Source organism: Abramis brama (genome assembly GCF_963993115.1).
Source record: "Abramis brama genome assembly, chromosome: 8".
Classification (NCBI taxonomy): domain Eukaryota; kingdom Metazoa; phylum Chordata; class Actinopteri; order Cypriniformes; family Leuciscidae; genus Abramis; species Abramis brama.
In genome coordinates this window covers 36,987,101-37,122,184 of record NC_139970.1, presented here as the reverse complement: position 1 = coordinate 37,122,184, position 135,084 = coordinate 36,987,101, and the positions used below count along the sequence as shown (strand labels likewise).

General features: G+C 36.1%; 2 protein-coding genes across 5 annotated transcripts; both read left to right on the top strand.

Annotated features, from left to right (window-relative positions):
• Positions 1-30,930: 30,930 nt before the first annotated feature.
• Positions 30,931-60,075, top strand: tfpia (tissue factor pathway inhibitor a). 4 transcript variants are annotated; one of them, XM_084122856.1, is made up of 7 exons: positions 30,931-31,136; positions 45,916-46,119; positions 51,593-51,763; positions 54,918-55,004; positions 55,303-55,371; positions 58,236-58,415; positions 59,526-60,075. In XM_084122856.1, exons 1-7 carry the CDS (start codon positions 31,055-31,057, stop codon positions 59,591-59,593), a joined length of 861 nt encoding a protein of 286 aa, XP_083978982.1. In that variant the 5' UTR covers positions 30,931-31,054; the 3' UTR covers positions 59,594-60,075. The 4 variants fall into 4 exon arrangements, with proteins under 4 accessions (XP_083978982.1, XP_083978983.1, XP_083978981.1 ...); XM_084122857.1 differs by having other exon boundaries at positions 30,947-31,136; positions 45,919-46,119; XM_084122855.1 differs by having other exon boundaries at positions 30,947-31,142; positions 45,919-46,119.
• Positions 60,076-61,171: 1,096 nt separating this feature from the next.
• On the top strand, positions 61,172-92,996 carry calcrla (calcitonin receptor-like a). The gene is made up of 13 exons (XM_084122518.1): positions 61,172-61,385; positions 79,739-79,825; positions 80,878-81,040; positions 82,466-82,579; positions 83,329-83,441; positions 83,545-83,636; positions 83,729-83,855; positions 84,020-84,173; positions 84,272-84,332; positions 85,338-85,404; positions 85,697-85,915; positions 88,528-88,569; positions 90,516-92,996. Exons 2-13 carry the CDS (start codon positions 79,760-79,762, stop codon positions 90,732-90,734), a joined length of 1,437 nt encoding a protein of 478 aa, XP_083978644.1. The 5' UTR covers positions 61,172-61,385; positions 79,739-79,759; the 3' UTR covers positions 90,735-92,996.
• The last annotated feature ends 42,088 nt before the right edge of the window (positions 92,997-135,084 follow it).

The following is a 135,084-nucleotide window of genomic DNA, read 5'->3' as shown; positions in this document are numbered from 1 at the left end:
ATATACCACAAAAATGTTTAATATTAATTAAATAACATAATGTGTAGAGGTTTCTCCTTAGAATAAACTGGATAATCTCCAGTGACTGAACGGTATGGGTTATACATAAAAAGGTATTTTTTATATAAACTCTTTTTGTTATACTGGTTGAAACTCTCTTCACACCCTGATAGAAATCATAATATAAGTGGTCTAAATATTAAAACATGTACATATATCTTCTGTAGAGAAGTCTCAAACCAAATAAATGTTCGTTGGTTCGAATGCAATGATACGATGTCCTACTACCTGCCTGTCAACATATGCATTACCATACCTCCACGCACCCTCCTCGCGCAGACATACCATCAGCCCGTTCATAAGCCTGTGCAGAGTTGTTGACACACAGTAACCGAGCGGCAGTCAGGTGGGACACGAGCGTTGTTTATGTGCATTATTTTTTGTAATGTTATGTCTTTTGAGACATAAGGTAATTTAACGCTGTCTCTTTTCTCGTGATGCTTTGCAAACTCTGCATGTGTTTTGGAGGCGTGGCTTTGGAGACGCTCTGAAGGGAGGGTGGGATCTCATGCTTTCAAAGCTTGCTATTGCAAGCCTATCCATAATTGCCTAACCTACCTTTAAAAACACCACAATTTTACACAAAGCAAAAAAAAAAAGTTCTAAGGAGAATTAACTGAAAATATGAAGCTATATAATGTTTTTAAAAGAAAATCTGGTCCATCCAATCTGACAGAATATAATGGTTTGAAATATATATAAAAAACCTAAACAAATAAACAGTTTGTGTCACATGAAAATAATATATTCAATATTGAATCACTCTGAAAAAGAATAGGATTTACTTTGAAACAATTTCACTCAGAAATTGCAAGTAAATTTCACAAAAAAACAAAAAAACAAAGAAATGGCAGGTAACACATTGAATTAAATGTGAAATCTAATTTCACATATAAAACAGAAAGACCTAAATAGTATTTTCTCATAAAACGTACTCCAATAATCTTTGTTTTATTTATACTGCATGTCACACATCTTATTTTCAGAAGTGTATTTTATTTCAAACAGGAAAAGATTTTTAGTCTTAATATTTAGCAGTGATGAATTAAAATGGAATCCCTGCCATGAGACATTAACAATGTACTACATTATCTTAGTAAGTGCTCCGTGTGCTCATTAAACCTCCTCTTTTTTTGGAAAGATAAATTAAATTGCACAGTCACAAAAATCTGTAAGTGAAGAATATACATTTGTATGCATTATTCCTTTATCTGCTGTAACATTATTAATGAAACTTCTTCATACTGACATGGAGAATAGGATATTTCTAAATGTATTGCTTGCCACTGTATATGTTGCCTAAAACATAATACATGTCTATTTATGCAGAGAGATACAGTGAGGACCAAGACCCCATCTGAACTATGTGCTGTTTGCTTTAATCTTCTCTTTCTCAAGGAACAAACTTTGCATGTTACTAGGAGTTGAGACATCCAGACAACAAGCAGCAAAACAGCACTGGCGGGCAGAGCAGAAAATCCCATTAAAAAGGGTCCACTGATAAGGCGATCACAGTTTGCTCAAAGTGGCTCAGAATTTCACACCTCACTATTGCTTATACCCACAGCAAACCACAACAAGAGCACTTCGTCATAGACAAATGTCAGGCTAGTTAGGAGTTTGAAATGTTGCTGTTATGAAGCTAATGATCAACATAATGGGGTTGAAATGTGAGAGTCTACACGGTTCTGTGATTTGTTGGACTGCCTGAATTTGAACTTTTGCAGGTGCTTATTAGGACTTTAAAAAACACACTCTTAAAGTTGTACTGAGGGTGCTAGCATAAGCAGAAATTATCCTTACAGTAATACAAGTTAAAAGGGTTTCGGTACAGTTTAATGTTAGTCTGTGTTGGTATTATGTGATGTAATATACATACAACTCAACACAACCCCAGTTATAAATGGACACTGGGATTCTGAGTTACTCATTCTGCAGTGGCAAGCAGTAGAATGATTCAAAGCTGCAGAAACTGAAATATGAAAATCAAAACAACTGGGACAGGTATTTTTACAGAATAAAATACACACTGTGGTATCTGTCAGGGGTTGGTAAGCAGCAATAAAACACGAGACAGTAGCAGCGAACTTCATCCATCTTGTTTAGGCCTACTCATTCACTTCCGTTCTCCACACACTCTAAAAACCACTGGGTTTAAAATAACCCTATTTATAAATAGGTTATAGGTCGTTTTGCAACCCAGTGCTGCACTGAAATATTGACAATATTTGTTTAATTGTGGGTTATTTTGACCATGTAGTGTTGTTTATTTAACCCGTGGATAATGGGTTTATTTATGCTAGCTCAGCGACTTTTTACAGGAATACTATCTTATTTTACTTCATACATTAATATTTCCAGGTTTACTCAAATCTTGTGAACATTTGTAAAATAAACATGGTATGTTTACATGGTATGTCCTTTATTTTGTTCTAAATACAGCATATTTCATAGTTTTTATTCATGTATACAATATCACCTGCATTTAAATTGTTTACAACATTTTAGATATTAACATTTAAAAGTAACATTTTAATTCACTTGTGATCAACCATTCTTTTTCAAAGAAATGGCGCTGGTTCTCCTGCCAGTGTCATGACATTTCATATAGCCTACCCGTCAATTGTCCTACCAAGGCTTACTGCGCGCACACATCAATATTGTGTCATTTAAAAAAGTAAAAATATTTGTAGTTCAGAAGATAACAGACATATTATCTTCTTGTAATCTGCTCGTGCGCGTTGGGTGCGCAGGGCCACATTTCGCTTGGAGTTTTTTGTAACTGCGTGCGGCCGCCTTCCTGGGGCGATTTCTCCAGCGCCCCAGAGCTGATGAGATGTGCACGCAAGTGGAGTGGACGTGTAGAAAAAGCAGACATTTTGAATTTCTATCATATTTTTCACATATAGCCTACTGGGTGCATTTAATATCTCAAACACACAAATACTGACAATTTCTATATGATTTATGTATGTAAATATTATAAGCCTTAGCGCCCTCTATTGGCCACGAAACTAAAAAATGTGAAACTAGTGCACGAAACTAAAAAATATATATTAATACAACTAAATTGTTGTCACAAGAAAACAAAATAATTGTGTAGATGATTTGCTTTGTGTAACCCAACATCAGACATCAAACCGAAGTATTTTTTTGCACACAGTGCCGCGACCAATCAATCACTTCTGTCGACTGGCTGCCTGCAACATTCACTGTCCTCGTTGCAGCCAGCAGCCGCGAGGACAGTGAATGTGCAGGCAGCCAATCGTAAAGGAGTGTTTGATTGGTCGCGGCACTATGTACAAAAAAAATAAAAAAAAATAAAACAAAAGATGCTGCAACCAATGAGCAGCCAGCGGGGGCTGGCAACTCATTAACCTCCACTGACAGTTTTTAATGTTTTATCAGACAATAACTATAGGCTACTCAAGATTTTGCTTTAGTATAATTTTCGGGACAATTAGGGACAGATTTGGGATTCGGGACAACAGCTTAGATTTCGGGACTGTCCCAAAATTTTCGAGACGTCTGATCACCCTTGGCCGTTATAATGACGGACAATACATGCAAGTCCTCGTAAGTTCATTTGAGCTTGATTTTGTGTTGATTTTTTAAATGTTAATGATATAATGACACATGAGATCTGACTATATATAAAGCCACAATATCAACTTTGTCTTTGACACAATTATTATTTAAGAAATACATTGTTTTTTCCATTTCCTGAAATGTATAGCGGTTTGTGAGATAGGCCGGTTTCCACCCATCAGCAACAATATTAAAAAAAGCAGCACTGCCATGGAAAAAACAGCACACTCACAAGTGTCAATGTACAGTCAAAAATAGTATGTGTAAGCCTATAGAAGGCTGTTGTCTCATTCAGAAAACTGTAAAGTCCTAGCTGGCCTATATGCTGGTGAAAAGCATCAAAGAGCTTTACTGTCTTCTCACATATTACATTGAAAACAAGTGCCATTCATCTGGTTATTACAATGGGCTTCATGTATCCTTTACTGAACATTAATTCTCCCAGATATATTCCTTCTTAAAAAAAAAATCGATGCAATGTTTGAAGCCCACTAGGAGTAGGCTATATCTGCGGAGGCTTTGGTAAACTGCCAAGGAGAAGTTGTTGTGGCAGCTTTCATGATATCATTTCAGCAATCTAATTTTCCAAGGCTCACTTAGGGAACCAACAAGGTCGATTTTCTCTTGATGACTACAGAATCGTTTCATCACCTTTATGTTTCTTTGAGCATGCTAGGAACCAGCACCAAAATATGCCAGAATGTGATCTTCTCAGGAAAACATTTAACAGTTCATGTGCAGGTGGCATGTTTTCTCAGGGACTGATGCAAAAAACCCACAAAGGCTTCCCATTCCCTTCACGTATAGAACATGGCTGTTATAGAGGTCGAAGCATCCCCTGGGCAAGAGAGTTCTTTATACTGGAAATAGCCAATTACACGCCTGTTTTAAAACACTAGTGCTATAATCTCTCCAGCTTTGCTCTAGCAGAACAATGCAAGTGACGGGTAGGATTGTTGTGAAAGAGCTCCCAGCTCAACCAAACCAATTATATAATTCTTGCAAATAGATGTCACATAATCAGACAAAAGTGACTGGTGTAAAGAAATCACAGAATTGTGTAATGTTACTCACTTACACCTCCATGAACGTCTCTACCTTCCTTTATCAAGAAAAGTGCCCTGCATTACCTCTCTCTATAGATCTGAGACCCATGTAAATGGTTGGAAAATGAATCAAATAATAATGACTCAAACAAACAAACAAATACATTTAATTCTAAGATTAAGAATTTACTAATTATCAGGAATTAACTAGCAAACATCTTTTGCTATTGATCACAGCATACATTTTTTTGTATTTCCCAGAATAAATACAGTAGAGATCTCTTAAAAATGTTTCATAAACTATTATCTAACATAAACATAATCTAGTATAAAAGTTAGTTTTTAAAGTCCCCTTGTAGTCAATAGTTGTATCCCTTAAAATTCATCTTTGATCACCAAAATGGCATATTTAAATGTTTTTTTTTTCCTGTGAATTTCTATTCATACCTTACAATAGCTTGAATGTAACACACTTGCTTCATTTAGTATATGTAGATTCATGAATATGCAAATTAGCCCTGCCTCCACTCACTCATAAAGGCTCCTCTACAAGCTGATGTATCAGAATAGTAATACTTTTTATGTATCGCTCTCCACAACGTCGGACACATAACGGTAATTAATATGATTAGTTTTTGCTTGACTACGTTATCAAACAGCTAATAATGTATTGCTAATGTTAAACCATGTTCCCGTTCGCCATCTCAGAGTCAGACAGTTGCCTTCTAAAAATCAGTATCCAAACAGCCTATTAAAAACACCACACTGACGTTGTCAGTTCCGAAAAAAATTCTAGTGAATTGGCTCGTCTTAAATGGTCCTCTCTCTCATGTGCAGCACTGGAAAGTCCGAGTCCTTCTATGATTCATCTTAAAATATCTCTCTTATATGTACTGTAACGTTGGAAAGTCTGATTCATTTTAGGGAATCGGTTCATCCCAGCATCAGTTTGATACATATTAAAACCTCTTTGTGTAAGAAAAATGGGGGGAACAGAATCCGACGGCAAACAAACCTGCTGTTGGAATCCATTTTTTTGAGTTTTTGCCTTTTATTATGGGTATTCAGTATGGGATCAAGAAAAATCCAAAAGTTCCAAAGCCCAACATGGCTAAATGTCAGTGCACTGACCACTAGGCTATAGATATTTAAATATTTATTGTCAGTCTGATAAATATTATAGGGGTCAATTATACTAAAATAAAAATACTATAGGGGTCAATTAGCATTAATCTGATAAATAATAGAAGTGTAAGAAACATGGGGGGAACAGAATCCGACGGCAAACAATCCAGCGGTCGAAATTCCCATTCTGAGAGGTGATGATCTAGTGGCTTAATGGATTTTTATTCTATTCTGTGTATGGATGGAGCTTAACCAGCATCAGTTAGATACATATTAGAACCTCTTTGTGTAAGAAACATGGGAGGATCCGACTGCAAACAATCCAGCTGTCAGAATCCGTTCCCCCACCCCCATTCTGAGAGGTGTTGATGTATTTGCTTACTCGGGTACCCCAAAGTCCAACATTGTTAAATGTCAGTACACTGACCACTAGGCTATAAGGGCCAACTAATCAGTGTCAGATTGATAAATATTAGAACCTCACTGTGTAAGAAACATGGGAGGAACAGAATCCGACAGCAAACAATCCAGCTGTCGAAATCCGTTCCCCCACTCCCATCATGAGAGGTGTTGATATAGTGGCTTAATTGATGTTTATTCTATTCTGTGTGTGGATGGAGCTTAACCAGGATCCGTTTGATACATATTAGAACCTCTTTGTAGAAAATGGGGTGAATAGAATCCCATGGCAAACAAACCAGCTGTCGGAATCCGTTTCCCCACTCCTATTATGAGAGGTGTTGATGCAGTGGCTTAATGGATGTTTATTCTATTCTGTGTGGATGGAGCTTAAACAGTCATATGTCTCATATGTAGCATTGAAAGTCCTTTTCATCATAGTGAATCAGCTTGTTTGGATGGTCCAGTAACTGATTAAAAAGAGATTCACAGATTTCAGTCACTTTAGTTCTGTTTTCTATATGGTAATGTGTGTCTTTTTTAGTGGTAGTTGGTATAAATGTACCTGTTTGATTTAGTTTTAATGTGTTAAAGACCCCCTGTGGTGAAAATCAAGTTTTTAAGAAAGACATGCTATATGATCATAGAACTTTTGATTAAAAAGTAGCTACTCGACAGTAACATATCTATTCTGCAACAGAGTTGAATTGAATGTTTACTTCTTTAAAATATAACAGAATTATTTAAAACTGTATTTAGAGATCATCTAAAATGAATTCAAATGTATTGATAAAAATATTTTAAAAAACCCCAGCTCATATAATATGTAGTTTGACCTTTTGAGCATAATGACCTACATTTTAAGCACCTCTTTTCACTGACCGTTTGTTGTTTAATAGTTTTAAGCCCTATTTTGTACTCTAAAGAGAATCGGCTAACTGTCTGCTAAAAAAAAACATAGCATTTTCATCAAAATTCTTATGGTAGTAAGATTGATTATTTTTTGGCTTCTAAAGTGTCAAAAGATGGAGAGATATAGGCTATGTTTCAGCAAGCTCAATATCAAATCACTCATGCTGAAAGTACTGTAAATTATCTTGTGCAAACTACCTTGATGATAGTTAGCGGTGCTTACTATCATCAAGTGCAGAGTAGATTAGTCCCATGTATATGTCTGTGCACACATTTCCAGTGCAGAGTAGATTAGTCCCATGTATACTGTATGTGCACACATTTCCCAGCTCCTTTGAGTGTTCATCTAGCTACACACCCTCCCAAGAGACACCGGTATGAACTCTCCAGAGACATTTATTAAAATAGAACCTGTCTTTGACTTCAATATAAAGATGAAGTCTCTGTCATGCCCCACAGAGATATGGATGTTTTAAAGATGATATGAAATAAATAAATAAATAAGAGTGTCTGATCCCTGTGCAGTGAAATATCTCAAATTGGACCTGTCACTAACATCTACTTCTAACAATGTTTATCTCTGCCATGTTTTTGCATGGTTGTTCAACATTGGGGGTAACGCATGGCAAGTAATGCGATTTACATAATCAGATTACTAATTAGTTCTAAATGTGAGCATGTATTTACTCATCTCACTAGCACAAAAACAGATTCAGTGTTCCTCAAAATGAATTAAAACAGTCAAATGCGAAATCAGAATATTATGCAAACCTGCAGTAATTAATGTTAAATAACACAAAGACAGTTTATGTATTTAATCTCACTTTATTAACCAATGTCTTCTTTGCTGCTGACCCTCAGTGATCCAATTCAAGCATACTAATCAGCAAAAATGACTTTGGAGAAACATCACATTTGAGTTTCAATTTATTACTTTTTTTTTCTGATGTAAGAGGCTGGATCCAAAATTGCATACTTCCCTACTATACAGTATGCGAAAAACAGTATGTGACAAAATTATGTCCGAATTCACAGTACTCATAAAAGAGTAGGCAAAAAGTACCCAGATGACCTATTCTTCTGGCGAGATTCTAAAGTGTGCATACAATAGACACTTTACTACCCCATGAGGCCACTGGAGAGAATTTTATGAATGGCAGTAAAGTGACGTAACTGATGCTGGTAGGTCACATGATAATGACAACATGATGAATGTCAATGTAGTACGTCCGGAAAACATTCATACTACACACATTCATACTATTTTACATACTCTTTTAGCGGTCGTGAAGTGATAGCCTACTTATTTAAAATAAGTACCTATTCAAGAGAGTGTGCGATTTCGGACGCAGCCATCGTGTTGAACTTTCTTCTCCTGCATCCTATTCTTCTGCAATCCAGAATGGCAGCAGAGCTGAAAGGTTTGTTTGAGCTGTACCCTCGACTGTACAGACATGAATTTGTATTTCCTTCAGTCTGAGGCTTATTCATTTCACTTTTGGTGTGAAAGCTGTTACGGAATTATGTGTAATTTCGTATAATATGTTTTGATTCTGTATTGTTTGTATTCTCCGTTATTGTTATTTCTGTGTGTGTTTTTTGTATTGCTGTTTGTTCTAAGCAGGATACCCTGATCAGCTGTGGTATGGCTCCACTCCTTTGATTGACGCGGGTTTAAAACTCCCTTCCGCTCTCTGAAGTTGAGCTGTTGCGATTCCGGGCCGGTTGCACTTCTCCTGTCTCCTCTCCAGCCGTCAGACCATTATTGTACCTGATTTAGATTCTGTTATGTCTTTTATTTTCAGTGATGGTGTTTTGTAGGGTTGACCTGCCCTTTTCTTTGAAATCACGTTCGTTCTGTTTTGTTAGTGTATTTAGGGTAATTTGCTGGATTTTGATTTGGATACTTTGAGGGAAGTTGGTTTGATATTTTGTTTATTATCTGTTTTGTTTGTTACTTTGGGCCTTGGGTCTTTGTGAAGATTATACACCCACTGGTTTATGTTACTCTGGAAATACTCAATTTTATGTTTATCTTCTTCATCTTAATAAAACGTTTATCGTTTATCTTGAATTTTGGACTCATTGGTATCTTTTGGTCTGACGACTGGACGTGGGAGTCATGTCTATTTCCTTTTGTTACAATTTAACCTATACGGATCGTAATAAAGCACCTTCACATTTGCCAAAAATAGAACTTATTAAACAACAAAAAATTTAGCCCAGCAAGTAACACAAAAGTAACGTAACACATTACTTTCCATAAAAAGTAACTAATGAAATTATTTACTTTTTTTTATGTAGTATGACAATATTGTAAAGCATTACTTTTAAAAGTAACTTTCCCTAACACTGCTGTCGAACACAATCTAATGGCAATTGTAACTATTTAGACTACTACGTTTGGACAATTCGGTAGCTAATTTTATATGAATTCATACAAACTCATTCGTAAATTACGCCCTATTGACAGGTATGTTATGAATTCATAGGAAAGCGCCACCTCGTAATATAGTTACATTTTCCAGTGAGATCAGGTTGGGCTGTGTTACACTTGAAATGACATAAATCATCCTTATTCTGTAATATGATGCCACCTGATGCCACCAAATCCAAATTTGTTTAATCACAAATGTTTGGAGAAGGACCTAATGCCTTATGGGAAACAAAACTCCAGCAAGTAAGCTTGCAAACTGTTAACCTGTGTAAAGAAATGCCTATGCAGTCTATAAGTTATACATAATGCATTGTGCATTTAAAGCAATATAATATTTTTAAGACAGCAATATTTATTTATTTGCTTTGTTGAGATAGGATAGTGTAGTAGAGGACTGACAGGAAGCAAAGTGATGGAAATGGGATCAGGAAAGGACCATGAGCTGGGACTCGAACTCAGGCCCAAAGCAAACCCAACCTACGTCAGAGTGATGCCCACGAGGCTGTCGGCTCTAACAAGACAGCAATATATATATATATATATATATATTTTTTCAGAGGTTACATTTTAATGCACTGTTAAATGAAAGCAATTGAATGAAACCTTAATGTTTTGATCATTAGTTCTCAACTGTTTTTCTTCAGGACTTTATATTGACATCAAGCTCAGTACAGTTTATCATATAAAAGTAAACAAAATTCAAAAGTCCAAAAATATGAAAAATTATTAACATTAAACAGACAACTTGACAAGCTTTGTTATCCTAAATGCACAATATTTGGTAGAATTTCATTTTTGCATTTATTCCTTCATCTGCAGAACAGACCTCTGATTCTGACTCTTTTTGGGTCATTCCCCACCAGTTAAAAGTAAAACCACTGTTCTGCACTTTGTTATAAATGATTGCTGAATCTGACAGCAGACTTTCTTGTTTATGCCCTGCAGCCCAACTGTCCATTTTGACTAATGTTGCTACAAGTCAGCCTGGATGCCAGACGAATTTAGCCCCGCCCACAACATTTGAGGTCGGGAAGTTTGGTCTGGGCTTGATCCGTTGTGGAGCAAATGCTTGAACCAGAGCTGTTCGGACCAATCAAATTGTCAGGGCGGGCTTTATACGATGATGGACAGATGATCAACAGTAACGTAATCATCCACGTCACCAAAGAGCGCTTGGGTTGAATTCGTTTACAACAGGGGTTTTCAAAGTCTAATACAGTGGGCCTCCCTATTGACACAACTTAGAGGCAGGAGCTAAGTGACTTATATCTAACTTAAATATAATGACAAACAGAGCCTTTGTTCCAAACTGAAAACAAATGAAAGGACATGTTGCAGTGGCATTTGCATCGACAGAAGATAATAATATATATCCATCCGGTCTTGGCTCTCTCTAGAGGGCAACTCCAAAAGAGTACTGCTGAAAACATTAATTAGGATTTTCACATAAGCACTTAGAGTAAGCAATCTGGTGACTTGAAATAACGCTCTGACAATTTTTAATTGCGTAGAAGTGCAGTAACTGATTCCAGCCATTTTGCAGGCCCTCTCAATGGGAATGCTAACTGATAGCTTTCTTAGAAGAGTCTATAGATGAGTGTGATATCTCAGGACATCAATTTAAATGATATCTATCAGATAGTATACTTATTGCATTCTCTCTCTTGTATTTTGCCTTTTACAGTCTTTTTTATCAAGGTCTTGTGTACTGCTTTTTTAACCTTGCAAAAGATTTACCTCACTGTGTCAAATGAGCCTCTTTGCTATCAATTATGAATTTGGCACAGAAAGTTCTTACCGGTGCAAAACCCATTGACCAAAACGTCTAGCTTCAAAGTGCCAGCAAGCCATGGAGCTTGCCAGGTTTCATAATGGTTCCTTTCAGTCACTGAAACACAGATGATGGCAGAGTATCATTTGTATTTGTTTTTATAAAATACGTTTAGAATTTTGCAGATTCTTTGATTTCAGGGTGGGAAGGGCAAATCGCCTGTACTTACAGTAGTTTTCACTGGCAAGACTTTACGCAATACATTATACTATACTTCAACTAGATGTTCTATCTCAGTAGATAAATCCATTTATCATGCAGTGAGCATTAGGTGTTCATTTAATTTAAAAAATCTTTAGTGATTAATGACTTTATTGAATGTTGTTGAAATAATAGTTACTTACTTTAGAAAATACATGCCAAGAAGAAGAACAACCCTGCAATTTTAACTCTTATAATCTGCAATCAGTGTCTCTGTAGACAGACAATAGATGCCAGTCCTCTACGCAAAAGTTCAACAGAAACATGACATAACCAAAGTAATTAAATGTGAACTCAGTAATTCAGTCAGGACCTCATCGCCAAGTATATACATTTATTACAATTATAGCAGTTAGTGTTGGCGGTATGGTTCTATGGTTAGTTAAACCCCCCTGGGGTACAGAACAGAACCAGTATATGCATACATAATTACAATTCTCAATTACATGAGTTGTGAAAATACAAATACATGATAGAAAAGCTTGCAATGTGTTGAACTGTACGGGAAAAACTAAATAGTCTGATTGATTAAAGTTTCGGTTGGGTGGAGTTGGGATTGGAGGTGGGAGTTTAAATGTGAGTAGCGATGCTATGGAGGAAATGCTGAAGGAATGGGAGTTTATATGTGCCGCTGTGATAGATGTCGACACTGGACTGGAACACGTCAGGAACAGCTGGCTATCAGCTGATTCGAGCTTGGCTGACGTGGCCTGCCTGAACTAACGCGATGCTTGATTTATTTCCTCAATTAAAAAAGTTTTCGCTTTTAAAAATCACATTGACTCAAAAGAGTTGAAGACTCCAGTCATATCAGCCAAATAAAAGCTGGTTTATTTTAAATCAAATGACCAGAATGCTCCCCAAGGATACTAAAACCACCTGCATATTGGGGACTATTATTAAAATGATTAATAAACATATTAAGTAAAGTCTTTATGTAAATCTAAAATGTTTTATGTGAAAGTTTAGGGTTTGGGGATTAAAAAAAGTTAATTAACTTAGTGTACAAAGCAATATAAATCAACGGAAAGAGCCTAACATAACAAAATGTGGACTCTGCAGCACTGCATATCTCCGATTCTAAACATACCAGTCTCACTGATAACGACTTGTTTTATATATTGCAAGTAGTCCACGTTCAACATATTGTCATGCATTAATCACACAATTAACTGTGAGTGCTTCAGCTCCTACACAGAGAGTCATATTTTTAATACTGTGGTAGACCAATGAAAGGAGAAAAAAAATCTATCAGCAGTAAAAGGTTACAGCAACAAAACTGCTGGACTGGCTATCAGATGTGAATAGTAGGATCATATGGCCATAAGGAAAAGTCTAGAGCATTTCATTAAATGCTGCATCAGCTGGGAAACATCCAAACATTAATGAGCATTTAATCAATAACCTGTTTGAGAAAGTCATTATAATACCATTAACCTTTTGCTATTTAAATTCTATGCCATCCTTGAGATAAAATGAACGAGAATATGCCAATAGGTCATCATAGAATGATAGAAGAGAATATGTCTGTGAGAGGTCTGTCTGATTCTTGTCGAATTACTAACTTCATCTCCAGTTTTATAAATTGGGTGACAACAAAATGATAGAAAAGATGAGAACGGTGACATTATTAAGTTGACTGGTAAACAAAATTCTTAACCTTGACAGAATGTCACAAGTGATGGAGAGATTCACTCACAATGCATCGGGTTCAAGTTAAAAATGGTATTTTTCACCCGAAATTGAATTCAGTCTTCATTTATTATCCGCATCCTCTTCACACTTTGTAGTCTGATAGAGAAGCAGTAGAATTAACTGTGCTAATAACTTATTATGCAGTTCCCTTCATTTTTTATAGCATCACTGTTATAACCGAAGATTTTTGACAAACTTTATCCTAGAAATGACATTTATCTAAGTGTTTGATGGGAGTGATATATTATTATCAAGGTGAGCCTGGTACGTGATGAGATTTAAAATTAGAGAAAGGCCAAGGACAGATTCTGATAAGAAGCCACTTAAAAGGAAAGAGCACCTATATTATCAACACCTTTAAGCTAAAAGGAAGACCTTAATACCTTGAGTTCAACTTCAAATAAACAGGCTTTAGCACCAAAACTAGGATTAATCCCCTCCTGGATGTATTTAGATAAAAGACCTTTTGGATTTCAGTTCAATTGCCTTCTGTAATTGGGTCATAAAAAATGAATTTAGTTCAGCTTCTCCAATAAAATATGTGGGAAAATATATTTATTAAAGGGCACCTATTATGCAAAATTCACTTTTACATGGTGTTTGAACATAAATGTGTGTTGGCAGTGTGTGAGCAAAACCACCCTAGAATGATAAAAATCCACCCAGTGGTTTTTTTACAATCCCCATAAATCATAAGCACTGTCTCAGAATGAGCTGTTCTCAGATTCGGCGCATTGTGACGTAGAATTGCGCAGGCCCCGCCCACGACTCCTTGATTGACACTTCAGATTGAGCCCAGACCCGCCCTGAGTGAGCTGGACACAGAGTCCGCCATTGTTCGAAGCTGGAGCAGCTGTAAACAAGAATGTCTCCTAAGCGATTGAGGTGTGCTGTTGTTGGATGTAAGAATGAACATAGCAGTCTTCATTTACTCCCGTTGTTACTCGAGGATGGATCTATTCTGTACTGTTTGTGATCCAGCTCACGGTCTCCGGAGCAACAGGACTAACGTTACTGTCGTAACGTTCCACGCAGAAGTGGAACTGAGAGCGCGCACTTTATGACAGCACATCGAGTCATTTTACGGATATAAGGTTTACCAGTTTATTTAGCACCCACTGAAAAGGTGTGTATATATGTTTACTGTTAGTTGTAACGAGTGTTTTGTGTACTTCGCTGTGTGTATGTTGTTGATAATGAAAGGGAGAGAGAGTTTATGTATAAGACTTTAATACGCACTTCTTATAACTTACTGTGTTTATTCAGGTCTTACAGAGATTCTCTGGAGTAAAACTGTTGCTTCATCTTTTGTGTGATGTACAATAAACTTCACTGAACTCATCAGTATATTTTGGTCATCATTCGGACGGGGTTTGCTACAGCAGGCTTGTAATAGTGGATAAAAGCAGATGACAAATAAGTTATAACCATAATTAAACTACACTATACCTGTTCTGTCTCTATACAGCATATATTCTCTGGCTCTGTGGGCATTATTGTCCGACTCCGAGTCGAAATGAACACCGCAACTGAGAGTTTCTGTTCTGATATTATCAGATGAGATTGTCCTGACTGAAGCGCGAGCTCGTGAGGCTCCGCCCCCTGGGCCGTGCAGCAGCAGGTAATTTGCATTTAAAGGGCACACACTAAAACAGCATGTTTTTCTGAGCCCCCAAAAAATGACAATTTAAACATGCTGTAAAAAATTATCTGTTGGGTATTTTGAGCTAAAACTTCACATACATACTCTGGGGACATCAGAGACTTATTTTACATCTTGTGAAAAGAGTCATAATAGGTGCCCTTTAACATCTTGACATTATTACTAATCATAAAAAACAACTTGCGATACAGAAAGATAAGATGCTACAGAAAGGTGTTTATCTCGTTACATAGTTGAAAAATGTTTTACATGCTTTATAAGTCTTGGTTGTAGCAAATAAAGTTTAAGTACTTGGAGTAAACACACTTATAGTTGACAAGATAACTTAGTTTTTTTTTTTTTTTGTGAATACAAATGAACGTGCCATCGTTTGTTTCACTGTCCTTAAATTCATCATTCATCATTTTCAGTAAAGTGAAAGTAATATGCACATATCAAACCATCTGTAACAGACAAAGCAATAGTGACACTGCGTCAAACTCTGTCTTGTTCAAAAAACGAATCCCTCAGTAAATGAAGCGAACAAATGAACAGGTGTGATTTGGAAATTCATTTGAAATAAACTTCATTAATACTTTCTTAATGTTAGGATCACAAGGAAGGCAATGCAAGGACTGTTTTTCCACAACTTGCCACTGCAAAATGTCTTGCAATCTTCAGAGGCATCTTTATTGTTTTGCTGGAGTAATCCTGTGTGCTCTCCCATATTTACTACATGACATGCAAGAATCGGTGGGTGGAACTAAAGAGACACTGATGTAGAAGTAGACACTGATATTCTTCTGCAGAGGAGGTCTTTTGTCGCACTGACGTCATACTGAGACACGATCCGAAACGAGTCGCTTAGGAGCTTGGTTTCAATAAAAGCTGTTTTTGGACTAACAAGGAAGTTTTGAGTTCTGAAACTTACAGGATATTTTAACTTACATGATATAGTACAACTACCTCTCTCTCTCTCTCTCTCTCTCTCTCTCTCTCTCTCTCTCATATATATATATATATATACACCTCTAACTACTATATATATATATATATAAAATGTGAAGGAACAAAGGAAAATTGTATTTCTCAATTCATGACCCCTTTAAGGGTTGTAACATAATTGACAAATTTGGTAACACTTTACAATAAGGTTGGATATATAATGGATTCTAAACCTCAAATAAATGCCACAATCAAGACCTCCAAGCAGATATGAGGGAGAAACACCCAGAAACACCTCATAGGCCTATGTGCCGCTCACAACTATAAGGGTCGTTTCTTACCATTAATGCTTGGAGAAAACACATGCATCTCCTTCGATGAATAATAATGGTTAGTGCAGTGGCTGGGATTAGTAGGCTACATAAACCTACCAACGTCCGTTGCCATGGTTTTTGGAATGACTTTACTTATCGCGAGAGGAAAAAATTAAGTTTTAGTCGCATAACATCGGTTAATGGAAATGCCGTCATTTCGCAATAGTTTTTTGTCGACATTTAGAAGAAAAAAATCGCAAAAGTTTTGCGCAAATCTGTAATAGAAACGTGCCTATGCTGTAACATTCTGTTCACCTGCTTGTTGGATTAAACCTTGTCTCCCATTCAAATCTACGTTCGTCTGCCAAGTCGTGAAAATAGTCACAATCTAAAAATGTACTTTTTATTTAGTTGTGACATAGGCCTATGTCTGATTTAAGTCCTGCCTATACCCGATAATACAACAATAATAGTTATAGAACAGATCATATTTTCCTTGCAACAGATATACGGTAGATTGTGACAGAATGCTGCCATGATACATCTTGAATATTTAAAATGTTTTTTTCTGAAAAATCATTTGTTCCCATATTCTGAAAATGAAATTTCAATAAAACAAAGGACCATTCAGGGTCATACCATTGTTAATTCATGTAACATTAGTGAAAGTGAAATTGCAAGCCAAGCCAATTGCAAAACAGTCATATATGGCATCTAGAGCATCCATTCATATTGAACTAACATAATCACATTTCTCTTGATCCTTTTACATGCTTTTAGAGAGTTACTTAGCGGCACCCTGTGCTGTTTGGTTTGAGACTGCAAAAGCACAGAGTGAGAATCTCATTACAGGGCCTGTCTGTTTTTTTTTTTCAGGTATTAAATGAGGATTCTCTAGTCTGACAGCTCACGATGTATTTGCACAGATTAATAGAAAATTATTCTCGAAGAAAAAATCTTTAGACTGTGTATCCTCTAATTGAGTTATAGGACACCGCATCACTCATCACAGAAGTCCACAACCTCGAAACAGCTAAGTAATAAGATGCTGAAGCTGCTCTCCGGTGGTTATGACTGTGGCTGAACTGAACGCTATACCTGAAGCCTTTAGAGGCAAAAAGGAAAACCATTCTCAGTGCAGCTTCAAAAGATGAAGAAGGCAAAAACAGTAATCAGTTGTAGTTGAAAATTGGCTATTCCTAGTGGATTGACTAATATGGAATAATATGTTATATTAATTTTAATTGTGTATATATATATATATATATATATATATATATATATATATATATATATATATATATATATATACATTCATAACAGTTTAGACCAGACAGGATAGCCTTTGTTGCCCTTGTGCATCGATGTTGAGCCTTGGGCGCCCAAAACCCAGTTGCTGGTCTGTCGCTCCTCTGACCACTGTTGGTCAATTCTCTCCACTGCCGACCAGGAGCAACCCACAAGCCTTGCTGTTTCAAAGACACTATGACCCAGTCACCTTGACATAACAATGTGGCCCTTGTCAAAATGGCTCAGATCTTTATTCCTGCCCAGTTCTCCTGCATCCAACTTGTTGATTACGAGAACTGATTGTTTGCATATCATCTAATCTAACCAGACCTTATGTGGCCATGTTAGGAGATTTTCAACTCAGTATATATATATATATATCAGGTAACATTTGATACTATATTTTGTCCATTAGAACATAATGTGCCATAAGGAAAATGTGTTCAATTCAAATCGATCTACTATCTAGAGGCAGTCTCACCTCTCTCCTTACAACTATTTCTCTGTCCAGAGTTTGACAGTTGTGTTTTGCAGATAATGAAGGCTTGGACTGAATGTTCCAGAACACTGGATTGCTTAACCTACGGAATCTTGGGCTTTTCTCCAACAACTGAAATAAGAGATAGCAGTGTCATAGAAACAGTAAATTTGTTCAAGGAAAATCTTCTTTGTAATTCTTTTGGCATAGTTTATTTTAACTCACAAGGATGGTTTTGTTCTGACCTGCTGGAACTGCTTCCCGGCATTGACTTTTCAGTCAGGAGTTTGTGACCTTTCTGGACTTTCCCTTAAAGGCCCAGCACATATACTGGCAGAACGAGATGGTTTATGGGAAAAATGCTTATCTGTAAGATAAAGAGTTTCAGTTAAAATGTGTAAATGGGCTTTTTTGTTTGTTTTTTGTGTCATGTCAATGAGCACTCTAATGCACAGTCAGAAAACTGTAGTTGAACTTGAACTTGCTGTGAATGCTAAAACTTCCAGTCACCTATAGCCTAAATGCACTAATTCTAAACAATAAACTGCACTGTAAAAAACGTTGCTATAATTTTAAGTACAATCAACTGTTTAAGTATTTCAACTTATATCACATTAAACTGACTTAGACAAATGAGTTGAAACTTAGTTGAAAATGGCTAACTCGGAACCGGTCCTAACAGTTAACAGCCCTCTAGTGGTGGAGATAATGAAGGAATAATGATTTAAATTTCACACTAATCTATTGTATGACTAGGAATATAATTCACCCCAGAGTTCACCAAAGAGTTTCAGTTCCATGAAAGAAAAAAGAAAAACTAAGTCATACAGGTTTAGAACAACATGAGGGTGATTAAATAATGACAGAATTTTCATTTTGGGGTGATTTAATTTGTTAATTTTAATTACTATTCCATACTCTGGACAAAGTTCATGACTTGCTGATCTAGTATTCCAGATTTGTGTTGGGCCTGGCATGCATGCCTTGTCTTCGCTGCCTCTTCCTCAAAGTAAAAGTTGAGCTCTGAGATTTTCTGTGATTATTCCAAGCAAATGTTGAAAAGCACTTTTGGCACAGTCTCCAGTGAGACATCTAAATGAGAGTCGACAGCACTGTCTTGTGGGTTCCAGCCTCATTGCTATGTTTTTCTTCCCTCCTGCCTCTTCAAAACCAACCCTGAATCAGTTATTTGCTTCATTAGATACCTTATGGGAGTCTCACTTCAGTGGGTAACTGAATTTAAGCAGGGAAATACCATGATCATCCAGTCCTCTGTGGAATGCAGTCTTTGAGTTGTCTGGGTGGGCCCTGTCGAAGTGGCAGCCTGCTGAACAGAGAGAATTTAATGGGGAAAAAAACATTATTCAGACAAATTATTTATTTTATCCATGCAGAACCGTTTCAATATTAACATACTCTGATATTGTGATGAGCACAATGAGATGTAGAGGCGTAAGGGCCGTAGAGTATAAACATTCAGTGCATCGCTACTATACGGACACGTACTGAAGGAGAGACTATCAACTGAGGAAATGTACTCATTGGAAAAGAAGCATTGGATCACTTACTAAAGATGAATCACACAGCCTCCTTTTCTGGGAAGGAAACGTTATAGAATTATTTTATCATTTAGGCCAGGGGGTTCCCAAACTAAACTATGTCACCCCCTAAGATTTAAAGCAATGTAAACCTGTCAAGAAATATAATGAATACAATTGTGTATATATATATATATACAAAAGAAATAAAGATTTCAAATTTAATGTGTCTGTGTGGTCTTGAATTTGAACAATAGACACTATTCAATGAAATATGCAACTTAATATGATCCTTAAATCTGTTTGTTTAAAAAGAGCAGCTTCAATGTCATAGCTAGAGTCAATATTTGTTTCCAAGTAAGAAGAAACTGGATATAAATGTGCCATTTATTGTATTTGGCCAGAGTTAGTGTGCTTATTTGCTTTCGTCCCTCATGAGGTCTAAACTCCAGCTGGTCTTTGATACTATGCTGGAATTGTTGTTTGTTTTACCCCCCGATTCATTTGCTTTCTTAAATTTGAATCCTGCAATTATAAGGACAGTACTTGGTGTTCATCTATGCACCAGAATAAGAACAGTATGCATGACAAAGTTAAAATTGCACAATGCCAATTCATTATTAGTTTGATCCGTCAACTTCCAGTCAAAACATATCAGTTTCAGGTTTTATCATAGGGAAACAAATTAAATTGTGGTATCAGTAAATGAAATCAGAATTAGTGGTGATGCAAAGACCATCTTCATTATTAATATTGCTCAAACTCAACAAAGTGAAATTGAACAAGTCTTTAACTCTAAATATTAAACCTCAATTTGTCCTGTGGACATAAATTAAACATTAATTCATATAGCTTGTTTAGGTGAGGTGTGCTATTATTTTCTACATAATCAGGCTAATGATATTCACCTGGCAGACAATAACAAAGGAAAAAACTTTATAGACTGGTACGTTTACACGACGATGCACAAAAAATGCACAAGTTATATTTATGGAGTTACCTGAGCCATAGAGACCAAAATATAGAGAGACTTAGGGTGGGCATTTTTGAACTGGGCCAATAGGTAACCATTCTTCAATTCACAGAATAATAAAACAACCCTGCGCCAACAGTGTAAAAGTAACCCAATTAGCTTGGCAGTTGTACAGTTATCCAGAAGAGCAGTCTGCAACTTTTGCATGGACAATGATGACACAGAGTAGCCTATATTTAGTACGTGAACGTGGAGGCCAGTGCTTTGCCAAAGCACATTCAGGAGTCGTTGGGTGTGATATTATTTAGGTAAATTGCTATAAGCATTTTATGATTTTAACTACATTTCATAATAATATTCTCTTTTATAAACTATCGCTCCGCTATAACACAAATACTTGCGTTGTTATCCGTTTTTCTCTGCACATTTCAGAACGCAAAGGCACGAGGAAGCGCAGTGACCTCTTTTCTACCAGTAAATAATGAACTGTATGTGGGAAAGCAGGCTTATGCCTACCATAAATGGACATCTACTGTTTTCCAAAAGTGAATCCCCCCCCCCCCCCTTTTTTTTGGCAGAATAGTTGATTTGATCTGTTCATCAACCCCTCTGAAATTATATCAGCCTACATAAAAAAAATGCTTGCCTTTTTTATATGCAAAACGATCCCGCATGTTATGAATGATTTCACTGCTGATTACATCCTCAAACGATGCTGCTGAAAATGGAATGGCCTTGTAAACCACAGGGATACTTTTTTTGAGCTTGATGACCACACATATCCTGGCTTGACTTTTGCTCTACCAGTAAATTTCACAAGAACAGTCTTTATTCAGTGGAAAGAATTAGGCTTAAAGTTACAGGCTAAAGGTTTCTGGTTTCCACATTATCAGTCACAATTTCAAATGTAACTTGGACAATTCCAATTTAGAAAATGATGTGAAATGATACTGGCAGTAAAGGCAGATCTATGGTATTTACAGATAAAATAAAATACAGAAATTCATGTTACAAAAAATGTTTAAACAATATCCTTCAATATTGTGTACAACTTACCAATAAAAAAGATGGTTACAAACTCATATTGAGGTATAGCCTTTACTTTGGGCACAATTCCCTTGATCTTTCTTTTTATGGTCTCTATCCTTGATTAATTAATGCCTGTTTCTGCAGTCTTTGAGACTTCACACATTTGTGTAAAGCACATGCAGACTCTCTTGGGGTCTCTACTGAGAAATTACTGTTTATTTAGCAATGTGAAAACAGGGCTAAATATACAGTATGTTACAAACAAATATGAATACATTAAAACAGATATATAAAGCAAATGCATGCATCAAACGAGTCTCGTGTGTACACTTAAGCAGATTGTATTTGAAAACAGATGCTATACTGTGTATTCCAAACACAATTTCTAATTTTGAGTATTATACAGTTATTCAGCATAAAAGCTAATGTAAAAACATTAACATAATAGTATAAAAATAGCTTGGTTTTACACTCTACAATATAATTATGTCTCTTTATTAACTGCAAAAAATTTTTTTTAAACATAACTGGTCTATAAGTCTCTCGTCCAATATGTGTCTTCAAGCCATCCTCTCAGATTCATCAGTGATTTTTAAGCTAGAATCACTATTATGGCAGCAAGCCTTTGTTCTCAACTTCCTGTATAGGATAATTGGCAACGAATTAAACCCTACAGGCTTTTTACATAACATGAACACAAGACCCAAATACATGTTAATCAGTTAACTCTCTCTTTCAAATTTTACTTTAAGGAAATCACAGGACCCTAAGTGTATCCGAGGGCCAAATGGAAAAACGATACTTTGCTTTGTGCAAACCATTGTTCAAGGTGACCTGAAGCAGTTTGTTTTCCGTAAGATAGATAAGTGGATAACTTGATCTGACACTCTGTCCTCTATCTCAGTGTACTGAGCTGCTGTTGAGTCTGATTGCGTGGCATCCTGAAACTGTTAGCTGCACTATTTTGCATTAACAGAGACAACACTTCAGAGATAGTCAGTTCTCATTTTCACAGGCCCTCTTTTGTCAGTGGATTAATGTTCTGTAGGAAATGCTGATTATCTTTAGACAGGGATGAAATATTGACTAAGACAAAATCAAGAGGGTTTAGGGCTGTCGAGATTACTGCAATATTGTAGTACTGACAAGCCAACCAGAGAAATGCAAGTAACTGCAGCAACCGCGGTATTCACGTGTTTTCTTTTTTCATAAGGCTATTGAACTTCGTGCATGTGTATTGAATGTTAAATAAGTTAATAATGATAACCAGACTGTTTTTATCATGGTGATTTGTACAGAGGCTTCGTGGATTTGCGCTTAAGCCTAAACACACAGTTTCCACTGTCGGGCCAGGGCCGGGCCGTGCTAGTGCGTGCCAGGGCCAGTCGCGTTTCCACTGTCACTTCCGGGGCTTGATCGGGGCTTACTCGGGGCCAACGGCCAGGATTTCTGTCCCCGTCGAATACCTTGGGCCAAAGTGGGCCAGCTCGGGCTAGAGGAGTGGTTACGAACAGAGGAGGAGTTCACCTGAGTCGGGAGACGGCAGCGCCGGATGATTCTGTCAGCATTAAAGACTTTTAAAATAATTTAACTCGCGTTCATGTTTGAATGCCTTCTGTTTGTGATGCAAAAGACTATGCGCGCTAACCATTACCATAGTAAACATAGTAAACGCTTGAAGATAAGCATAGTAAAAAAAACATAGTGAACGAACGCTTGAAGAAATCAGACCAATCATAAAGGCTATCACAGTCATGTTTTTATTTTATCTGTCAGTAGCCTAAGTCTCGTCTCTTTGGCCGGACTATCATAAAATAAAGCAACTTTTTTTCGGGAGCTTCCTCTGTTTCTCTGACTGAAAATATCTGTATGGGAGTCGAGAGAGTGCTGCAGCTCGGCCTTTGGTGTTTTAAGCCCCCCAACGGCGCCTTCCAGGCAGCGAGAGGATGGGTAGGTTTAAGGTTGAGGGTAGGGTTAGCTGCCTCTAAGGGAGCCTTTGGGGGCTTAAAACACCATCAAGCCTAAAGCTCCTCAGGTCGTATTTTTGGTGGCATATATTTGAAGAAATTATCATTCTTTCTAAATGTGATGTAAATATGTCCTGTAACTACCAGATAAACAGAAACAGACGCGACTGAAGAAGTAAGTGTGTCCTCTACCTCCTCTTTCTTTTGTGAAATAGACCTAATGGTAATTTATTTCTGAGTGACTATGTGCAATTTTGACATCAATTAATTCATTATGATCAGTGTATCACTTTTTATTGTAAACCTGTGGTAAAACATCGATGCTGGGTTTTAAATATTCAAGTAAACAACAAAAATGCCAGCAAACGGCCGCTTTTATCATGTTTGTTTTCAACGCTGTTTCCAGTGATTTCTGATTAGTTTTCTGATAAAACTTCTATTTGTTGGTGAAATGATGGGTTAGTGTGACGTTGTTCCAGAGAGGCGTGTTACGGGCGTGTTTTAGTAAAGCGCTGTGGAGCTTCTGGCCCGACAGTGGAAACGCAGGCCCGGTGCTATTAGCCCGAGGCTATTAGCCCGGCACGGCCCGTTTAAAGCCCTGGCTCGCACTGGCCCGACAGTGGAAACGCGGCTATTGATTGAATGAGAGAGATCGACTGAGCGCGTGCGATTACCTGCGTCTGTCTTTGAGGTCAAAGTCATATTCGTGAAAAGGTTGCCATGTCCAAGGAAAGCGAAATGTTTGTCGTGTCATCCTTTTAACGTTTAAGGGTATTTACCATGATGAATGGCATCAGCGACAGCGCTGGTCAGCCGCGGGAAACAAAAATCAAGCGAGTCACCCATTGAATCAATGCCATCTCTATCAGCTTTCACCCATACGACACATTGCTGGTCAGCTGAGCCTTGAAAAGTGGAGCTCAAAGTTAAAAAAAATAATTAACACCTTCTTTCTTTCATTACTATCTTTTAATGAATCAGCGTTTTTGAACGTGTTCGATGAATGGATTAATGAACGAATGAATGAATGATTGAATGAATGAATGGTTTAATGACTCACTCAAAGATAGTCCATTGTAACAATGTAACTGCGTGCTGAGTGACAGCCTCAATGCGCAGAGTTTGTGTCGGTTATATTGGTTACTGAAAATTTACTCGTTTTTGTGCATGCTGACCACATCGTAACATTTATTTATATAGAAACAAATAAATCAAAATAAATAAATACATTTCGCATATCGCGCTATTGCCACTCAAAATTACTGCAAGGGATTATTATTATTATTATTATAAATTATAAATATTATATTATAAATTATAAATTATTATATTTTTATTATTGGGTGAACTATTCCTTTATATCAGCAAGCATAAAAGGTCAACTTGACAATTAAATTACAGTGCAAATGTTTGCATCTGTCTCTAAACGATGTTCATCGACAGTGAGTCGACAAGTTATTTAACCTTCCTTATAGTCACTTTACCATTTTTACCAAACTAAAAACATTCCAGTCTCTGTGCTCAGACTTTTTTTGTAAATGTCAATGCATTGCATAATGAGATGTAACCCAAGTTGCCCATGTATACTGTGACATTAAATGATTGCAGAGGAAGCTTATTATAACTAACACAAATAATAGAATGACCTTCAGACACTCAGAGGTGATTCTCTCATTCAATATCAAATAGCACCCATTTAAAAAACTATTAATCACAATATTCCACTTTTAAATGAAATTAATTTTTGTGAATTGAAACATTATTTCAAGTGTTTGATCTTCTGTTTTCACTGTACAACTGTAAAGTTTTTTATTAGTGGAGAGTGATTTGGGAGACTGAGAGATTGCCATAGCTTTTCATATAATGATTAGTGTGCAGTGTTGGGAAAAGCTACTTTTAAAAGTAATGTGTTACAAGATTGTATTACTCCATAAAAAGTAACAAATTGCATTACTTTGTTACTTTTTTAATTGCGTTACTTTTTCGCTTGCTTTTTATATATATATATATATATATATATATATATATATATATATATATAATAAATTGTTTATTATATATATATATATATATATATATATATATATATATAAAATAAATTGTTTATTATATATATATATATATATATATATATATATATATATATATATATGAATAAGCCTCAGGCTGAAGGAAATGCAAATTCATGTCTGAACAGTAGAGGGCGCAGCTCAAACAGCAATTCTGGATTCACAGTTTTTATTCATTTTCAGGAATACTGAATCTGTTTTTGTGCAAGTGAGAAGAGAAAATGCCTGCTCACATTTAGTCTAGAACTACAATAACCATCCTGTTTACACAGCCCACACAAAGCTTCTGCACTTACTCCTGATTTCTCTCAACATGGGGACAGGAGAGGTGTCAGTCAATAAATGGGAAAACAAAGTAACTTGAGTTACTTTTTTGAAAAAGTACCTCAGCTGTTTTGTAAATTTAAAAGTACTGCATTACTTTACTAGTTACTTGGAAAAAGTAATCTGATTACGTAACTTGCGTTACCCCTAACACCGATGATGTGAAAAGGGATAGTGAGGATAGGTGGCAAATACAATGCAAATAATTTGGATCAAAGACAATTTTTTTTAATTGTGCAATTTCAGCTAAAAAGGCTACATTTTCTTACTGACTAATTCTCAGCAGTATGTCTACAAGTGTCCATTTACCTGGTGCATTTCTTGGAGTAAACCAAGTTATTGTGATTGCAGACTAATTGAATGTGGCCTTGCAGGCTTATATTCAAGGTAATCGCCACCATAAATGCATGATGGACTGTGATTCTCCATCTGTTTCCAGGCAACATCAGCCAGCACAGCACAGGGGAATGAGAGCATGCCTGCCCCAATCATATTTTCAAACCTGCTTTCACGTAAACACCAATCTGTGGGACCCATCTGAGATGAACGAGGGCGCATCCACAAAAACATTATCCAGATATGCACCATCCAGAATGTTTTACATCTCTCTGCGGAATAACCACATCTCAATAACATCTGGTGAGGTGATCACTTCCACTAAAAACATCTGTTTGTCTGTCTGTCTATCTATCTGAATACAGTAACTATCTAGGGCAGTGTAATTTTAACAGTTGGCTATATTTTGCTCTATAATATCAGGAGTGACGGTGGTGGAACATTTAATACTTTCCTGCTGATGTAATGAGAGGCACCTGAGACCATAAAGTATAAATCAAGCTCACGTCTGTACATTTTTCATTTTTGCATTGAGATGTTATGATAGTAGTATAATATTTCATGTGGGATAAGGGTCTGAATCGAGATGGAATATTTTGATAAGCATTTTTTGAGGCTAATGAAAAAAGCAAGGTTTGTGGTATCGTGGGAACAACAAGGCCAAAGAAAAGTTCTCACTTTTCCATTTTAGAATATATGTGCAGTTATTACATTAAGAAGCTATTTCTACTTAATCTGACCAGTAGAAATAACTTTTGTTGCTGTATCCAAACTAAGTATGGTTGATTAGTCATATAAATTTATTTATTTTTAAATTTAAATGAAAAAAGGTTGGTATTGAGGTCGCAAATCAAAACATGCCAGGATCAGCCACAGTATAAAAACTCTATCGCCAAAATGAAAACACAAAATTGAGAAAGAAACAACAAATATGCAGTCTGTCTATTTATCTGACAAAATAGAAACCTTGAAGACCAGACCTCTAGGAACTAAAAAAGGAACACAGCCAGAGACAGGCAGACAAAAACAGATCTGGCAACCAAAAGAAAATACACTCTCGACTGTTCAAATAATGCATCACACAGAGCAGAATAACACTTTTAACCTCATGCCTTAACTACACACAAATCAGAATCACATTTTTTTCCCATTTTGCAAAGTCACACAGAACTTGTGGTTGTGCTAATCCAAATCTACAAACTCATATTAGCCCTGAACGGGACGTAAACTCTAACTTTTCTTTATCTACATGCACAATCACAGTTTAATGTTTTTTTTTTTTTATCATGCCTTTATAATTAAATTCTGTCATTAATTACTCACCTTCATGTCGTTATTCACATATAAACATTCAACAACTCACACATCAGTTATGGTAAACGAAAGCTCATGCATGTTTTTGCTTGATGTGCGAGAACCAATGGTCATTCAAGCAGGTTCGGTTGAGCCTCTGTTTATGTTTGCTGACCAATGTTTATATGTGAATAAAAGCCTGAATCAATTTGTTCATAATATAAAATGATCGAGTCACTCCAGAAAAATGGTCCAAACCACTCAATTCATATGGATTAGTTTTATGATCTTTTTATGAACTTTTTGAAGCGTCAAAGTTGCATAGACTGTCAATGGAGGAGAGATTTAAGATTTTATTAAAAATATCTTGAGTTCCAAAGATGAACGATTTTTGAGTCAACTATCCCTTTAAAGTGTCTCCAATCTTCAATCTTCACATTATTTTTCTTCCATTGCTGAATAAATACGTTGGCCCATAAAAATCCATTAGAGTTCTTTAGGTGATTGTCTTTGGATATCACTGCAACATTTGCACCTATACTTTTTAGGGTCTATTCTTAAAAATTAAGGCATCTTGTTTCATTGTTAGATGATACGCAACTTTATCTGCCCTTGAAATGGAAAGATACAAACTCTCTAAAACCATTGTTGAAGTGGTTTGAGGATATTTAAGCCTTGATGGTCTTAATTTTTAAAAATTGAAATCATTGCTTTTGGCCCTAGTGATGCCTGTGAAGCCCAGCATATGGATTTGGGCACTTTAAAACCAAATGTGAACACAGTTCACCCATACTGGCCTCCCTCCATTGGCCTCCAGTTTATGTTACGATTGATTTTAAAGGTCCCATTGCATGGATTATTTTATTATTTTAGAATGTTTCCTGGGGTGCCCTTATAATGTTAGTATGTTTTTTAGATCAAAAGTTGTTATAATTTAGAAATAAAAGGCATATTTCCTAGCCTGATTTTAGCCTCTGATTTGAACGCTCTGTTTGAAGGGGCGTGTCTGCTGCGAGACTTCAGTGTAAACGCCCACTGCTGTGATTGGCTGACATGCTTGCATATGAAATAGCTAGCATTACATGTGGAACTCTCTCGAAAACTTTTACTATTACAGCTATTATACGTTTTTACTATTACAGCTATCGGGATTAACGAATCGTGAGAAGTTTAAGTATTTAGATCTATTCCCATCACATAAAAGGTTGCAGTGATGAGCATTGAGCAGATGACAGCCTGTTGATCGCGTGAATGAAGATCTTATCATTGCAACGCAGTTTCTGCACTCTCACTAATGATTTCACCAATGCAAACATGAGGTAAGTACAGTAAGAGCTTCGCTGTGCAGCGTAACAGCGTCATTGATTTCATAACGAGTTTTGGCAAGTGTCCAGATAAACTCGCGCTATGTGATTGACAGCTTGGGTGATTGGAAAGGGATTGTTCTTTGATCGCTTATTAATCACAGTTTAAGTAAGATTATTTTCATCCTACTAAGAGAAACGGCGTGAAGTTGATCGTTTAGTCACTGGCTTGATTTACTGATGCATAAACAGTAGGCTATTGAACGACTTTGAGAGAAAGATTATCTGTCTGAACTTGAACAATTACACATCAGAAATTCACATAACCCACTGGTTCTTCAGAGGCTCGGATGAAGGAACTAAAAAAATACTTTTGTGTTCATTTGTACATCCAAACACTGAGCAACTGCCATGCTTTGCTCGTTTGCAAGCCATGATGTCTCTCGAGGAAAAAACAATATCGTGCTCGCGCAGCTCATTTTCTCATGGGCGGGCCAAATTCTCTTTGCGGGCAAGAAGAGAAAGGGGAGGTGACCTTTCCCCTTATGATGACATAAGGGGAAGATTTCTAGATTCGCCCGTCTGAGCTTTCATTTTCTCAAAAATACCCAGGGCTTGGTTTACACCCATCAAAACGTCTAGCCACTGGGCAAACTCATATTAAGGTTAAAAAACCTCATAAAGTGAAATTTTCATGCAATGGGACCTTTAAGATTTTAGAGTCTGTGTTTCAAAATATCTCTCGGGTTTAATACAGCCGTATATGCTCCATCAAGAGCAGTCAGGTCTGCCGACCATTTGCTTTTGGTCATTTCAAGAGTAAGGTCGAAGAGCAGGGGAGACTGTATTATTGCGGTTGCTGCCCCGGAACTCTGGAATAATTGCCCATATGAGGAAGGCCCAGACATATTATAGCTGTTATATGTTACATCATATGTTTTTACTTGTTTTATTGTGACCCTGTGTTGTACAACACTTTGGCAAACACCAGCTGATTTCTTAAATGTGCTTTATAATTTTTTTTTTTTTGTGTATATAAATGTCTAAGTTTCATTTAAGTTTAATACTTCCTCTAAATCATAATTCCCCTAAAGACAGATACAGACCATCTATTCAAAAGGCCAAGCAAAAGCAGTGAGTCACTAAAGAATACAAATCCAGTTCCTGTAAGCTGAGTGTCATGGCCTCAGGGTTATCATCACCATCATGGGTGTGTGTGTGGGGGTGGGGGTGGGGGTGGGGGTGAGGGTGGGGGTGGGGGTGTGGGTGGGGGGGGGGGTGACTTTGAATGACTCTTATGAGCTGATTCATTTTAGTTAATCAAAATCTAAGGCAGAACCAGTGAGGACTGATTCCTTAACAAATGACTCTGAACTTGTTCATGTGAGTCAAAACTTACAGCGCGACTAGCGTAGTTCGATTCCCAAACAAATGTCTCTTTTGAGTCGGATATTTTTAAGTGGATCAAAACATACGACGTGACCAGTGTAGTTCGATTCCCGAAAGAATGACTCTTAAGATCCGGCTCTTTTTAGAGAATATATATATATATATATATATATATATATATATATATATATATATATATATATATATATTTTTTTTTTTTTTTTTTAAATAACCGCAAGTTATATTATTGTTGATAATTTATTAATGAGTTATTAAATTATAATGACTCGAAATGAACCAAGAACTAACGGCTCACAACACTTGAATAAATTATTCTACATGAGAACTTAAAGATAGCCTATAGCCTACACGTTCATTTAGCTGCAATCAGTATTTTTATTAAAAACATGAATAAATTACTATCACATTGTTTGTTTTTGTATATCCTATAGTTAGGAACAATTTGACTGCATATGCTTAAGAGTCATTAAAAAGTCTGTAAAATAACCTTTTGAATTATTTATATTAGGCTACTGTTATGATGTGTTATTTAGGCTATTCTGAACTCTAAAATGAATGTAGCAACAGACTACTGCGGGAAGTAGGCTAAATACAATAAGAAATTGAATTTTTTTCTTCAAAAGTAGGCTACTAAAAGAATCGTAAATGGTTAAAGGGAATCAGAATCATGAAATTCTTTAGAACACTTTACCAGACCGAACGGTCACCCGGAAGTGGGTGATATTATCACCGCGCAGTCAATGAATAGACTACTTGGAGTAGTTGACTATTTGGAGCCACAAACTAAACTACAGCATACTTACTAGTCCACATTTCTCTGAGCGCGTGTGATTGCCTCTCCTGCTGGAATGGCTCCATTACTGAGCTTGTCATGTAGACTGCTGCTTCTGCTGCCTCTTATTGGAGTATGTTTGACGAAATTTGCAAGGGGTGAGTGTGAGTTATTATTTTATTTTTTCATGATTATAATTTTAAAGTTCATTTTTCCAAAGTTGGAGGGAATATTCCGCTTTATGGAGCACTTCTAGAAGTTCTACAAGCATTTTAAGAACAGAAGACCCAACTGTGCTATTCTATTTGTCGATTTTAATACAATAATGATTCAAGTGTTATAGTTATAATGTATTTGCTGCCAGAACTTGTAACTTTACCCTCACACGACCGTTAAGGAAATGAAAGTCAAATCACGCAATATTCACCTTTTGAAGTGTTTATAGAGGCACAAAGCTGCTTTGAATCTAACGTGACATGGGCTATACAGTTTATATTTTAGATCACGGATTATAAAGATTGCAGGGTTGCATACTAAGTAGACTTTCTTGAGGTGTCCCGCCATTGAGAGTTCAAGCGCTGTGGTGGCTCAAAACTTTCAGCTCAACTTTGATGGTTAAATCCAAAATAATCTTCAGGATTTATTTTTGTCAACAAAGGCTGTGTGTATTTACAACCACAATTTCTAAGGGAGATGAAACTCAAGGATTGAAAGGATTTGACATTAAAACGAGCATTTTGTGCCACATTTGTTCTGTCTGCTGTGATAAACATGGGAAGATGACATTTTAACTTTTGGGAATTGGAATTTAATATTTAACTTATTATTGGTAGGTGTATTTAATCCCTGCAATGCAAACAAAGGGTCAGTTGATGTCTTGTAGATTTGAATGGCTATAGTTTTTGTGCTAGTGCAATTATGTAATGTTTGATTATATTATAAGAGGAAATAGCTAAATGTAATTTTATATGTTCTTAGTTTAGTTTAAGTGTAGGAAATCTGATTAAAAAAAAAAAAAGAAAAAAAAAAGAGTGCTTTAGATATAGGCTACTGTAGCCTACTAGTGTATTCCTTGACTTTTTTTTAAAATTGTTGACACCAACAAATATCATTAAAGGTCCCGTTATTCGTGATCCCATGTTTTAAACTTTAGTTAGTGTGTAATGTTGCTGTTAGAGCATACATAATATCTGTAAAATTATAAAGCTTAAAGTTCAATGCCAAGCGAGATATTTTATTTAACAGAAGTCACCTACAACGAACGGCTCGTTTGGACTACATCCCTCTACTTCCTTCTTTAATGACGTCACTAGAACCGTTTTTTGACTAACCTCCGCCCACAGGAATGCTCCCTCAACTCTACCGAAATTCGTTTATGTACTTAAGCACTTCTTATAACTTACTGTGTTTACTCAGCTCTTATGGTGATTTTCTGAAGAAAAACTGACGCTTCATCTTTTGTGTGATGTACAATAAACTTTATTAAACTCATCAGTATACGTTTGATCCAGGGGCGATTCTAGGATTTTCGTTTTAGGGGGGCTCAGCCCCCAATGAGGGTATGATTAAAAAAAAAAAAAAAAAGTTAGTTTATGGTCTAATGCTCATTATTAACTAGTTTCATTAATTCATCCAGCAATATGCATATGGCACAGTTTTATAATCACTGAGGAACCAAATGTGAGGTATTTAGGGGGGTTCGGGGGCATGCTCCCCCGAGAAAATTTTGATTTCTCTGATCTACATATGTGCATTTTAAGATGTTTTGAAGGCCAAAGAAATTGGATAACAATAGCTTTAAAACCATGTGCGGGCAGCTGTTTATTTTCTCACCTCATCAGCATCACACTCTTTTTCTCTTTGTTTTTATCTTGCTCTGTCTCTTCCCCTCCTAAAGCTGCTTTGACTAATATAGGCTTTTCATTTTTGTCTGTCAGTGAAGAAAGTAAACATAGGGTCAACTGATTGAACTTGATTTATGAATCATTTTTTCAGACAAAGCTACCAGGAAAGCTAGGTAACTAAGTTTATTAAATTCATTCACAATATGTACACATTCATTATTGATCTAGGCCTAATACATGGCCGTAGACAGGGCTTTATAATCAAAGAGGTCATAAACTTGAGGCTGTTATGGGGTTAAACATTTTTATTTCTGATATGTGCATTTCAAGACGTTTGAAGGCCAAAAAAGGATAAGAAACAGATTTAAAACCTGCTCTCTCCTCATCTCCATCACTCTGTCTTTTTCTCTCAGTCTCCTGATCTTGCCCTGTCTCTTCCCTTCCTAAAAGCTGAACTTTTTTAATTTACTGAAGGCTATAAATTGTATTATATTAATTCTCAACATGTACACATGCATTATTAATCTTGTGCCTATGAAAACGGCTTTGTTAATGTTTCTTGTCCCCTCACAATGACATAATTACACGTTATATAGGCCTATTTTCAGCTCAAAATGGCGAAATTAGACAAAAGTTTATTAGTTTTCTAATTATTTTTGTCATTCGTTTAACATTTATGACCTAAAAAACTGTCAAATATAAAATGTTTAGTTTAGCTACTTACATCTTCTTAACTCGCACTTGACCGTAAACTGAAGCGTCAGTCGTGCTGCTAAAATTCGCGCACAGCAGTTTCTGCGAACACGCATTTGTGTAGCCTACACTTAATCACAAATGTTTAGGGGGGCTAGGCAGAAGTTTAAAAAGGGCCTAGTGACGCCTTGGTTCTCACTCTGCGTGTGTTTCGCGCTGGATGACGGCCGTGCTGAGCGGTGCAGGTACAGAGGAGAAGTAGAAGAAGAGAGGATGACACCATTTGCTAAGCGGGGATGTTTTCATTTTCATCCTTACACATACATTTTAAACCACAAACTACGGAGTATGTTTTGGACATTATTTAACATTGTCAAAGACGAATTTTTTTTTTTATAATAACATTTCTTACTCCAAGTTTTAGGGGTGCTGAGCTCCTTTTTAGGGGTGCTGAAGCACCCCTAAAAAGGGGCTAGCCTCGCCCATGGTTTGATCATCATTCAGACAGCAGACTTGTAGGCTATTAATAAATAATGGATACATACAAGCAGATGACAAATACGTTATAATAACCGTAATTAAACTACTAAACTATACCTGTTTCATCTCTATACAGCACTCTGACTCTGTAGGCATTATTGTCCGACTAGAAATGAACACCGTTACTGAGAGTTTCTGATATTATCATCATTCCGTGAGATGAAATTGTCCTGAGAGACTGAGCGCGAGCTCATGAAGCTCCGCCCCCTGGGTCGTCCAGCAGCAGCTTATTTGCATTTAAAGGGCACACACTAAAACAGCGCGTTTTTCTGTGACCCAAAAAATGACAATTTAAACATGCTGTAAAAAATGATCTGTTGGGTATTTTGAGCTGAAACTTCACATACACACTCTGGGGACATCAGAGACTTATTTTACATCTTGTGAAAAGGGGCATAATACGGGACCTTTAAATGCAAAGATTTCATCAATCAGTTCCTTTTCATGTCAGTCATTCAGACCAAAATCAGTGAGTCAATGTTTAGCAAATACTGCCTCTTAATAAATAAAAAAAAATATATATATTTATATATAAAAATATATAAACTCTAATTCATTTTCAGTAGGCGTTTTATTTATAAGACATTTATTTCTTATTTTATATAGGCTATAAGCACAGAGAATGCCATCCATTTGTAATTAACTTTTTTAATTTTGGACCCTGACTAAAATATATGAAATATATGAAGAATTGCATGTTTCAATATATGCAATTCTTAGATTTTAGGTAGAGAGACAATAGATGTCATTATGGTTGGTATATAACTTCAGTAAAATGTGATTAATTTGTTTTGATCTAATATTTTCTTAGAACCCGCCCCTTGGTGCCATAGCTCTTTAATAATTTGCACATGGAAACCGCTTATGCCGAAGAAATGTTTTGTTCTTCTTGGCTGCAGTCCATGCATTGTGAACTTTTAGATCTGCTTAACTGCACCAATCAATATGCTGGCTCTCAATCCTCCATAAATCTCTTTAGCGTCTCTGGATGCTTGGAGGTCACAATCTCAACTCAACACTGTTGCTGTTATGATGAAAGGATTTGTTTTAATTAAATGATCTTTAAAAATAGATTGGTGTACGTATGGGTGGAATGAAATATGCATACTGCAAAACTCGGGCATGTGCATATGGTAATGTTATAAAAATCTGCCTGCTTGACATTGTACTTGCTTCATGTTTGGGCAGATTTTACTTTGACTTGCTTTAAAGTGATGCTGCTTTCCTTTGAAGCCTACAGTGTGATTAAATATGGGTTAAGAAGCCCATATATAAACTTGATTGAGTACCAGAATAATATCCTAAGACAAAATGTAACCATGATTTATCCAAAACATGGCTAGTTACCAAGTTGTTGTTTTTATTACTTTGGAAAAATTGGGATTATTGGTGATTTTGTTTTTATTTTTTTAATAGTACATACTGTATATATATTTTTATATATATTTTCTCTTTTCCCCCTGTTGTCACCAGGCATAGTGCATAGAAATAGTTCAGTTCAATTTCCTTTGAAAGATTCTTCTGACACGTATGCTTTTTAGTCCTGAAAAATGTAGAAGGGAGTGTAAGAGATGTTCCTTTCTGTGAATAATGGGGCTGTACTCTAGTATCGGCTGTGAAGCTCACATAAAGAGACAACCAAATGCGACCTCCATTCTCAAGAATGGTGCGATGCAGAGATCAGGCTTCTGATATGGCTCGACAGTGTGTGAACCAGTGATTTATTAGTAACCGTTTCAATGAACAAACATATAATGAATTCTCGTTATGCTAATGACATAACTGACATTGTTTTGAATATTAGCCTATATGACATAGGTTAGCCTTAGTGAATTAACACATTCTGAAGGGTTTTGTATTTGTTTATATTTAAGAAACACTTTCAGCCTCACAGAGTTGTCGTTGGCTCTGTATATCTTTTGGAAATTAATTTTCATCATGAAATTTTACTGAACCCTGCAAAGCCATCCTAATCTGCTAGACGCATAATCCTCGCTAATTTTTTTTCTTTCTGGGTTAAATATACAGCTATTAGTCATGCCTCATTGAATGAGTCATTAGAGGAAGGCTTTTCTGAGCCGATAGCTCTATCTTTTTCCTGAGGTCTGACCCTTTTTCGAGACAAATGGTTTATTTCAGTGTTTTTTTGAGACTCTTCGCAGAATTGCAGAAAGCTCCTCCCTTAAGGGACTTTTAAATGGTCTGTAAGTGCCATATCTGAAGTTCCAGTGAAACATCAGGAGAGGTCAGGGAGAAGCGTGCTCTTTTGATTGGACTACGACAGAGACTGTAATTGCATCTGTCGTTGCTTACACATTTGCTCCAGATGAATCCATGCAAGACTGATGTCATTCAATATAGACTTACATGGTTAAAAAATCATTATTCTCAAATGTGTTCATATGGGAGCTGTATTGCTCAAACAGTGTTCAAAGGCCAAGACATGTAGAGTAACCTTGTGCGGGTTGTAAAAAGATGGATGAGATTAAAGGCGCCTGCATACTTTTATACCACGTCACAGAATCCTGTAAATACATTGATTTCAATAGTGTGTCACAAGAGCGTAGAGGGAGAATGCAAGGGTTTTTACAAATGTGACAAATAGGCCTGCACGATATTATCGTTTCAGCATCGACATCGCAATGTGGGCATCCACGATAGTCACGTTGCAGGATGTGCGATGTTAAGTTATAGAAATCGTACTGCTGAAACACTGCCAGCAGGACATTAAACAGGAAGTGTCTGTCTGAGCTCACGACAGGTTTTGCGTGGGAACTCATATCTTTGCGAGGGAATGCAAAGGTTTTGCGTGAGAACGCTTTGAGAGGGAACGCAAATTTATTTTTTTTAATTCTCCCATCCCAAATTTTTTCCACCACCATGTCCCTTTAGGGGCTCCGTAGTACTTGGCCGTTTACATAAAAGGCAAGTTACATTTATTTAGTCACATTATGATAAAGAAAAATGACATGTTTATTACAACATGATCTCACGACCAATTCGTACGAATTCGTACGATAAAAAGGTGGCTAATTCGTTTGAATTCGTACAACCTCACTCATACGAATTTGTACGATTTATCTAAACCCACGTGATGGGTAGGTTTAGGGGCGGGGTCAGGGGTAGGTCATTTGTATGAATTCATACGAATTGGGCAATTCGTAAAATATGTACGATTTAGCAAAAATCATACTAATTCGTATGAGTGAGGTCGTATGAATTCGTACGAATTAGCCACCTCGTAGAATTCGTACAAATTGCCGTGAGATCAGGCTGTTAATTATCAAATTTGGGAGAGATTTAAGTCATAGTGATGTATGACCAGTGCTAGGTAGATTACTTGCAAATTGTAGTCTGTTACTGAAAATTGTAGTTAGGAATGTAATAATTACGCATTTTAGGTAATGTTTTCTGATTACCTTTAGATTACTTTTGACCTCGTTCATCACTTAGTTTTGAATGGGATTATTGTGTATCATATATAAAAAGAAAACATTACTTTTAGATTACTTTTGACCTAACTTGTTCATCACTTAGTTTTGAATGGGATTATTGTGTGCCATATATAAACAGAAAACAAAGAGAAAGAAAATATTTTAAATACTTTGTTATCAACAAAATGAAATGCATTAAGCATTACATTATGGCAGGGGTTCCCAAACTGGGGTTAATGAAAGAACTGCACAGGGGCATTATGAGTTTATCAAAAGCTATGAAATATAAAATAAATGTTTTTTTTGAAGAAAAAATGTCAATGTGACCATTATCCAACACCAGAGAACTGTGTTAAATGATTGAAAAATTAACTTAAAATCTCAGGAATCCCTGCATGAACAAACAATAATAAACATGAAAACAGCAATGACATTACACATTCAACGTTTTCCAGGTTTTAAATATTTATGTACAGACTTTAGTCTAGATCAATAATTTGTGAAGGTCACTGCATGTTTCACAGCTATATATCAGCAGTGGTTAGTAATTTGCATAATTATTAATCTCATACATGGTGTAACTGAGAGGTGCTTTTGTGCCCAAATTTAGAAGCATCACAAGTTTATTTACATGACATAGCATATTGTGAATATAGTCAAAGCTAAACAGTATGACACACAATAGGAAATTAATTTGGAAAGCAGAATTATAAAGAGTAAAAAGAAGAATTAGAGATTATGAATAATTTAATGCCATTGCATCACATGAATAACGTAATCATGTCATCTATAAAAAAAGTAACTGTAATCTAATTATGAGCATTTTAAAACAATGTAATTACAAGTACAACATTTTTGGAATCTAATTACATAATCCTTATTCATATAATCAGTCACTACCCAGCACTGTGTACAACATACAGTATGTGCTTTGTTACTTTTAAGAATGGATGAAATTGTAATGGAGTAAAATGAGTAAACATATTTGGTTTTAACAGAACTCAAGTAAAGTACAGATTCCCCAAAATAATACTTAAGTAGTGACGTACTACTAAGAGTAAGTATTACTCAGATACTTTACACCGCTCTGCCATTAAAGGGATACTCCACTTTAAAATGAAAATTCTGTCATCATATACTCACCCTCATGTTGTTTCAAACCTGAATGAATTTCTTTCTTCCGCTGAACAGAAAGTAAGATATTTAGAAGAATGTCAGTAACCAGACAGTTTTTGGTACCATTGACTTCCATAGAAAGAAATTCATACAGGTTTGAAACAACATGAGGGTGAGAATATGATGACAGAATTTTCATTTTAAAGTGGAGTATCCCTTTAAAACATATTTAACAGGTCCTATTCAACAAATGCTTCCCTTGTGTGTAGGGCCCCTAAGACAGCGGTTCAGTGAGAATTATCATCAGGCCCACATGGAATGTGTTCCCACAGAACTCCACAGAAAGTTCAGCACATTTCCACAGAACTAAATTCATCATGCATCCGGTTACTCACATGCCCACACTTTGCATATTGGGTTCATTTTAATAAAGAATTCAAAATAATGTTCCTTTAAAATCAGCACATTAAAAAAAAAAAGAGTCTGCCGATTCTGTCTGGGCCTGCTCATCATGTATGCCATGTATCAAAATTTCCACAATGAGTCCTCGTGAGATGACATCATTGGTTTGCTTTCATTACAAACCAGCTCAGCAATAGGGTTGTGTCAAGGCACGTTCTGACATTGTTCTTTGTCTTCTTGTTTGATCATAAAGGAACTGCTTTAAGATCACTTATCAAGACTAATTTATTGCAAATGCCCTCTGGGCTGTTTGTCACTCATAGCGATACACAGTAGCATGGTTGAGTAGCTTTAATGCTGAATGGATTTTGCATGCAAAACACACAAGATTAATGTCAGAATCACTCATGTTGGCTGTTCTATCAATATTATCAACAAACCTTTGCTGTCATATCTTCTCTTGTGTTTTTCTTACACTGGATTATTAGACTTCTTTGTGGCAGGATACATTTTTTTTGTGTTTTAGTGCATTATGTCATCTCATTTATAAACCTTTAAAAGCAAGTGTGTGAGTATATGAGTTAATGTCGGCCTACAGCCATCTGTATCAAATCTTAAAGAATATGAAAAAATATCCAAAGTTGCTTTAAGGCAAGTCAGTGAATTTGGCAGCTATGTTAACAACACCCCCTGGCAGCTATTTTATCGCAATAGGCATGCAAGTACAGGTCCTATCTACTTGAATGTGGAAAGACAGAAACTGTTGGTTAAGCTTATGCTTCATATTTCAAAACATGGTATCATATTTTACAAAATGGTATCATTTTGTTTTTTTATTTACCTAAAATTACCCCAAATTATGTAGGTTGGTCCAGATAATGTGCATGCATGTTACTGAGCAATAAGACCAGCTAATACTTTACCAATAAGGCAGTGTGGCATTTTAAATAAAGGGCATGACTTCCTTTCCTTAAATTATCATATTGTGATTTCCCACTTTAATTTATCTGTCCCCTTTTTAAAATGTCTGATATTGATTCCGAAATGCATGCTTTTATCATGCAACATCTTATTAGCCTTGTACATAAAAGTGCCAGAAGGCATGTCTCAATTCTTTCTTTGACTTAGTCAAACATTCTGTGCCCAAGAGTATCAACTCGTTTCATGACTCTGTTCCCATGGTGATAATTATTGTGTAGAGAACAGTCAAAAGGTCTCCCAGTTTGTCAAGACCTTCTTTGATCTGTTGCATTAACTTATTCGGATGAAAACTAGCATTGGTGGGCGATATGGCAAAATTTAAAATGGCTTTTAAAAATCTTCCCAAACATGTCCGTAGGTTGAACAAACAATGAGCTTAAATATCTTTGTATTTTTCAAATTAGTATTTAACATGAGGCCTCTAAACATCCAGAAGCCATGCATGTATTCCTGCCTGGCACATTTACATCAACAGCCTTGTGGTGGTTAATCAGTGCTCTCAATTTCACATTTTCTGTGTTGTGTACAGACTTACTGCAGTGACAGAGAGAAACCAGATAAGCCTTTTACTTTAGGCGGTTAACTAGCTATACAGCATACCATGCAATGCTGTTGGATATCTTTCCCTCTGCAGCCTTATGTTTTACGTATGTCTACATCAGGTGTCCCATATGGTCGAGCAGACCGGTGGCCACACACTCATTTAAAGAGCCAGAATCCTCTCATGCAGTCAGTTGCAGACCTGACAATAATTAATGGGGTGTATGGGATTATTTGCTTCAGCGAGCCCTGAACTGCAGACCTCAGATAATTGCACGAGGTGACAGCGAGGCGGATTTTCTGTCCCACAAGAGTTTCATGGGATCCGACACGGCATGGTTTACTAGGTCACCCATTGTTGTTATCTCTGAATGGTAGTAGAATAAACAAGTTCGGACCTATCTGGGATTTTAAGGTGTTGCAAATATAACCAAAGGATTTTGTAGACAAAGACGATCTGCAATGTCACTGGCAAACAGGCCGAAACGTGGATCAAGCCAAGACACCTGACAACAGCAAAGTGAAAACAGTCAAAGCTAGGTTACAAGTCAGTGCAAAAGATAACCAAATCAAAACACCCATATCGTTTTCCTTTTTTTCCATGTTAAAATGCTTTAATCCCACTTTAACTTACAGAGACAAGTAAGTAAATTATATAAAATGTATTTGTAAGCTATTTAAAAAGGGTAACCATTTTAGCTCTGTGGCACTTTCCAGCTCAACCTGTGGTGCACAAAAGGGTTCTGGAAACCAGTTAGAACTCAATCATTATTGTTGCAGTTCAGTTCAGTGACAGAAATTACACATTTGACCTTAACTGAGCAAGAGTTTGATTGTTGTGCAAGGTTGTGTTGTAATATTTATCAAGATAACCAGACAACACCCAAGAAATCTCTTATGCTCACTAAGGCTGCGTTTATCTGATCAAAAAAACCTGTAAAAATTGGAATATTGTGAAATATTATCCCAACTTAAAACATTGGTTTTCTATTTTGATATATTTTTAAATAATTTGCTGCAAGAAACATTTATTATTATCAATGCTGAAAACAGTTGTATAAAATTGATACCTTTTTTCAGAAATTCTATTCTATTCTATTGATAAATAGAAACTTTATTTGAAAAAATAAAAATAAAATTGTAACAAATAATTAACTTCACTGTCACGCACTGTGGCCTAAAGATTTCATGACATGAGAAATCACATTTTTCTTGATCTTTTGACATACAGTATAAGTTGTTTTTGTACCATTAAAACATTCTGGAAGTTTCAAAGCTTAAATCGTCCTCCTCATTAAAAACAAAGTAATTATTTAACCAAGATCCAAAAACGGCTCGTTTGGATATTGTGGGATTTGTGACATTTTGACGGATCTGTGAAATGCATTTGAATATGACTGCATCTAGAGCAAGACACAAATAGACATCGCACCATATGCTCATATGACAAATGAAAGAGTAAAGGAATGTTTGCTTGTTTAAAGTCACCATTAAATCAAAATGGACAATTCTTATTTTTTATGGAATATTTCAGTGTTTTTTTTTATAAATTATGTATCTATGCACATATTTTTTTTTTATTCATGTGCCCTAGTAATCTTCAGTCAAATGGAGCATTTGCAGATTGTTTCGTAAATGATGAACAGTGTAATGGAGAGTTGGCAAAGAAACTTTTGTTTAAAGATGAAGCAGCCAACTCTACTGGATCTGACATCAGCTGCAGTACATCACAAACCATTAGTAAACAATTTCATAATGCTTTGTCTGTAAATGACAGTTTTAATGTTCTTACTCATGTGCAATAGTGAGGGGACATTGATACTTTTTCATATGCACGTTTTCATATTTCATATGACGTTAGTCAGTAATAAAAAAAAAAAAAAATCCATGTCATGCCCCCTTTAAACATTTGTTAAATGCACTTCAGTTTGGTGACACCGAAATTACACAATTGGACCTTTTAAGGAGCAACAGTTTGATTTTGTGAAAGGCCATGTTGCTATTTATCACGGGAACCAGACTGCCTTGCCTTTCCTTTTCCTTACGGTTTGACCTTACACCAAGTTAACAAGCACAAGTTCTTGATTTAGTTCCATTTTATTAAATCAACAGAATGTTGAATGTTGTAACTTGATGTCAAATATCTATATAATGTATGTACTGTAGAAGGATGGCCATTTGGTTTCCTGTGTGTTAGTGATTGTTGCCATCTGAGTGACTGTTCCCTTAGACTTTGGACTCTATTTGCTGACTAAATCAGAAGCATGACTCATACTGCTAAAATCATATCCTCTGGCTATGAAACCTCTCTTTCTTTGACTATAGTGTCTAACACACGTGTACCAGGGATATTTTTCTGACAAATCAGAGATTAGGGAAAGTATTATGTCACATAAAGAAAAGGGTCTGAATTTAAAACGGACTCACTGGTTACTTATTTACAAATGACAAATACCTTGCCACTCATCCCAACAGTGGCATTGCATTACTGTAGATACGCTGCTGACGGTATTATGAATCACTGTGTTGTTGCAAAGGTAACTAACAGCAAACCCTGAACAAACATGACACGTTGACACCTATAAACAGATATTTACATGCATTGTGTTTTTCTTCAGACCGAGAGTTCCTGAACGTTTTACTCTTTTCAGATACTGACCGATGTGCTGAATTCCAGCTTGTGATAAAATCAACACTCCTCTTTCAAACAGGCATAAAAACAAGAAAGGGCTGAGTCTCAACATGGGGCAACCTGCCCAAGCTCAGCATTGGCAATGAGTTTGGCAAAGAACCAGTTTAGGTTGTTCTGACCACTATCAAAATTGAGGTGTGTTGAGGCTGAAGCCAAGCAGAACAGACAATTCATGCTGGCCTAAAAAAGCAGCTGGCGGTTGAAAATTTAACAGCCAGCCATGTTTTTTTTACCATTATTAACATAACTTTTGGGGGGAATTCTGCAGGGCCAGCTATTGTTTTGAATAAACCTTTTTATGATACACTGGATTGCATGTTTAATTGATACATTTAAAAAGTTAAATTTTAAAGGTCCTATACAACCTTGTTGTCTTAAAAAGTTGTTGTATCAATGGAAATTAAAAAAAAAAAAAAAAAAAAAAAAACAGGTCCTCTGGAATTCTGGCTTACATAATTGATGTAATTATCTTGTTCAGCATTTTTTACCATTTTTTCCATAATGGTTTATGATAAGATAAAATGTATATATAAAAAGTAATAACATAATAAATAATAAATAGTTTCTCAAGCTGTGCTGGAAATTTTCTTTTATGAAGAAAAAAAATATATTTTTGATCTCAGTATTTAGTAGCTCCTAGGAAATAAAAATCATAAATGAAATCTATTTCTAGACTTGACTTGCATCTCTTGCTTCTCTTTTTTTCCACTTGAGTAAAAAAGTCTCTTGTCTCAACTGTGCTCAGATTTAGCAAAACCCCAAATTCTGTGAAAAGTCTTCAAAGATTAAATCACTATGTTTTTTAAAAGACATTAATACTTTTATTCCACAATGATGCTATAAATTGTTCAAAAAGTGGCAGTAACAAAACATTGATTAGCAAAATATTAAAGGAACCGTATGTAAGATTGTGGCCAAAACTGGTACTGCAATCACTTTCAAATTACTGTAGAGTGGTGTATCCCCTCCCCCTCCCCCCTGACTCAAGGTTGCCAGATAGGCTGCAGGATCCAGCAGGAACGTAGGCTGCTACAAGGCCTACAAGCTTTCAACTAGAGCAGAGCTGGCAACCCGGATGCCGAAACACTACTGACTTCGTGATTGGTAGATAGGTGGAGGGTGGAGCATCAGGCCAAAACACAACATGACAACATCAGTTGAGGGCTGCAACTTCACTTTTAAATGACAATATCCTGGCCGGGCCACTGTTGTCAGTGATATAAGTATTTGAAATTAACATGATTTCTTAATGTCTAGTGACATATCAGGGCCATTTTATGATTAATTGAAATACATTTCTTACATACGGTTCCTTTAAGTGACTGTTACATAATATTTCTATTTCAAATAAACACTGTCCTTTTCAACTTTCTATTCATCAAAGAATCCTGAAAAAAAAAAATATATATATATATATATTTTTTTTTTAATATTATTATTATTTTTTTTTCACAAAAATATTAAGCAGCACAACTTTTTTCAACATTGATACTGAAGACTGGAGTACTTGTCATCAAGTTTACTGAACCAAACTAGCTGAATCATGTGTTTGATGACTTTGTAAGGCAAGGGAGTTCTCTAGTTAGCTTGATAAATACTTAGCCTTACACAACAATCAAAAGAAAAACATTACAAAATCTTATTTAAAAAAGTCTAAAGACCCAAACTTTTGAATGGAAGTGTATGTGAGCTATGTATAGAAGCTAAGGAAATAATCCCTTATTTATTGGCTTCAATATATCAGCCAAATTTTCTTGCCGGACCAATAACGATAACATTAAAAATGAACATATATCGGCCGATATACCGATATAGTGGCCGATATATATATCGTTCATCATTCTTTAAATTTGTGTGGGCAAATAGACCCATCAGTGAAAACTCATGTGAGCACTTTCTATGAGTGGCTTAGTGTTTTCTTCTTCGTCTGCATTAGATAATAATGCAAATAAGAAAATAATGTCTTTGTTATGTTCTACAATGGCAAACCCATCACGCAATGGGGGTGTGTTTCCTGCTTTTGTGCAGGCAAGAATTTTATCCAGAGCCTGTGGAATACCTCAGCAGAACTCTCACCAACCCGAGGGCAGGGTTGAGAGAGGATTTTAAGAGCAGTGGGGAGATGAACATCAGGATGTGACAGGATAAGCAATCCAGCCGCCCGCAGGATGTTGTCACTCAAGTCCAAGACCATCTGTTACTTTAGTTTGTGCACTTTGGATTCAGTCCTTGTTGTGTGAACAGGAGTTCACTTTACACAGCACGCTCTCTTAGAACACACTAATATGGTTGATTCTTGATAGGGATTAAGAACCTATTTCTGGGATTAAAATATATATATATTTTTTTTAAACCGTCCAAATTTATATTCAAGAAAGAGTGCTTTATCATCCTCGTTGGCTTGAGAGTGGAATGGTGTAGGAGGTTCATCCTGATTTACCCAAGCATTAAACACCAAGGGCAAAGCTGTGATATCCCTTAAAAATCTAAAGACTTTCATGTCAATGAGATCTCTTTAAGCAAGGGTGCCGACTCTATTAAAAGTAGGTGTATGGTTACTTTCCAATGCCAGAAAGCTCTTTTACCCCATTCAAAGCCTTAGGAGAAAGATTATAGATGGCTTAAATTTAGCACGCAGAGTTTTGTAAATTATGTACCGAGCAAATTATAACTTCTGGCTTCCTTCCACCCTCAGCAGATGGAGTGAGGTCTGAACTTCACATATTCCATCACTCATGCGCCCTGAAGAAAGACGAAGGGCCGTGCAGGGCAGTGAAGGAGAGATTCTACTTCGACATTGACACAGGTCGCTGTGAGCCTTTTGAATATGGAGGCTGTCAAGGCAATGCAAACAATTTCGAGACCTTGCAAGAGTGCCAGGATATGTGTCATGTGAAAGGTAAGGCAATCTTCACCTAACTTTGCAATGACGAATAACCATTCAAATCAATACAAATGTCAAAGTTCTCTAGGAAATGGCAAAAAATAACCTTTTCAGAATCAATGCATCTTTCAGAATGTGTTAGTCCTATTTCATTTTCGCTCTGTAAATTGGATGAACTGACCCAGACTCATGTGTCATGACAGTGTTCCACACACCTATGCAATAAACAGCATTCCAGATAAGCGTATCTTGGGTTAAGTAAAAGCACATATTACTAATATAGCAATAAGTTGAGAGGCTGTGCAATATTGTGAGTGAATCAAAGATAAAGAGCAATGCTCAGCAGAGTATATAATCACAATATAGCACAGCTTTGAGGGCTTTATTGCTTTTATGAAACACCTACTATATAAAAATATTACGGAAAGGCATTATTTTGAATAACTTGATCCATTAACTCAATATACAATAGTACCAAAAGTCTTAAAGTACTAGTGAAAGTGCTTCTGTTTTGCATTTTTTCATTTCATTTTTTATTTTGTTATATACATTTACAAGTACAGAGTAATATTAATTAACAACATGTACTCACTATAGGGTTAAGGTTAGGAATAGGATTGAGTTTGGGGTTAGTTGCATGTAATTATGCATCATTTACTGTTATTATTACAGTAAGTACTTGTAACATGTAACAAGGACACTGTAAAATACAACAGTGTTGTGACTTAACTAAAAATATTATATTATATTATTTTAAATATTAAATGATTGAATGCCTCGGAAACTAATTGAAATAAGTTTACATACTAAAATGACTAAAACTATATTAAATAAAAATGTATTAAAGCTATATAGACTATAAAAATCTAATGAAAATGACAAAAGCACATACAATTACTAAAATATTAACTAAAATTGAAACTGAAAGTATAATAAAAATAAAAGCTAAATACTATAGTAGTATGTACAGTACATACTACTAAAATGTAATCTTTTTTGCTATCAGCATAACAACTTGACTGAAAAGATGATTTAATATGAATTTCAGAATGTCATTGTTTTTTTCTTACAAATATTTTCTTTATAGTAAGTTTATATGAAAAAAAAATGAAGCGTTGTTATCAGCTTTATGGATCCCAGTGTAATCCCTGACATGTAACAATAACAGTACATTAGTCTATGGGTGCAGCACAGTCATGTGGGTGTTGCATGTCATATCTGTACTTTACTACATCTGGAATGCTGTATTGACCAATCAGCATCCAAAACCGGAACTATTCACTTTATAATATAACAGGCATTCCACCACAACATATACTTTTATGGGAACAGTGAAGAGTTCACCATGAGGGAGTCATTCCCAACGACTCATTAACATCTGTCATAACCCGGCTCACAGGCCGTGACAAATGCAAGGAGGACACGGAAGATTGCCAAGCATAAACATATTAAAAATATAAAAAAACACTAATGTAATGCATTGGTGCGGTACTGCAATTATGGTTTAGTATAGAAGTGTCATGATTATTACTTGAACTATATTATTTTGTAGAGGGCATGACAGATGCTTAAAAAATACTGAGACTTATACCACAAGAAAAGCAGTTGTTTTGTTCAGAACTGAATGCTTTCAAACAAAGACATTACACTATTATAGACATTATTATGTATGTCACATATACAGTACACATATATGTGTATGTTGGGAAGCCATACATGGAGTAATGCATTTTTTTAGTCCTTCAAAGCAGTGCTTTGATGAATACAAAGCATTCTAATGCAAGGAAAAGCAAACAAACCAAATATCAAATTACGTTTCATCTACAATATTGGCATTAAATTAGTATATAAAGGCAGAAATTAAGATTACTCAAGAACAAAGTCTAGTTCATGGCAACAAGCCAAGGCTGAGATGAGGGAGGTACCATTTAAACAATCTGATTATTTCTGCTAGAATAATAAAGAATTCTTGGTGCTTTTCCAATTAAAAAGAGGACAAATGTGCGGTTCACAGTAAAGCCAAGCCACATTGTATTAGTTAAAGCACTTTGGTTGGTTGGGTGAGTCATATCTCATTACGCTTTCCACTTGGGGTCATTGTGAATTGGACGGGCCCCTGCAACGTTGCCTCCTGTGAGAGATCATTGTAATAATCAGCACAAAACAGACTCTGTCATGTGACTACTAAACAAGCCTCAGTCCCATCACAGAGAGGGGAAAACAGAAACTTTGCAGCTGATTTGGACAAACACCTCCAAGGACACGATCACTCGTAAATGCCTGCGAAGGATTGCCAAAGATCCCCCATAGAGGCAGAGGAGGAAATTGACTGCTGTGTTTGGACTCATTTCTCCTGCTCTCTTCACCACATGCTCCTGTTTATTTTCAGCTCTGCCAAGTCAGTTTCTAATTTCTGTGGCCTCCAAACTTGCTTTTCCTGGTAATAGGGAGAACATTTTAACCCTTTAAACATAACAAACCTTCTATCATAACATCTGGTCTTCAGTGAACCAAAGAGGATTAATGTCACACTCTTCTTGGTCGAAGCTCTGATGTTAGCAGCACCATCACAAACTCTTCTTTTCACTTTCAAAAATAAAGGTTCCAAAAAGGTGGTTTTCAAGCGATGCCGTAGAAGAACCATTTTTGGTTCTCCAAAGAATTTTCAGTGAAAGTTCTTAAAAGAACCATTTTATTTTCTTAGTGTAATGAACATTTTAATAATCTAAAGAATCTTTATCCACTATAAAGAACCTTTTGGAATGGAAAGGTGCCATGATCTTAAAGGTTTTCATAGAGCCATTGATGCCAATAAAGAACCTTTATTTTTAAGAGTGTAAAAAATCTCCTCTTCCTTTCCCTTTTCTCTGCTTTTCTGCATTGTAACTCTGTATTGTGGTACTTTGGCTCTTGCTTGTGATGCTCCTAATTTGCAAGTCGCTTTGGAAAAAAGCATCTTCTAAATAAAAAGGGAACAATTAAATCCACACTGAGTCCACACTGTTTGCATTTAAGCTCTTCTCACTTTTTAAAATTCGTATTCAAAGAGAATCACTGAGTATATGGAACCAACATCAAATAATAAACCACTGTGAAAAATTTGATGAATGTCTCCATCTAGTGAATCAAATCATCAATGCTCTTTAAAGAGTGGCTAGTTTTTTCTTTTGCATTTCAAGTATGAGACAAAGAAAGAGACATATACGAAGAGAGAAATATAATTTTCTGAATGTTTTTCCTCTGAGACTGATCCAGTATCATTACACATTTCTTTTGAAATATAAAGTGTGTAATTTCTGTAAATGGAATTGCAATCTGTTTGCTTGAGCCAAGGAAGTCTATTATGCCTTCCATAGCATTTATATTCATCTCAATGATAGTTGGTTAGCTGGTGCAGAACCTACTTGAAATTACCTGTCTTGCTGACATCTTTGTCAATGTGCACTCAGTTAAACATATTACACATAAGTCATGTCCTTGTGAGTAAATGACACACACAGTGAGAGACACTAGCCGGGCATCAATACGGTCTCCTTTCTTAAATAGCACCCAAGAGGCTGCTCAGGAGAACAGCAGTTTTGAATTATTCATTTTGATAAGTGTTTTAGATGCAGCCCATCTGCACTTCTCTGTGCTAGAATATTGACTATGACTATTTAAAATTGCATAATCCATTTGGAGCATTAATATTCAGTTACCTTCATTCAGTTTGTTAAGTGTCCTTATGAATGTGAACTTTTGATTAATGCTGTATGTGAGTGGTAATTTGCTAAGCTTAATTAGCATTCCTCCACCGCTCTCGGTTAGGACGACTGTCTGGGACGTAGAGTATCAGAACACAGTCAGTATCTAATGCAGTGAGTTTAGCTGCTGACTGATGAATTCTCCCACGTCATCATGTACAACACAGTGTAGAAATTGCATAAGGTGTATGTATGCTACTTGATGTATGTTACTTGTTATTTAGCAATGCAAGTTTTATCTACAGAAACTTGCAGTATTTAACTGACTGGGATAATCCACCTTTTGACCATCTTGGCAACACAGTAATCGTGCAAATAAAATCTAACAACAACAATAGTATCTTAAAGGGATAGTTTACCTAAAAATTTATTTTGTATTTTTTTTACATTATTTACTCACTCTCAAACATGTAGACTTTATTTCTTCTACAGAACACTAATGTGTGTGTGTGTGTGTGTGTGTGTGTGTGTGTGTGCGTGTGTGTGCGTATTGAGTTGTTGAGAACTCTTCCCTGTTCCCATAAAAGTATATGGTGTGGTGGAATGCCTGTTATATCTATGATTATAAAGTGAATAGTTTTTGGAGACCCACATGACTGTGCTGCATCCACATAGACTAATGTGATTTTTAGAATATCTTCTTTTCTATTTTCTGCTTATTTTTTTCCCTGACCATAATCACATTTTAACCACTTTCAAGCAATAGGTAACACTGCAATTAACATTGAATTATATCCAAAAGCAGCAACCGGCTTCAATCTGTATGGTCACTATGTGATGTTTATGATTAAGTTTGTGCAACTCATCGTTGCTTGTAAATTCGATCTATCCGAAAGAAGAGAGAACAACAAAATACCCTGACGATTTCTCCCAGTTGATTGGATTAAAGCTGCCTTTCTCCATGATGAATTACCACTTAAGTGAATTATTTTAATTAGCAGCAGCCATAAATAAATTCTGCATTACAGGGCAAAAACGTGGCAGGAAATTAAGTGATTCTTTTAATCTGTTGAACTTTGGAATCCAGCCATTAATTTATCAACAGGGTATGTGCTAGATGGAGAGAAAATATATCAATCACTCCATGCCTCCAGCCTGTCTGTGGCTTATTGCCAGGGGAATTGTTAAGGCAACAGTCAAACTGCTTCTGATGAAAGCCGCTGCTTTAATAATCAATTCCAATATTTGTCTAGATTAATCATGAAACACTCAATATCTATATTAATATGCCGTAGTTTCTCTGTTGTGCTAATTTCTGTGTTCTCTTTGTAAAATCCATCTTGCTTAAAAATAATGGGAAAATTAATGCTATTTTTTTTTCTTTAAAATGTTTAGTGCAGGCAATTTCTCACACTTTTAACTATTTTGAAAGTGCTGTAAGCGAATATCCAGAGCTGTGAAATTAAAGCTAGCAAACAGGGACAAATATTAATTTCAATGAAGAGGCCATGAAAAATCAGGCACTGGTAAAATAGCTACTGTAATATAATGAAGTGTTTACAATTTCTATTTTGCTTGCAAAAATAATTATTTTGTCAATGCATGGCTTTTTGCAGCCAGAAAGTTTTGTTATTACAACTCGTGTTTATCAGTCACAGAGACTGCTGTGATAATTTCTTGTGATATTTTATGTGGTATTCCAAAGAAGAAGAAAAAAAACCATAACATTTTTCTAAGACTGAAGTTGATGAAAAGGAGCACATGATTTATGGCTGTCCCCTCTTTTTGCTGTCGTTGTTTTTTAGAGGACAAGAGTCCATGTCATCTGGAGGATGAGCCGGGGCCATGCAGAGGACTGGTGCCTCGCTATTTTTTTGATTTCAAGAGCCAAGAATGCAAACGATTCTATTATGGTGGCTGCTTTGGGAATGCCAACAACTTCAAGACCATAAAAGAATGCCATGAGAGATGTCTACGTATGTACCAGCAACAAAACATTTCTCTTCTCTGCAATTTTCAATAATAACATATTGCTTTTGTACAAGCCCTGTAATTAAAGTCATCTGCATGACAAAGGTTACAGCACTTTGGTATTCTAACCTTCATTTTCCAGCTTGTTGCAGTCTATTTTTAGCAGTAATTTCAACAGTCAAATTCACTGTTGAAAATGTTATCTTTAGGAATTAAATTGTCCTTGAAGGATACATACTGTTAAAAACTACAGTATATTAGACCAGACAGCAAACAAACAGCTTGTGTGTCTGAGCAGCACAGCACTGTATCTTATTTCACTTGTGAACAGGGCGTTTACACAGATGTCTTAAAGGGGCAGCAGCTTGTTTATAGTCAGAAAAGGTGGGAAAACAATTGCCAAACAAAAAACCCTTTAATAAAACTATAAGGCGGCCAAAGGGTGGACGCAATAAATGTTTATTTGTTTACCACAATTGGATTTTTGTTTAGATAACTGTTCCACATACCATACATATCATATTTAAAGCCCCCAAAATGCACGAACATGCAATACAAGATTAGATGTCTCTTTATGATAGCTGAAGCGAGGCAAAATAATGCTTCACGGAAAAAAAAGTGAAGATGAATGACGCTCACTCTCACTCTCTCTCCTCCCCCATCATGAGTGTATACGCCCCCTACTGCTGATTGGCTATAAGTGTGTTGTGATGCTCGGTCTGATCCACTTTCAACAGCGCTTCAGAGAAATCGCTTACTGCACCTTTAATCTCTAGGTGTCCTAAATGTCGTAAAAGAGCCACGAAAATGAAACAGACTAATTTATAACCACAAAAACACTTCACTACTTTCCTCTTGTTGAAAAACACTGAACAAAATTAAAAGTCATGTGAAGAGAATGCAAAGGATGTTTACAGAGAGATCTTACATAGAATTTAAGTTCTAAAAGAAGTGTGCAAATAATGATTATACTTTCTCTGAATATTTAGTTGTTTATAAGCATATACACTCACCTAAAGGATTATTAGGAACACCTGTTCAATTTCTCATTAATGCAATTATCTAATCAACCAATCACATGGCAGTTGCTTCAATGCATTTAGGGGTATGGTCCTGGTCAAGACAATCTCCTGAACTCCAAACTGAATGTCAGAATGGGAAAGAAAGGTGATTTAAGCAATTTTGAGCGTGGCATGGTTGTTGGTGCCAGACGGGCCGGCCTGAGTATTTCACAATCTGCTCAGTTACTGGGATTTTCACGCACAACCATTTCTAGGGTTTACAAAGAATGGCGTGAAAAGGGAAAAACATCCAGTATGCGGCAGTCCTGTGGGCGAAAATGCCTTGTTGATGCTAGAGGTCAGAGGAGAATGGGCCGACTGATTCAAGCTGATAGAAGAGCAACTTTGACTGAAATAACCACTCGTTACAACCGAGGTATGCAGCAAAGCATTTGTGAAGCCACAACACGCACAACCTTGAGGCGGATGGGCTACAACAGCAGAAGACCCCACGGGGTACCACTCATCTCCACTACAAATAGGAAAAAGAGGCTACAATTTGCACGAGCTCACCAAAATTGGACAGTTGAAGACTGGAAAAATGTTGCCTGGTCTGATGATTCTCGATTTCTGTTGAGACATTCAGATGGTAGAGTCAGAATTTGGCGTAAACAGAATGAGAACATGGATCCATCATGCCTTGTTACCAATGTGCAGGCTGGTGGTGGTGGTGTAATGGTGTGGGGGATGTTTTCTTGGCACACTTTAGGCCCCTTAGTGCCAATTGGGCATCGTTTAAATGCCACGGCCTACCTGATCATTTTTTCTGACCATGTCCATCCCTTTATGACCACCATGTACCCATCCTCTGATGGCTACTTCCAGCAGGATAATGCACCATGTCACAAAGCTCGAATCATTTCAAATTGGTTTCTTGAACATGACAATGAGTTCACTGTACTAAAATGGCCCCCACAGTCACCAGATCTCAACCCAATAGAGCATCTTTGGGATGTGGTGGAACGGGAGCTTCGTGCCCTGGATGTGCATCCCACAAATCTCCATCAACTGCAAGATGCTATCCTATCAATATGGGCCAACATTTCTAAAGAATGCTTTCAGCACCTTGTTGAATCAATGCCACGTAGAATTAAGGCAGTTCTGAAGGCGAAAGGGGGTCAAACACAGTATTAGTATGGTGTTCCTAATAATCCTTTAGGTGAGTGTATGTTTAAATATAGAAGCACTAAACCTGGATAAACAGACAGGCAGGAAACGTTTTAAAGGGTTAGTTCACCCAAAAATGTAAATTCTGTCATTAATTACTTGCCCTCATGTTGTTCCAAACCCGTAAGACTTTCCTTCATCTTCGAAACACAAATGAAGATATTTTTGATAATATCTTAGCGATTTCGGTCTCACCATTGACAGCTACGCAACTACCATTTTGACGCTTCAAAAAGTTCATAAAGAGATCTTATAACTAATCCATATGAATTGAGCGGTTTAGTCCAACTTTTCAAGATACTTGATCGCTTTATATGATGAACAGATTGAATTTAGGCTTTTATTCACATATAAACATTGATCAGCGAACAAACAGTAACTCAAACGAACCTGCATGACGTGCGAAAATGAACCTCATAGATTCTTGTGGAAGCTCAAATGTGCTGCGTAACATGAGAATGAACCTCATTGGTTCTTGCATGTCAAGCATGTTATGCTTGAGCTTTCATTTACCATAACTGATGTGTGAGTTTATTAATGTTTATATGTGAATAAAAGCCTAAATTCAATCTGTTCATCATATAAAGTGATTGAGTCTCTTCAGAAAATTTGGACTGAACCGCTCATTTCATATGGATTCGTTTTACGATCTCTTTATGAACTTTTTGAAGCGTCAAAATGGTAGTTGCGTAGCTGTCAATGGAGAGACAGAAATCGCTCAGATTTTATTAAAAATATCTTCATTTGTGTTTCGAAGATGAACGAAAGTAGTACAGGTTTAGAACGACATGAGGTTGAGTAAATGATAACAGAATTTTCATTGTTGGGTGAACTATCCCTTTAATGGTGCGTGTTTGTGCAACCTGAGAAAGACTCCTCTGTAACAAAAGGACATCAAATGTGATGTTTTCACTCTGTTTCCTCCTTTTAGCTGGCTCAAACCACATGGAACAAAATTCTCCATTAAAACCAGAGGAAGAGGAAGCAAAACCCAGGACAGAACCTCTCACTAAACATGGTGAGATGAGACACAACCTGCTTGGTTATAATGTCAGAAAACCTTTTTATTTATACTGTATATTACAATGATCTGTATTTAAAGGTGCACCAAGTCATTTTTAGTACCTTTTAGGCACAGATGCAGCATCACACAAAAACTTTATTGTTTTGTAGAAATACCATTGATACATTTACTTAAATTTAGTCATTTAATCATTTAGCAGACGCTTTTACCCAAAGCGGCTTACAAATGAGAACAATATAACCTTTTATATAAATCTTTTTTTGTGATTCACTAAGTATTTGGTTATTTTTAGAGTATTCTCCTTTGGATGCATCCCATTTGCCACTGCAAAAAGGGTCCCAACCAGCTTCTCAGGAAGCAGGTGAGAATCACACACACACACACACACACACACACACACGCACACACACACACACATTAGCTGTGGATGTGAAAGCAGAGAGTTCTAGACAGCTGTGTTTTCATGTCAGACAGTCTGTTTGAGTCTGGAGGGCAGCGTAGCAGCCATTTTTTCTGCCTTATTTTGACAGTTAAGAGCTGCTCTCTGCTCCTCAGCTCCAGGGCTCATGACATCTCAGTCTGGCACAGAGATACAGTAGCACACACTGAGACACAAGTATGTGATATTTACAATACTAATCCTAATATTAATATTTAAAAAAAACTGAATTTCAGTTTCTATAATTGTAACATTTACATTGTTACAACGTGTTGATGGTAGCTATTCATTCTACTCCACATTTACCTCTTTAATCACAGCGATTAATGAAGTATAGTAAGTGAATAAAGATAAACCATCCTGTCAGTGGTCTGTTTTACTAATTTATTATTTGCAATTTACTTTTTGAGTTAAAAGTTACTGCTAATTAATTACAGTAATTGATTATTGGTTAAAAGATGACTCACCCTGCATCCCAATGTATGTGGGATTAGAATAAGTGTGTCCCAAAGCATAGTATGTTGAAAAGAGTATGCCAGAAGTCCCCGGATGGTCTACTTTTCCAGTAGATTTTTGAAGTGTGGATCCATGCACACTCTAAAGGCTAATATTGCTCACACTTTGTAAGAGGATTTGGTTCAGAACTACAAACAAATAAAAAGTGTTAAAAAACTACAAACTTGGCATGTTGGATGTGCGCCACTCACGGTTAAGTAAAGAGGTTTAGATAAAGGGGTTAGGGTGACTAATAATCAACATTTAACCTGATAAAAATATTTATTTAATGTTATCCATGTTATATTTCATCTGAAACAACAATGTGAACTTTTATAAAGATCTGTTTGGCTTTTAAATGCATCATAATGCAAAAATATGAGGAGAGTTCTCCGCATGAAAGACCCATGACTGCAGATCAACATGCCTCTGCATTTCTCTCCAATATGGTAGGAAATGAAATGAATGAAATGTGAAGAATGTTAACTGTGACAAAATGATTGGCAGGCCAGTTTATGTGACAGGATGCACGCAACCACGTGACAGAGCTTTCTGTTAAAGACACAATTGTAGTACAGTATGTCCCAAAGCTGGTGTACTCTTCTGCTACACACTGAAAAGTGTGTGTACTTTTTCTTCACAAAAAGAGTACATACATTTAGGGTGTAGAATAAGTAGGCTAATTGGGACACAGCATTAGATGGCCAAATTCTCTGTGGCGCCATTGAAGGATGATGCTTAGATTTTACTGCCATCTAGTGGATCATGTATATCAAGTCAAATAAAGTTTAATGTCATTCCAGCTAGAATAAATACAGGAAGTAGTACACTTATGTTTAAACATTTATCATTATGTTATAAAATAATAACTTTAAATTAGTCATTAAATAATGTAATAATGTAATATAAAATAACATTGATGTAACAACTTGGATCATATTTTAAACAACATCAATAACAAATGATCATAGTGTCCCACTTTACCGGTTTACATCCTCTACGGTGGAACAAAACATACTCTATAAACAAAAAATAAGATACAATAGAGATCAGATGTGAGGTTTACTTATAGTATGCACAATAGTGTACATTGCAAATAATACAGTTACTGTAATTGGTCCTTGGCTGCAAAGGGACATGAACATTTTTAGTATTGCTACTCTGTACAGTGACCTTAAGCTTGGGAAAGGTGCTTTATAAACAAAGCATTATTATTATCATTATTATTAAAAGTGGATAGTTAATTGTTCAATAGACCTTATTCAGAGCAGCGCCATGACAGGTACGAAAGCAAGGCTGTGAGCGATAGACTTACCTTGTTTTCAATGGCATCCGCTGTAAACTGCTGTATAAAGCTCCTAGATAACTTATAATTTTCCACAGCTCATGTTGTCTGGAGTTTTTTGTCTACTGAAATTTCTTGGAAAAATATTTTTGCAGTGTTTCGTCAGCAGAACACTCCAAAGACGCATTAAATAACAGTACAACCCACTGAAGAGATGGAAGTCTATCCCTCACAGCCTCGCTTTCATTCAAAGATGCCGCTGCTGTGAATAAGGTCTATTGTGTAGCAGAAATGCAGTGCAATGTATAATAATAATTCATTAAAGTGCTCTTATTACGCTATTCTAAAAGGTTCTATTTTTATTTTGGAGGTCTCCTACATGGTTTACATGCATTCAAGGTAAAAAATAGAAATAATTTTCTCATAATATAGATTGCAGCATCACCTCTTGTCTGAAACAGTTTGATAAAGGATCCGGTCTCTCTCTAAACCCCTCCTTTCCGAGAGTCTACTCTGCTCTGATTGGTCAGTCTGTTGTGATTGGTCTAAAGCTTACAGAGCGTGTCAGAAACGAACCCCCCCTTAACCATATCTGAATTTCAGCTTCCTCAGCGCTTATATAGGATTTGCTTTCGTAGTGGAGAAAAGTGTCTTCTACAGTGTTTGAGGACGGGTCAAAGTAGACATTGTTCATGGTCAACTAATGAAGACCAGATTTGTTACAAACCTACGTAGGTTCGAGCAGGAAGTAAGACTGGAAATACTGACGACTCACTTTAGGCAAAAAAATAATTTTTGATGTTGTGCACTTTGATCTTTGAAACTTTGCAGACCTTTTACATTCACAAACAGCTAAGTCAAGTCACCTTTATTTATATAGCACTACTGATACTACTTTTATGTGATATTATGTCATATTATTATGGGTATTGTCTCAGTGGAACATGCATGAGAGTGTATTTTAAACAGCTAGTGAGAATGTCAATATATTGTTATTGCATTTCAGAGTTCAGTCCCCCAGAAATCTGCATGAGTCCAGTTGATCGGGGCGATTGCGACGGCTCTGAGAGGAGATACGTGTACAACCTCAGGACTGGGAGATGCCAAGCTTTTCGCTACACTGGCTGTGGAGGCAACAAAAACAACTTTGTCCACAAGAGACACTGCGTTAAGATGTGCATGAAAGGTGTGTTTACTGCAGGGTTTAAAGGTGCTGTAAGCGATTTTTGAAAAACGTTGCTGAAAAGTGGATCGGACCGAGCACCAAAACACACTTGTAGCCAATCAGCAGTAAGGGGCGTATACACTCATGATGTGTATCATGATGTAAATGAGAGAGAGCTCAGTGCACAAGACAGAGATTAGCAGACTGAGGGAGATACCAGAGAAAATACAAAAGAGGAAAAGGCCAGGAGAATATATCAGGTTACGATCAGGCAAGAGGAAGGATCTGCATAAATATCGGAAGCTTTCCAGCACTGGAGAGACCTTAAGGAGCGGCAAAGCCTGAAAACGGATGCTGAGGTTGCTTTATTTCTTCTCGACACATGAGTAACGTTGGTTTTGCTGTGTTTCACAGAACTAAGATATGCTGTCTTTTGCTTGAATATACTCGTTTGTCATCTTCACTTGGTTTTTCATTTGCATTATTATTATTATTATTATAAGCCTGGAACGTGTAAACCTCCTCCCTCGCCTGTTTTAAGCATCGGCTCCCAAAGTGTGTCTGAAAAGTGAGATAACATACTCCTAATTTAAGTTTTTTTTTTTTTTGGTTCCCCTTATAGTGATTGATATAACCCACTTGGACTGTCGTCTTATGTAGGGAGCTTTTCATTAAAACGGTGTTTGTTTTTTGGGATGGAAGGGATGACTTTGCCATTGAAGGAGTAGAACTATTAGACATTCGACTTGAATTATCATAGTAACACAAACTGCTTTCACTCATTGATGACATCATACCCTCGGGTGGCAGGCACAGCAGACTTCGCCATAGTCGTTGCCTGTGTTGCATAGCGTGTATGTGAATGTGTGTGTGTGTGTGTGGGGGGGGGTATGGCATCAAGATATGGGTGTGATACATTTGGGTAGGGCCGTGCTTGTTTTGGTGATTTCAAATATCAACAGCAATCGCTTACTGCACCTTTAATATTTTAATTGAGAAGAACTGCATAGTTTAGTGTCAATAATGATGATGATGCATGCTCGAGACAGAGTGAAAACAAAGACCACAAGAAAAGTAAAGCAAGATTTATGTGTATTGCTGATTCTCTATGTTCAATGTTTTCTCTTTCAGATCACGGTCGGAGAAGGCAAATACGGATAAAGACGAGGAACTCAAATATCTTATTCCGATCTGTCTAGGACATATATTTTCATGATATATTTTCATGATACCAAATGCTAAACCACTCTTTTATCCACATTGTGCAGCTTTGGTATAGTGTTTGAGAAAATAAGAGAAAGCAGCATGTGATTGTATCTTGCTGACCCACACATTATTATCATGTATATAATTATTACAGTTAATGGATTTTAATCTTGGCTTCATATATTAAGACGTTCTATGTATTTTAAGTGTAAGACATAATTTTCCACTCTATATTGTTTTATGGGGAAGAAAGGACAAATTTACATACTAAATTACTTATCAACATACATTATAATTACTCATATAATTCTTTCACAATGCCCGCTTATGGATCTATTTAACACTGAGTATTTATGGCAGTTATAAATATTTGCTGAGGATTCTAAATCCTTTCTTCTTTTTTGTAAAATTGTTCTCAAACATACTAATGCTTTGTCTTTTTATAATGTGTATACAGTAAACACTCCAAAATGTTTACTTTTGCTGCCCTTGCACTGTGTTCTTGAACTTATGCCATTGTTTGTATGTAATGACTTGAGGGAAATAACTGTCTTTTATCCAGGACACAGTGATAAACCCATTGAGAGTTGAGTCTAGCATTCATTTTTTTTTACATTTTATAATAAAATATGCTAGATGTGACTAACAGATCATCAGTAACAACATCTCACCTCTCTATAGCTGCATAACTACCAATAGAGTGCTAGTGATTCTTTTGTGAAAAGTATTGCAGAACTTGATGATAGACTTGTAAAAAAAAAAAAAAAAAATGCTTAAGATCCTACACAAGATGGAGCTGTTACTCTCTCTTTTTGGAATCCACTACCAGTTGTTAATATTCCTTTACCTTTATCTTTTCCTTTTCCTTTACCGTTTTTTTAAACAATTCTATTTGAATGATCTTTCATTATGTTTCTTAGAGTTGACTGATGGAGTTTATTCAAATTTAAAGCATTTGATTTAATGTACTTATTGTGTACATATTTTTTTCTGTGAAAATGTCATAAGATGGGGGTCATCTTTCCTAGAGGGTCTACCTTTTTACTTCAAAATAAAAATAAACAATCTTTAAATTTAAATTAAGGTTTAACTTTATGTTAAGGTGTCCTTGTTCCAGTGTAATTATGCATTTAAGTACTGAGTGATATTAATTAACAACATGTAGCTACTTACTTTAGAGTTAAGGTTAGGAATGGGGTTTGCTTTATAGTTAGTTGCATGTAATTATGATTCATTTACTGTTATTACTATAGTAAGTACATGTAACAAGGAGGACACTAAAATAAAGTGTTACCTAAATTACTGTGTCCTCAAATATCCCATCATCAAATAAACATACAACTTTAAATTGCAACATAAAATGTAATGTAGGCCTACATTAAGAAAAAAGGTATCAGCAAATAATACAACTAAAAAGATTTTTAGTTTTTAGAAGCTAGAATTGTTTGGATATACTAATAATATATATTATGTTATATCTTGTGATTTAAAATTGCATAAAGCAAACAGTGTATGGAACGATCAATGTGCCATCGAGGCGGGGATAAGCAGTGATGATGTAACAGGAAGCTACTACACTGAATATCTTCCAGCCTGACAGCCGTCGTCATTCACACGCTGCGCGTCTCGTGCGCTCTTCATCTCGCGCTCTGATATTGTACATGTATCGTCCATGTCACCGTGACGTCGCAAAGGAAAGTAATGACTGTTTATGATTTTAAATAACAAGAAGGCACGCTCGTTTTTATCTGAAACTCTCCTTATCACCTTGGATTTAATCTACAGGTAAGAAAATGCTTGATACGGACGAACGACTAGTGAATTATATATATGGACAGGGAATTAATTTAGTGCTGCTGGAGCCTCTCCAGTCAAGCGGGCTGTCTTGTCTTGTTATAACAATTGCTGACGGACTCTCAGACTTCTTATGAATTAATAAGAGCTTCAAACTGAGAAATAAACGGCGGCTTTTGTCTATTGGACTGAATTATCATTCAGATATTGGATCTTGTGTTCTGGTAATTTTATAACTCAAGTTAAAGAGATGCAATATGTGAGTGTGGGCACATCTGTGCATGTGTATGTGTATGACCGAAACTGGATTGCACCAACAAATTTATCATCATTTTTAATTTTGTATTTATAGGTACAAAGTATAATATTCTATAATGAAGAATGACTGTACCCGATACTGCTTGTCAATACCAGCATGCCAAGCATGTTTCATTTAATTAACTGGCAGATTACTTAACAAATCCAAGACTTATCCAACATTGTCGACAAAAAGTGAGAAATATCATTACTATTATACAATATTGAAGATCTAAATATGCCAAAATCCGCTTGATATATACTGTATACACACAGACGTATATGGGCCATTCTACAGAATTGGTGCAAAGTCAGAGTTGGAAACATCTTGAAATTTTTTTGTTTTTTCCCACAAATTTTGCATGTATGCAAATTGTATAATATCCAAGGTACGCTTTTCTAGTAATTGTGCAGTTAATTCTCATATTGTATTTTCAGAAAATGCTGGAATATTTTCCTTCTCCCCAAATTTGTCACTACCGAAACACAATATTAAATAATTTATTAAGAAGGCTTATAATGACCTATTAAGATTTTGTTTACATCTACCTTATAAATATATATTTTTTTTTCTTTGTAGAAGGCATAACGTTTATCGTACTGATTTCAAAGTTAAGGATTCATTAGTTTGAATATGCATTGAACCAAACACTATCATAACATCTTATTTGATAATTCAATATACTTTATTTTTGACAAAACATCCCATGTTACGGTAGTGACTGCACATTTTTGGTAGTGACAGTAATGTTTTGGTAGTGACCACAATACTTAGTTTGCCATGGCTGAATCAGACTGTCCACATTTTATGTTAATATAAATAAATAACTATGCACATATGCAGTCAGTACATATAGCAGACACACATCTGACAGTAAATATCTTATAAGAACACTTCTGTTCTTTTCTTCTGAGCTATTCTATACTTTGGGTCTTGAGGTGCAAGTGAGAAGAGGTATGCTCATAGATTTTTCTTCCTAAAAAAAACAACAACTTACAATGTAGACTGTTTCAGAACCACTTTGTTTTATTTTCACATTTTCAACATTTTGTTTATGAGTCATTCAGATAAATCTCCAGAACCACTGAACTGTGTGTGTGTGTGTGTGTGTGTGTCCGTTATTCGCATATCTCTCGAACCGTTAGTCCGATGGATTTCAAACTCGACAGGTGTCTCGCTACGGGCACGAGTAAGTGCAGTGCCAAGTTTGACGTTGTTTGGATGAGAAATGCTAAAGATATCGTTAAATATATCATTTTTAGAAGGTTGTGGTTTAAAAATAAACATTCTGACATAAAAACACTCAGTCAGCTACACTGTTTACTTCTGAATATTATAGTTTGGTTCCAAAACGTGATAAATCCATTTTGATTAATTTGAGTAAAAATGTGTTTTCTTTACCAAGAAACCAACAATTACTAAAAACACACACAAAAACTGATTTTGCACGGGCACTTTGCACTGCTCCCTGAATCGACGCGCTTATTCATTTGTGGATGTTAACTGAATCTGTAAGTCAGCTATGCTGTTTACTTCTGAATATTATATTTCATTCTGGTGCGCTTAACGTTATCGCTACTGTGTAATAGTAGCCTATGCTATTCACCAACTAAACATATCCTATTCAATGCGTTCACAGTCTCTTTCATGGCCATCATTTGTAGTTGCCTATTCACAAACTGTTTGCTCAAGCATAGCGTTTTCTTGGAGTTCACTGTGTGCTTTCTACCATGCACAAATAAAAATTACATTAATTTCAGAATAATTTTCCTCATTCAGATAAATCTCCAGAACCACTGAACTGTGTGTGTGTATGTGTGTGTGTATTGTTTTCCTCCATGCTTTTCTGACATGTCTTTGCTCCCTGTCAGATAATTCACTGATACTCTTCAACTTTCCTTCTTCCCTTCGTTTCTTATTTCTTTCTCTTTCTTTCCTTAAGTATTCCTTGTACTTCACTGGGTCTTCCCTCAACCTTTGTTTGTATTCTCTCTGTCTCTCTGTTGTAGTTTTTCTATTTTTTTTTAGGCATGATGGTGTTTTATGTCATTCTCCCTGTCAAGTTAATCATAGAAATTAACATTTACTGACAACAACCTTACACCTAAGCTAGTATCATGGACAGCAACCTTAAAGGTTGGGTATGTAATTCTCTTTTTTGGCCATTTTTTCAAAATCACTTGAAATCCTATTCCTAACCCCCTTACAGTCACTGAGTTAGAAGCACTGAAATGTAAATTAAGCAATTTAATCATCTGTGGAACGGGCAGGACTCGAAAAACTCCAGCCAATCATTTCCAAGACCACCTAGAATCATTGGACAGTAAGTGCGTCAATCAAACGGTCGTGCCATACACCCCTCCCCCTCATGTTCTTTGAATGGGTGGAGTCAAAGGAAAGAAGGTAGGACCATTTGAGTTGTGTATTTTCAAAATCTGCCGGCCGTTTTGCAAATCACATACCCCACCTTTAAGTAATTGTAACCTCATCTCATTACAGAATTTTAACAGAATCTTGCATACTAAAACACTAAAACATACTACAGTAGTAATTATTTGCATAACTGTACTAAAATGTAGTTTATTCCTCCAAATAAAGGATTATGTGTTCCCTTTTGTCACTACCAAAACAATAATGTCACAACCGAAACTTCAAGACATGTTTCGGTTGTGACTGTTTTGGTAGTGACAATTTTAGATACTTTTGAGCCTAGCTCGAAGATGCTAATCAGTACATGGTTAGTAATCACTGGTCAGAACAGTTGAACACATATAACAACTAAATTTTATGGAATAACATCCAAAAAAGTTTTAGCAGAAAAAATGAGTTTGGTAGTGACATTCCTTAAAGTTACACACAGATTTTTAGACTTTAGAACACATTTACCTCAAAATGATGGGATCAATCTACTCCATATAGCACATGAGAGAGAGGGACACAGGAATATTTCCTGATCAAAAATGTAGGGCTGTGGTTAAAATCACTCAGTCAATGGACTACAACATTCACTGTTTTGGTAGTGACATGAAAATGCAGGACACGTTTTTTTTAGATAAAGTTTCATGATTTAAAAATAAAATATAAAATAAAAAAAAAATTTAACTTTTTTTCAATATCATTTTCACAAGTTGAAATTTAGGGGTTAGGGTTTGGGACAGCCACCTCCTAATTGAAAGTAGCCCATAAATGATGATTTTATATATAAAAATCTTACTGAAATCTTAAATATTATTGTGGGTTTCAATAGATAATTGAAGGATCTTAGTAAACATCTAAGATTTTAATAATTGAATGCTTTTCAAATGTGTTTTTTGGATGAGGGACAGCAGTTTGCACCAATTCTGTAGAATGGCCCATATATATATATATATATATATATATATATATATATATACACACACACACATCTATTATGTAAACAAAAACTTTTATGTTATATGTCCTTATTAATCGATTTGGCAGCACTATTATATATGTGTGTGTGTGTGTGAACATTAATTAACTATATAAGATTAATGCGATAAGAAATCAGTTTGTTGGACATTCTAAACATAGACCTATTTATTTTCCATGCAATCTTAGAACCGTAGCTCTTCTTGTTGTACTTTATCCCATCAGTGCCAGGAACTGAAAAGATAAAATACTAGTATCGTGAAGTAACTGGAAATACCAAGGTCTGTTGACACCTAACCACACTACTGACAGAAGGGGCCTGACAAGGAGGAACATTTTGATAATTAATAGCTAACAGATAGCCTTGGTATTTGTGTTTTTGGCCACATGGTTACATAAGCAGCCACTTATTTGTGATGAAATACTGGAGCTGATGGGGCATAGAACGCTAAAATGATCTTTTCAGATTTAGCTCATATGATGCAATGACACCGTTGAGACAGTCTCAGTTTGACATGCATATCTTCCTAAGATATTTCATGTAAAATTCTGTCTCATCCCTGTTGCTTGGCTCTTTAATCTCAAAATAATTGTGAATACAAGCATCAGTTAGTACTGCACATTCTTGTGCTTAGGGATTTGAACAAACTTCTTATGGTAAAAATTAAACTTTTGAGTGTAACTAATTCTGCACAGTTTGTTCCAAATCCACCATGCAGCTTTCATAGATCAACCAGAATACACTAGCAGTCACCTAGCAATGCCATAGTAACCACTCTGAATACTCTAGTAACTGCACAGAAGCATGGTAAAACCACTCAGAACACTTTAACAATGGCATAGCAAAGCTCTGACAATCACATTCAAGCATTATGGCGGTGAGTTTTACATGGACAAGCATTTTCTAATATCACTTATTTTTGAAATCAGACCTTATTCATAGTGCTGAGGAATGAACAATTTGTTCTACAGATTCAGGTTGCAAAATTAAAAGGTTAGTGACTGTTCGTCTCTGGGGATGCTAGCTGGCAAAGGGACCTAATGAAAGAGGATTTGCAACTTAGTTCACGAAAAGCCAATTAATCTCCACACAGAATACCTTAAAGAGCATAGATTGTGCTTTTAAGGTAATCAATTATTTAGCCTCGCTGTTTGAGAGCCTTTTATGTGCTTCTCAATGCAGAGCCCCAAAGCATGCATGTGTTTGTCAAGGTTGAGTGCTGCTTTCGAGGAGGATTTAATGTCAGTGGAACAAAGCTGTGTTTCTGCCCTGGCGACATTGCATTCAGTTACTGTGCCATTACCATGGTTCACCCCTTAACGGAAACGTGGAGAGCAGAAAAATGTTTTCGTGCAAATATAGCTTTCACAATCCTTTGCTATTAGTGAAAAAGTGTGCTCGTCTTGAGCAATCGACTTTACAGTCCCACTGGTTGGATTAATAGAATTTGTGCACACTGGCCACATAATTAGATGCATGTGAGCTCAAAACAACCCTGAGCATTTTGCAAAGTAAATATTTTCTCCATCTCCACCGTGAGACAGGCCATGATATGTCTTGCATTTTTTATTAGCAGTGGTGTCAGATTTCATGATTAGATGCTTTGAATTAATGCAACAACAAAAAAAGATTTATTACAGTCAGGGACTCAGTGTCTTGTTTCAAGCATTAAACTGGACTCAGGCTAATAGGACCATTTCATTTCCTCTCTCTAGATTCATTTGATTATGTGCGTTGAAGTCTGGCAAGCCTTTTATTGCAACCTGCTCTCTAGCTGTTATTTCCATCATCAAACATCAAAGCATCAAAGTCAATATATTTCATAAGGTTATACCTAGAGCAATTATTCTGTACCATGTATCTCTTTAATACACAGATAGTTTGACCATTCAAAAGCTCACCAAACTGCATTTATTTAATCAGAAATACAGTAAAAACAGTAATATTGTGAATATTATTGAAATTTAAAATAACTGTGATACACTACCATTCAAAAGTTTGGGGAAAGAAATATTTATTAATAATAATAATAATAATATATTTATTCAGCAAGGATGCATTAAATTGTTCAAAAGTGACAGTAAAGACATTTATAAATGCTACAAAATATTTCTATTCCAAATCAGTTTTGATCATTGAACTTTCTTTTCATCCAAGAATGTGGAAAGAAAATGCATCACAGTTTCCACAAAAATATTAAATGGCAAAAACATTAATGTTGATAATAATAATAATAATAATAATAATAATAATATATGAATAATAATTAAACACCAATATCAATTGATCACAATATTACTGTTTTTACAGGTTTTTTTTATACAATAAATGCATTCTTGGTCAGCAAGACTTCTTTCAAAAATGCATATATACTGTATATATATATATATATATATATATATATATATATATATATATATATATATGTACTTATATAATTTAGATCTGGAAATACAAAACGGTTTCAGTTTGGGTAATGTAAAATATAATTATTAATATATCAAATTATTGATTATTAATATATAAAAATTCTAAATAGGGGTGCTTTCTCAGAATTTTGAACCACTTTGTATTTTGGCATTAAATCAGCTATCGGCCACCTCCACTCTAGATATTAGTAACGGTTCGTTATATAAAGGCCTACAAATAACAGCATTACGTGAATATTCCTATGGATACTGGCAGCCAGGTTTGTCCTACAGTGTAATTAATCATGGCTATACATGTAGCTGATGACACAGAGTGAATGCTGTAGTATTTTTAAAAATGGACCCTAGAGATGAAGGGCTTGTGTGGGTTGCCAAACAGTGGAAATATATTCGGAGATTTAGAATGAGTGTTTAACGCTGATATACACTAAACAAACTGCCGTTGGCGGGCAGAGGCTTTAAGATTTATTGGCCTCTGCCACCACTCGGAGTGCGGGGGATCCTGGGAATGCATGTGGATGAGTCAAAGCCCACCCACTTCCAAGTGGGTCAGTCTTAGGTTATCATGTGTCTGCCAAACACTTCCTTTAAAAGTGGGATTTCATTCTTCTCTGAATGATTTAGGAGCACCAAGTGGAACTGGATCTTCCTCTTCTAATTTGAACACTCACCTCCTTCCCTTAGTCTCTCACTTTTGTTTGAAAGTGTTACCTGAGTTTCATAACTCATTGGACCGCAGCCTTTCCTGCAAACCCTCCAATGCTGTTCTCTCCTGTAAGCAGCAAAGTCTCCTAAAGTTCAAGTTCAGGACCTTTCACATGCCTTCTCTAGTCCTGGAGGGTACAGGCGAATGGTCTGCGGGTTTAAAAATAGGGGTGAATATGATCCGGTTCCGAGTTTTATTTTCATGGCTCAGAGGAATCCTGGGAGCGCAGAGGCAAAACTCACGGTCCTGGAGAATGGTCTGCAGAGGAAGTGGTTTTAGATGCTAGACACAGAACTAGCTGTCTATACACAGCAGGATAACTTCTACGAACACAATGCTTCTCTAATGCTTCCCCCCTGAGCTTTTTCAGCTGTCTAGTTTTAAAACATAGGGGATACATTTGCGTGTGATTGGACAGGTTTCCATGCAATGAAGTAAATAGAATAATTTTGGTTGCTGGATTCAGAATCACAGGAGGTTCTGTGTCTGTGGTTTGAGAAAGTCTTGATTGTCTCCTCAATTTGTTTATGCATTCTATAAAAAAAGCCATGTGAAATAAAAGGAAGCCTGTTCTGTCCTTTTGATTTATTTGAATAAGCCTGTTCCTGCAGAATATGCTTAATCAGTTGTTTTAGTCCTGGTTGCTTCATTAAACAAAATCTTTCTTCGTTGCAAGAGCTACTATGTTATTATCTTGCATATGGGCATCTGCGCTGCATGCTTTAAATCAGAGGTTCCCAAACTTTTTGCCTCGGGCCCCCCCCCTATACATATGGGTCACATCTCGCGCAAATTTATTCTCCTCAATAAATTCATGTAGTCCATCAAACATCTCCACACTTCCTTTTTCTATTCGCGCTGTCCATCGCTCCATCTTCTTTACAAATCCGATTATTTTGTCGGCTAATGACATAATGTTGGTATTGGGGCCTTGCAGCGACATGTTAAGTCCATTCAGTCTATCGAAAATATCTGCCAAGTAGGCCAGGTTTGTCAGAAATGTAGGATCTGTCAGACTTTCTGCGTAGGGAGACTGTATAATCATTAAGAATAGTCGCACTTCATCTCTCATTTCAAAAAGACGCCGCAATACTTTACCTCGCGACAACCACCTGACCTCAGTGTGCAACAGTAAAGATTTGTGTTCAGATCCCATTTCTTTGCACATAACAGCAAACAGTCTCGTATTGATGGGACGTGCTTTTATTACGTTAACAATTTTAATTACTGTTTGAAGCACGCAACTCAGCTCATAATCAAGGGCCTTGGAAGCAAGAGCTTCCCTGTGTATAAAACAATGGGTGAATCTTACGTGCGGTGCAACTGCTTGTATCTTCGCCTTTAGACCCTTATGTTTGCCCATCATAGCACCAGCTCCATCCGTACACACGGCCACACAGTTATCGAAACTCAAATATGATTTGATATATTACGTCGATTCATCAAGTTGTATGGAAAATTTTCCGTTTTTTTTTTTATACGATCAATAAGCTGAATCTTTATGTCGTTTGCCATGTCATCTATTCGTCGGGCAATGGTGTTATCTGACAGTGGGACCTGTTTAAGCTGACTCGCTATTTTTTCATTATCCATAGCTTGACATGGCTATTGCTGCAGGGAGAATGAGCGTCTCGCCAATTGTGTGTGGCTTCTTAGATTTTGCAATGAGGTATGAAACTTCATAAGATGCAGCCTGGAGTTTGGTAGTTGTTGTAGTCTGTGTAGTCAATACTTGCTTTTGACCACGCAAATCTTGCTTTGCGACGGAAAAAATCAATTGTTTTATCAATGTGTGTTGGGTGTTTGGTGTGTAAATGTCTCTTAATTTTCCCCGGCTTCAAACTGTCATTTGCTAGTACCTCCGTACACATTACACATTGTGGACGTGCATCCCCATCAACCAGGAGTCACGTAAATCCATACCGAATGTAATCGTCTTGATATCTCCTTCGCTTTGCTGAATTTAAGTGGGCCTGCGAATGCTTGCGTTTCCCTCGTGTTTTCACTGGCACCACTGTATCCCCCGCCAGGCTATGCACAGTTCCCACGGGTCTTTCGATCTGCCTTGGATCTGCCTCCACAGGTTCTGCCTCCTCTAGCCTTGGTGTGTCATTGTTAGATTTCGGTTCATCTGTGTTTGCTCCAGTTATTTTAGGCGTAGAATCAACGATTATATTTTTACGAATCAGCCAACGATCCATCTTATTTTCTACACTCTGAAAAGTTTTGCTAGCTGCTAGCGGGTATTATTACCAGTTGAAACAAGATAGGCTATATCAGCTTTTAAAACTGTGATCGCCCCCTAGTGACAATTAAGGCAAAATACAAAAATTGGCATTAACCAGAATAACCAAACATAATTTTCCCTCTCAGCTTTTCACTCGCGCCCCCCCAATGGTAACGTCGCGCTCCCCCCCCACACTTTGGGAACCACTGCTTTAAATAATGCATTTTCTGTAAACTAGAGAGAAGTGTGTTTTTAACAGCTAGATTTTCACAAGATGTTCTTATAGCCAAAGTTGAATATCTGAATCGTGACAGCTGATACCACTTTATTTATTTACATGTATTTTCTGTGTTGTTTAGCATCCAATTCACCAAAGAAATTCTGCAAATCAAGTAAAAACACAAAAAAAGTACTGATGGAAAAATGTTTAATTATAATTTTGGAAATGCAGGGACTAATTCACTAAACAGCTCAACCAAGTGCTAAAGGCACTGAAATGCACTTGGGGTATTTAAATATTTTTATAAATGATTTATTTATTTGTGCAGGTAAAACATTACAAGTAACGTGAGTTACTTAATCAGATTACTTTTCCCAAGTAAAGTAACACATTACTTTTAAACTTTCAACAAAATATCTGAATCACTTTGTTTTTCAATTTATTGACTGACACCTCTTCTGTCCCCATGTTGAGAGAAATCAGATGCAGAGGTGTGCTGTAAACATGATGGTTATTTTAGTTCTAGAGTAAATGTGAGAGCATGCATTTACTCTTCTCACTTGTACAAAAACTGATTCAGTATTCCTCAAAATGAATAAAAAAAAGGCAAACTCAGAATTACTCAAACCTGCTGCAATTATTAAATGTTAAACAACACAAATATACTTTATGTATTTAATCTCACATTATTAACCAATATCTTTGCTGCTGACCTTCGATGCCCCAATTCAACCGTACTAAGCAAAAATTACTTTAGGTAAACATCACATTTGTGTTTCATATTTTGTTTTTATTGCTGAAGTAAGAGTGCTGGGTTGTGTCCGAAATCGCCTCCTATACCCTTAAATAGGGCACTATTTGAGGGGACAAGCCATTTGTAGTGGTGTCCGAAACCATAGTGGACATTATCGAGTGCACTCATTCAATCCCACAATGCACTGCAATAACGAGTGTACATCCGATGTATGCTCAACGGCTAGAGAATACCCATAATTCACTGTGAATTATACACAGTGGATCATAACTCAGCTGAATCATCCATCCATCCATTTTCCAAACCAATGGTCCAATGTGGGTGCAGCATAATATCATACAGGTATAAATTCCTTTTTAATTGATTATTAAATTGTTTATTTAGGTTTATACATGCTAGTTTCCATGACAGAGTTCAAGATGCATCTTTTCATTACTACTGGAGCTGCCAGTTTGCTAAGTTTCAAATGATTATTAAACAGCAAGCACAGACTATGCAAAAGCGGAAGCCCTTCCGGTGGACTCAGTGTCTGAATTCACTCACTCCTTTTCATTCACTATGTGAATAGGAGTAATGTAGGGGATAGTGAATGAGTGTATAGGAAGTGATTTCGAACACAGCCCTGAACTTTTTTCTCCTCCATCCTATTCTTCCGTTATACAGAATGGCAGCAGAGCTGAAAGGTTTGTTCGAGCTGAGCCCTCTACTGTACAGGCTAGAATTTGTATTTCCTTCAGCCTGAGGCTTATTCATATCACTATTAATGTGAATGGGCCTTTACATTTGCGAGAAATAGAACTTTTGTTTATTTGTTTGTTTGTTTGTTTGTTATTAAAAATCCCAGGTGAGAAAAGGCAACTTAAAAGTAACTTAATGCATAACATTCCATTAAAAAGTAACTAAGTAACGCAATTAGTTACTTTTTTAGGGAATAACGCAATATTGTAACGCATTACTTTTAAAAGTAACTTTCCCAACGCTACCAATGTTAAACACTAAAAGTTACAATACGCTGTTAGCGGAACACTTGAATATCTAAATTGTGCCAGCTGATATCACTTCATTCACATGCATTTTAGGTGTTGTTTAACATTCAGTTCACCAAAGAAATTCTGCAAATCAGTTATTTAGCAATTAGCTGGTTGAGCTATTTAGTACATTCGCCCCTGCATTTCCAAAAATGATAGTTTTCAAATGATCCATCATAACATGCATCTGTATCCAGACACTTAAGAGCAAGTTATGAAAAACAGTGGAAACACTCAGGGGATGGATTATGGTTTGAACCCTGAAATAGCTTAAAATACTGTATGAACAGCTTTGCTACCCTGTTTTATTTCTGTTCTCCTTTGGCTGTTTGTATCAGTAGCCACACTAGAGGATATGGGTCACCCCTGCAGTTTTGCATGTTCAGCTGTGTTACGCTGGGGCAGGAAAGGGAGGGTCAGCTCACATTACCAAGAATCAACATTTGGCAGATGTTTCCAGGTAGTTACGTGCTGTGTTTCATAAAAGCAATTTGCTGCCCTGATTTGACAGATGCTGGTGTCAGTCTAAATAAAACATTCATACTGTTTTGCTTGTACTACTTTTTATAGGCTTTTTTTCATACTCCCTGGTTCTATTTTAAGTTACAGTACTGGTACTGTATATTCCTCATATTGAGTTACAGTGTATGATTTCACACACTCTTTTGTAATATCCCGTTGCTATCTAGACGAACCTGATGCTCAAGTAAACATAATCCCTCAAATTGTCACTGCATTAGCTGCTATTGTTGAAACCATCATGATGTGACATTGAAATAACCTTACTGTGTTGAATTCATAGAAAACAAATATGACAAGCTTGTGTCTGCATTATATTGCAACAGTAGTTCTCAAAAATGGATCTCAGATCTAAGTCCCCATGAAATCAAAATTGACCCTATTTACTTTGTTAGCGCATATTACTAGTCTTGTGGTGAACAATTAATCTGTGCAAGTAAATATAAAAAAAAAAATATTTTTTACCATGGTAATCTTTAATCAAAATCTGAAAAGTTACTTCCGGGTCTGGAATGGCATCTTTTTCTGATGACATAGGTTTGACGGCTTGGTTTGAAAACGCTTAACCACTCCCCTCTAACCGTTAGTCTGCTATGAGCAGAGATGGAGAGGAGGAGCGCTAGAGTAAAACCCTGCCCTCTGTTCAATATTCCGTTTCACTTGAAAATACGTCATAACACTGGAGAAAAGTCGTTTGCAACTTCCGGTTCACGGGGACTTTAAAAAAAAATGCTAAATGCAAATAATACAAACGATGCGCTGTATACCATTAAAAATTTTGGGGTCAGACTCAGTAATATATCTTTCTGGAAAGAAATGTAACCTTTTATTTAAATTGATCAAAAGTAACAGTGAAGACTTTTCCATCGTTACAAAAGACATATTTAAATACAGTTCTTTTGAACGTTCTCATTGAAGAATCCAGACTTTTTTTTTTATCACGGTTTCCACAAAAATATTAAGCAGCACAACTGTTTTTCAACATGATGATAGTCTTGTGCATCAAATCAGCATGTTAGAATGATTTCTGAAGGATCATGTGACACTGAAGATTGAGTAATGATGCTGAAAATTCAGCTTCGCATCACAAGAATTCTATTTAATGTATTAAAATTAAAAAACAGTTATTTTAAAAATATATAATATTTCAAAATATTACAGTTTTTACTGCATTTTTGATCAAATACATGCAGCCAGCCTTGTTGAGCATAAGATACTTCTTTCAAAACTTCTTTTACCGACCCCAAACTTTTGAAAGGTATTTGCTGTATATTGTGAATAGTTAGAATAGCAACATAAATAGGCTTCTTATCTTTAACAACGTAAAAATACTTCAAATGACTTTTGTTGTTGACTTCAAAGACCAGGGATGAAAAAATCTAACTCTACAATATTTTGAAGCAAATTCATCTATTACACTAATAAAAGCTAATAAAATTACAGTTGCCAACATGAACAGAACAAATGAACAAATCTAAGCAAAGAAAAATAATATATATGATAAATATGAAATATATGATCCGGATTACATCAATTTCACTTGCAACATTAACAAAAAATGTCGTATAAGTTGTTGGATGTGACGGATATTTGTTCAGGGATGTGGAAGGGCACGGGTATCAGAGGAAGTAAAAGCTTGGCATTTTTCGAATATCTTGTGCTACATCCCACCCACTTAAACCTTCCAAGACAATTCAGAGCAGCTTTTACTCTGACAGAATCACCAGCCGTGTTCTCCAGCATCTGCATGACTTCATCATGACTTGCTTTGTAAAGCTCAATATCTGGTTGTACCCAAGGCAGTGAGCCAATGTTGGCTTCATTTTCAGTTAATACACATCAGCTACAACTAACAGAAAAAAACAGTGGAATGACATGAAAGAATCATCTAAGGGTTTGAGGTGCCTTGACAAAAGGGTGAGGAGTAAGTGTGTAAAGGAGTGAACTGCACCTATGGGCTTTTTGGGCTGTTATGTAATCAGGTGGCAGGTTACAACTGTTGCTTTCTAGATCATGGTCTTGTTGCAGATTTTTTGTTGCAAGAGTTGCCAGTTACAAGAAAGAATGTGTTGCATTTAGGAGCACTGTTGTTATTGTTAACTAAAATGTAACTATTAATTAATTAAAATAAAGCTGAAATAATATAAATATCAGATAAGCTATAAACTTAAAATAATAAAGTTTAAACGTAAAAAGGCCCTGGCAACTAACTGAAATAAAAGTACTAAAGAAGCAGGAATATATGTAAAAAAAAAAAAACGAATAACTAATACAAAAAAAATAATAATTAACAAAATTAAAAATAATAATACTTGATTCAAAATATTAATAAATACAATATATTAAAATAATAATCAACAAATAGTATATAAGTAATACTAAAATGACACTTCTCAGGAAAGAAAATGCTTTACGGTTATGTGTTTCTAGATCAATTATATTTGAAATATGCAGTCAGTTGTCAAACTTATCTTAAAACCCTTCATGTCACGTATAAAAAAATCCTTTGCTTCTAGACAGGAATAATTTGTCTGTTCCAAAACACATGCTGAAGAAAGAAGTAAAAGCAAAAGGAGAAATTCTGAAGATTGTCTTTCTCACTTTTCTTTAAAAACTCACCTTTGGTTTTTCCATGTAAAAAAATAGCAGCAACTGAGTTTGGAATAACATTAGGATAAGTAAATAATAACATAATTTTCTAGGATTTCAATTGAATATATTTTCAGGAGTGTTTATCTTGAGTGCACAGTTGCAATGTTTACATTTACATCTCTAATGGAAATGAGATTAATACAAATTCATTCATATCAACAGACGTGCCACTGGGTCTGTGCCGAGCATGTATCTGAGCGATAAGTCTAATCTCCACAGATCACATTGTGGGACTTCTGAGCGAGCTGGAATTTTTCTGAAAATAGGAAAAGGTAATTGTGAATGCTTAGAAGGAACTTGGACTGCAAGTAAACATCCTTTGGTCACTGTAGGATGTTTACAGGCTTCAACTGCATTCAAAACAAGTGTGCGATAAGCAGAAAGAAAGATTTCTTACAAATCTATACACAAGTATACAGTGTTTAGAGCACTTTAATATATACCCTTCAAAATTTTAAGGGTCAAAATTGTGTTTTGTTTTTCCCTCACCAAGACTGCTTTTTTTTTATATAATAAATGCTCACAAAACATTTCTTCTGACTATCAATGTTGAAAACAGTTGTGCTGTTTAATGTTTTTAAAAATTGTGATAATTTTTCTTCCAGTATTCTTTGATTAATTAAAAGCTCAAAAGAACAGCATTTATTTGAAATAGTAATGTTTTGAAACATTATAAGTCTTTACTGTCACTTTTAATCAATTTAATGCATGCTTGCTGAATACAGCTGAATAAGTGATTTCTTTTTTTTCTTTTTTTTAATCTTACTGACCCCAAAGTTTTGAATTGTAGTGTATATTGTCTTTGCTGTAGGATAAATAATAGTGGATAATAAATAATACAGATAATAGTAAAATCACAGTGGACTCTTACTTGAATTGAATCTATACAGTCCTGTGCCACTATTGGTTTTTCATATAAATAAAACAAACTTCACATGTGATTAATAAATGTGATGATCTGCTCTGCTGAATTAAGGAACACACACGTCAAAGTCTTTATACCAATGAGGTATTAAGGGAGATTGCCTGGCCTACAAAGTGACCTTTTTGTCTATCGATTGTAACACTAATAAGGTAAAACACTCATGGCATAGTTTGAAACGCTCAGTCATTTATGAGACTGGTATCAAACTGGTATAAATGGTATCAATTTCGCTTATGACTAATGGCCCCAACAAGTGTAATTTAAGGAAGCGTTATTGGATTTCCATTTGGAAGAGTAAGGATGGAGATAATCGGTCATTACTCAGAGGAGAATTATTTCCTGCTCATTCTCAAGTGCTCTACACTTGATGTGGCACATGAAGAATTTCAAAAGGGGGAACTATTTAACTTGTACAATGACTACAACACAAATGTATTCAGATCAGAGCAAAAGTGAAGACACCTATATACTTCAAGCGAAATCGAAGAACGAACTGGTGTGACAATTTTGAACAAATTCAAGCCAAAACGAAATTTGTCTGGAGTTCGTTTCTGTAGTTCGAAACAGCTTGCCAAAGCGAACTTTCCAGAAACGTTTTGCGTTAGACAGAATAAAGAACGATAATAATAGCCATAAAGTGACTCTAACACTGACTACGTTTACATGTGCACCAATAATGTGATTATTTCCAATAATCAGAGAAAGAACTTAATCACAGTAAGATGTTTAGATGAGACGAGTAAACCTCTTCACTCCCGTTTACATGCAATTTTCATTATCATGATTTTTCACTAAGAATTGTGGTTATTTTTTACCGCCATTATTCACACAGCGTGTTACTGGCCCCAGTTTTAATCTACTTGCGTCAAATGCACAACACTTTTTTTATGGGTGAATTGAATTTTTTCGGTGACGTGCCTACAAGTGTCTTCATTTCGTTGTTTTTCGACCATCAATATACTGCATTATATTCATGTCATGCAACGTTATCAACATGAATTCAGTTTCTTAAGCACCCCAAAAATGTGGTCTTCTTTACTGCCAAGTTTATGCATCTACGCGTGACAATGTCATCACAAGCAGATGCACACTTTGCTCAGAGTGACACAGATGCAATTAAAGTGTTTACATGTCTGTTAATTGCGATTAAAATCGGCATACTCCACATATTTTACTACCATTATGGTTGCTATGATTATGAGCTTAATCGCATAAATCTGATCAAAGTTTTGTGTTTATATGAGGGAGTTCAATTGCAATATCACCTACATCTCATTATAATCGCATTATGAGTGTGCATGTTAACATAGTCAGTGATAGCCAGTCATATTCCATCCAACTTTAAAAGTGTGCATTGCATTTATGTTAATAAAACAAAACTACAATGCAAGCTAGAATAAACAGAACATTATTGGCCATTGGTGTGGACACTAATAGTTATCATAAGAGTTTGCATTATAGTTTACATAAAACAAGGGAACACATTAGTACTATGTGGCCAAGATTAACCTAAAACTAGGAAACAAACGGCAATAATTCATAATAGTAATAATAATTCTGATTTTATTTCTCACACCCACATACATACTGTAATAATAGTCCTCTAGCACTACTACTGTTACTACAAGAAAATAAAAATACGGAAGTGCTGTTTCCTTATTCATCAAGTTAAATTTCCTGTAGAAATTAACCGCTTTAATCAGTGACTGATTGATTACTTAAACACACTGATTGCATGATTTTTTCAATATTTCCCACTGATAAAAGTGGGTGTTGAATACATAAATGGAATGCTTCTTCTAAATGATGTGATTTGATTGTTATGATGGCATTTTAGTTAAACCTTGTGATCTCATCATTGGTTAGAGAAAGATGGCAACTTGCATCAGCAATGTAGACAGTGACTAAGTCAAGGGTAGTAAAGCTCTGAAAACTGAATGAAGTTTAGAGATTGTACAGTACATACAGGATGTTATTGCATTCACATCTTATAGAGAAGCACAGACTGAACTTGCTCCACCTTATCTCGCCCCCCGAGTACTTAGTTGATTTATCTGTTTCAAACTCAATCAGTTAAAATGACCATAAGACACATACATTTTCCTCCCATCTGGTTGTACTCAAAAGACTGGCAGGGGAAAAATAGCTGTTTGTTCAAGTAGTGCAGATATCCAGAGAAGATAACATAGTGCGGATATCAGTATCAGTGCAACCAGCCTGCAGAATGGCTCACAAAGGCTCTAACCTGCATGTTTATTCCCTCGAATGGAAAAGTAAACACCATTATTTCAGCTACAGCCAATGACGCAGCTACAAGCAGTGGTCCTTGGGATCTGCCAGTGCAGTTTCATGATATGCTGCATTGTGAGCAACATTACGACTGGTTTTCACCATCTGTTTCTAATTTGAAATACCCCCTTTTGCTTTCCCCACTCTCCTGCAAGAGTGTGACCCAATGAGTAGCGCAAGTCCAAACAGATTTGAAGACATGCCATACCTTCCAATGTGAGCAGTCAGGGGACATTATTTAGTAATATCAGGGATCTTTGCTCCACATTAGCAACTCTCTTTTTTTAGCAATAGATAAGTGTATTGTGAGAGCCCGTTCTTCTAAACCGTTCTTCACTGGGTTTTAAAGAAACCCCAAAATCTAAGTTAAAGTGCATGTACAGTATGTGACCTGACAAACCGAAAAATAACCCTTCTACGTAGGGCTCAGTAGTGAATATTCAAGCTATTTTCAATGGTTTTGCTGCCGATTTAATTAAGCAACATTGTAAATATTGCAATGATTTTATTAGACTCGTTAGACTAATTTGCCCATTAGGCACAGGGCAAGTGATGTGAATCAGTTTTCAGTGAATTTATACAGAACTCTGATTTCACGATTAATTTGCATCAACACAAAAACATTGAAAAAAGTATTTATATAGTATGAACATATAATTACATATAGTTACATTGTACAAGCCTAACTTCCACATGTTCTTAATCAATGCTAAAAATTATTGAAGTAACCATCAGAGACAATAGAGTTGTCTGTACATATGTCTGCATGTTTATGCGTGGTAAGTGTGGGTCTATGTTTGCAAAAGGCTAGAAAAGAAGACAAGTACTTCTGTTTGTGTCAGTAACAGTATTAGAGCCCTTAGAACTGTGCACAGTGTTTTATTGACGTTACCTTCCTTGCAGATCGATAGTGGGTCACTGGAAATGCCAAAGAAGATGAAAGCTAGCGACTGGACGATTTGTCTGTTTCTGCTGGGATCTGTCACTGAGGTGAAAGATTATTTGCCACATAATTCTTATAAACATCTATAAGATATCAGTACCTTTAAAATATAAAGTGCTACAATGATTGCGTATTTTGTTGGCTAACCCGGAAGCATCAACCTGGTTCCCTCGCCAAAAAAACGCAATAGGATTTTTCCTGTGGCTTTTATATTATTGCAAAAAATAAGCTCTGTGACCAACAAAAGTTTATGATTCTTACAAGTTTTGTAGAAGTAAAAAGCTTAACGTAGGCTATAAACAAACTACACCACTGTCACATTATTTCAATGTCACGTCCATTAAGCTTCCATCAACTCTTTCAGTCTTTACTTAAAAAACATTACGTTAGAACAGTTAGAATAATTTGCAAGAGTGATTATAAACACAACGAGGATGTAAAAACAGACTAGTGAGTAGATGAGTTTACCTGTTCAGGTTGTTCACCCCTGGTATTTCCATAATGACCATAATGATAATGCAAATTACCGTCTGGTTTAAGACATGCGTTTTTGGGTGGTAAATAATGGCGCAAAGACCAGTAAATTGACTAGCACAAACCTTAGTAAATCACCTTGCATGATTCATTTAAACACTCTCCTCCCATAAATGTTGCGTCTGAAAAGGAAACTCCTACAAATGCATATGCAATAAGGTCAGCCGCAAAAACAACTGTGTCCACGCCTTTTCAGCGCAAATCTTTCACTGCGTGTGTTTAGTAAATCCTGACAGTAGTTTTTTAATGCCAAAAGAGGGTTTGCTAACAGCTGACGCAAGCTGTTAGTAAATCTGGCCCTTGGACAGATTAGATTAGTTATTTAGCATATGTTTCAACAACAGTTGTTTTTAGAGTCTGGGGATGGAAAAACAATAAAATCTATACATTTAAAAAACATGGTAAAAGTTTCCACAAAGCATGAAACTCTATAGTGCCTATAATTGAAGAAACAACCACATAAGGCAGTATTTTACATGTACCTATCATTAACATCTCATAAAAGAAGCTTGTGAAATTAGTCTGTTCTCAGATAATACTTTTTTAATGTGCCTGCTGTTTGTAGTTCATTGTTCTAGCCAGTCCTGAGGTGAACGAAAGCCAGCAAGAACATCCTCAAAATGTGTACCATGACATCGGTGTTACCAGAAACAAGATTGTGACTGCACAGTTCGAGTGCTATCAGAAGATCATGAAGGACAACAATCAAGACGTCATACCAAGTAGAGGTATAGACACTGTACATACCTATTAGAGTTTTGACAAAATCCTGTATTCTGACAGGGATGATTTTTTTTTTCAATGTTAAAACACTACTTTACAGACATTTATTCTGCAAGACATACAGCAGCTTCAAGCCAGTCCAGCACTGTAAAAAAAATTCGTAATTTTAACGGTAAAAAACTGTAAAAAAGCAACGGAAAAGAAATTGCTTAACAGTATGTACCCTTACTATATACAGTGAAAAACTGTAATAGCTCTCACGGGACATTTCATGTAATTTTACAGTAATATACTGTTAAATTTACGGATTTTGGAAGTACACTGTAAAAAAAATTCGTAATTTTAAAGGTGCTATAAGCGATCTCACGCGTTTTTTAGGCCAAAACATTTTTTTTTTTATACCGCAAACATCTCCTCACTATCCGCTAGCTGCCTGTCCCCTGAACACACTGTAAAAAAACACGGTCTCTGCAGACAGCCCACGCTCCACAAACTGCAGCAAAAACAAACTGAGCAACAAACAGAGCGACCCGCAGCACGAAACATAACAAACTGTTCCAGCCAATAACCGACAAGAATGATGTGGGGGTGGGGTTCGGGGGTTAGTGCGCGGATGAGGAGGAGGGAGGGTCTAGCTAGCCTCCGTTTTGTTTGATAATAATTCAAACATCAACAAGAGGTTACGCCAACCGAGATCGCTTGCAGCACCTTTAACAGTAAAAAACTGTAAAAAAGCAACGGAAAAGAAATGTTAATTCCTTAACAGTATGTACCCTTACTATATACAGTGAAAAACTGTAATAGCTCTCACGGGACATTTCATGTAATTTTACAGTAATATACTGTTAAATGTACGGATTTCACTGTAAAAAAACACAAAACTTTTTTGCATTTTTGCAAAAACCATTGCATTTACCGTACCTTACCGTAATAAAAATTATGGTAAAAAACAGTGATCTAAATATTATGGAAAAAAATATAGCCATAACTACATGTCAAGCTAAATGTGTAATATATAATTAAAGTAATAATTCAATAACATTTTCAGGAAGCCCCTCATATACAGTACATTGCAAACTGTGACATACATTCCTGTCTAATTAGTACAGCAAGAACACACAAAAAAGCCTCAGGTGACTCATATTCATTGTTAGGGAGAGTGCATTTGGTCCCATTGGGGGACAGGACAGCTGTGAAATATTTGCTCTGTTCCAAAACCTAGCGGTCTGCCTACTTAGCATCCTAAACAAGACACAACAATAACGGATTTGGAAAACTCTCCATAGGCTGTGGCACACCAAAAGCGCATGGGGGACTAGATTTTGGAACAGGCGGATATAACTAAGAATAGTGATAATGATAACAGGAAGTTACGGTTTCCCAGTCTCCATAGAAACTAATAAATGTTTTGGGCTTTTTTCTATATTCAGCTGGCCAGGTGTGCAACAGGACCTGGGATGGATGGTTGTGTTGGGACGATACAGAGGCTGGCTTCACCTCCGAGCAACAGTGCCCTGACTATTTCCAGGACTTTGACCCTAAAGGTGAATGTTAGAGATCAGTATAAGGTTCCTTTAACCTGTATAAAGTTCAGTCTGAGCACATTCTGCTCACCTGTCTAATACTCTTACGTCATCTTAGATTTATCCCAGCTCCTTTAGACCTCACTGTCAAATCATGCTGAAATCATAGGCTAAATGGCTATTAAAACTTTTATAAGACATATTTTCTGCCATGAAGAAAGATGATGTGAAAGAAAGAGCATGTTTTCAATATTAAGAATATTATGATTTTGCAGTGAAGTTATTAAGTTACTTTAATAATTTCCAACACTTATCTTAAAAAGTGCTCAGAAAAACCCCAGTAAAATAGTACTTTAGCCATTATTTTGGTCTTTTTTTGGAGGCTGAGTGTTGCTTTTAAAACATTTTAACCACTTTCACAGAACCAAACGAACACTGGATAAAAGAAGAAAGCAAGAGGAGAAAAAAATATATTATATTTTAGAACTAAGAATAATGATATATAACACCCTAACACAATAAAAAGGTAAATAACTGTAGTAAAATATTAAATCAATAAAGCACACCACATATGTAAATAAGTACTTATGTAAATAAGACATGCCTTACCTCAAAATGTTATTAAGAGAAGCCAATATTATCAAGATAAGGAGTTCAGACATGGTGAAAAGCTTCATTTTACCAGTGAATAAAGCTTTTCACTGTCTGGACTCCATATCTTGTTAATATTGATGCTTCTCACAGTAACGTATTTTGATCTACTTCTGCAGAAATGGTCAGCAAAATATGTACAGAAAGTGGGCAGTGGTTCTTGCATCCTGAGAGTAACCGCACATGGACAAATTTCACCAGATGTAATTTGCACACTACTGAAGGAAGAAGGGTATGAGCATAAACACTACAGTCACTTGAGATGAATATAAACACACATTTGAATGGGTTTGTAGTATAAACACTTCATGAATCTATTGTTTGTGTGATTGCAGACCGCAATGAACTTGTTCTACTTGACGTTAATAGGTCATGGGCTCTCTTTAACGTCTTTGTTAGTCTCGCTAGGCATATTCTTCCATTTCAAGTAAGTGCAAATGTCTCTCTCACTATTGTATTCCTGTTTAATGCTCATCACAATTATTTCATGTTATTTTGCTGTCTTTTTTGTGCTTATAGGAGTTTGAGCTGCCAGAGAATTACCCTGCACAAAAACCTTTTCTTCTCCTTTGTATTAAACTCCATCAACACTATCATATGGTTAACAGCAGTGGCAAACAACCAGGAATTAGTTCAGCGAAACCCAGTAAGTGTGTACTGACAGTAACTTCTATAAATAAAATAAAATATTGTCATTTTATTTTATTGTCGGGTTATGGGACAAAAGGGTGGATAAATTTAAAGGCATTACAGTATGTCATCAATCTGCTGTGCTAATCATCCTTAAATGTCTGTGCTACTATTATTCAGGTCAGCTGCAAAGTATCACAATTTATCCATTTGTACATCTTTGGATGCAACTACTTCTGGATGCTTTGTGAAGGGATTTACTTGCACACTCTCATTGTTGTGGCAGTGTTTGCTGAAAAACAGCATTTAATGTGGTACTACCTTCTTGGATGGGGTGAGTTTTCGAATAAATCAAAGCATTTTATTTACAGCATTGATTGAATAAACTAAACCTAACTTCTTTTAAACCATATCTTTTTTTTTAAACAACAGGTTTCCCACTTATACCCGCTACAATACATGCTGTAGCCAGAAGTTATTACTACAATGATAAGTGAGTATACTTGTTCTGTAGCTTTCAGGCAAAACAAATGTTTTCATGCACTGGTCAATTTTGAGATTTAGTTTTTTCATAACGTGTTGTTTTGGTCTAATGGGGAAAAAAATTAAAAATACACTTTTAAGTATTTATGTTATTGCACCTTATCTATTTGTGTCTGGAGATTTCAATTACAATACATATCTTAAAGGCTGCTTTCTGACAATGAGCTTTTTTTATATCATTAGCCTGTTTTTACACATTTTATTCCTAAAAACATGAATTTTTTTCTGGCTGTTGACAGTATTTTATGATTTATGGTGTTACAAAAAAAGATATCCAAAATAGATTTCCTTTGCCTGTAATACTGTATATCAACAAAATGAAAAAAACAATTGGTCCCACTTTATATTAAGTGGCTTTAAGTGCTATGTACTTACATCGAAAAATAAGTACAATGTACTTATTGTGTTCATGTTGTATTGTAAAACACCTTTGAGGTGCTATTGAGGTGTGATGGTAAGGTGTGGTGGTATGGGTAGGTTTAAGGGTGGGTTAATGTGTAAGGGAATGGTCAACAGTGTAATTATAAATGTAATTACATAAATTAATTACAGCTGTAATTACATCCATGTATTTTTTAAATATAAGTACAATGTAAAAACATGAATGTACACAATAAGTCCTTTGTATCAAATTATTAATTTCCATGTTAGTATATAGTAGTTAAAACCACTTAATATAAAGTGGGACCAAATATTTGTATACCTGTCTTTATCCATTGTTCAGATTTCTGTTCTGGACATTTATGTAAATTAGTGCATATTTAAACATTGCATTTTAGAAAACCGAATGTTTACAATTCTTAATGTACTCAAACATCTGGGGTAGTGATACTTTTTATTTTTGATATTTCATTTATTTGTACTTTTATACGCTACACTCAAAAACAAAAGTTTTTTACTCAAAATTTTACTCAATATTGAACATTTAGCTTACCCTTGCCTTCCTAATCCACAGTTGTTGGATCAGCTCAAATACTTCTCTGCTATACATTATTCATGGCCCCATCTGTGCTGCACTGCTGGTAAGACATCTGGATGTTTTTGTCCTTTTCCTTTTCAAAACACATTCTTTTTGTGCAACATTAATTATAATCTTTGTGTATTGTTTGTGCAAATTACATCCAGAAGATTGTATTCATCAATCTGAAATCATTTTCGAGTAGCCAAGCACAATGTTTATATGTATCAGTACATCAAAAAGAACACCAGCATGCTAAAGCGGTTTGAATACTGACATCTGACATGATCTGCCAGCCAGCTGAGATCCTTTGTCTTTGCGTTTGCGTTTGCCACTCATCTTGCCTGTCCTTTCAGGTGAACTTGTTCTTTCTGCTGAACATCGTACGAGTCCTCATCACCAAACTGAAAGTAACACACCAAGCTGAGTCTAGTCTGTATATGAAAGCTGTCCGTGCCACCCTCATTCTGGTTCCACTCCTGGGCATCCAGTACGTTCTCCTCCCTTATACACCTGGGGGGCGCGTTTCCGCCGAAATCTACGAATACATCATGCATATCTTAATGCATTATCAGGTAAAAAGCTGTCAAATAGTTATCATCAATCTACACACTCCAATGGCTATAATATATTTTCAATTATATAACCAAAAATAAGTTTACTTTGTTTGTCAGTTCACCTTTTAGTGCTTAATCCTGTTCTGTACACACACAGTTCAGTAATTTACAGGAGTGACAACCGCATTCTACAACCGGATTAACACCCGAAAAAGTAGCGACAACCGCATTAAAAAATTATATGCGGTATGTAATGTATGGAACCGAATTGAACAATTAGTTGTTAATGGCATATTTAAACACGCACCAGAGATGTGTCTCTCTTATGTGTGCGGTGCAAGAAAACCACAGGGAAATTGGTACGATCTTTGTCTCATTCATGTTGCTAGAAAACACAATCAACAAGAAGAAGCCCATAATACACTAAGATAAATCCATGTGTTTTATATTTGAATACAAGACCAAAATATCGCGACCCGCACCTGCCCAATTTAATGTCCCCATAAACTTGATCGCTTTATGAACCAAACCCAAACAACAGGCCCAAAAACGCTTATAACAAGTGGCAATGACAAAACTCTGCCATTGCCTTCTGCGAAGCAGCTTTACAGAAACAGAAACAAAACATGACGCCTCTGTGAATGGTGGTTTAGTTAAAATTGCAGAACAGAACTAGCCTTTGGTCGCTGTAATATTACTTTTGTCAAAAATAGTGGATACCAAACACGCCAGATGCCAGGTCTTTGCAATGGTTAGCTACCATGCTGTCAAGCATCACGATTCCGGGAGCGAGTCGTGTTCCGTAGACTCACTTATTTTAATGTGGTTGTCACTCCTGAAACTTTACAACGTGTACATGGCCTATATCAGCGAGGGTCAGACTATCATTCTCAATTATATTTGAAACAAATATTATTTTGCAGTTCCTAACTTTAATTATTTGCTAATGCCAATTTTTACTTGTATTTTGCACTTGTGGAGTGTTCCGTTTTGATCTTAGGTACATTATTATTATTACAAGACTGGATTTCCCACTCTCTTTATCTCTTTGACTGGCAGAAGCTCAGCAGCCTATAATTAAGTTTACTTTGCCATTAGTTACTTAAAAAGCTTGTAAAGCAAATGGCAACAGAAGCTCTGTTGTTACTAGCCAGAGGGGAAAACTTGTCTCTTTAGATATTCTGCTTTTAATCACTAATCCTCATATTGTTCCTAAACCATATTCTGTTATTTTTTCTGTGGTCAACAAAAGAAAAGTTTTCAACACTGGTCTTTTCCATTAAACAACACTATGAAAGTCCCATAAAAAGTACAGGCCAAAATGTAAGTCAATATTCACATATCATTTTGATTTCCATTAAAGGACAATTCCGGTGAAAAATGAACCTAGGGGTAATTAACACATGGTTACCGAGTCGATCGTTCCCCGGGATGCGTTTTCATGAAAATCAAATGTAAAGAGTTTTATCTCTAAAAACAGATTATCTTATAACGCTAGTATATGGGGCACAGAGTAAGTAAAAGTAAATCGCTAGTTAATGCCACTAACAAGGCTCAAAATAGCCTCACACTAACACGGTAGCATAATGAGGGTCCTTACATGCAAATCGAAGTATTGAGAACTTTGTAAGTGTACAGACAGTTTAATAAGAAGATACTTTATAAAGACAGAACATTACACGTTTACAGGCAGGCGTCATCTTGGAAAACAGTCTCGACTAATCGAGTCACGAATGCCGTGCTAAGTGAGCTGGTCGATAGGAATTACGTTTGTGAAATATAACGTAGCGCGGCGTTCGTGACTCGATTAGTCGAGACTGTTTTCCAAGATGGATCCTGCATGTAAACGCGTAATGTACTGTCTTTATAAAGTCTCTTCTTATTAAACTGTCTGTACACTTACAAAGTTCTCAATGGTTTGCATGTAGGGACCCTCATTATGCTACCGTGTTAGTGTGAGGCTAGTTTGAGCCTTGTTAGTGGTATTAACTAGCGATTTACTTTTACTTACTCTGTGCCCCATATACTAGCGTTATAAGCTAATCTGTTTTTAGAGATAAAACTCTTTACATTCGATTTTCATGAAAACGCATCCCGGGGAACGATCGACTCGGTAACCATGTGTTAATTACCCCTAGGTTCATTTTTCACCGGAATTGTCCTTTAAGCTCTACTGAAGAAATAACAGCATAGCAAAAGTAAATATCCCTTTGGGGGGTGAACCATTCATTTAAAAAAACATCAGGCGGCCACTTGCCTCTTAAAAGTCTGACTCCTGAACATTTATTCTGAAATTGGTAGGTGTACAGCAACAAGAAAATATTAATTTGTAGTCTGCTGTGCAGAAAACAGCAAAGTGAGAAGCCTTGGACAGCTGGTACTGCTAGACCTAGCTGAGTCGGCACAATGAATAATGCAACAAAACAGGCTTGTCATCCCAGATGACTCTTTGTGCACATCAAGAGCACTTGCTGCCAAAATGTGTCAAAACACAAGGGAGAACAGTACTCAACACCAGCCGAGAAATGATTAGTGAAAAGGTTGCGATATGGGAGATTATAGTTTAGCAATACAAGATAGCAGTTTATGCGGATTTACTGCTGACATGCATTTCTGATTGTATGTTTAAGGGACTGTTGGTGGCCACAATCTTCTGCTTTTTCAACGGAGAGGTAAGAGTTTACCCCACTAAAATTAAAAATGTCCTGTTTATCTGCACGGACTGTGCAACATCCTTTTCCTTGAAAGCAGAGCTCAGATATGGAGATTCTGTATTGGCTGTTTATTTCTAAATCCTAAAAACATTGGCAGATGTCCACATGTACCAATATGAGAAGCCTGACTCAGAGGGAACCTATCCAAATCATTTTGTTTTTTCGATGAGCTGTTTTAGAGGCAATGTGGTAATGAGGCATGCAGAAGCTAATATGGATGACATTGCCAGTCCGGCAGTTAATGCAGCCTGTGTGCTTGAATTGATGGCTGATGCTATGACACGATATATCAGCTACAGTGTTTGCTGTATTGCTTTCAAAATGAATGACGAAAGGTTCCGAAAGGAGGTTTTCACAGCAATGGCTGTGAAAAGAACCATTTTTGCTTCCCTAAAAAAACCCTTAAAGGGGCTATATGTAGAATTCAGACCCTTGTTATTAGCGACACCGGTGGCCATTTAGTGAACTGCAGCCAGCAACTTATTGCTTGTGCTCGCACTCGTGCACACGTAACATACAAGAGACTGAACGTGATTCAATGTCCTGATTTTGTTCTTTGCTCAGAAGTAAAAAGAAGTTGGAAATACCTTTACAGCTAGATACTTTTAACGAACATCCAGGTGCCGTCCACGCTGCTGAGAGCGACGTTTAGATGAATATGTAATATGTGATGCACGCTTTCCTCTCAATAACAAAATGAACACAACATAACTGACAGTGGTGAGAAAACAGCAGTTAAGAAAGCATCAGATCATAGTGATGTGGATAAGTTTGCACCAGCTCTGCAATTCACTGCCATCATGTCGATAGATGAGGTAATTAAAATTACACTGTAATGATAAAGTAGCCTATATTTGAGACTGTTGGCTATATAGATCTAAGACTATAGTTTGAAATAATCACTTTTCTTAGCATGACACATTGACATTTCAGAATAGCTCAGTTGGCATTTCTGAACATTGTATAAGCATTCATTTCATGCGTCATTGAAAGAAACTCTCAGGAGTGCGTGTAAATGTTACATCCTTTGGATTTTCCCGGAAAAAACGTCCTGAGTCCTTCCTATAAAAAAACTGTCTATAGGCTTTCATAGACAACCTAGAAAGTCAGGAAAGGTCTTGTTTTTAAGTTTTGTTGCAAGCTGTGCACACATTGTCAATAAAACAGTGATTTAAACAAATTAAAATGTTACATATAGCCCCTTTAAGTGAACAGTTCTTAGAAGAACCAATTTTTCTTAGTGTAAAGTATTTTAATAATCTGAAGAACAAACTGTTTGTGCAATGGAAAGATTCTTTGTGGAACCATAAATGCTAATAAAGAACCTTTATTTTTAAGAGTTTTTACAGTACACCACTGTAAAATATAAATTTTATAATAAATGTTTTACAGTTTTGAGTTTTGTTGCATGGCAGTGCATTATTTTAGTACTGATGCCAGACTTATATATAGTTAAACTTATAAATCAAATTAGATGTCTAGTAATTGTATAGTAATTGTTTTAATTAGAATATTCAAAAATATGCATTACCACATGGTTATAAAAGCAAAATCATGCTCTGTGGCTACAAATATTATATTTTAATATTTGCTAAATTTCTAAATAATAATTTGATATAATCCTATATTACCATTATATTATTATTTGCTAAATATTCATTAAAAACAACTCAATTGTGATAAATACAATTACAGTGAAATTAATCTTTTGATTTTGGTCATGACACCCACACCCCCAAATGGTGCCATGTGTTTAGAGATTTGATGTCTTAATTATACATTTTATTTGATAAAACTACTTAAAGGTGATTTGTTACAAATGCTCAAAAAGTAGATAATGTATTATTCATGCTGCATGATAAGTAATGTATATTCACTGAGATCATCTGTCCAAACTTCCCCAGGTCCAAGCGGTTGTAAGGCGGCACTGGAACCAGTACCGCATCCAGTTTGGAAGCACCATCACACAGTCCGATGCTCTGAGGTCTGCCTCGTACACGGCGTCCTCCATCACAGAGGTCCAGGGCTGTTACAGCATCGATGGCCACACAGAACACTTGAATGGCAAAAACTGCAACGACATTGACAGCACCATCTTAAAACCAGAGAATCCCTTTGCCTGATGCCACTGAACGTGGCAGTATATATATAAACTGTTTATTACAGCGACAGTTACATGGCTGACTTGGACCTACTACAAATGTTCATAATTCACTGCTCATACTCTGAAGGGTGGAGAAAAGGCATTTCTCCAAGAATTTACACTGAAAAACATTTTGCTACCTTCATTTAATGTTCATTGGACAAATACAAACATTATTTGCCTGGTCTTTGTACTTTGCAGTATTGTAGTTTGCTCGACTGCTGTCTGCAGTGGCATTTCTTTGTCTTATAGGATTGTCCTTGTGATAAAAAAAAAAAAAAGATAAATCTAATCCAAATGATGAGCACACTGAGAAATGTATATTTTACTGAAAAAACAAACAAGCAAAACAACTATATATATATAAATATATATTGTTGAAAAATTGAAGAGGGTGCAAAAGCCAATGTCGCCTTTTCTTTTATAACACTGATTTGGCAAATCTTTTAATGTAAATCTGAAGACAGTATTATAGCCAGCTGTTGTCTTTGTTTATTTGGACAAGAAGTAAATTGAAACTTCAGGAAGACATCAATAAGATTTAGTATTTTTAGTATGCACGATTTTTAATTCTGATTGCTATTTGAGTATATCTGTTATGTGCCGACACAGATCACAAATATTGTGAGAACATTGTAAAGTAATTCAAAAACACCTGCTTTAGGGACCCCTGAAAATGACACTGGAGATTGGACCATAATTTATGCAACATTTCTAGCTTTACAGTATGAAAACATGCTCATCCCTTTAAAATATATTTATCAATATAATCTAATTTACATGCTTAATTAAAAAATATATCTACTATACATGCCACATTTTCAGTGTGTTTGACATCATATTTCTCAACATGCTTGTAGTGTTCAGTCATGTGACCTATGAAATCAGGTACAATAATGAGTATGCTACTCATATTTCCTATAATACGCTTGGAGTGTTTGAGATATCACTCTCTAGTGTCAAAGGCAGGGATTCAGAAGCAATCTGTGAATCTAAATAGATAAAAAAGGTTCCTGATATTTGACCCTGTTGCTTCTAAAGATGCTTTTAATTCTACCTTTCACCCACTCGGCCTAAATTCAATTACATTCCATATGATTTAAATAATGCGCCCAGTGTTTCCTTTGATTTTATTTCCCTAAACTCACGCCATTCTTCTCAGAAAATCAGCAAGTTTTCATAATGCTTAAAGGAATAGTTCACCCAAAAAATGTTATTGTCATTATTTGCTCACCTTCATTTTAATCCAATATGCAGTTAGTTATTTCTGTTTGACGAAAGGAGAACTTCTGAGGAATCTTACGCCACTCTTTCTAATGATGTTCACATCTGTCTAACGTACCATTAATATAATTCATATCTGACACATGCACTATATTCTAAGCTTTCTGAACTCCTACAATATTTACATTTCAATCTATTCAACAGACTGAAATTTAATTTGGGTCTGTTATGAATGAGCCAATTGATGTGGTTCATAAATAAGTGGGAAAAAAACCCTCCCCGATCCGGTCACATTATTTTTGGGTGAACTGCTCATTTAATTCCTGCTTTTGTCCATATTAAACCATGAAAACAGAATTGATGACAGGCAATGCTACAAAAGCAGGAATGTGCTTGTTCTAAATATGTAAATATTGTATTGTTCGCTGTAATCACATCTGAATATGTTATAGGGGTGTGCATTACACAATATGCACTGCATTTCTTCCACTCGAAACAAGAAACATAACTCAATCTGGGTTCAGAACAAATCATTATTAATATTGCAAATCACAGCATGTAAAAAAAATGCCAATCAAACATCCACTCTATCGTCTCATCAAGTTCCGCAATATCTTTTTCCTTGAATGCCATTTCTTTTTCATGAATGTGTGCCAATTACTGTTGCTCATGATGTTTTGTTATTTTTATGTTGTTTGTGATAATTTGTGTTTCAGTGAAGACAAAACACTCACTGCAGGACGGTTTCATATGTTTCATATACAGTATGTTGCAAATACATATTCGCTTGTCGTTTTTCGACCTGGTATTTAAGGTTGTACTTTGTTGGTATCAGAATAGTTGTATTGTGTCTATGCTGCACCTAAATTCAACCACTGCAAATGTTCTTTTCTGTATGAATGTAATTTGTCTTTTGTTCGCCTATGGTGTATTCGTGTAACATTTATTTCATAAAATGTGGGCAGTTGCAATCATGTGTATCGTATTATTCTGTAATTATAGATTATTATTTCAAGTGTCTTGTTTGAATACTAATGTGTGTTTCATTAAAAGCACTGGGGTGTGGAACAGACGCTGGTCAAAATTTAAAGGCACATAAAAGGATCCACTATTCACACTGAACACGATTGAAGTTAATTTACTCAAATTCCAAGGGCAATCTAATGACGTTCACTCACAAAGCCATGTTCATCATCAAACGTGTTCTTCAACTGCCATCAGTCGAGTGCATTTTTGATAAGGTGGCTTAGGAAAACAAACACACAATTCTCTAGGAACAGCTAAAGGCAATGCATCTAGATGAATGCTGCTCTGTTAAAGTTAGAGGAAGTTTAACAACAGCAACACTCGTGGGCAAAAAGACAAAAATGGCAAAATATTTAGGGGTCTTTTAATGGTCTTCACCATTTGAATCACAAATCACTGGTCAGGAAATTAGCATGAATTGCACAAATACTGTAGATAAAGTAACTTAGCACAGAATAGCCTTCCCCTTTGTTTTCTTTAAATGTTTAAGCCGTGTGGGTAAATTTGCAGACAGCTTTTTACAGTCAGTGTTGGTGGCTTCAAATAGTTCAAGAGTAGTTGAAAAATGTATCATTTGGGTTTAATGTGAGACCAAATATTCAGTAAAGTGTTCAAATCTAGACAGAAGAAGGCCAAAACCTCAAGCCACTTAATGGTTGTCTTTGCTATTTGGGCAGGAGCATTGTGTTGTTGAGAAATACCATCTGATCGTTCCTTTTCAATTGTGAGAAGCAAGCTATTCTGCAATATTCCCCAGTACTCCAAATAATGAAATGACTTTTCACAGTGAAGTAGCTCACCAGGACCAGCAGTTAAGAAGGCTCCCTCCCTACACATTCTCTCTGTAGTACACATGCATTTATTATTATATTTCTCATCATATTTTCAAAGACACTGCTCTGGAGTATCACCATGCAACTCGTGTTTCATTATGACTCGACACACAACTTCCCATATTCTGCCAAAAACTTCATTCCGTCTTAGATGTTTTTCTGAGACGGCAATAGCTTTTTAAGTAGTGCACTTGCTTAAATTTAGCTCATTTTCTGACCAATAATTTGTGGTTCAGACAATTAAAAGCTTAGATTTTTGGCTTAGCCCATTATTTTCCAATCAATAATAATAATAACACTATATGAGGAGCTCTTTTCCAAAACGGGATAAATCCATTTCAGTAGTTTTCAGGAAAATTTAATTTTTTACCTAGACCCACACATTTTGTGAATATTCAATTTATCCTGTTAAAATGTTTTTTTTGGCTCAGTCTGAACATGTTGAACAATGATTATTAAATCAAACAACAATTTTGTTGATGATAAATTCAAAGTTAATTTTTTTTTTTTTCAAAACGGCATAAATCCATCAACTTTTGGAAAAAAATTATGGTTTGTCTTTTACAAAAACAAACAAGAGAACGTGCAACATATAATCAGGTACTCATAGTATAGATTAATATAAATTAAATAAGTGCAAATGCATGAAATAAATAAAAGCCAAATAAAATAAATAGTAAAATAAAATAAATAGTAAAATAAAATAAATAGTAAAAATAAAATAAATATTTTCCAGTGACATGTTCTAATATTGTCCACCAGGTTTTCTACCCCCTGGTGTAGGTCTCACTGGCTCATCAAGGCCATCAAAAGTGTTACTAAAGTTTAAAGCACTCATTTTGAGGAATGAATGAACATAAACAAAGTAACAAACCTCTGTTCAGATCGCCGCCTATTTGGATTGCGTAGAACGCTCACCCAATTCTGATTGGTCGAGAGGATATATCCCGTTTAGGCTAAAAATAGGTTCGGCGCTTATCTCGTTTTGGAAAGAAACTGCATTTTGCAGTACATTTTAAACAAGGAAATATAGCGATTTGTCATGAAACGTTGATGGAGCAGTTAATAGGTTCAGTACACAGAAAAATGACATGACAAACTCATTTTTTTTTAAAATGGCGTTTATCCCGTTTTGGAAAAGAGCTCTTCATATATACATATATATATACACATTTTTATAGTGCCTTTCTAAAATCCAAGGTCTCTTTACCAAGTTAGAGGCAAAAAACATATTTTTATTTAGTAAAGTGTTAATTATTAAATACTATACAATTAAATATCTATAGGCATCTTTACACAGCCAAGTTAAGGCGTTTCTGTGCCAGCTCAAAATTCAGTGCAAGAATGAAATGATGCATAAAAGCCAGACTAAAGTATGCTTGCTCTGACCCACCTCTAATTGCTGTGTAGATGCATGCCACCTCTGAGCAGCATTAAACTGTGTAGATACCTAAATGCCACTTCAGAAGCGCTTCACCTTTGCAGTGTATGGTGGACCTGCGCCTAGACACGACCACAATGCATGATGTAGTCAGCCAGATCCGGGCCGTATCCAGACCAGATGGAGGACCTGCACCTAGACACGACCACAACGCATCCCTGAAGTGTCAGCAGAGATTGTGTCAACTAGACTCTCCCCTGTGAAGGCCTTATCGACACGACAGCCATCGGCACTGATCCTCAAGAAACCCGTATCCATACCGGCATGACTCCGATCTTCAACCAGATGGAACTGGATAATATTCTGATTGTTCCAAACCAATCTGACTTCTGACCTATAATGCTGCCTGAATCATAATTATCATTGGTCATTGGCCAGAGGAGAACTGGCCCCCCGACTGAGCCTGGGTTCTCCATTCTGCCACCTGATGGAGTTTTGGTTCCTAGCCACTGTTGCCTTTTTCCACCTTTGTTGCCATTGGCTTGGCTTGCTTAGTTGGGGACATTAAATTTAACATTTAATTTAATATTCAACAATAATATTGATCTGCCTGCATTGACACTATTATACAAGAACTGAACTGAGCTGGACGATGACATCACGGTTTACTCCAGAGCGGTTATATATATATATATAACAAACTAAATTAATAACTTAAAAAAAAAAAAAAAGAAACATCACTGAACTTACTTAAGCTGGACTGTGACGCTATTTCCTTCTGGAAACAAACTTTTTTGCATTATTTTCCTGTTATCTCTGTAAAGCTGCTTTGAAACAATCTGTATTTTAAAAAGCTCTATATAAATAAATATGACTTGACTTGACTATATATAAAACAGTCTTTTAATAGTATAAAAATATAGTGGCCTTAACATAGTATAAACCGACTGTGAACTGCTCATTTAGTAGCCACTGATGAAAAAAATAATAATAATTGATTTGTAAGTAAGCACTGAAATAACTAATATGTCATTATTTTATGTAATAAATGAAAATGAACACTGCAAGTAAAAAGTTACTTTTAAAAAATGGGAAACAGAACACAAAAAGTAAAAATAAGATGATATAGCTGAATTATTACCTGCTAGAGTAAATTTACAGGAGTAATGTCTGTACTGCATGTCATGGATACTTTTGAGAACTAAAGGGCATCATGCTGGGATTGAAGACTAAAAAAAAAAAGTTCTACAAAGGAAGAAGTGGCCGCCAGATGTTTCCTTTGACATGCCACAGTGCAGCATTAAACTGAGAACATATGTGCCCCTGGACCACAAAACCAGTCACATGGGTCAATTTTTGGAAATTGAGATTTATACATCACCTGAAAGCTGAATAAATAAGATTTATATTGATGTATGCTTTGTTATGATATGACCATATTTGGCCGAGATAAAAACTATTTGAAATTCTGAAATGTGAGGGTGCAAAAAAATCGAAACATTGAGAAAATCGCAATTGAATTGTCCATTTATGCTCGCGATTGTGCTGCATCCACTCACAAAAATAAATGTTTTATATATATTTACGGTAGGAAATTTGCAAAATATCTTCATGGAACATGATCTTTACTTAATATCCAAATGATTTTTGCCATAAAAGAGTGAGATCAAATAATAAATCTACTGCAGGATCTAGGAAAAATCTAATTGTGATTAAACCAGAAAATCTCAATATTAGTGAACAAAAACAATTTATAAAGCTAGGTCTTTTAAACATTAGATCACTCACACCTAAGGCAGTTATTGTAAATGAAATGGTCACAGATAATAGTTTTGATGTACTTTGCCTTACTGAAACCTGGCTTAAACCAAATGATTATTTCGGTCTTAATGAGTCTACTCCTCCTGGATACTGTTACAAGCATGAGCCCCGTCTGATTGGTCGTGGCGGTGGTGTTGCTATAATCTATAAAGATATTCTTACTGTTACTCAGAAAACAGGTCACAGGTTTAATTCGTTTGAAGTACTTGTGCTAAATGTTACTCTCTTAGATGTAAGAAAGAAATCCCTATTATCTCTAGCCTTGGCTACTGTATATAGACCGCCAGGGCCTTACGCTGATTTCCTAAAAGAGTTTGCAGACTTTCTCTCAGATCTTTTGGTCAATGTCGATAAAGCATTAATTGTTGGAGATTTTAACATACACGTAGATAATTCAAATGATGCGTTAGGGGCTGCGTTTACAGATTTATTAAACTCCTTTGGGGTCAAGCAAAACGTAACTGGTCCCACTCATCGTCTTAATCATACGCTAGATTTAATTATATCACATGGAACAAATCCAACCGATATAGATATTATACCGCAAAGTGATGAAGTCACTGACCATTACATGGTCACTTGCATACTACGTACCGCTGAAATTTGTCATGTTGCGCCACGTTATCGACCAGGCAGAACAATCCTTCCAACAACTATAGATAGATTCTCAAATAGCTTACCTGATCTATCTCAGCTGCTTAGTGAACCCAAACAAACAGATGAACTAGAGGAAATGACTAGCACTATGAGCACCATTTTCTCTAGTACATTAGACATCGTTGCACCAATTAGATTAAAAAAGGTTAGAGAGAAAATTAAAGCACCATGGTACAACAGTGCTACGCATGTTCTAAAGAGAGAAACTCGTAATTTAGAGCGTAAATGGAAACAAACTAATTTAGAGGTTTTTAGAATCGCTTGGAAAGACAGTATGTCACGTTATAAAAAGGCCCTAAAAGCAGCCAGGGCTGAGCATCTCCGCAAACTAATAGAAAATAACCAAAATAAACCTAGGTTTTTATTTAACACCGTGGCTAGACTAACAAATAAACAGACGTTACCTGAGCAAAATATTCCGTTACAGTGTAGTAGTAATGATTTTATGAATTTCTTCACTGAGAAAATAGAAAGCATCAGAAATACAATTGTAAATGTACAATCTTTAATGGTGTCTTATGATTCAGCCTCAATTATCGCCCCTCAAGAAAAACTACAGCGCTTTGCAACTATAGGACAGGAAGAGCTAAATAAACTTATCATTGCATCTAAACCAACAACGTGTTTATTAGATCCAATACCAACTAAACTACTGAAACAAGTGTTACCTGTAGTGGAAGAGCCTCTTCTCAATATTATTAACTCATCTTTATCCTTAGGTCATGTTCCAAGAATATTCAAGTTGGCAGTTATAAAACCTCTCATTAAGAAACCACAATTAGATCATAATAACCTAGCAAATTATAGACCAATTTCAAATCTTCCATTTATGTCTAAAATTCTAGAAAAAGTGGTGTCCGCTCAACTGTGCTCTTTCTTACAAGAAAATGATATCTATGAAAAATTTCAGTCAGGATTCAGACCGCATCATAGCACAGAAACTGCGCTCGTTAAAATCACAAATGATTTACTTCTAGCTTCTGACCAAGGCTTTATCTCAATACTAGTTTTACTCGATCTTAGTGCTGCGTTCGACGCTGTAGATCACAAAATACTCTTAGACCGACTACAAAACTACACTGGTGTTCAGGGACAGGCATTAAACTGGTTTAGATCGTACTTATCAGACCGTTACCATTTTGTCTGCTTAAATGGGGAAAAATCGAAGATAACGTCAGTAAACTACGGTGTACCGCAAGGATCTGTGTTAGGTCCTCTGCTATTTTATATATATAAGCTACCACTTGGTAATATTATAAGAAAACATGGAATTAATTTCCACTGTTATGCTGATGACACTCAATTATATATTTCATCACGACCAGATGAAAACAATAAATTATCTAAATTAACAGAGTGTGTTAAAGATATAAAATACTGGATGACATGTAATTTTCTGCTATTAAATTCAGATAAAGCGGAGGTATTACTTATTAGTCCAAAAAACTGCCCACAAAACCTCTTACAATACAACTTTAATTTAGAAGGGTGTCCTGTTATTTTATCCTCTACAGTAAAAGACCTGGGTGTTATATTAGACCGCAACTTGTCTTTTGAAAATCATATTTCATATGTTACAAGAACAGCCTTTTTCCACCTTAGAAACATTGCTAAGCTACGTAACATGCTATCTGTTTCTGATGCAGAAAAGTTAGTTCATGCATTCATGACCTCGAGACTAGATTACTGTAATGCTTTATTAGCAGGTTGTCCTGCATCCTCAATAAACAAGCTACAGTTAGTCCAAAATGCAGCCGCTAGAGTTCTTACTAGATCAAGAAAATATGATCATATAACACCAATTCTGTCGTCTCTACATTGGTTACCTATAAAGTTCCGTATCATTTACAAAGTATTACTACTGACCTATAAAGCCCTAAATGGTTTAGCTCCCGTGTATTTAACGGAACTTCTATCGCCCTACAATCCATCGCGCTCTTTAAGATCACTAAATTCGAGGCTTCTGGTCATTCCTAGGATATCTAAGTCCACTAAAGGAGGGAGGGCGTTTTCACATTTAGCTCCTAAACTCTGGAATGGCCTGCCTGATATTGTTCGAGGCTCAGACTCGCTGTCCCAGTTTAAAACTAGATTAAAGACGCATCTCTTTAGCCAAGCATTCACATAATACCTACCTTTTATACTACAGTTGAATCAGATTGAATGCATTAATATTACGAACAGCAGCTACGCTAATTATTTCCCATCTGCTTTTCTGTTGTTATCTCGGGACGCCAGTCCCGAGGTAAATACAGATCGTCAGCTCCAGTTTGTATCCAGCCTCTCATGGAAACTACAGATTCTCCAACACCCGTGCAGAGACGACTCGGCGCCTGTGAAGAGACGACTCGACGCTGGCGATATGTTTATGCCCTAAATCAATACATGATTAACTAACTGTATTTCTCTATGTACATTTCTGAAATGCACTTTCTGTAAAGCTGCTTTGAAACAATATGTATTGTGAAAAGCGCTATACAAATAAATTTGAATTGAATAAAAGAAAAATCGATAATTTTGACCCATACAATGTATTGTTGGCTATTGCCACAAATTTACCCGAGCGACTTGTGACTGGTTTTGTGATCCAGGTTCACATATGGTGTCCACCATCTTGGACAGAATTAAGTAAACGGGGCAATCCCAGAGAGCATTGTGATGTAGTCTTTACAACACTTGAATGGAAAACAAACTGTGAAAGAGTTGTATGACACTGAGAAATACAAAAAGTTCTTTTTAAAAATACAGACTTCCTTAGAGACATGAAGTCATCGTCAATAATACTAAGTCTGAAATGTGATACGTTGGTGCCCTTTTCATTTGGCTTGAACCTGACGAGTATGTGTTTTATTTATTCTGTTCCAACTGAAAAGATGATGTTCAGTGTTCAAGCTAAAAGAACACTCTCTCTCAACACGTAGAACGGTGTCTAATCAGAGGGAAAGTCCACTAAAACTGAGGGCTGGTGAAACAGGTGGGCTAACATGCAAAAGCACTTGACAAACAGGAGATAAGCATTCATTCCTCTGCCCACATGAATGTGTGTTCACCATATGTTCTGCTTTATCCAAGAATTTTAACAGTAACCTACGTCATTGTCTTAAATAAATAGTGCTCATCTGTATTCAGGGAGATACGGCAGGAATGATGAGACAGTTCTAGTTCTGTCAGGTGAAGAATGAGAATACATGAAGAGATTATGTTTTTCACCGAGAGGTTATAAGAGGAAATAACCCCAAAAAGTTTATAGTTTGGGGTTAAAAGTCGGAGTATAAATGCCACAGTAATCTTAAAAAAAGAGGAATAGTTCACCCTAACCCTCAAAAAATTGTCATCCTAACCCTCATGTCTTTCACAAAACATCAAATAAAAAGAGCAGTATAAACAGCTCAAAAAATAATATCACATTTAGCATTTCAAGGAAGAAATAGAAAATAGCACACAACATGGTAAGTGAACACAGGATTTTCATTGCTGAAAATTGTTTTTACATACTGTAAGCAGAATTCATAAAATTCAATAAAGTTCAATTAGCATGCATGCGTAATCATGTTTGCGGTTATGTTTTTTCCATGTTCGATCACATTCCTGATGCATTTTGTGGATGTCATATGTACAGTACATTGTGAAATCAATGCTAAAGACAAGGACATACAGAAAATGTCAGATGGAAAAAGGCATAAATCAAAAACCAGCAGCAGCTCTCAGGAGACTTTGCATATCACACACACTGACTGCAAATCACGTTGATTTATTATGGGGACGAATTATAGAAGCTGTTTTATTAAACACAATAATAGTGAAAAGAATCTTTCAATAAACCACAGAAAAAGTCTTACAAAAGACCCAGTCATATTCCACCCCAAAATTTTAAGAATGAACAAGGAAATTATATTTTGCTTAAAGAAAATGTATTTTACATTTCAACATTATTTTTATTACAATTAAGGACACCCACCCACACACAAATTCTCATTACTGTAATGTAAAAAAAAAAAAAAAAATCTCATTCTAATTAATGCCAAGACAAGAAAAAGTAATTATAAATGAATGGTGAGATTTTTAAAAAATCATTGTATTGCAGTATTTTCTATGCAATGCAATAAATACATCTAGAGACATTTTGGTATGATTTTGGTAATGGTAATTTTGTGGAAAATGTTTTTAAATGTCATGAAAATAATGCAAAGATTTTTTTATAGACCTAGAAAATATATTTTAAAGGCATAATTTTATAATTTATTATTTATGATTTATTTATAATAAATTAAATAGACATTATTTTATAATTCTATAGACCTTTAGATATGTTTTATTTTTAATTTAATTAAATTTTTTACTATTTTTTAAATATCTTCACTGCCTTTGAGAATAAAAGTGGTTAAAATCTAAAAGAGAAATACTGCTGAAATATGAATTTCTTTATTAACAGTGCTTGATGACTTCTCTTTTGTAATTGAACATTTAGCACAAGCCTTAACCTATATATATATATATATATATATATATATATATATATATATATATATATATATATATATATATATATATATATATATATATATATATATATATATATATATATATATATATAAATAAAAAAATGTGACCTATACAGTATCTTCCACTGATCTCTACACTGTCAATATCTTTATAAGCAGTGTTGTAAAGCTGACTTCATGCAAGTTATCTTGGATTCCTTTTAGCACTGTCAGGCCAAATAAATGGAAATTAATTAGTCCTATTAAACAGAAAACTACATACATTACAGTAAAGCAACACTGAAAAGAGTGTTTTCAGTGTTTGTAAGCACCTTACAGCTTTGTATCCATACTTTGAAGTAACTCATCTTTGCTCCCCCTGTGAATGTATTCCAGTTAACATTTCTCACCTCTAAATGGGTTCATCTGTTTTCGCCTTAATTAAACTATTCAGGTGTCTTGATATAAATTATTTGAATCTCACACAATGGAGAGGCAACAACATTAACATCCATGTTTCAAGAACAAATGACCTACATAGCAGGAAGGCCACACTAATGGAATATAACACAGGGTGGAGGCTGCCCAAGGCCAGTGTCACCTGCGTTTAGCTTCAAAATCTGATGAAAACATGCTTTATTACAATTCACAGATGGATGAATAACACTCTCTCTCATACTCACACACTCATGTGCCTATAGGGAAAGACATGACTGAAGCACAGCGAATGGAACACACACATAAAAAAGCCTATTCTTCCATTTGTTTATTTTACTAATTGCACATAGTTCTTACATCACCAAAAATGATTATATTGTTGAAATGACAGCACATTTACCTAAAACGATCATGACTGCCCAAACAACATGCACGGGTAAATGAAATGCACATTACGTGCAAATAAGCTTTATTTAATTTCCATAGGATAAAATTGGGCAATAATATGATCGAGGCCATAACTTTCACTTGACTAGACATAACAATAAAAGAGACTCCAACAAGACCCTGAAGGGACACAATGAGAACATTCAAAGGAAATTGCAATTTAGCTGCACTTTTAAACTTTGAGCTTGCATTAACCTGCTGACATACTGTATGGCCGAGCTAAATATACGACTTCATGAGAAACTTACAGAAACTGTATGAGAATTACATACGAGGCTGGAATGAAAAAAAAAGAAGAAGAAAAAAAGCTGTATTCATATTGGTAGGTGGTACTCCATTTCAGAAGAAAACATTCATGACAAATCTTTCAAAAATGTATAAATAATTCAGGGTCACTCCTGAACTCTGACAAAATGTTTGACTCCACATTACATACACTGGGGTCCTGAAGCCTACCGTAGCCTGTGACCTGCTGAGACACATTGACCAGGGCAGCACAAATCCATTTCGGAAACAAAGGCGCCAAACGTGTGTTTGTTCTATCTAATCGAGCCCTGTCTTTGATAGCACAGGAAATGGGCAGACGGGAGGGTCTTTACTCAATGAAAACAATCACTAAAGACCCTCCAGATGGCACCGGTCCCCCTTCAGGAATGCTACCAGGATTTCAAGGGAGTCGACTGTTTACTTGTACAATTTCCAGTTATCTGTAAAGTAAACAAGACATTTGAATAAGACATCCTTCCAAGGGAATAATGGACTGTGGTGCATTTGATGTGATAATGTAGAGTTATATCACTTGCTCAACTTCAAAAAACACGCTGTTTTCAAGCACGGCTAATCTGATATCCTCAAATAGGCCCCAAACAAAGTGTTTTTGGACTTTTGGAATGTTCTTTGCACTCAATTGTAACAAGGTCGTAACCATGTCTTGAACATTGGGGGGGACCAAAGTTGGGGGGTGTTATTGGTCTTTATATTTAGATAAATTAATTAATTAAAGGATTAAAAGGGATTGAAGGGAATAAAGAAAAGAAAAGAAAAACAGTAAAAAAACATTCTAGATCTAATTGTAGCCTAGTTGTGAAGTAATCAATTAAATTCTTTGCAAATAATATTTTATTAAAAAAAATATGCAAACATTCACTCTTATTTGTATGTCTAAACCGTTCACACCAAGGACTATAACTATAAAGATAATGATAAAGATATACCGGTTGATCTAAAAATCATTCTCAATATTAAAGAACAGCAAAGTTAACACCACAGCTATAACGATAACGGCACAGAGAAACAATATCATTGGAATCACTTTCTGAATGATTTTATCCAGCTGATGAACGATAAAAACATTGACAGCCAATCAGAATCCATTCTGCTGTAACGACCTCAAGCATTTTAGGTGACAGACAAGCACAAGCTTAGAATAAACAGAATAATGTAATTCGCTGGTGTGGACCCTAATTATAGTTTTCATTATAGTTATCTTTGTCATCATAGTCATATATATATATATATATATATATATATATACACTCACCTAAAGGATTATTAGGAACACCATACTAATACTGTGTTTCACCCCCTTTCGCCTTCAGAAATGCCTTAATTCTACGTGGCATTGATTCAACAAGGTGCTGAAAGCATTCTTTAGAAATGTTGGCCCATATTGATAGGATAGCATCTTGCAGTTGATGGAGATTTGTGGGATGCACATCCAGGGCACGAAGCTCCCGTTCCACCACATCCCAAAGATGTTCGAGATTTGTGACATGGTGCATTATCCTGCTGGAAGCAGCCATCAGAGGATGGGTACATGGTGGTCATAAAGGGATGGACATGGTCAGAAACAATGCTCAGGTAGGCCGTGGCATTTAAACGATGCCCAATTGGCACTAAGGGGCCTAAAGTGTGCCAAGAAAACATCCCCCACACCATTACACCACCACCACCACCAGCCTGCACAGTGGTAACAAGGCATGATGGATCCATGTTCTCATTCTGTTTACACCAAATTCTGACTCTACCATCTGAATGTCTCAACAGAAATCGAGACTCATCAGACCAGGCAACATTTTTCCAGTCTTCAACTGTCCAATTTTGGTGAGCTTGTGCAAATTGTAGCCTCTTTTTCCTATTTGTAGTGGAGATGAGTGGTACCCGGTGGGGTCTTCTGCTGTTGTAGCCCATCCGCCTCAAGGTTGTGCGTGTTGTGGCTTCACAAATGCTTTGCTGCATACCTCGGTTGTAACGAGTGGTTATTTCAGTCAAAGTTGCTCTTCTACCAGCTTGAATCAGTCGGCCCATTCTCCTCTGACCTCTAGCATCAACAAGGCATTTTCGCCCACAGGACTGCCGCATACTGGATGTTTTTCCCTTTTCACACCATTCTTTGTAAACCCTAGAAATGGTTGTGCGTGAAAATCCCAGTAACTGAGCAGATTGTGAAATACTCAGACCGGCCCGTCTGGCACCAACAACCATGCCACGCTCAAAATTGCTTAAATCACCTTTCTTTCCCATTCTGACATTCAGCTTGGAGTTCAGGAGATTGTCTTGACCAGGACCACACCCCTAAATGCATTGAAGCAACTGCCATGTGATTGGTTGATTAGATAATTGCATTAATGAGAAATTGAACAGGTGTTCCTAATAATCCTTTAGGTGAGTGTATATATATATATAGTCTATAGTCATCATTGTTGGTGTGAACAGGCCTTAATATGTCCAAAACTCAAAACGTTTCTTTTCTCGTCACATTCAGTTATGATCCAGACTCAATTATTTAATAAAATAAGGCAATGCAATACAGGCAATATAAACAGGATATCATATAACATTGCTATAAACAATAATGATTTTGAGGGGAAAAATAATTTTCCCATTATTGTGGAACCCCACAAAAAAGAGGACGTTAAGAAGTTATCTTGGCAAACCCTCTAAGACATTCAGAAAAAAGACAGATGTCCCCTACAGAGGGGAAAAAAGTGAATGGCACCCAGGGGGGTGTGTGATTTCAATTAATTTTTATCCTGTTGGGTAATCTGCTCAGTTTTAACAATTTTCGCATGGTACAACAAGAGATCTTCAGTCAGGGAATGCAAAATTGAGATTATGCAGAGATATACAATGTACACATTACTGCAATACAAACACATGTCAAATGCACACTAAATGCAGCACGAGAACAAGAATGCCAGTTTGGAGAGTCCTATTTTCTGACCTGCCACAAATTATCCTATTTCCAAATGAACAGATTTTCACAGCTGACGTCAAGAGATGTGAAAATGCGTCAGACATGGACAGTGCACATAATTAAACATTTTCTCAGCCATTTTCAATGTGACAGAAACTGGGTCCCACAGCAACCGAGCTGGAGGTGTTATTAATCCACAACTGTTCGCCCCACGTTTGTGCCCCCAGTTTAGTCTGAAAGTAATAAACACAGAGTTCATGCTGTTGTCAGATGTTTGACCTATGCATTCTGAGAAATCATGCCTCTCTCACACACTTCCCAGGAGAGTCCATAGTGGACACAACAAGGACAGGTGCTGTTATCTGAGAGCCATGGGGTGTTTAGGCCACAGCTGTTAGGGAAAGAGCCCAGTGAGCATTCCATATGCCTCTGGGAACATCCTGTCGTAGTTGTCTGGGTGCAGTGTGAGCCAAATTAAACTCAGACAGCCTGAATTTTAGCAATATTACAGATCCATTGCATTGAAAATCCTGGGTCAACCAAAAACAAATGCATTGGGTCAGCAAAACTACTTGTGCCATGCTAATGTTTTTAATGAATGTAAAAAAAAAGAGAGAATAAATAAATTAATAATATAAATATACACAGGGGTTGGACAATGAAACTGAAACACTGGCCAAAACAGTGTTGGAGATTTCACGCTTACTCATGCGCAGCCTGCTGGCCAATCTTCACTGAGTGGAAATTCCATCAGTAAGAGCAGTATAGAGGTTGAATTAATCCACACAGCATAATGGGAGACATGTCAGAGGTCAAAAGAGGACAAATTGTTGGTGTGCATCTCATCTGTGACCAGGACAGCAAGTCTTTGTGGTGTATCGAGAGCCACGGTATCCAGGGTAATGTCGGCATACCACCACAGGACGAACCACATCCAATCTGTTGGCGTAAGAGGAAGCTATCTTAAAGGGATGTCCAGGTACTAACTCAGATTATAAAAAAACATAAAACTACAGACGCCCAAATCACTGCAGAATTAAATGCACACCTCGACTCTCCTGTTTCCAACAAAACTTTTGTCTGGAGCTCCACAGGGTCAATATTCATGGTCGGGCTGCTATAGCCAAACCTTTGATCACTCGTGCCAATGCAAAATGTCGGTTTCAATGGTGCCAACCATGCAAATCTTGGGCTGTGGACAATGTGAAATATGTATTTTATCTCATGAGTCCCCTCCTTGGGAGTTACGGTGTGGAGAAGCCCCAAAGAGGCTTACCACCCCAGCTGTTGCATGCCCAGAGTGATACATGGGGGTAGATCAGTGATGGTTTGGGCTCTACTGTGCTTGATGGGCGCATTACAACCAATGAATACCGAGCCATTCTGGTGGACCATGCGCACCTACTGGTTCAAACATTGTACCCTGAAGCGGTGCCATGTATCCGCATGATAATGCACCAATACACACAGAAAGACTTGAAAGTAAGTTGAACATCTCCCATGGCCTGCACAGTCACCAGATCTAAACATTTTTGAGCCACTTTGGGATATTTTGGAAGAGCGAGTCAAAAAACAGCATCATATACTGACTGAAAGGCTCAAAATCCCTCTGGCCACTGTGTAGGACTTTTATCTGTCATTCTCAAGACGGACTGATGCTGTATTGGCCGCAAAAGGAGCCCTATTGTGTTATTAGTTTCATTGTTCACCTCCTGTAGATGATTACATTTAGAATAAATACTGTAAATAAGTAAATAAATAAATGTTCATGAAATTCTTAAATGCATATGAAATCTCACAAAAGTAAGATTTAGTATCATAAATAGCAGTTCATATCAAACCCAGCTATACATTAATGGTAATGCAGATGGGGTCATTCAGCTGTCAAATTTAAATGGAAAGTCGTTCTATTACTGGTGTCAACATGCGTCAGACAGCGAGCTTGGTGACGATTGCTGGGGTTAGACCCCGCGTAGAGCTCGGTGTATCGTATTTGACACTCTCTAACGGGAAGTGAGAATCCCGGGATAAAGCCAGCACATAGCTCTGGGTGTGTGTAACCAGAGCTTCTCTCATACAGTATGTGAGATTCAGTGTGGCTCCTGAAGCCTTTGTGCAGGAGGTACATTATAATGCCCTTGTGCATTTAAAAGGCTGGTGGGAAACAGACACAGGAAGAACAGTCTTCTGTAAGGTACTTGAGAGTAGCCTGAGCTACATTAATGTGTCCTCACTGACTCGAAAATAAACCAGTCAACCACCCACTGAGATGAACTCATACCAATGCTTCCTGCAAAGTAAATCCATTAAAAATGTGCATTACTAACATAGACAGTGTGTTCAAAAGCACCTTGAAATTTCTGGTTTAATCATAGTGCATCTCTTTGTTCATAATGCATGTAAATCTGATCAAATCAGATCTTTAGGAATGACTGTCCGCACTGTCATTTTGCAAGTGATGAACTCAGATCCTTGTTCAGATGGTGTGGTTAATATCCTGTATATCAGCACCGGTTGCCATAGTAATGAAATAAGTGACAGCAAGAGATATGAGGGAAGCAGTCATTGTGGAAGAGGACTGAAAACTGAAATGATACGGCTTCTCATGACGGCGTTGAACTCATCATCCTTCAGAAAACATAAGCAGCAGGAGCATTACTGTAAAATTTACACATACAGTACTCTATGTCCGAAACCGTTTACTTATTCACCTTTCTATATAGTGCGAGAAAAAATGAGACACAGCAGACAGTACTGCGCTATGCTATGCATATGACGTTATCTGCTGACGTTAAGGCTGTCATATCCCAATGAGAGGAAAAAATCCTGATATCCCCTGTATGGTCTAACAGTGGAAAGATCAAGATCAATTCATTTCAAAGAACTGGTTTAAAATAACCAATTCACAGATTTGTTAGAATTATATATTATCATTCATTATTCATTACATACCAGTTCGCATTTTACATCTAATTTCTGTAGTCAATTGTTGTTTTAATTGTATAGCTGTTTTGAGTAAATTATAAATATTATGTGAACTGCTGAGTAGTTTATGGTTCCAATGTCACTCTTCTTCAATGATACCATACATTTCCACCAAAATATCATAGTTACTATAAAGTAATAATATTATGGCACCTTCAAACAGTAAAAGAATCTTTCAGAATCTTATTGTCCTTTTGTTTGGTTTGTTTTGGAACACTTTGCAATTGCGAATCGGTTCATATGAATCATTTAAAAGAACTGGTTCAGAAGAATGACTTGTTCGCGATTCACTAGACAACAAACACCCAAATGGATCTGAGTCGGATCAGCCAAAACAATCAGATTTTTGCCGCTTCTCTGAGCTAAGCCATAGTCTCCAGTTGCTCAGACCGTAATGCACATCAGTGTCTGGATGCTGAGGCGAGAAATGGGATGCCTGTGGGGATCCTTGCATAACTGAGAGCTGGAGAGCTGTCAAGTACATTTGAGTGCTCTCTCTTTCTTTCGTTTCTCCTACATGGTGAATGAAACAGAAGTCTAAGAGATGTGCTCTAGATTAGTACATGAATTCTTGAATACACTCATTTTTAATGACTTGTCCTCTGTGATTTGACTTATGTTACGATAGTATCAGCTGGGACCCTAGTGGGGTAAAAGGTGGGGAAATTCTTGTACAGAAGACCTAACGACCATTACTACATTTTATATTTAAAAAAGTCAGAGGCCCTGAATTCCCTTTTCTGGCCCTGAGTAGCAGTACCACATTTGCAGTTGTTAGCGCTCTGGTATACTTCAAGACGTCTTACTTTAGATTTATCTTCAACCCTATCAGGATTTAAATACATTTTCTAGAACAACAGATTATTTAGTAATTTAGTATTTTCTTTCCATACAACGGAAGTCAAGTCAATATTCTTCAAAATATCTTCTTTTGTGTTCAGCAGAAGAATGAAATTCATACAAGTTTGGAACAACTTGAGGGTTGAATATATGATGACAATTTTCTTTTTGGGGTGAACTGTCCCTTTAATAAATTAAGGTTCCTGCCCCATACTAACCAGATGTCTTTAGCATTCTGCCATGCACTACTGCTAATGCAATTTCTTGAATCATTATATGCAATGTATACAATAAACAAATAAGAATAGACTGGTGTTACTGACATTACACACTGAGTGAAGCAATTATACTCAAAACTATAATAGCTACCGACGGCCTAAGCACAAGCACCATTTTTACTCAAAAAATTCAAAAACATTACAGAAACTCTTCCAAATGTCCAGCATAACTGAACAATTAACGCTAACATGTCTTTCGCCTTACTGAAAACATACAGTAACACTTAGGCTGCATCCAAAATCGCATACTCTCTTGAGTAGGTAGGACTTATTTTGAATAAGCAATTATTTCGCGACTACGAAAAAAAGTACGTTTAGTAAATTAATTTGCGTTTGGTTTGGTATACGGCTCTATGGAGAAAATAAATGGGAGAAAATACCAACTGTTGCACTCCTTCTTACGCAATAGTTTTCTTAGTAAACAAGCATCTGCTTAGAAAATGCTGTTAAATGACTTTGCCAACCTTAATGTGTTGTGTTGGACGCTGCACTTCCTTGAATAGAAGGATTGTTATTTCAGTGGCACCTAATGAACTTAAAGATAACCCATGTCACGTAATTGATCATAGATTGCGACTTTTGACCACACACTAAAAAAACAACCCTATAACACATTAGCAAATCCTACAAATGGAACGGTACAAACAGTTTGAAGATATTTGCCATGGTATTGTATGGTGATCACTTTGTTTTTGTTTTTCATACGAAGGAGGTCCATATCAAGAAAGAGGAAACTTCTGTCCAGTTCAGTCTGTAGTCAGAAAGAAAAAGGCATTGCAGTTTTCCTGTGATTGTGTAAAATCACCAACAAGGACATTTTTTACCTACTTGTATTGATTGAGGGTTTCAGAAATCATCACAACCCCCTCCGGAGAAGGTTCCTACTGAGCATTCATCATTTACTATAATAAGACAAAATAATGGTGACAAGTTTTTTTTAAGTAAACCACATTGAATGCCAATGCTTAGTTTATCTTTATATAAAACATTTGAAGTGGAGCAAAAAAAATTCATCAAAGTTGTCCAAAGACAAGAACGGGTATTGTTCAAAATTCATGTATAACTTTGATGAAAGGTTTTGATCCACTTCAAATGTTGACTACTATATGTGGAGGATGGAGGATATGGGAGGATGCTCTTGCAGTAACAAAAAGCAAACCCAAATCCAAACAAAGCAAATCCAGTGGGACTAATTGCCTGGTTATATTTGGATAAACTAGTTGGTAAGCAGAATAATGAAGTTTAATTTAAAGGTTTTTGATGAACTATGCATGAGAGTCACATCAAATTCCCTAGAGTTGAGCAATGAGCAAAGTGCACAGCTGTCTACATACTCGCGCCAGAGGGAAGTAGAGCATATTAGTAAACCTCATGTTCCCTTTTGGTAAGAAAATCATTCCATTCCATTCTTACTTTCTTTTAATATTGCTTTGGTTCCTTGATCATTTTTCCAGTCATCAACTGTGGTGGAAATGTATGCATGGGAATGTATCTCAGTCTGCTAATTTCCAAAATGGAGAAAGAGCATAAGGACACAAGGGGACTTTATAAGAAAAGAAAAACTTCCCATAACATTTGCTACCTAGCAACTATTAAGGAATACATCTTCTCAGTATTGTTGGCGGAAATCATTGTTTATATTTTCAATATTGTTTATATTTTCAATTTCCAAGACTACAAGTAGGATCACATTCAGACTGGCCGTAGGGAACGCCGTGGGAAATTTCTAAGTGAAAAATGAAAATTCTGTCATAATTTACTCATCCTCATGTTGTTCCGAAACTGTATAACTCTCTTTCTTCTGTAGCATATAAAATAAAATATTATTAGATTTTTTCTGTGCAACAGTCAGTGGGCACCAAAACTTTTTGGTTAACCACATTTTTCAAAATATCTTCTTTGTGTTCGACAGAAAGACAGCGACAGGAAAATAGCTTTTGAAGAGTCTTTTGTTGTTTTGTAAATTTGCTTACAGTCTCAATAGATAGATAGATAGATAGATAGATAGATAGATAGATAGATAGATAGATAGATAGATAGATAGATAGATAGATAGATAGATAGATAGATAGATAGATAGATAGATAGATAGATAGATAGATAGATAGATAGATAGATTTCTATTTTCGACGAAGTAAAGAAAACACACACACACACACATTTGTGTGTATTGGTACTAAACCTGTGAAAATTTCCCTCAGGTGGGTGTTCAAGTCCATTAATGTTTGGTCTTATTATGCATAAGAGAGGTTAGTACATGTGATGCATTGTGAAGAGGATGAATCACAGCAGCAGTGACTAACACAGCCTCTAAAAACACTTGAAGCCTCGTGGCTGGACACATGTGGGTTTAGTTTGAAGAGTCTAGAAAAAAATATGCAGCTCAGCCTACATGAACAATAGCTCTATACCGTTACGTACAGTGGTGTCCAAAACTCTGAGACCATTTTTTAAATCTACTCCTGGAAATGAAGTTTAAACAAAGAAAAGTTACAACGTTGAATAATAAATAAAAATCTACACCTTTTATAGATTTTACACAAATAATTAAGAAATTCATAATTTCTAATTTTCAGTGCAACTTTTGAAACAAATTTCCATGATTGAGAGTACAGTGTATAAAAAAAATAAACAAAAATAATTCATCAAAAATGTTTACTTTTACAATTATTTTTACTTTAATATAAGAATTTTTTACTAGTGATCTTAAACTTTTTGGACCTGACTGTATGTTAGTTTGGCTTCAAAATTAAAGGGTTAGTTCACCCAAAAATGAAAATTCTGTCATTAATTACTCACTCTCATGTCGTTCCAAACCTAAGACTTTCGTTCATCTTCAGAACACAAATTAAGCTCTTTTTAATGATTGCGATTTCCGTCCCTCCATTGCTTGACACTTAAAAAAGTTCATAAAGAGATTGTAAAAATAATCCATATGAATTGAGTGCTTTAGTCAAAATTTTCTGAAGAGACTCGATAACTTTATGCGCTGTGCAGACTGAATTTAGGCTTTTATTCACATATTAACATTCATCAACTCCTTATGGTAAACGAAAGAACCAATGAGGTTCATTCTCGTGTTACGCAGCACGTTTGAGCTTCTGTAAGAACCAACGAGGTTTGTTCTCGTGTTACGCAGCACGTTTGAGCTTCTGTAAGAACCAATGAGGTTCATTCTCGTGTTACGCAGCACGTTTGAGCTTCTGTAAGAACCAATGAGGTTCATTCTCGTGTTACGCAGCACGTTTGAGCTTCTGTAAGAACCAATGAGGTTCATTCTCATGTTACGCAGCACGTTTGAGCTTCTGTGAGAACCAATGAGGATCATTCTCATGTTACGCAGCACGTTTGAGCTTCTGTGAGAACCAATGAGGTTCATTCTTGTGTTACGCTTCTGTAAGAACCAATGAGGTTCATTCTCGTGTTACGCAGCACGTTTGAGCTTCTGTGAGAACCAATGAGGTTCATTCTTGTGTTACGCTTCTGTAAGAACCAATGAGGTTCATTCTTGTGTTACGCAGCACGTTTGAGCTTCTGTAAGAACCAATGAGGTTCATTCTTGTGTTACGCTTCTGTAAGAACCAATGAGGTTCATTCTCGTGTTACGCAGCACGTTTGAGCTTCTGTGAGAACCAATGAGGTTCATTCTTGTGTTACGCTTCTGTAAGAACCAATGAGGTTCATTCTCGTGTTACACAGCACGTTTGAGCTTCTGTAAGAACCAATGAGGTTCATTCTCGTGTTACGCAGCACGTTTGAGCTTCTGTAAGAACCAATGAGGTTCATTCTCGTGTTACGCAGCACGTTTGAGCTTCTGTAAGAACCAATGAGGTTCATTCTCGTGTTACGCAGCACGTTAGAGCTTCTGTAAGAACCAATGAGGTTCATTCTCGTGTTACGCAGCACATTTGAGCTTCTTAAAGAACCAACAAGGTTTGTTCTCGCATGTCAAGCAGGTTCGGCTGAGCTTGTTTATGTTCGCTGATCAATGTTAATATGTAAAATTGTTATTGTCTGCACCTTACTGTACATTAGGGCATGGCAAACAATTTATGTAACAGCCTGATTTATGCAAATTATGTAAACAAGACCCTTGTCTAGAGTAAGCTTTTAATGATGACAAAGCTTCAGTTTTGACACATAGAAGAGAAGCCACTAGACTGTAAATCCCACTGTTTTGTCAATGCACCACACTGACCTTTATTTTAATTCTGCTCATCATATCCAGTCCAATTAGATTAATCTCTGCAAATGTCACTGTTGCGGTTCCAGCTTTGAAAGCACAAAATCTAACCTCAGCCAAGAATTACACTGTGTGGCCACACAAGCTAGAACAATAAAACAGAACATGCGCAACAATTAAGACTTTCACACTGAAAGACCCACTGCATGAGGAAAACGTTGTGCCATTATAACTCAAAGTGCTGATTTTGTAATGATTCACAAAAATGATTAGAGTCACTATTTATCAAAAGTTCCAGATGTCATCACTTATTTCTTCTGGAATACCACAGCAAGTTACAAAGCTCTCCAAAGATTTCAGACAGCAGTGACATCTACAGCAGCCAAATAATGAGATCCGTATGACAGGGTATTACATGCCTTGAAAGCTTATTTTGATTCACCTGTTGTAAGGACACAGTCAATCACTGTCAAACACTCCTCGTTTGATGACAACCTGGAAACAGACCGAGTCTCATGTGCCACAAACACACTGCAAAGATTCAAAAGCGACAACCGCAATTAAAACGAGGGAGACAAATTTAAGACAGTTCTTTTAATGTTATAGCCAATAACTAATAAATGTTAACATTATATATTTGACCTAAAATTAAGATATAATAATAAAAAAATCATCTTTAAATGCTACAAGTGAATTTCACCACATTATGTGTGTGTGTGTGATCAATTACTTTTTGATTTATTTATTATTTATGAGTGACAGAATTTGGTGTTGATGACACAAATACTAGCTAGACTGATATGTCTGCTTTTTTATTATTTATATTTATATATTTATTTGTAAACCTTTACAGATTTCCTGGCACTTCATACAATATTGAAAAAATGGCAAATTTAAAGTAAATTCATTAAACACCTACGTTTTTTAAAGTGAGTTTGGTTATAGAATGCAACTTTCACTCGTGACCTACGGCGAACTCTGTGTGTACAGTCAAGGACTCAGGACTCATACAGTGACAACGGTATTTAGTTGCAGTGTGTTTGTATCCATGGTGACTTGATACCTTGATGACAGTGAGGCATGCAATGATGAGCTTGCTCAAGTATCACATGCTTCCATTTTAGTCTGACGCAGATAATGCGAACGCTACCACCAGAAGGATTCTTCTGCCAAAGCTGTAATTGCCACTAAAGCTCTGTTAAATTGCCCTTATATGCTTTTTCGGATATCACATTTCACATAGTGTGTAATATAGCTATTTGTGAATGTAAAATGTCAGCAAAGTTTCAAAGATCAAAGTGCACAACAAACGGAGTTATTGTCTCCCAAAAGAAAGAACCGATTCTGAACTGTCTCACTTCCTGCTCGAACATATTTGGTTCGTTTGATAAAACAATAGTATAATGCCAGCCTTGGTCTTCATTAGTTGCCTGTGAACAACATCTACTTTGACTCTCAAACACTGCAGTTGTAGCAGAGGCATGGAAAAGTTTGGTTCGTATTGTCGACGTTAAGGAGACGCTGTTTTCTGCGCTGCGAAAGCAAATCTACTTTGCATGTACTTCCAAAGGATGAGGACTTGGGATGGAATGGGTACAGTAAAACCGACGGCATCATTACAGTTTGTATCACTGTGTGTACAAGTGCAGAGGACGCTTCCGGAGCTGAAATTCAGATATGGAACTGGGTTTCATTTCTGACTGAGACTGAGCCATCTGACCAATCAGAGAGTATGGGCTCTCGGAAAGGAGGGGTTTAGAGAGACCAAATGCGTTTCAGACACTGTGAGAAAAGAGGTGATGCTGCAATGTATATTATGAGAAGTGTTTTTTGACCTTGAACACACATAAACCATATAGGAGACCTCCAAAACAAAACCATGGAACCTTTAAAAAAGCATAAAGCCTAAACAGAGGTTTTTTGAAAAACAGCAATATTGATAAACATACTCATTAGTCAGACCAGGTCTGAATTTTTTGCACTGTGTGAACAACAAAAGAACTCCTTGGCCTCAATAGGAAAGGGGCGTCAGGCTCATGCAAAGAAGCAGTGGAGATCTGCAGTTGGCTGGTGCTGAAGGAATCGTGGCGTGACGGAATCATAACACAGCGGCAATTCAGTTCTCCCATTACATGTGACGTCACTGGCCCTCGTCTTGGCAGCAGCATTCAGAAGATCAATGCAAGAGTTAAGAATGATGAAGTGACAGTAATCCCACTATTACAGGATAAGCCAAAAAGCTATTCTAGAGAGCTTTTATATTTGCTATAGGGAATGATATTTAATGGATTTTATAGATCAAAACATTTAACGATACTCCCCTTGTTGAGTGATTCCTGTAGCATTCTGAAAAACATTTTCTGGCACAACTTAAAAGTGCATCATATGAAATTAACTTGCTTATAACACACACACACACAGGCCTACTATATATACACACACACATCTAATATTTACATACACGTATATATATATTAATATTTGCACTACGGTTCATTCAATCTTACTGTCATTACTATTTAAAATGCAATTTATTCCTGTGACGAAAAGCTGAATTTTCAGCTTCATTCGTCTTCAGTGTCACATGATCCTTCAGAAATAATTCTAATGCTGATTTGGTGCTCAAGAAACATTTCTTATTTTTATCAATATTGTAAACAGTTGTGCCGCTTAATATTTTTGTGGAAATGGCATATACGTTTTTTTCAGGATCCTTTGATGAATAAAAAGTGAAACAGCATCAATTTGAAATATAAATCTTTTGAAAATAAATGTCTTCACTGTCACTTTTGATCAATTGAATGCATCCTTGCTGAATAAAGGTCAATTTCTTTAATTAAAAAGAAAAATAACTTAGTGACCCAAACCTTTGAATGGTAATGTATATATTTTATAAGTAAAATATATTTCCGTTGTTTAGTTTAAATAAATGAATAATATTAATTTGATTGCAGCGACATGTAGCGCATGCTGAAGACATCTACTTCTGCCCAGAGTACTTATACAAGGCTAAAATAAACATTTGGTTGGGAATCAGTGAATTATAAGGCTGGATAATGCCACAGGACCAAGAATCATAGTAACAGGAAGATCTCCCAGCTCTAAAAGTAACCAAGAGGTCAATGTTTTCAATTAAAGGCCAGTGACTGTCTCTCCCAATTCAATGTATTGACACTTCTTGCTCATTTTAGAAGTTGTTCCCATGATAGAAAGGAGAGCTCTATAAACCAAATTTCATCTGCCTTGTTTCCTGCCATTGTCCTGGTGAATTCCCAGTTAGCATGAGGGGTGGAATTAGCATCAGCTTCCTGTTTGCCTAAAGACCATCCAACACTCGATGAAGGACATCTAACCAGTCACTACTGATCAATATGTATATCAACATATACACATTAAGGTCACACTTTAGTTTGGGGAACACATACTGTATTCACTATTAACTACAACTTTTGCCTGAATAAAACTTCTAATTTACTGCTTATTAATACTTAGTAACATATTAGTTTGTTAAGTTTAGGTATTGGGTACGATTAAGGGATATAGAATATGGTCATGCAGAAAAAAGCATTCAAATGTGCTTTATAAGAACTAATAAACAACAATATCCTAGTAATGTGCATGTTAATAAGCAACTATTTAATACTGAGAATTGCCCCAAACGAGTATTAAACCAATACTAACTAGACAACATACAAATGATACAACACACTGCAGTCATTGTGCACCTTATTTTTTAATGCTATCTGAAATCCCCAGTTTTGAGACACATTAATACCGCTCTGCTTGCAAAAATTTCATTTTATTATCTGACACATGTATTTTTAAAAAGTTAACTACATTGAAGCTTTTTAAGGAGGTACTATCTATTTTTGTTTAGAAGCTTTAAGTGTAGGTTACAACTGAAAAATGTTTTACTGGCAGTAATGTAACTACTTTATGTTATGAGAAACATGTCGCTCACAACCTTTTAAAATTGCTTCCACGACATCAAATACCGAGAATCAAGCAGTCAATGTCAAAGCTCAAGAGACAAAAATGACGTTTTGGACCTTGGGAGGAACGCAATTACAGCACAACAAAACACATGTCAGAGATAAATGTATATTTATACATAAGCTCCTTGTAGACAGTTTTATTACATAACCCTAGCCAAGCATTCCCGGAGCATAACTCTAAATGTCAAGACTGAACAGCCGGTAAAATATTTATAAATATTTAATTTACAGGTTCTTTACATGCTAGGTTTCACTTTGTCATTTACTTACCGACAGGATTGTATAGTTCAGCCAAAAGTGATTTCTGAAGGATCATGTGACACTGACGACTGAAGTAATGATGCTGAAAATGCAGCTTTGCCAGAGGCACAAAAAGAAAGCAGCATTTTATTTTATATTTTTACAATATTACTATTTTTATTGTGCATAAGATACTTCAAAAAGTTTTAAATTCTTACCAACCCTAAACTTTTGAAGGGCTGTGTACTGTATATATACATATAAATATGATTAATTTTAATAGCCTATATTAAAAACATTGAAGAGTTAGAGAGGTTGGGAACAGTCAAGTCAGTTTATTTATGTAATACTTTTGACAGTTTCAAAAGAGCTTTACAGAAACTAGTGCCACTGCCAATCAAAAAGCCAGAAATAACTGTTGTATAAAAGCCTTTAGAATATAGGCTGACAGTTTCACAAACCAATAAGGGATGAGTGTCAGTGGTTACAGAAAGAAGGATAAATAGTGGCAGCAGTGACAGTCTTATTGAGTCTGTTCAAGTTGCATGGGGACATGTAGAAGTCTTGGACATGACCTAAATAAAACCCAGACCTCCAACTACAAGCTCTCAGCATTTGCCAGCATACAGTAAATGTGTTTTGCCAGTAGAAGAGAGGGGCCAGTGTGAGGGTGAGTGTGTAAGAACTCTGAGCTGTCAGATCCATAAATTACAAGCACCAAAACTTGTTTAAAATAAAAAGAATTAAATCAAGCATCCCATTGGAGAGTTAGGCCATTACATTACACTCCCTAGTGTGTGGCTGAGGAGTAATAAATGATTGTGGAGTTTCCTTCCTCCAGTCCCAGAGCAGTCAGTTTTTCCAAGTCAAATACTATTTATTATCTAATGAAAACAAAATTAGAGATGGAACAGCAAGATTTCAGGAGAGGGAACAGCCAATGTTGCAAACCAAACATAAAGGGGACAGGAAAAACTAACTTGATTTCAAAGTAAATACAAATAAACAAAGATCTGGTCTGACTCACCCTGCCTCCCTTTTAGCTTTCCTTGTCTGACAAGTCTGACGGTTTTAAAGGAAAACAAAATATTTCAGAATTGATATGGAGTGCATCTCTCAAACTGTGGCATACACACTTTGATTATACGTTCTAATAAACAATTTCATACTAACTATGCAACCACAAAAACAACATATAATGCATATAACTTTTTTTTAATTTCATTTAATTTCATTCTTAGCTTAAGAAGAAGCTGAAACACTAGTTTACACATTCATGACCATAAATCTTGAATATCCAAAATTAAGAAACTAGGTCTCATAAATACCAAAAAGTCTGCACATATGAATCCCATCAAGTTTAGTTCAGTATTCAGTTTAAAAAATCTGTCAGTTTCATCTCCTCATGTCCACTTTTAAACCTCAGATGCTCATAACTTAAATGATATTTTTTCTATCTCTATTATTGCTATATTTGCACACAACTGCATTGTAACTTATAGAGCCTCTAAAGGGACAACATGGTGATGGGAAAAATATTAAAAGGGAGCAAAGAAGAAAATTTCAATGCTTCTGTTCTCTCGCAAAACTTTTGCGTTCCCCCGAGAAATCCGAGAAAAAAATAGTTGCGTGAAAAAAAAAGTTTCACAAGGGAAAGCATATACATTTTGCGAGGGAATGCAAAAGCACTGAATATCTGGAATATCCATCTCGTATTTTTATCTCCATCACCATGTCCCTTTAGGAGTAGTAACTATAGGGCTGCACGATTTGGGGTGGAATAAAAAAGATAATAATAATAAATAAAAAAAGTTTAGTTTGCTGTGCTTGTTTGCACAAATTTTGGCCAATATTTTGTGATTATTTATCAATAGGGCTATATAATAATTATTATTATTATTACTAAATATGAATATAAAAAAAATACAAATATATAACAAAAAAATAAGAAAAATAAGAGTATTGAGGAAAAATAATATAATTATAAATTGATTTTACATTACAAGTATAAAATTACAGTCTTAATTTCTAAATTTTCAAACGTTAATCCCTCATACTTTTATTATGACAGAAAAAAAACTTTTGTCGATAAACGCTTTTCAAGTATGGGAACATTTTTGGTGCATGCTGCGTTCCCAAATGCACATGCAATGAGCTGCTCACTTGTAAAAACATATTTATTAAAATTAAGCTATTTTTTTGTTCATTTATAAAATTTGATAATCGCACTAAGCCATTTCGCGAATCCAACTTATTAGCCTAATTAGAAGTTCACTTTACCTCTTCCTCCTCATCTGTTGGTTTGCCTTATTTGTCAGTTGTTACAATGCAGTCTCTCTTTTGATTCTCCCCTTCACATGGGGAAGGTGGTATTTATCAGAATCCGGGGAAATATTCAAGCACTTTTTTGAATGCCCACACAATCTGTCAGAATCTCCCTTTAAAAAAGGGGTTTTAACTCTAAACAAACAGCATTGTTAATAGGAAGATGTGGCTGCTGTCATATGAAAAGAGCTGAATAGAGAATGATACAATAAGACAAAGCATTGCAGGCTCTTAACCGGCTGGATTGTGCACTCAAGACATTCTTGCACATCATAAAGACATTAATTTGTGGCAATCATATGGTAAAATACCACTCACTTGTGATGATATCTGTGTGTGCGAGTTTGAATAGGATAATTCTGTGAAAAGAGATGAAAATGTATTTATAAAGACCTTAAATTACATAACAAAAGTTGAGTGAGCTGCAACTCAGAGCTGTTTTCCATCTGCTATGTAACAGTTATATAATCAAACAACAGATCAAATCAATACAGGGCTTTAAATGGCAACTAGAACATATGGAACGTTTCAGATAAAATATGTGCATTAAGTATTCCTTCTAAATAGGAGTGGATGTGTCAGTAAAACATGATTGAATTCATTTGTGGCCATGATAAATGTGTGCAATGTTATCTAACAAATGAAAATGAATGAATGCTTGTCTTAGCTTGTTCTAAAAATGTCAGACTATAACTGCATCTCAGTTATGCTCAAGGGAAATAAAATCACATAATTTGCCTCTTTCAGCAACTATGACAAAGCTGTTCTTAAACTACATCTTCATTGAGCTTTTTACATTTTGCAGTTTTAACATGATCTACATATTTGCTGTGAGGTTTCAAAGACGTTCCTATCATTCTGCTATTTGGCTGCTAGTTGAAAATGTCCAGCCCCTAGTCTGATTTTATGATCTATCAATGTGATCGGCCACCGTGATTTTGCCAAGTAAGACCTGAACTTTATTCTTAAAGGTCCCATGACATGGATTATTTTATTATTTTATAATGTTTCCTGGGGTGCCCTTATAATGTTAGTATGTTTTTAAGATCAAAAATTTTAATAATTTAGAAATAAAAGGCATTTTTCCTAGCCTGATTTTAGCCTCTGATTTGAACGCTCTGTTTGAAGGGCATTAATGTTTGAAGGGTCTGCTGTGAAACTTCAGTGTAAACGCCCACTGCTGTGATTGGCTGACATGCTTGCATATTAAATAGCTAGCATTACATGTGGAACTCTCTCGAATACTTTTACTATTACAGCTATTATACGTTTTTACTATTACAGCTATCGAGATTAACGAATCGTAAGTATTTAGATCTATTCCCATCACATAAAAGGTTGCAGTGATGAGCATTGAGCAGATGACAGCCTGTTGATCGCATGAATGAAGATCTTATCATTGCAACGCAGTTTCTGCACTCTCACTAATGATTTCACCAATGCAAACATGAGGTAAGTACAGTAAGAGCTTCGCTGTGCAGCGTAACAGCGTCATTGATTTCATAACGAGTTTTGGCAAGTGTCCAGATAAACTCGCGCTGTGTGATTGACAGCTTGGGTGATTGGAAAGGGATTGTTCTTTGATCGCTTTCTGTATATATTTTAATCACAGTTTAAATAAGATCATTTTCATCCTACCAAGAGAAACAATGTGAAGTTGATATTTTAGTCACTGGCTTGATTTACTGATGCATAAACAGTAGGCTATTGAACGACTTTTAGAGAAAGATTATCTGTCTGAACTTGAACAATTACACATCAGAAATTCACATAACCCACTGGTTCTTCAGAGGCTCGGATGAAGGAACTAAAAAAATACTTTTGTGTTCATTTGTACATCCAAACACTGAGCAACTTTTCATTTTCAACTTTCATTTTCTCAAAAATACCCAGGGCGTGGTTTACACCTATCAAAATGTCTAGCCACTGGGGGACCATAGGCAGGCTAGGGGAACTCATATTAAGGTTAAAAAACCTCATAAAGTGAAATTTTCATGTCATGGGACCTTTAACCATATCCCTACCCCTAAACCAAACCTTACCCATAGCTTATCCTTAAAATCAGAGGGAAATGATAGGTGAAAAACACTAATGTAGAAGCACCTAACCCTGGTTGTAAGCCTAAACTTGACATAAACTGTAAACTTGTCCCTCAAATATGATTGGTTGATTGGAATGTTGTTCAAGGATCAACAAAGATATTGATCCAGGAACATGTTGTACTTGGTGAAATCACGTTCACAATGTGACTCGGGTCCCTCTTTCAATGTAAGTCTGTAGGATTTTTTTTCACCTGTTTTACATCCATCAGGAGAAAATAGTAAGTCTGATCACTTTGAAAAATAATGGCTTACCTCTCCTCAACATGCCACACAATGTGAGGTATCATTCACAAACAATGCAGAAAAGTGAAAGGCTACTGGTGTAACATGGAGATGGAAAATGTTTCTAATGTAATACAGCGGGGGAAATAAGTATTGAACACGTCATCATTTTTATCAGTAAATATATTTCCAAAGGTGCTATTGACATGAAATTTTCACCAGATGTTGGTAACAACCCAAGTAAGCCATACATACAAAGAAACAAACAAAAATAAGTTCAGAAATTAAGTTATGTGTAATAATGTGAAATGACACAGGGAAAAAGTATTGAACACATGAAGAAAGGGAGGCGCAAAAAGGCATGGAAAGCCAAGACAGCTGCTGAAAACTTACAGTAATTAAAAAGCAATCCAGCCCCCTGTCAGTGGAAATTAATAACAGCTGGTTCAGTCCCAAATGATGGCCTACAAAAAAGGTCTCATTGCCAAGGTGTCACACAAGACACATCTCATGATGGGTAAAAGCAAAGAGCTGTCTCAAGACCTTCGCAACCTAATTGTTGCAAAACATAAAGATGGCATTGGTTATAGGTGCCATTCTAAGCTTCTGAATGGTTCAGTGAGCACTGTTGGGGTCATAATACGGAAGTGGACAGAAAATAATTTCACCATAAATTTGCCTCGACCAGTGCTCCTCGCAAGATTTCTGATAGAGGAGTGAAAAGAATAATCAGAAGAGAATCAGAAGCTTAGAATGGCACCTATAACCAATGCCATCATTATGTTTTGCAACAATTAGGTTGCGAAGGTCTTGAGACAGCTCTTTGCTTTTACCCATCATGAGATGTGTCTTGTGTGACACCTTGGCAATGAGACCTTTTTGTAGGCCATCATTTGGGACTGAACCAGCTGTTATTAATTTCCACTGACAGGGGGCTGGATTGCTTTTTAATTACTGTAAGTTTTCAGCAGTTGTCTTGGCTTTCCATGCCTTTTTGCGCCTCCCTTTCTTCATGTGTTCAATACTTTTTCCCTGTGTCATTTCACATTATTACACATAACTTAATTTCTGAACTTATTTTTGTTTGTTTCTTTGTATGTATGGCTTACTTGGGTTGTTACCAACATCTGGTGAAAATTTCATGTCAATAGCACCTTTGGAAATATATTTACTGATAAAAATGATGACGTGTTCAATACTTATTTCCCCCGCTGTACATGCACATTTGTGACTTCCTTTTATGATTAAACCACTGATTTCTTCCCGTAGACATCATTAGTCATTTTGCTGGAATACCACATTGTGGTAAAGTAGCACTATAATCACTATAATTCGTTGAGACTTTCACAGATTGTTCTGATCCCATATGTTGTGCAAATGACTGTATAAAGTTCACCATGTTCAAATACAGGAAATGCAGCTAAAAGCACTTGAAGGACTTTTATCTTCTGTCCGGGAGATACATTATGTGGTCAGTGTCTACCATCCATTATGGGAATCATTCACTGCTTATGAGGAAGCATGCGAATTTTAGGCTGGGAAACTTTATTAGAGGAACACGATGTAGATGTATTGTAAACTGAAAGAACAAAATAGAGCACAGAAATACTGCACAAAGGGATTTCTGGTTATCATGAAAGTTACAGGGTAATAATATAATAAATTATCGATTTTATGGTTTATACTCAAGGATATGAGATTTTTGCGGTTGTATTCCATTATGTGCCACTCAGACACATTATTTACAGACCAACGGATCGTCTTAAATCACTAACAATACTGAAATAGATGCAAACACAAAAACATAAGGATCTACATTTACAACAAGTTACATTTAAAACAATAGTCTGAATTGCAACAAATGAAAATGATGTCATTATTTCGTTCTAAACCTGCATGACTTTCTTCTGTGTGCCACTCATAAATACACGTAATAAAAGTCAAAAGGGACTGGGACTGTCAAGCTCCACAATGTAATATTAATACTGTATAGATGTATGCATGAAAAATGTATTGTACTACTCCTTTTTTCCGAAAGTTAAGAAATACCTCGTAAATGCTTTCAACTAACGGATGTTGAAATCTCTCTTAAACAAACAAACAAAAAAGGTCAAAATAGAAAGCACAGAATTAATTAATGCTGTTTCAGAGATGTCACGGACAACATTTTCCCTTTTGTTTGTTGCTTAGATCCTTAAAATCCTTGTGGTAATAATGGCTCTGCTGATTATAATACTAATAATGATTTGTTTTGTATTGAAAAAGTGATGAAGACACATGATAAGATAACGTTTAATTTTGCATTAAGGAGCATCGTTAATCAAACAGCCCTCATTTTCTCTGCCTGCTTATTAGAATCCTGTTTCCAGAGCATGATTTTCATCAGTGAGGCTTCTGATGCACAAACACGTGGCTTAAATCTTTATTGTGCAAGCTGCCTACAAAGGGCTCCTGCAGTTGCACAAACACCATATGACACTGAGAAACTGAAAAACTACACCTACACACCAGTCAATTGTTTTTCAGAAACAATACTGGAGATTCAGGATGCAAGACTGACAATGAAAACCAAGAGTACACAATGTAAAATAGTAAGCAAATATGGTGTGACATCACTGTATTGGACATTATATAGCTCTACTTAGAACTGCATTAAGGAAAACATCTCAAATCTCTTTAAATTAGTTTTAAATGCTAAAGTTATCGTTTCTTATACTTCTCGCTATTACGAGAAGTAAAGTTGAAGTTGTATAATGAGAAAGTCAATTATGAGAAATAAAGCATTTGTGAGATATAAAGTCACATTGGGATTAATGTCACATTGCGAGATATCAAATACAAGAAATTACAAAAAAAATAAAAAATTGTGATATGATAAGTCCATAAGTCTGTATTGATACACATCTAAAATGAAATACAGTATTGATGAGGTGGCATCTATAGTGATTTTAACAGACATGTGGCTGTCAGTGTCACATACACAACTATCAGAGTTTTAATGGTGATGAGGAGTGATTATCTATAGTTGTAAAGCACTGCAAAGAAAGGACAGAACAATATGACAAATTACTAAAAAGCTAAAATCGGTCTGCTTTTCAGAAACTCATGGAAACACTGTTATACACCATGACACTTGACATTTCTCATGCATTAGACAAAACAAATTATGCAACCCTGACGCTAAACTGTTTAAATTGCTGTAAATGGACCATTTAAGCAGACAAGATTTGTAGTTGAGCTGATAGTGGAATGCAGGGCCCTTCTATTGCGCACTGGTGAGGCGACTGACACCGATCTTTCAGGATATAGTTTGACAAGCTTCAATGAAATGTACATTGTGAGCACAGTGAAGTCTAGCCTGGTTCTACCAGACTCTCGTACATTTCATTTGTACAGAGAGTCTGGCCTTTCTCCATTGACAAGCGTTAACTTCCTTGTAGGCGGGTATTCTGTTGAAGTTTAAAACTATTGGATCTGCCCAGAGTCACTCTGGATCTGCCATAACCAATCGCTAACCTTTGGTCGTGACGTCACCCTACAACTCAAACTAACGCACGACATCAACGTCATCGTTCTCAGCCACTCTCTCTGTTCGCTGATTGGGCCGCCAAAAATTTGGCCCGAGAATACCAAAGAATACACCACAATCCCAGACGTAGTACTGAAGGGAAATAAAATTGAGCGGAAGTACGCAGGAGGGCGGAGCCAGGCTAAGTGAAGTCCCCACTGGGATAGAAAAAACAAACACACACACACACACACACAAAGGCTGGAATAAAGAACCCTAAACTGTAACACAAAGAACAATTTCAGCATATAAAGGCTTTTAAGGTGAATGAAAATGAAATGTACATTTCAAGGGGGGAACAACTATAGAAAGCGAAAAACCAGTAATGAAGGAGCAACACATCTGACTCATCATCCTTCTACTCATAAACTGCAGAACCCCACACAACTGCATCCTTTTCCCAGCATGATCACCACTGACCCCCTGTGGGCATGTCTGCTAGAAACAAGCACCCAGCACTTTCACCTTCTATTGCTAGACTTATCATTGTCATCTTGGTTAAAGGGTTATTTCACCCAAAAATGAAAATTCTGTCATTAATTACTCAGCCTCATGTCATTCCAAACTTTGGTAGGCTGTCGATAGGGGGCCAGAAATCTCTCAGGTTTCATTAAAAAGATCTTTATTTGTGTGTCGAAGATGAACGAAAGTCTTGCGGGTTTGGAATTTTCATTTTTGGGTGAACTATCCATTTAATGGGGAGTTAAACATGGCTATACATACAGGAAAGGCAATAGAAGAGAAGTATTCAAGTAAAATATTCTGCTGTAGGCTCCAGGGTTCTTGTGACCCTACATAATAATGTGGGAAATGGGTTAGAAAAAAAAGTTAATTAGTAAATTTGATATTTCTGTATAATGCATTGCAATTTAGATTTCCACCTAGTTACACTGGTTACACTCTCCACTACATCCATCCTTTACCTGTTCATCATATAGCTCAGTGAGCTCTGAACCCCTTAGCATAAAAATAAAAGATGACTCATCCTCACCTCTTGTGCTGGTGTTAAAAATAGCAAGTCAACATCGCAAGATGAACTGGACTTTTGAGAAGCCTTTATATAAGCTGAAAGACTGAAATAGATATCAAAATATATGGAAAGAATGGATCAGTCAGTGAATTCAGAACAAACGCCACCAAAATGACCCTCAAAAATGAACTGAGGTTGAATTATTATTATTTAGATGTTACTTGCCATCAAATGCCACAAAACAGCTTTAGTGGTTTACACACACTCTTCCTCCTCTCCCTCTGCACAATTGTTCAGCCTGATAAAGCATTTGCTGCAGCCAGATTGAAACATTATATCTTACAGTTTTTGCCCGTTGCTTGAACACTTTAGACACATGCTTAAACCAAAGTAACATAACTTGAAGTTGTTGTTACTATACCTTAAACAATGTGTAACCATACCTTAAACAAAAGTGCTGCACACTTGCTCCTTTCTGCAACACACTTGCTCCTAGACACTACACACTATTTCATACATAAGACACTTAGTTCAAAAACGAAATCTCAGGGTACCATTGGGAAAACACATCTATTCAAAATACAACACACATTGGTTAATTGAAAAGACGTAGACACACATCTGAAAATACTTACTTACAAAACTGAACACCAATCAGCCTGCTACAAAATAAGCCATTTTGAGAACTTTGCAAGCACGGAGGCAGGGAGAGCTAGAGGCAGAGGAAGAGGAAGACAGAGATAGAGAGGAGGACGTGGTCGAAGAGGATATTTCGGATGACATAAGAGCAACTTTGGTGGACCATGTCATAAACCATGGCCTGACTATGAGGGAAGCTGGGCAGAGAGTCCATCCTAATCTAAGCCGTTTCACAGTTTCATCCATAATAAGGACATTCTGACTGGAAAACAGGTCTTCAACTCTCTACTCTACTCAGACTGTATCTAGAGTATTTACAGTACTGTACCATATCATGTTAGTGTATCGTATTGTATTCCAGGGTGGCTAATGCTCCTTTTCCAACAAAAGTGATAAAAGTGATAACGTGTTGAGATGTTTCAGTACTGTGTATGGTAAATACAGTAAAGTTCAGTATACACAGTACTGTAAAAAAGAAGCAAACAAGAACAATTTGTGGTTGCATTTTTCTACAGAATGGCTAGAAGACCTACTGGGGGTGGATGCCATCACAATATGTATTTTTTGTTACAGAGAATCTTGGACATGGATGGAGCTGCCCAGCCGCATAAATGTATTTACATTGACGAGGCTGGATTCAACCTTAGCAAAAACCGACGACGGGGACATAATATAATTGGCCAAAGGGCAATTGTGCACGTCCCGGGACAGCGCGGGGGAAATATCACATTGTGTGCTGCCTTAAGTCTTCGAGGGCTACTGCACCATCATGCCAAACTGGGTCCCTATAATGCGCAACACATAATCACATTTCTAGATGCACTTCATGATGCAGTTGTACAGGATGGACCAGAGCAGCCCAGGTTTGTTGTTGTCTGGGATAATGTTAGTTTCCATCGGGCTGCTCTGCTCTGCACAATTGTGTTTTTCTGTGTTTACAGTATTGTATTGTTTGTTTTATTTTTGATTTAACTGAATTTACTGTACTGTAAAATATACTTCTGTAATGTAATGATTTTGAATTCAGTATTTCATTTTTTTTGGTTGTTGTGAAAACATGCCCTCTGTGGAACTGAATAAAAACATTGAAAACAAAAGACTGCAGTTTTTTAAATAAAGTAGGCTAGTGTGTTGCTGCTGATCTGAAAGTGTATTCATATGATGCAAGTGGGTATCATTTTGTCATCAGAGTGACATTTTGACAAAGGATTGTTAGGTTTTGATAGCAGAGTTTCAATTTGACATAGATGTGAATGGTTTATTTCCCAGTGTTGTGTCTTATTTGCTTGTGTGTAGAGTTTTGACACAATGAGACAAGTTTTGCAAAACGTGTTCAAGCAACGGGCAAAAACTGTATTAGTATTCTCATGATGACGTGTGGCTGGTGGCTAAGCGAGAGCGGAGAAGGAGAACGTGTGAATGATGACTTCACAAGCAATGTAAAATAATGAGACAATCAAAACAAATCACTTCTCCTTCTTTGAAATCAAAGTTCATAATAAGAATATTAGAATCCTGAAAACAAAACATATATATAATCTCTTCAGGCTGGGAATCACCCTTGACTGCTTTTCATTTTGTGTGTATTATTATTCATTTTCGCCAATGCCTAAAAACATAATAGAGAATGTTGGTGAAAAAGTGTTGAAAACCAAAAAAGTTACAGTAAAAAAGCTCTAAATGAAAAGCATGTTATAGTCACTCAGAAGATTTGTGCAACTGCAGAATCAAGGTCAATGAGAGACTGATTCTGCTTCAGCATCATGTCTTCATGTTGGGTCCGGCCGGAGGACTTTGTCCACATCACAGACAATATCATCTTTGTAGGCAAAGGGAAAACCCCTAAAGCCAGACCCAGCCTTGACAACATTCTCCACACCTGCTCTTCCTCGTCCTCATCCTCCTTGTTCACCACCTCTTTTACACACACTCTTCCTTCTCTCCCTCTTATATTGTTACCATCCATTATTGGTATCAACATTCAGTGCAACATTTTGAGTCAATTTTGGCACTCTGAACTGACTTGTATTATGTGCAGTTGGTTTGATCACATCATTTGAAATATGTGTGACCAATTTTGAGTCATTGTGTGTAAACGATGACACCTGTGTTGTAGTTGTGTTTAACTTTTGCCTGCCTGTCTTTAGCATTTTGAAACATAAGTGCATCACAGTGCAAAATGTGTTTTAGTGAGTGAAAATGTGTTTAGAGTTTTGAAAAAAGAGTGCATGAGATTTGCAAACAGTGTTTTAACTACCTGAACTTGTTTAATGTTTACCAGAAAGAGTGATTTATTTGACAAACTGGTTTAGGCTATTGAGAATTTGGTGTTTAGTGTTTTAGAAATTCAGAAAAACTGTAATACATGGGTTACCTTCCAACAAGAAATCTAAATTGAGTGGCAGTTTTTGTTTTATTTCTTTTTTACCTTCTGTCCTCCTCTTTTTCAGGCTAATTAGCAAACTAAACAAAAGTTTCAATAGTTCTTTGCATGAGGCAAGCACAAATGTTTCCATACAAAGAATTTCAGGCCTTATTTGTTTTGTTGGACCTCAGGGACAAAAAGTGTAATGTATTTCATAGTGCAAACAATATGTACATGTTTTAAGCTCTGCATAACTCTAGCATAAATAACTTTATCTGGATTTAAAAGACATCAGCTTGCCAAAGCATACAATTGATAGGATTTTGATGCAGTATTTAATAATTTATTTTTCAAATGCCCACATCTGGTGCCAAACTGCTTCACATGCATAAAGATTATCAAATAAGCTTATGCACAATAAAAACATGATATGCAACAAAGAATGGAGTGTAAAGAATGGTGGTCTCATCTGTCTGAGGTCGGCACTATTGTCAGTTGGAAAGAATAGAATTTACATTCTCCTGAAATACTGGAATACTGTAAATGAAGAACTTTTTACTATGATCATCGATCACATTGAAAACACGTAAGCAGCTTTGGGGTAACACTGATCTGCAATACAAACTGCTAAGCAACAATGTCCAATTTGTATTATGATAGATTTTCCTTCATACAGTCTTTTATTTTTCCTTATGCATGTCAGCAAATAAACAGAAAACATAGGATTATAGACAATTCAGCTCTTAAAGACCATTGGGCTGATGCAGATAACGTTGTTCAACACTAACACAAGATTTATCAACACTGGCTGGAAATCATTTACCAATCTAGAACACTAGCTCAACACATAGGAATAATGTCTGTTGCTGACTCCATGAAGATGAGATATTTCTGCTTGCATAAATCTGTGAATACTCTCACTAGATGTTGCATAATAGTTTAACATTCAGTAAGAGCTTTACAGACTAATGAGAATGCTGTAAAAAAAAAAAAAACCTCACTTGTCCCTAGTCACAATGTCTGCTGAATAGATAGTGTGCAGTCAAACAGTTAAAATAACCTCCATGAGCAGATGGGACACTGCAAAAAAGTATTCATTGGCTTAACAACCATTATTTCTAAAGATAAATAGATTAAACTCAAACATTTCAAGCTCTACTTAATATGCTATCTTACTGCAACACAAAAATATAAATTAAGAGGTTAACATAAGTATATGCATAAAGTGAATGAAAAAACGTACCCTAAGCCACATGAACGAGCATTACAACAAGATTAAAATTAAGTTGTAACAAAGTTCGTTATTGTGGGAAAAAGGAGGCGGGGAACCGGCGAACATTCCAAAGATTTTAATAAAATAAATAAACAAATACAAAAACGAAAGTAAAGACGGCAGTCCCTCACGGTCGACTGCCGCCAGACATAATAAAACAAAACATCAAATAAAATAGTCCCAGCCTGGTCCTCTCTTTATCTTCACTTCTTCTTCTTCTTTTAGTTTTATGGCGGATTGCATCCACGACTTTTAAGGTGCATACCGCCACCTAATGTATCGGAGTATGCAATATGGGTAATGATTCAAATAAAATTTTACATATTTGTGAGTCGCATATGCTATCCAGCCAAAGCAAGAAGCGCAGCCATAAGTGCGACGTGAAGATGGCGAAAACTGTCAGCTGTCTTTAATAATAATAAATTAATAACATATTAACTCACGTTTATTGCATTCGCAGGCTAACATGTTAGAGTTTGTCTTTTAACGTTTGCTCGTTTGTTGTGTTTGTAATCAATGGGGATTTCTTAACGTATATTTTTATTTGCTAAGAATGCTTCAACAATCAGAAACATTATGAATACTTTGCAACTAGCCCTATACATCGAGTTTGCTCATGTAAGTGTATGCACATGAATCAAGAAATGGGTTTGCACTATTTTTAATAAATGTGTGTGCTTCCATCGAACGTATGGTTGAGTGCTTGTATGCATCGTGGTCAGGCAGAGTATTTACTGTATGGTTCATTCCATAAGTAGACCATCCATCGTGTTTGCATGTATTCATGAAGATTGCATAGGTAAAAGTATTGAGTTTGCACTAATGCATGCAAGTACATGCATTGAGCTGAGTTTTCACTCGTCTCTTAAAATAATATAACAAAAATTGAAAATGCTATCCGAATCAGTTTTTTTATGTTGTTTAATACTGTTTTTTGTTTTAATCTAAATTCCATATTTCCAGTGCGAACAGTTATGGTGCAACAATATGATGAATCCTGTTAGAACAGTTTTTGGAGGTAATTTTTATGTCGGTTCAACTCAATTATCTTTTTTAATGTAAATGAGCTTAAATGTTAATAGTTAATTCTATTACTTGGTAGATTCTATTTTTGTTAGGAATATTCATACTATTATTGGGAGTTAGGAATACTCCCAATAATGAATTGCAGCTTATGAATCATACTTTGTTTATATTGTTTTGTAATGCACAAAGGATGAAAAGTTAAAATACTGCCCATGGCAAACTGGAAGGGACTTTCCTTAATAAGATGAAATAGGTTAATTATATTTAGCCTAATCAAAAAGCCATTTGAAACCAATCCTTCTTTTGTTAACTCTGATAGGAGATGGATGCAACTCATTACTGTGTTTTCTGAAAGCCATAACCTGCTAATAAAATGCAATTAATGGCATCTATAATTTCACTTAGCCATATGGTAAACAAGACAGCATGATATAGAGAGTCTTTTGTTAAACACAGCTATTCTATCGATCTCTTATATGAAGAAAAAAAAGCACTAGCAAACATAGCCATGTGCACATCAACATTTCCATATGTATATTATTTAGGATATTCTAAGGCTCTGACCTGCCATGTTGAACTAGCTCAGCTCTGTTCCCCTCAAAATCCTCCTAGTACATACAGCAGCATGCCATTTCCCATGACCAAATGTCCCTGAATGGTCTCAAAATCAACCTTAGCAGCATAATTCAGCATGACCAATGAAAACAGACTGGCAGTGCTGGTATTGTGCAATAATTATGACTCTGAATTATGACGACACATTATTATGCAAGTTCAACAAGTTTCTGATGAATTTATAAAATGATGTTCCTTTCAAATATGTTGGTCAATGAACTTTAAAGGGCAAGTAAGAAGTAATCAGATTCAGACATGTTGGCATCATCTGCTTGCTGAAATCAGAGAAGGAAACACAATTTCCTCATTTCCTTCCATACAGGATTTCTCTAATGTGGTTCTGACACTTTCCATTGTGTAGTTAAACAACAGGATAATGTGGTTGAAGGCCCGTTCACATCAAGGATGATAACTATAAAGATAACGATAAACAATAGCTCTAAAAATCGTTCTCAAATCAAAGAATAGCAGAGATAACACCACAGCTGTAACGATAACGGCACAGAGAAACGATATCATTGGAATCACTTTCAGAATGATTTTATCCAGCTGACGAACGATAAAAACATTGACAGCCAATCAGAATCCATTCTGCTGTAACGATCTCAAGCATTTTAAGTGACAGACAAGCACAAGCTTCGGATAAACAGAAGAACAATGTTGTTCGCTGGTGTGGAAACTAATATAATATAATATATATACAGTGAGGAAAATAAGTATTTGAACACCCTGCTATTTTGCAAGTTCTCCCACTTGGAAATCATGGAGGGGTCTGAAATTGTCATCGTAGGTGCATGTCCACTGTGAGAAACATAATCGGAAAAAAAAAATCCAGAAATCACAATGTATGATTTTTTAACAATTTATTTGTATGATACAGCTGCAAATAAGTATTTGAACACCTGTCTATCAGCTAGAATTCTGACCCTCAAAGACCTGTTAGTCTGCCTTTAAAATGTCCACCTCCACTCCATTTATTATCCTAAATTAGATGCACCTGTTTGAGGTCGTTAGCTGCATAAAGACACCTGTCCACCCCATACAATCAGTAAGAATCCAACTACTAACATGGCCAAGACCAAAGAGCTGTCCAAAGACACTAGAGACAAAATTGTACACCTCCACAAGGCTGGAAAGGGCTACAGGGAAATTGCCAAGCAGCTTGGTGAAAAAAGATCCACTGTTGGAGCAATCATTAGA

Excerpts from the sequence above, each read along its gene's own strand:
- calcrla (XM_084122518.1), top strand. The coding sequence starts at position 79,760 with ATGCCAAAGAAGATGAAAGCTAGCGACTGGACGATTTGTCTGTTTCTG. Across the intron at positions 83,442-83,544 it reads ACACTACTGAAGGAAGAAGG|ACCGCAATGAACTTGTTCTA; the intron begins GTATGAGCATAA and ends GTGTGATTGCAG. Across the intron at positions 84,333-85,337 it reads AGTTATTACTACAATGATAA|TTGTTGGATCAGCTCAAATA; the intron begins GTGAGTATACTT and ends CCTAATCCACAG.
- tfpia (XM_084122854.1), top strand. The coding sequence starts at position 31,055 with ATGGCTCCATTACTGAGCTTGTCATGTAGACTGCTGCTTCTGCTGCCT. Across the intron at positions 51,764-54,917 it reads ATGCCATGAGAGATGTCTAC|CTGGCTCAAACCACATGGAA; the intron begins GTATGTACCAGC and ends TCCTCCTTTTAG. Across the intron at positions 55,372-58,235 it reads ACCAGCTTCTCAGGAAGCAG|AGTTCAGTCCCCCAGAAATC; the intron begins GTGAGAATCACA and ends ATTGCATTTCAG.